At 45.7% G+C, this 121,896-nt stretch overlaps 2 protein-coding genes across 2 annotated transcripts; one reads left to right on the plus strand and one right to left on the minus strand.

Moving 5' to 3' along the window:
* The first annotated feature begins 69,827 nt into the window (after positions 1 to 69,827).
* On the plus strand, positions 69,828 to 92,540 carry MRPS18A (mitochondrial ribosomal protein S18A). Its single transcript, XM_071428824.1, has 6 exons — positions 69,828 to 69,988; positions 70,161 to 70,192; positions 73,633 to 73,737; positions 81,648 to 81,771; positions 82,537 to 82,603; positions 91,727 to 92,540. Exons 1-6 carry the CDS (start codon positions 69,889 to 69,891, stop codon positions 91,869 to 91,871), a joined length of 573 nt encoding a protein of 190 aa, XP_071284925.1. The 5' UTR covers positions 69,828 to 69,888; the 3' UTR covers positions 91,872 to 92,540.
* A 1,244-nt stretch (positions 92,541 to 93,784) lies between these two features.
* Positions 93,785 to 112,417, minus strand: RSPH9 (radial spoke head component 9). The gene is made up of 5 exons (XM_071428810.1): positions 112,149 to 112,417; positions 111,836 to 111,998; positions 110,980 to 111,109; positions 110,253 to 110,405; positions 93,785 to 94,045 (listed from the first exon to the last, which is right to left on the minus strand). The coding sequence occupies exons 1-5, from the start codon at positions 112,373 to 112,375 to the stop codon at positions 93,885 to 93,887; spliced, it is 834 nt and encodes a 277-aa protein (XP_071284911.1). The 5' UTR covers positions 112,376 to 112,417; the 3' UTR covers positions 93,785 to 93,884.
* Between the last annotated feature and the right edge of the window lie 9,479 nt (positions 112,418 to 121,896).

Here is a 121,896-nt window from a genome sequence, read left to right on the forward strand (position 1 = left end):
TAACAAAAAATGCAATGAAGATACTAGGTCTGCCTCAGAAAGTCCCCCAAATTGCAAACTGTGGGACACAGGGGAACATTTAGGAGATGTATTGGTATACATTTGCCTTCAAGTACTGCTCTTTGCAAGTGTTATCAGCCACTGTTGGAGACAGGCTGCTGGGCTCCAAGAGCCCTTGGTGTGACACGGCCCAGCTGTTCCTCCCCTGTGAACACACTCTTTTTGCTTGGTGGGGGCAGAAAGAAGCTGCAGAGTCCCAGCAGTCAGTGCCAGAGGGAACACCTCAGCTTGGGTCAGGCTCTGTCCCATAGCTGGTTGAGCATGATCAGGGATAGATATTTTGTTCAAAATGAGATTGGGCAGAGACTTGAATCAGGGCATTTCTCCCTAGATACAAACAGTAGCATGCACCCCTCATATTTCAGCTCTGAAAAAATGTAAGTTTCAGTCTGAAAAGCACATTTCACACACAAAAAATGGAAATTTGATACAACAGTCTCTCTGCCAGAATAGCTGAAATATTGTGGCTTTGTCCCAACATAGACTGAGAGCTAATTAGAAAGCTTTGGAAGTTGTTCCCAAAGAGAACTGCTTTCCTCTGGTTATCTACCATGGCAGTCTCACTCCAGAAATACACAAATATGTCCAAAAATACAAGGATGTGCATCAGCAATTCGTAAATGTATCTGGAAAAGAATTGCACAGTCTATTTTACACAGAAGTGGTAGTGTGGCTATGGTTGGGAGCTGAGGCTCTGAGAAGTGCTCAAATGCTCCTTTTCCAGTGTTATGAGAGGAAATGCCAGAGGCCAAGGACATGGGCAGTGCTGGGAGGGAAGCTGGCAGAAGGGTCTGGGATGTCAGCCACAAAAGGAAGCTTCCATGATTAAAAAACACAGCAGAAAGATAGTAAAGTATCATTCTAACACAGTAATGGCAATTCCAGGCACCCATACTCACAAATCAGATTTTTTAAAAAATCATGAACTGTGTTTAAAAATAAAAAATTTAAATCCAACATGGTAAGCTATAGTTTTTATATCTGCAACAGAGCATTTAAGTGCTCAGACTTCATACTTCCAAGCTTTTATTGATGACTCTTTGGGCTGGAAATTTGTTCTTAAAAGTGCAGGAAATGTTGGGGGGGGGGGGGAATCAAACTGATTTCAGGATTTTTTTTTTTGTCACTGCCCCTTTGAAATCCTTGCTGTTACATGCAGAGCATCTCCTGCCTAAGTCAGACTTTGGCCTAAATATTTGCCCTGAAAAAGACTTTCAAAAATAGCAAAGTCAGGGAAGAATAGGGCCAAGGATCCATTCATGACTATCAACATTAAAATAAAATTTTAAAATAAGCAAAAAGAAGAGAAACTTGATGCAGGTTTTATTTAGTTTTTTTGGTTTTGTTTTTGCTTTTTTAAAAAATAAATATAATCAATAATGTGAAACAGGGCAGCCAAATTTTCTGGATTAATTGACGAGAAAATCCACACAACTCATGAGGCTTTATGAGCCTTATGAGGAGAATAGCCTGCAGAGTGTTAGGAAAAAGAAGGAACAAAGATGTTAGCTGGTTTTGCTACACAGAAAAAACCCCAAACTTTAAAGTAGCTGCTTTTTTGTGCAGACAGTTCCTGACATTCAAGGTCATTACTGAATGATTAACTTACCGACTCATTAGAGGCTATTTACATTGTTTATGAGCATATGAACAATTACACAATGAAGATAGTGAAACATAATCACCTAATAACAGCATATAGTTGTGGCATAGATGAATTGGATGATCGAGGAGATCCTGTTTAAGTGCTGCCAGCAAGCCCCAGCCTGCCCTGATCATGGGGTGCTTGGAGGCTCCTTCCCCATCTCCTACAAGCAGCAAGCCCAGGAGAGGAAAAAAAATTTCCAGGGACACTTGCTAGGGGGGCCACAGTCCAGAGGGAAAGCAAGGAAGGAAGCTTGCACATCCTTGCAGGGAAGCACAGGTGAGAGGCCCTGTGCAGAGCCTCAATACCAGTGTCACCGCCACAGAGAGTGTACTCAGGACGAGTGGTATTTGGGAGTGGTTCTCATTCTGTCCAGAGGCAAATTCCAAATCAATAATTTGATCCTGATGAAAGGTGTTTGACAGGCAGCTTTGAAGATCGAAGGCTTCAAGGTATAAAAAACGGCAACACTGATGCAAATTCAAGTTATGTTAACAAATTAACTTCTTACAGTATCACATCTCCTGCTTCATATAGGCTTCCCCTGACCACTTCATCATTTAAAAACAGAAAGGCTGACATGGCCCTGTCTTAACCAAACTGATGTCCCAGGGTACAGGGCTGTCTTAGGGATGGTAAGGAGAAACAGTGATGTTGAAGACCTAGCTCCAAACTAATACCAAGTTATGGAACAGAAACTCTTCAAGTGCAGCAATCTGCCTTTGCAGAAAAATCCCACACAGGAGGAACATCCAACACCTCACAGTGATGTGAGCTCTTCTAGCCCATTTGGGCTGAAATTTATGTGCTCAGTAGGGTGTTCTGTGCAGTGGCCATGATCTGAGGGAGCGGCTGATATACCAGAAGGCTCTGCTGCCACTCAGCAGGATCTCAATAGGCTGGAGAATGGGCCAGAGAGAAACCTGGTGAGGTTCCACAAGGGCAAGTGCAGGGTCCTGCATGTGGGGAGGAAAACCCCAAGTGCCAGCACAGACTGGGGACTGACCTACTGGAGAGAGCTCTGTGAAGAAGGCCCTGGGGTTCCTGTGGATGACAAGTTGTCCATGAGCCAGCAGTGCCCTTGTGGCCAGGAGGGCCAATGGTGTCCTGGGGAGCATCAGGAAGAGTGTGGCCAGCAGGTTGAGGGAGATGATTCAGCCCTGGTGAGGCCACCTCTGGAACACTGTGTCCAGTTCTGGGCTCCTCAACACAAGAAACAAAAGGAGATGTTGGAGAGGGTCCAGTGGATGCCACAAAAAGGATGAGGAATCTGGAGCATCTCGTATGAGGAGAGACTGCAGGAGCTGGGCCTCTTCTGCCTGGAGAAGACTCAGAGGGGATCTCATTAATGCATTTAAACCTCTCAAAGGAGGGTACCAAGAGGATGGTGCCAGGCCCTTTTCAGTGGTGCCCAGCGACAGGATGAGGAGCCATAAACTAAAACACAAGAAGTTCCACCTTAACATAAGGAAGAACATCTTTCCATTGAAGGTGGCAGGCTGGAACAGGCTGCTCAGGAAGGTTGTGGGGTCTCCCTCTTTGAAGACATTCAAAACCCACCTGGACTCATTCATATGCAACCTGCTCTTGGTGACCCTGCCTTGGCAGGGGGGGTGGACTGGATGATCTCCAGAGGTCCCTTCCAACATTAAAAATTCTGTGTAATTCTGTGTGATCTGGTCAGTGGTTCCACATGCACTGAACTTGCAGATGCACTGTAACGGGGACACTGGAGCGCAGCCAGGTCAGGGGAGTGCAAGACTGACTGTTTGCCCACCAGTAGCCAAGAAAGCCAGAGACCCTCAATGTTTGATAACCTCAAAGGCAGCAATGTCTTGGATAAGGTGCATCCAGAAGACAGTGCTTTATGGGAGGTGACAAAATCAGCCAGATGTATGGTACCACTTAAGAATATATGTGGTCTTCAAGATGCCATCCCATTTACTGCTATCACAACATCTGTGCTTATCAGAAAGCTGCCTACATCCCCCAAAGTGCTCCCAAGGTCAGTAGCAGAGGCATGGCACCTCACACACCCTGGCTTCCTGTGCCTCCAGCACTGGGGGTCAAAGCTGTGACGCCTGGCAGAATAATATGCCCATGGCCATGAAGCAGAGTGGTGGCAGGAACAATGTCAGACCACAGCCATGGCTATCTGTAAGGGGTTCAGTTCGTTGCCAACTAATATCTGTTGTCATTGGTGCTTTCTCCATTCATCTCCCTCCAACAAATATTTTTGCTGCTGTTTGAAGGCACTGTGATGGGGAGAGAAGGAGTGCATTGCACTTCAAATGGAGCTGGAAGTCTGACAGCACCTCTTAATTTTGGGTACAGCATGATCACAATGGTCTAGGACATTCTGGGTGGAAGTCACCCACTGCATTGCTGAACAGTCACACACAAAGCACCCTCAGCATAACACAGGGAGAGGCAGAAGAGCCCTTGCCTTGTCTGGGAATGTTTTTTCCATGACAGTGCCCAGAAGGGGGATGAACACCTGCCTGATGGGGAAGACCACCAAGAAGGACATAGATGAAGTCCAATACCAGTTTCTGTAGGCAAGCCAGTGGCAGCACTACCGTGATCTAGAGTTCCCTGTGCCTGCAAGCTCCTCATGCTGCTCTTATTCCAACAAGCCCAGTGCTAACCATATGCTACATTTTCCCATCTGCTGCCAACTCCATTCCAAGCTCATGCCTCCAAAGCTGCCAGGGATTTGTATCCCAAAGCCCAGGGAGTAGCTCCTGCTTTTTGCCATAAATGCAAACCGAAGCTCCAGCAAGAACTGTGCTAAGTTACCCTCTCATCTTCTCTCCCCTTCTGCCCTGAACAGGATGGTCAAAAAGGAACATGGTGATTTATTAGCATAGCTCTTGTTCTTAAAAGAGGCCCTGGGTGCAGAACTGCTGAGCTCAGCTAAAACTGGGCATCTCCCACAGGCAGTGGGACAGGGAAATTTGTGTCAGCTGAGGAGTGACCCTGCTTCACAGTGTCCAGCTGTTTCCCTTCCTGCCCAAGACAGCACAAGCCAGCCTACCCACTTCCCTCCCCCAAACCGACTGTCACATTTGTCGCAGACTACATTGGCCTAAATAGTTAGGTGTCACGTAGCCAGCAACCCATACGGGAAGATCTTACATAACTCTGATAAATGGGACAAGGTCAACGCCAAGCCCAAGCTCCTCTTGCAGAAGACCCCATACCGATAGGTTCTCGCAGCCCTCCTGCAGCACGGGAGGCTGCCGGGTGTGAGGGAAAGCAGGGGCTGCCCGGGAGCCCTGGCCACTGTCCACAGGCAGATAAAAGGGCACTGCTGATACGTGCAGGAAGGGATTCCTGGTAGGATTTGCAGGACTGGAATTTGCCATCATCAGTCACTAACCAGTAGTGCCAGATCACATGAGATGGTTTAGTGAAACCACAGGTGTGGCCCTTTGTCTATGCCCAGCGTCTGGCACAGTGGAGTTTTACCTGTGTTACCTCACATCCCCTGTGCCTGTTCATTCAGGTTCCTCTCTCTATTTTTAAACAAGGTGTTAGTGTCACCCGGTCAGGAAAATTACTCTGTGCCTTCAGGAATAGAAGCTGTACCTTATGTCTGCTTCGCTGCATCCCAAGGGAGTCCCTCAAGGGTGATACCATTTAGCAGCTGCTCCTTCATGTACAAGCATTTCTGCTGCATCTGCTCTGAGACTGCAAAACCTGCATTTATGGGGAACTCACTGAAAGAAGGACAAAGGGCACTGAGTTGTAGGAGAAGAAAACACAGGGAGAAGAGGCAGCAGGACTGGGTGTCTTTCATGTTTATGGAAAAGGAGGGAGGATAAAAAACGCAGTCTGGGGAGATGGGCCAGGGAGACTGGGTGCTGTGGGCAGCGCTAGGGGAGGTCAACAGCCGCTCAGTGCCGGGCCACGATTTGGGAGCACTGGCCTCAGGAGCAGGGACAGATACCAGCTGGGAAGGACAGATCTGAAAAGGGGCCTGCCCCATGCAACAGGGAGAGGAGAGTGGTCAAGGGGCAGAGGCACACAAATTAGGATAGGTTTTGCGATAGTGGGGGTTTTCCTTGCTTTCACTGAGGGAAGAAAATTTTCAGGACGTGCCTAGAAAAGAAAGGCAGTTTCTAGTCTTGGTGGTTTCAGAGAAAAGCTTAGAGTTGCATCCCAAGAGAAATTTTAAGGGTAAGTGGTTGGAAGTGGGGAAGGAGGGGAAGGGCTGTTAAATACAAATACTTTTCTTTTACCGATATTTTTACTTAATCAATTTGTTGTGCACTTCAAACTGGCAATTTTAAGAGCCAGTATGCAGGGTGGCTGCTCTCTGGTCACCTCTGCCTTGCTGGAAAATGCAGTGGGGCTGCAGCACTGCTCCAGTTGTGTGGCCCATGCTGTTTGGGAAGGGTCCAGCCCCACAGCAAGCCTAGTGCCTCCATCTCACTTCCCTCTCCTGCATCCCCAATGTCCCCCCTCTGCTTCAGGGAGCACTGGCTCCTTTATTCAAACCCCTTTCACACGACCACACATTGTCATGCTGTGTTCTGCAGAGTCCAGAAAACAAGCGTGCATGTGTGCTGATGACTTAGTGTCCTGGTGCCACTAACCTTGACCCATATGGGGACAGGAGGCCAGCTACAGGTGTCCATCACCTGGAGGAAGCAGTTGGTGAGGAGTGTTTTTATCACGTGTGGAGAAGGAAAACCACAGTATCAGCTGGAGGCCAAAAACAACAGCCAGTAGAGGAGGAATTCATTAAGAGAAAAGTCAAGAGAAGCAAAGTGTGTTTATGTAAAGGCAGAGCCAGCGGCAAGCCATCCTGCAACCCGCAGCCACAGAGGGTCAGAGCTGGAGCCATGCCCACCCAGCTGCTCCCACACCAGCCATCTCCTCAGCTGGGCTGTCCTGGCACTTGGCAGCCCTCCTGCCCTCTCTCAGTTGGTCTGCAGGGCTCCAGCAGAGGGGCTTCACCAATCTTGATGTTTTCACAGCCCCCCAGCATCATCAGTTGTTGCTGAGTTTGGGGCACTCAGGCAGCAATAGGCCCTGGAGCAAGTGGGTGGTTTTTCAGGGTCCAAGGCCCCACAGGGGATCCACAGCCCTGCTCCTCATGGCTTCCCAGCTTAGCATCCCCTCTGACACACAGGCCAGCAAGTTCCCAGCAAAACAGTTGGAACAAACTTCAAAAGGTTTTACAGTGAGCAACCTTTCTATCTCTTGATCCTCTCAGCTGCACACTGGATTAGGGGCTGGCTGAAGCCTGCAGCCCCCAGTCTGAAGCTCGCTCTCCTCATTCTCTGGGGATGCACCAAGGACCTGCTTGCCCCAAGTCCCTCCATCTCCCATGCTGGCCTGAGGCAAGCCCTGTCCTGTGTCAATGCCCTTTTCTGGACTCTGGCTAGTGGGGCACAGGGGACCTCACAAGGACATGGGATGGGTTTGCCCACTACAGCACAACCTGGTAAAGCTCAGTAAGGCAGCAGTGTCTTCTCCACCTTGGGACTGCCATTAGGGCTGCCCCAGGCAGAGACCCTTATTCAGGAAGAGGGATCTAGCCCAGACCTTATATTCCCTGACTGTTTTTGCCAAGACTTTTTCCAATAGGTGGGGATGTGATCTGAGGTGGAGTCACTTCATGAGGACAGGAAACTGCTCAAGCAAAGTTCATGCTGCAAAAGTGGAGATATTTAGCAATCACCAAAAAAACCCAAAAAAAAGTAGCCAGCATAGTGGACAGGGTTACTGCAGGGCAGAACACCAGGGCTTCCCTCCAAAGAGGAGGAGAAGGGCTGAGAGGCAGCGTTGGAGCAGCAGAGCAAGGGTCGAGGAAACAGGGTGTGGAAGCAGCACTGCTGCACTCAAAGCCCACTTTTATCACTGATTCCCTGCAGGGCTCTGTGTAAACCTCCTTTGTGCCCCAGCCTACTCCTACAAAACACAGAGGGAAAAAGGTGGGGCGATTTCCAAGGGGAGATGAAGTGCCATGTGCCTAGAGAGCTGGTGAAAAAGGGAGAGGACTCCAATCTGCCAGTGCAAGTGATGGATCCATTAGGCTCTACTGGGACAAGCTTGTTTGCTGAGGCTGCGGCTCCTACCACACTCTCCCTACAGCTGGGCTAGCCAGGGCTGTTGGGGGACTGCACTGGGAGGTGCTGGATAATCGCTGGACAGAGTCACCATTGCTGCCAGTGCCGCTTGAGCTTGTTTGTTTTCCTTAATCCCAAGAGGCAGCATCTCTGACATGGCAGCAGCGTGATTAACAAGATCCAGCATTGCTGTCACAAGCATGTAATTATAGGTTTCCTGTGTCACTCCTGCTGGGAGGTCAGTGACTTGCCCTCCCTCACTCCAGCAGAGTGAAGCCGCCAACTCCCATCTGCCTCTTAACCCCCTGCCCAGCTCCAGCCTCCAGCCTCCACAGCTCAGGCAAGGGAAGGGACAGCAGGCTCTGAGGGATCAGGGAAACCCAGAGCAAAGAAGAGTGGAACCAGGAAGAATGGAGAAAAATGGGGGCTTAAAAGGCAGATCACAGAGGATCCTCCCCCTTTGCTACTCAGTAGCCTTAAGTTTGCCCACATGACTCTGTAGCACAGTGGCACATGTGGAGGTGGCTCAGCAGCTGCCAAGAAGGGGCCTGCCTTTCAAGAGAGGATGTCTGGTGCATTTTGGGAGGCTGTCCTTCAGACCCCAGAGCAGTAGGAACTGCCTATTCAGGGGAGACCTTGGTCCCAGGGAGATGGGAAACAATCTCCTCAAGAGCACAGGGATTATTGGAAATCAGTATGAGGATTGCACTGACCACGGATGCAGAAAAGTGGAAACTGTGGCCTGTTGCCCCTTCAATGATCCTTTTAAGACATCACCATACATCTGAGACCATCCTGAGAGGCCTGGGCAATCTTTCCCAACCCCTACATCTGCATACCTCTGCCTACAAGTATATAATGTATGGGAGCTTTGCCACAGTTTGCCCACGCTCTCCCAAAGGCACTGCAAAAGCATTTAGGAGGCCCCAAAGGAATCATCCTGCTCTTCAACATGTATGTTTCCCTTACAGCTATCAGGCTGGTGAGGGAAGCAGAGAGGGGCTGCTCTCACCAGATCAGTTTCTGAAGCTGTTGTATGTGGGATTATCTGCAAATCGCAGTGGAGAAGGACCCGCTGCTGGCCTGTCAGAACAAGAAGAGTTTTTGTGCCGCATTTGCTCCTGGAGAAGGCCAGGTTTCCTCAAGCTCTGTTTGTTTAGTTACCCCTACAGAAGGAAATCCATCACATAGCCTCCTTTATTAATGCTGGCAATCATCTGCAACCAGCTGTTGCCCAGCTGTCAGAGCTGGTATTGTATGGGAATCCCTGCACAAAGAGCCACATCTCCTTATAGACCTGAGCTCCAAAAGAGACTTAAGGAAGAGCCTGGGAGGATATGGCAGCATCTTGTTTAGTGGGGTTACTGGTACAGGCAGATGCAGCCAATCTCAGCTCTTAGCCACTCAACAAACTGCAGCTCAGCTGTACCCCAGGCTGGCTGTATTCCCACAGCAGCCAGTATGAATGCTCACCCTAGGCAGGAGCAAATCACTTCTGTCTGAGGAGCTGCTGCATGGCCACCAGTTCTCAGCCTGAGCAAGGAGTAGCTCTCTCCAAAGCACTGCATGCTGTTGTATTTAGATGGGGGAAAAGCACAGACTTGTGTGTTCAGGCCAAAACAGATTGGCACCTCATCTGTAAAGCTAGCTGTGAAATTGAGCCTCAGTTCTTCCCTTTCTGACCCCAAGTATTTGCATCTAGCCAGGCTTACCTTCCGGAAGCTCATCCAGTTTCAATCCAAAGACATGAAGAAATAAAGAAGCCACTATTGTCCACAACAGACTCTTTGCTCCAGCAAAGAGTTGCCTCCACCACTGAAAAATTCTGCCTTCATCCTAGTTTGGATTTTGCTAGCATGAGGTAAGAAGCAGGCAAACCCTACATGAGCTGTGTTCTCACCTGGCACAGTTACCAAGAGCTTCAGTCTTGAAGTAACTGCTGTATAAACCTACATGGGAGCAGACGGTGGGGAACTTTGTTGCATCAAAATGTAAACAAGCCCCATCCATAAAATGTGCTGTGAGCAGAGGCAAGATCTAGAACCTCATAGACAGAGGAGGAGGGTTTCTAATTCATACCAGCAACCATCCCAGCCACAAGCCATTGCTCAAATAATCAAGGTTTCTCTGACACAGAAAACAAAGGAGCACGGAGGTCCTTCAAGTGAAGGCTCCCATAAGCAGCCTCACATCACAAAAAACTGCAACTAATGCACAAACTTAGGGGTCACTGGGTGACTTGGCTATAAAGATACTTCTTCAAGGGGCAGCACAAACCTACACTGGGAGTGCAGAGACAAACTGGAGGAGGCATGAGGCAGCTGTGTGGATCCTGCCAACCATCCTTCCCACTTCCTCCACAAGGAGCAGAGGGGAATGCTGCAGCATGCTGGCCTTTGGTGAGGATTACTGCTGAAATTCTCATTGCATGCCCTATGTAGCTGGTCCGTGCACTGATACAGCCCTCTGCACAGACAAGGCCTCCATAAGTAGCCATCTTGCTCCTGACCACTTGCACAGCCAGTCCCTGAAACTCCCCTGTTTTCCCTCTTGCACCCCTCAATTCACATGCCACAACACCTTTGTGTTTCTGAGTGTGCTTGGGGTGATTCATAGGCACATGGACAATGGCTTGTTTTAGCGAGAGGCCAGCTATGTGCCTGCCATGACAGAGACACTGCTGCTTTCTAAAACATTTCCCAGAAGGGAAACCCTTCACCTTGCTGAGGGCAATGTCACATTGGCTGTGCTGCTGCAGGGTTAGCAGTGACTGACACACACCAAGTCCCCTCCCAGAATGTGGGAGCTAATCACTTCCTCTATCACAGCCCCAGAGGTGGGAGCATGTCCCATAGCAGATGAGACACAAAGTGCAAAGCCCAGAGCTGTTGCTTCTGGAGGGGACTGGGATGATGCTGTATACTGAACTTCTATTATATTTGAATTTCTGTATAGTGGAAGGCTCAAAATGTTTGCATGCAATGCAGGTAACTTGGAAAGCAAAGCACAAGGCATCCTTTGAACACCAGGCAGGGAAGAGACAGGCAGTTATTTGTCATCTACAGTACTATTGGATTGGTTAGGGCCACCATGACCATCAGTCCCAGTCTGGGCAACTGCAAGCTGATCCAGAGAGATCAAGGACATTCACCTCCATCTTTTCCATCACTCACATATTTAAATGTGTAATTTTTTTCTTCTGCAGTTCACAGGAACATCACCTGCTGGCTAAAGGAAGCAGACTATGCCACACATTACAGAAGGTTAAAAAATTGTTCCGGCCAATCTGATCTGGATGGAAATACTTTCCTGATCCCCAATCTTGCATTTCCTTAAAGCTTGAACACATGCATTAGACATGTCAGGCAGGCCTTGGAGGTGTTTCTGTGTGCCACTAAAATCACCATGATGCCCCACAACATCTTACATCTAGCAGAAACCAGTAACTTGTGCATCAAAGGGGAAAAAAACCAAACAAAAACCTTTTGAATTTCTTTTCATCATTCTTTCTAAATTAATCAAAAGGGAAAAAAGGTTTGTTAGTGGGTTTATATGGGCAACTTGAAATCGGGATTAATTTAGCAGAATTGTGTATATTCCCCGGAATTAGTTAGTGCGCTGCACCAAACTGGAATGAGATCACTTTTCCCGTCCCTTTTGGCAATATCACCAACTGGAACATCCAAATTTCAATACTGCAAGCTTAATCCCTCCAGTCCAGAACCCCGTTATTCTGATATCTGATCCCCTCCATAAATTCAGCAATCCTGCCAATGAATTATGCAGCTGTCCTAAGTCTTAAGCATCAGCTGCCATCCCCGTGTAAGATCAAGATCATGAGGAATGGGAAGAAGGACAAAAAGTAAGACAGTTTGCTTTTTCCATAGACAGAGAATGCCCTATAGCACATCCCAGGAAAAGGGCCAGAGCTCCCGAAAGTGCCTGTGCTTTTCTAGTTAAGATGTAGAAGAGCCATGGGGAAGGGTGAGAGGCATTTGATCTGTGTATTGTGTTAAGACCATTTGTTGAACTTGTATTTTTTTAAGATCTTGGTCCTTGACATTTCTATGAAACTCCATTTTTCACTGCTTTTTTTTTTTTATTTATCTAACCCACAGATGTAACTGGTGCGGGAAGTACCGACAGGACATGACTCAGAAACACATACAAGTGTATCACTCTACATTCATGCAAGTAAATTCCCATGAATTTGCTGCCAAGGATGGCTGCATTGCACTGGATGTAACAGGTACTTGTACCAAAGTCCTCAGGGCCCTCTGAGCTTGTGTAAATGATCCCTTCTTGGAGACTCTGGGGCCTTCTCCCGTGAGGGAACAGCTATACGCTATACTTAGTCAGGCCTGTGACCCACCACCAGAAGTCACAGAATCATAGAATCACTCAGACTGAAAAGGACCTTAAAGGTCACCAAGTCCAACCATTAACCCAGCACTGTCCCACTACTTTCTGCTAACAAAAGCAAGGAAGCTGACGGAGAGAGGTGTGTTTTGGAGTGTGAGGTGAGATCACACACTAGCTGACCCTGCACCAGGAAGTCAAGTCCAGCCTCATCTGTGACGCCTCCATTGGTCTTTATCTGATAGAAATGTGATTAATCTATCCGCAGCTGGGGTTGATGGGGAACTTGCAAAAGGTGAAAGCTCAGTGAGGTGAGAGGTAGATGAAGGATTGTTTGGATGGATAAAAGCTTTCCTGCAGCTTAGGCGAAGGGGAGCAAGACTGTGAGCTCTGCAGGAGAACAAGGGAAAACTGAAAGTCAGCGAGAAAAAGCAAAGCTCTAGCATGTTCCTTTGGGATTCTTTTTGAATGTCATTACCATCATGCTATGGCCAGCTGCTGAAAGAGATCCCAAAGAGATCCCAAACTACAACAAAAGACAGAGGTTCTAGGAGTTCTGAAATAATGACATAAAGCAGAACAAACATTGCCACAAAGACATAGGAGCAGCACTGGAGGAGCTGACTCTGCTACCAGGCTCTGCAGAGGAGCACCAATTCACTAGGCCTTTTCTACATGTCCCGCTTGAAGGACCTGTAGAATCATTCCTTCTTGAATTCTGACTGCCAAGGTGCTCCAGAGGGAAGCAGAACTTAAAAAAATCCAATAACAAATATGGTAGAACAAGAATGAAGCAAATATTTAGCTGCAACACACAACACCTCCATTGGGAATTCCAGAGAGCTCTGATGTCCTTCATGACAGTTAAATGTTACATCCTTGCAAAAAAGGCATTTCCACTTTGCCAGTCAGGAAACTGAAGCACCTGGAGATTCCAGCCGATGTTCTTAAATGTTCTTTTAAGAAGCCTTAAATCAGATGTCTAAAAGCATTTACAGGCATGTTAAAAATGGTTCCAGTCTTTCCAAGATTTTTCACGTCCCAGCCGTTGCTACCTGAATAATTGCCAGCTGACCTGCTTCAGCATCCATAACCACAAACATTTCCATAAAGCTGACAATTACTATTTTTGATAAGAGGGCCCAATTCAACTACTCATTTTTTCTAATTAATTCCAAGGCTCCCAATGCCATTTCCACCTGATAAAACAGACAAGAAGGTCATCAAATAATTTGCTTAAAATTTCTCTGAGTTTTCAGTTACCTCTTGCACAGATTTTTTTTTTTCTCAATCTGAAGGCAGCAGACTCATGCATGACTATATGGGGCCATTTGATCCTATCACTTTTCAAACAAACGCCCCCCCTGGAAATCAGGTGCTAGCAAGTCCCAGCAAGAAAAATCTGTGATCCAAGACCATGGATGACTGTAGTTGAGATCTGTATTAACATGTTCTTTCCAGGCCAAAAGAGAATTCACATTTTTTTATTGTAAGTTCACTTTATCCAGACTTCTGTTTTGGATAACTGAATTGGATGTTTGAACAAATCTTCCCACTGCTCTTCTTATGGCAGGACAGCAAGGAGCTTATTCAACAGGGCTGATACTATTTTGTAAGATAAAAGCACACAACTTTTTGAACATCAAAAAAGTGACCCTTCATCACTTACAATGCAAGTAGGAATTCCTGTCCATGAAAATACTAATCTTAACACTTTCCCAGTCTGTGTTAAATTAGTAGCTTTCATATGCAGCACTTCGGGCCATTTATGAGGCGCATTTCCCGCGATCAAAAACATATGTCCCGTAAATGGCCCATTTCTAAGTTTGCTTTGCTAGAGCAGCTGGCCATTCCTGAGAATACAAAGGAGAATATATCTAAGCAAGTGTAGTGTTTGCTGATACCCGGAGCTGGCTGGGAAATAGAAATCCTTTCCAGCAAGAAAGAAAACAAGAATAACTTAGTTTCTTTTTAAGGAAAATACTAAACTGAAAAATCAAAAACCCTGTCTTAATTAGAGTTCCAAGAAAATTAAGCTTTACAAGAACCATGAAAACTTCTGGCCTCCTGACTGTCCACCTGGTAGGGATGTATTTGCTTTCTGGAGCAGGTGATCTGTCAAAAACTTAAGGGGGTGACTTCCCATCTCCCAGCCTTCTTGCATCTCTGACTGCTCAGCTGCATCTCAGATTTCTGGGCCTGAAGGGAAGGCTGACTGTCTGAGTGCTGCACAGAAAAAAAATTCTGTTAGTCTGCCTACAATGGTCTGAGCAATTTTATTTTCTTCTTGCAAAAAAAAAAAAAAAGAGCCAAGGATACTTCAGTTTGATTTTCCCTATGGAAATCTGCAATTTTGTTACAGAAACTGCTGAGTTAGTGAAAACAGCATTTTCCATTGGAGAATGATTCTGATGGAAAATTTCCCAACCAGCTTTATTAATACCCTTAACATTGTTTTGCCATTCCTCCTATTTGTGTATCAGTGTCTGGCCACTGAACCAAATTTCCAGCCAGGGCTTTTATAGCTATCATTCCCAGAGGGCCATCATGTAATTCTTGGAGTACAGTAGACCTGAAATTTATTACAGCAAATGCTCTGGTGCCACACGTTAGGCAACCTGGATGTGTATTTCAGTACTCTCTTTCCAGCCAAGAAGGCTCAAAGAGGCTGTGTGCTAAGCCCATCTCCTCATCCTTTCATCAGATGTCTCTATGGACTGGCTTGTTCTCTCTTTCACGTTGTATTGAGATACCTGCTGCTCTCCAGAGGCTTGTGGTGCCAGTCACTAGGTATTCCTGCCATGCCACACAAGCAGGAAATAGCACAGAAAACCTTCCTTCTTCCCAACTAGGCTGTTCCTGCTAACACTGAAGCTAGTGTTCGGCATTCACAACCAGAGTAAATTGTTTCCTCTTGAGATAAGCTGTGGTTAAACCGCTGACCTCCCAAGATGACCTGTGGGTCTTTTCTCTGGGTGTGAGCACAGCGCTGCAGACAGATGCCAGTAAGCCCCAAGTGTGGCTCTTTTGAGTATTTTACCCTGATGTCTGGCTTTCAGCATCAGTGTTTCAGGCACATGGCAATGTGCTGCAAGCTAATTCTACAGGCAGTTTCATTTTCTGTTAATGCAAAGTTATTTGCTTCATCTGGAGCCTTGACACATCATGTGGATCAACATTTATCTGTCCTTTGTGCACTGGTCTATTTAGGGAGTGTAATAGTGTTGTTGTGTTGGGCAAGACCCATTGGTAATAACTGCCTATCCCCAGAAAGGAAGATAATTGTGACATATCTTGTAGTTGAGGTGCCTTGAGGATAGTCTCATGCCTTACTGTGTTTTATGAATATCATCTACAAGACCCACAGCATATGGCTGAGACTCTGGAAAAATCACTTTTCCCTTATTTGCTCCACAGCTATTTTTTACAGCCTCACAAGTACCTCTATAGACACCCCTTGTTGTCATTTCCAATAATCTCTGCCTGCATTGCTCTTAAAGTTAAAAATGTTCTGCAGCAGCAGGGACAAGACCCTCCATCAGAACATGGGTGTGGAAACTATCCTAGTGTTGGCCTGTTATGCTGGAATAAAACCTTGTGTGTGTTATTCATAGAGGCTTTTTTGCCATCAGCCAGCATTCCCATAGGCTTGATAAGTTTTGCTTAGTCGAATCTAGGCCAAGAATATCCATATTTGTTCACAGCAACTAGGGAACCACCACAGAGGGAAAACCCCATTTGTCCTCCTCACTGACATCCTCCCTCAGTAGAGGGAGAGGAGAGGATCCCTGGTCCTGCCCATGTTGTCATTTTGCCTCTACACAGGTTGTCCTACAGATGGGTTCTCAGAAGCACAGTGGAATTAAAATCATGTTTTTCTTTCAACAAAGCTTTCTGTCATTAATTCTTTCAATACTGATACTACCCTGAAGGACTTTCACCTCCACGGGGAGACTGTCCCCCAAAAGGGGAACAAAAAAAATTTTGTTTCAGGCTGTTTGATGCTGTTGCAACTCCCTATCTTCTGGAGTAGCTGTATCCTTTGACACAGCAGTTCCTAAAGCACATTTTAAGGCCAAATCAGCCTCAGTTAATAACCGTTTTTGTATTGCTTCATTTTACATACCACACACTAACTGCTCCCTTGACACAGTATTTAAACTCTCTCCAAACTGGCAATACACTAGTAATTTCCTTAAACATCCCCCTTCCCCCACCTCCCCCACCTCACACATTTAGAAATTGTTCAATTTTCCTTTTTTTTTTTTTTCTTAATTGCATTTTTCAGAAGCCTAAACACAATACCATCGCAAGTGCCTTTATGGAGAGAGGATTTGGGATAACTTCCATCATCTAGGCAATAATTTCACTTGCTGGTTTAAGAGAAGCCACTATTCTGTGGTTTCCTCTTTAGCTTTTTAGCTGCCACTGTATACCTGGATTATAATCCCACTCTGGTCACAATTTCTTGTTTTTCTTTCCTTCTTAGACATAATATAAAGAGCCTCATGGTCACGGATCAGCGCTTAGTGAGTATACACAGCAGTCTCTCCCACTACAACTTGGCCACGACTATGGAATAAATGTTGCTTTCTCCTTCAGCATCTTGGCCTGCCTTCTTAACCATTTATTTGCTTCCTGGAGGCTGTTTAGTTTAGGGATGTAAAGAACAGGTTTGATTACATATTCTCCCAGAATATCTGTGAACTGATCTTGGGCACCTGGTGATCTCCATGTCAGGTGCTGCTCTCATACCAGTGAATCCTCTCGGGTGGAGTTCAAACACCCAGGCTGTTGTATGTACATGGTCAGTGGTGTTGAGGCCTCACCACAGCACACAAATAGCTCACACCATTGCCAGCACATGTCTCTGCTCACAGCTTCAGGCCTTTGACCTCTTTGCTTCTCTCTTCTCCATAAGGGACAATGTGGTGCCTTTGTTTCCCACTTTGCTGATAGGGAACCTGAAGTAAAGAAACCAGCACCATGCAGCAGTTGTGGAGACTCAGCCTTCCTGTAAGGCACTGCAAATGCAGCAGTTAGCTGCCAGGATGGCTATGAGTGAGTGCTCTGAAATTCCTCCCTGTGCCATGGGGGATCTCTTGTGGCACTACAGGTGCCAGGCAGAGGCAGAGGTGCCTCATGATCCTTCTTTACTCTGCAGGCACTGTCTCTGCTCATGGCCAGGCAAGAAAATGTCTGATGTGCATCAACTGTGGAGGGCACAATTAGGAGCAGAGAAAGGGGGCCCATGCATCTTAGGGGAAAGAGAGAACTGGAGGGATAGTGCATCAATACACCAGGCACCCGGGAGGGGAAAGGCATTTTTCACACCTTCCTTCTGGCAGCACAGCATATTCTGGCAGGGCTGTGGCAATTCACCTGGGGTGTTACATCATTGGGGCCTGGCAAAAAAATGCTGAAAAGAAAGAAGTTTCACCAGGCACCCAAGCACTGGCTACAGGCACAACAGCATTGTTGGAAAGGTACTGAGATGTCAATGAGTCACAGGTGCAGAGTCACATCAGAAAGGGGATACCAGCTTGTCCCCTCCCAGTCCGGTTTCAGAAGGAGTTGCTGGTCCTGCTAGTGGTATTTTCCATGTAAACTTGGCAGAGCTGGTAATGCCCAGGATCAGCTTCCCTTAAGGGAGGGAAGGGAAAGCCAGGTGATGCTTGGAGTTGTGCTGGCCTGATCCTCACAAGAAAAGAATACTGGGCTCTTCCCAGGCTCTGCTTCTTTCTCTTGCCTGGATGGGACCCACATCACTCAGTGGGCACTGGCTGGGAGGGCAGAGGGAGAGACACAGAAGCCCAAGGAAGCTAATGCAGTTATGCTACCTAGGCTGGACTGATGCAACAGCCATTAGGGGCATTGCAGGATTCCCCTGTTTCAGAGAGGAAAGTAAATGCCATGACTGCTTATTTGGTGGGGCTTTTCCTTCCTCTCTGACATGTTCCCACTCCCCCTGCCTTGCTCACGCACCATGCACACGACAGACCTCAGAACAGCTGCAAACTCTCATTGCTGTACAGAAAACAACAGGCCAGCAACTCCTCTCTGTTTTCTTTTAACTTAAATATTATAAATGTCAAAGGAAAGATGAGAAATTACTTTGGCCTGAAGCTCAGTATGGACAATAGTGAAAGTCAGGTTTAGGCAATTTTCTTTAAGGCAATTGTCTTATGTTATCTTACATGTCTTGTAGAGCATTGGTGTCCTGCCTCAGGCGAGGAATATTGCCACCTTTCCAAAAGCATCAGCTCTGCAAACTCCAAGGCAGCCTGTCTAACACAGCACAGAGCTCAAAGCCATGATTTCACATGAAAAGAGGAAGCTGTTCAGGAGCATCTGGGGGGGAGGGCCTGCAAAGGAGGACTGTGCTGTCACAGGCATTGGGAGGCTGAAGCACACAGGCAGAACTGGGATCCAGGACTGGACCAGCAAAGGCTGAAGGGCAGGAGTGTGCAAAGATGCTTTGGGCTGGAATGAGTCACAGATAGGAATGGAGGGCACAAGCTGAGCTGCATGGATGACATTTCCACAGGCTGTCTGCAATAAATGTGGATCTTGCCTCTGCCCTAGGTCTAATCATCCTCATGGATCCCATGGAGCCATGGTTGGTTGGTTGGTTGAAGCAATTTCAAGCCCAAGAGTAAAGCTGGAGCTGCCTGGAGCAGTGCTACTGTCCACACACTGGGTGACCTCATGCATGTATACACCAGAGAGGTACATCCACCAGTAATGACCCAGGACCTGCAGCTTTAAACTCCAGCTCTAAGTGTTGCATCAGGTTATGTAAAGTTCAGTTGCATCATGCACAGTTGCACAATGCAGCCTGATGGCAGCATGCCATCTTCATTCATCGATCAGGTCTCATAGGCCACAGCAAGCTGGTCAGGAGAGAGGTGTCTGCTCCTCAGGGTACCCCAGTGTGGGAAAGCCTCTCCCAGATCACCACACCCTCCCAAAATGTGCAGGGGGAGTTGCCACCCAGTTCTCTGTGGTATTTGGCACAGCAGCAGCACCAGTAGGTGAGCAAGGCATGAGCTGCCCAGGTGGCCTCCTCTTGACCAAAGCTGAGACCATGTCTTTTTGGTGAAACCCTCTACACATGCTGCTCCATGGGAAGCTCTGCCAGGCAAAATGTGCCATTTCAGAGCCCAGGACCCACCTCACCGTGGTGTGTCAGTGTGGCACATCTTGCAGGTGGTCTTGGTCAGCCCACCCCAGCTCTGAAACCAGCCAATGTAGCTGCTGCTCCAGGCATTGCTGCCAGGATCTGCAGAATGCATCTGCAGATCAGCCAAGGATAGGGCACAGCACCAGCACTGCCCTGCTCTAGCAATTCAAGCCATGGACTAATGGGAAGGATGGTGAGTGGCCCTTCAAGGGCCAAAGGTGACCAGAAAGCAGTTGGAAATCACAGACCACCGGAGCATACTTGAAGTTCAAAGGAAGTTTGCATTTATCTCCGGAGAGCCCCTGCTCAACACTCCTCCTTCGATGTGCTGGGCCACCCATGGTGGCAGGCTCAGCAATGCTCAGTGGATTCGCTGCTATTGTGTGAAATGCTGCCTTCTTGCCAAACGGCGCCCCTCCTCTGCTAAAAGCGCAATCCCGCGATGACCCACTCCAGGGTGCGGCATTGCAAGCAGCAGCCCATCCACCAGGATGAGCTGGATGAGAGCCCTGCAGCATAGGAGGAGCTCTTCTGGGAGGGGTGTAGGGACACCTACCTCTGCAGAGAGGTGCTCTGTCCCCCTCCAGTGGCAGAGGCCAACAGGAATCAGGCTTTGCTGCCCAGCTCACCAGCCACCGCCATCTCCTGCCTTCCATAGCAGAACATGGGCATTTTGGCCATCGGGCAATGCCACATGTCATAGCCATGTGGGTTCTGAAGCCACAACCAAGACATTGTACCACGGAAGTCTTCCGCAGGAAAGGTGCCCTCGTGTGTGGTCTATAGCCTGTGGGAGACCTCAGGCAACCAGACCCTGATCCTATGCAGATCTTGACATCAGCAAAGACGTACAGACCTTTATGGCTCCTATATTTACTTGAAAAAAAATAGTTTTTGACTTCTGCTTCTTCTCTGCCCAAGATGCTGTTGCTAGAAATGGAGGAAGGAAATCCCCAGTGTCTCTGCACACAAAACTATACATTTGGTCTTGCATTTGCCATGCCTGCATTTTCCTTGTGGAGCTGTAATTGAGTAGGGACATGGACTGGTTGTCTGCAGCCCTACCTGCCCCTGCAGTACATGTACCTTCATGGGGATCATCCCAGTTCCTGTGGAAGACCACAGGAAAGCCCAATGCAACAGGGATCCACCCAGATTGTGGCATGGAGATGCTTAGGAGGCTCTCCCGGAGCAGTTGCTGGTAAGGTGGTAACACAGCACAAGAAAACATGGACCCAACTTCCCTGCAGACCAGATCAGCTTCATGAAGCAGGAACATCCTCCAGCCTGAGCATGAATTTGGCACAGGGAGGATGAAGGTGAGAGGTCTGGGAAGATAAAGGAGCCTGACAGGCTGGCACGTCTTGTGATTTTCCTCTGTGCAATGACAGGAGGAGAGCACGTCCACACCCTCATGAGTTATTTTAACACCAAGATATTGTACACTAGCTGCAACAAGAGCACACACTGGGGAAGAGAGTTACAACCAAGCCACAGCCCATCTCCAGCAGCTATTTGCTCCCTCCAGGAAGGTACTCTGCAGCTAAAACCTTGCTTTGTCAGGTTTGCTCAGCCTGTTGAGTAGGACAAGGGTTTAATACCAGTCAGTCAGTGGTGAACTGTGAGGGCACGCTGAGCTGGACAAGGGCATGGAGAATTTGTTGGACCTACTGTGACCTCTGCTGGCTTGGTCTGAAATTGGTGTCCTGGTTGGCCTTGGCTCGCCAGAGTGTGGTGGGAGCTGGTCCACCTGTGGCAAGGCTCTCCAGAGCTTCCACACTGCAGTCCCTGCGGATCACCTCCTCCAGAGATGTCTTTGCTCTCACTCCTGATATAAACAGAATGCAACACCTTTAACACCTCTGGAAAGAAAACTGGCCCCAGTCTTCATGACAACATCCTTCTGTTGTCCCTGGGCATACCAAGTTTAAGTTGTGATCTCCCCAGAAAATGATATGGGGTCAGGGAGTGCCACTTTGAGACAGCAGGCTCCCTGAGGCCACAGTGTCCTGCTCCAAGTGGACTGGTGCTTTGTGGGGTCCCACCACAGGCCTCCCCCATCCTGCTACTGGTGTGGCCATCAGAAGGCCTGTGCTACGGAAGGGACCCTCTTGTGGAGGATGCAAATGATGCCCTGAGTGACTGTGACCATGAGAGGCCATGACAAATGCCTGCTTCAGTCTGCTATAGATGAGCCTTGGAAAGGACACCCCAATGAGCAGAACAGCTCACCCCCTTCAGAGCTGCTGTCTCTGGGTCTGAGTCTTGATCCCTTTTTCTCTAAAACCAAAGCTGATGTAAAAGTTTCTGGCCTTTCCTAAGCCTGGCTGCTTGTTCCTGAATCCATGCTGCAATGTTCTGCCTTCTCAGGGGCATCTTGATGACAAATTCTCCTCAGCAGCAAAGCTGCTCAGGGAGCTCCTGCCCTAGCCTCATGTTCCAGACCCTGCACAGCAACCTGTCCTTCCTCTTGTCCCTCACCCCATGTGGTGCCACTACATCGATGTACATGACCACAGAGACAGCTCATGCATTTAAACAGTTTGGGCTTAAAAAAAAAAAAAAAAAAAAAAAAAAAAAAAAAAAAAACAAAAAAAACCACCAAAAAGCTTCTAAATTAAAGCATTAAAGCAAGTTTTGTGCCCCTTTGTAACCCTCTCTGTGATCCAGTTGCAGATGACAGCAATAGCACAAACGAAGGCACAGCCAACCTCAGCACAGGGGAGAGAAACCTCTAGCCATTTTTGCTGCCAGGAAAACTGCAACTCTAAACTGCACCCTTGGGGTTTTGGAACCCCAGAAGGAGGTGTTGCTTTGCTTCTCTTTAGATCAGGGGTTTGATCTTGCCTATGCAGGCAGAGAGCAGGAAGCTTTCTGTTTTAAAGGAAATCTGAGCTTTCAGTTTAATCCTGTGTTTTTAGGAATGCCTGGATCTTAATCCAAGCCTGGAGTTTGGACTGTTTTAAATGGATGTTGTGTGACATTTCAGAGCTAGTTGCATTTAATTGGTGACTTAGAGTCTGTTTCCACTGCCCTGTATGAAGTTTTAGACTACAGTTTGATGAGAAACACTGAAGCACATTCACTCAGAAGCCCCTCTCCAACCTTTACATATAAAAAGAAACATGGAGGGAAAGAGAGAGGCAAAATAGTTAACAAACCAGTAGGGTGCTGAACTTCACTCTGAAAATAAAAACAAACGAGAGACTTATTGGTAGTGACACATTAAAGTGTCACAAGTTATTCCCATAAACGATACTGCAGAACTAGTTTTGGTTTTTGCTTTTTCCTATGCAAGTTACCTCATCTACAACAACACAAATGTTTATTGTAGCAGAACATTTTCAGTAATTAAACATTTCAAGATCAATTCCTTCTGGAGCACCAAACAAGACTGAATGGTCATACAGATTCAGAGTTTTGCAGCCATCTGACCTCTCTTGTAATCCAAATACTCTTCATCATAGCGAGCACACCTTCCTCTGGGCTGTTTGTTCCTGATAAACACAGGACAGATTCTTACCAGTGCTGCAATATGTACTGAACAAACATTGTATGTGATCTAAAAATAAAACCTGGTGAAATGAAAAACTGAGACATTTAAAACCCCCTATAAGACATTCCTGGGCTACGGGGATGTCTTTTGAAAGGCCGGGACACGCAGACAAATGACACAACACATCCTTATCAGACAACCTTTGTCCCAACCCATCAGACTGCTTCTCTCCCATATGATGTATAGTATGGACTTGTGGACTTGACCTAATTGTGATGCTTTAGTAAGAGCCTAGCCTTTCTTTAGCAAAGGGGATTGTCCACACAGACAAGGGGAAGTGATTGGTACACCTCCAGATAACTAACAGTGTCACTGAAGAAAATATTGACAGCACTGAATAAATGATGGTGAAAACCACTAGGCAGAAGGTTTTGTTATTACCCTTACTATTGCATTTGGGTTGCAAAACAATCTAGAAGATTCCAAATCCCATCTTTAAGCCCAGTGTGCAAGGCTGACATACATTTGCCAAAAGCTGAGATCTGCTCCAAGCAATGCATGAACTGAGACAGGCAAATGAATGAAAAGCACAGAGAGGGGCAAGGTGATGACAGAGGGAGTTCCCAAATATGTGCTGTGCCCCACCACAGGAGGGGCTGAATTTTCCAGGTCTGAAACAAAACTTGTACCATCGAGAGAGTTATGATGATTGTGACTGAGAGAAAAACTATCCTGCATTATTGGCCTTGACCTCATTGAAGCAAAACCCTCTTAGTCCCTGAGGCAGGGTGGAGTGAAGCAAGATAACTTAAGGAAAAAGAGACTCAAACACTCCCAAAACAAGAGGCTCAATAACAAGCAAAGAGTGACTGAGCAGGAAGGCAGTTGTGGGCTCTTGCAGTGGGCTGCAGGCTGAATCCCCAAAGCTGGAAAGTTCCTTTTGGTGTCCATATAAATATTTCTGTAAGTTATTTTTAAGTGCGTGTTTTGAAACAGAAGTATATTTAGACAAGTTAAATGAAAATGTGGTTTAAAGGAAGCTGCTTCTTTAGAAATTTCCCACACTGGGGAAGTCTGCTCAGCCGTGCTCGGTCCATGCCAGGGCTGCCCAGTCCTGTGGGCAGCTTTGCAGGCCGATGCCATGTGGCAGCAGTGGCACTGTGGGGCAAAAGCAAGGCCACCTCTCTCACTGGGGACAAGACAGCCCTGCACCAGCCCCCTTGTTGGCACAGAAACACTGGCAGCTCACCGAATGTTTCCATGTTGCTTTTTGATGTTGGCATGCCAGGAGTGGGGTAAGATGTGGTGCAACACCTGAGAGAGGGGAAGGGGGAAGGAGGAAATCCTGGATCCAGGGAAAGCCAGCTTTCTCCTTCCTGTGAGCCATGGCTGAGTGACTTTCCCAGGGCGCAGCAGGGGTCATAACAGTAGTCTCTTCCCAATGCAGTGCATATCTGGGGTACTCATCACGTGTGGTCTGATCCCAGAGCACTTGCCACAGAATCAGGACATTGTTTTGGCCTGGCTCCAACCTGGCTTGAGCAGCCAGCACACTTTTCACAGAAGCCAGAAATCAAAAAAGTTCATGAGATGGACAGCATAGTCCGTCTGCCTGGTCAGTGGACCATGGACCACAGCACGCCATGTTCCACCTCTCTGTTTCCCTGAGGGAGTTTTAGTGGGCTGCAAACTTATTTTTCCTTGCACATCCCAAGCCATTCTGCAGTACACATGGACAGCTTTCTGTTCCACCCCAGAGAGAAGTGCTCTGCAATGGATGATGAAGTCCTCCTACCTGTGCTTAAGGCTGAAGGAGGAACACAATTATTTATGGACTAGTTCACATTAAATAATGCTGGGAGTGACATCATGTAGAAAAATGCTTTTCCTTCCATTTTTTGCTTGCATTATCTGTCATCTCATGAGCAGAATTCTCACAAGCTTTCCTGTGGATTTCAGCTGGCTGGGCTGATTTAGGAAAAACCTTTTGAAGCTTTTGCACTCCTGCCTGCACAGTTGGATGACTTTTGGGGGGAGTTCTGGGAAGTGCACATCCAAGAAAACCTTTCCAGGACTCTGATTTTCTTTTCCAGCTTTTATAGATAGTCCAGCTGGAACAGCAGCATCGTGTATGCTATAGTTTAGAAATCTGACCTAGTTCCTTTAATCCTCACTAGCCATGGGAGCTCTCAGAGGGCTCAGAAACTGTGCTCAGCCTCACCAGGTCACTTGCAACACAGGCTTTAAAGAAAAACTTTCATTCAAAAGTAAAAACATCCTTTCATGGATATGAATTTAACCTAAGATAGGGGGCAGGGGGGACTTTATGCTCAAGCAGTGGCAAAAGTATTATAAGTCTTGTTTCTTCTGCAGATAAACAAAAGTTAAACTCTGTGAGATGCAGCCTCCATCACCCATGAGAGCTTTCTCCAGGGGAATTCCATAAAAAAAAGAGAAAAAAGTATATCTGCTAAATACAAATACGGGATTAACAGCAACTGACCCTATGGCAAGACCCCAGTCAAGCTGCTGAAATGAAATAAAAAGCTTGCAGTAAGTCCCAGATTCCCTGTTTGCTGTGCTGTGTATCCCCAGTGCTGGAGAGGCAGCATTCCCCAGCTGGTAGGCTGCTGTCTGCAGAAAGGCTGCTGGGGGGGTGAGACTGCCAAACTGTTATTTAATCACAAATAAAAGCGATGTTGCTTCTTTCTCCCTCTCTCCCGGCACTATCCTTAGAGGGCCAGAAGTCACCTCTCTGAATACCATTTCTCTTCCCAGTCATCAGTCAAGCATTTTGATGCTCCTTTTATTTTTCCCTCACACACAAGGGCTTTTTTTTTTTCTCTTCTCTCAAAGTGAGGGCTTACTCCTTGAAATAGGAAAAGGCTGAGAAACCCATTTCTAGGTGCCCTTTTCTCAGTATAAGCAGAGGTTTATATAAACAATATTCATGGTCTGTTTGGAGTCTGTTTTCTTCTTACAATGATAGCTGCCACTTAAAAGGAGGAACAGACCTGCTCTCCCTCTAGTCAAAGCCAATGACAACATTTCTTATCCTAAATCACCCTCATCTTTTCCTTCTCTCATAGAAGTGCTTTTCCCAGGCTCCCAGCCTTTCTCAGTAGCAATGCCCCAACCCCCTCTGTTTCTTTTTTACCAGAGCTGGAGACTGTATTCCCTTCCCATGAGAAAATGCCACTATAATATTTGCTGGTTTTTCTTTTTTTTTTTCCCTCTTCCACCCCACTCCCATTCTTGTTTCCTTTTGACCCTAGTGACACACTAGGAAGAGCTTTCCATCCAGCCATGCCCACTGATACTGAGCGTCCGGGCCAAGCAACTACAGCTGATTTAAGACAAAGTCCTCTGAACGAATGGTTTGGCCAGTCCCTTGCCATGCACCTTCCCCCAGATTGGCTTGCTTCTCTGTGCCTCAGGGTCCAGATGTTCCCACCACCCTCCTCATGCCTCCTTCGGAACAGAGATAACACTGTCCCAGAGAGGAAACCTCTGAGCCTCATCAGCAGTCTTCATCACAAAGTACCCAAACAACAGGGACATACTCATCTCATTGCTTTGATCAGGCCACTCAAGAATATCAAGTATACAAACAGGACATTTACTAAAATCAGCTATGAAAACTTAAGAGGTGGTCACTGCCTGTCCTGCAACAAAATTCCTGTTCTTAATCTGCACAGGGAAACATTTACAGGATCACTGGAGTTTTGTTTTGCTTGTTTTTAGGCAATGGGAAATTTGGGTTTTTTTTCCCCCAGGTTTCATATGCAGCCAAAGGGCTTTTCTGAAACATAACAATTACAACCTACAAAAAGATGGGCCCACAGGACATTCTGACTGCACAAAAGCAGAAATATTATACTAACAGTAATAATTTGAATCATGAGAGCATTCAGGGTGAGATGGTTGAACAGAAAGTAACAAAGATTTTGGAAAGATGCATAGCCCCTGCTGCTGCTGCAGAGCTGCTGCTTCTTTTGGATCCCTGGTGTCAGGAGAAAACCACCCTGGATACAGGTCACATCATCACTCTAATTGTTCATACACATGTACCTGTGCAACGTCACCATTTGGCTGCAGTGAAGAGGAACCCCAATATTCCCATGCATGGCTGCACTCTGCAGAGGCGGCAAGCCTGTGGGGCCAGCCAGGCATGCATTTTTCCCCACCTCCTTCTTTTTCAAAGGGTCCTTTCTTATCATCCCCCCCCTCCCCACTCAACCTCCCCATTTCCACATGTTGCTGGCATTCAAGGCAAATATTTCTCCCAGACTCTTTGGTCTGGTGTGTCCCCCCTGACTTTTAGGAGGCCCCTTTATCAGGCAAGATCACGGCGAGCCGGGCAAACATTACCTCAGGGGCACCGTGAATCGGGGCCGGGGGTGTGAATAGGCCCCACACATTCTCTCCAGCCTCTTCCCTTTCCTATAGCAACCAAGTTGGGAGCAGGCAGGTCACACAGCCCCTCCGTTGTGTGGAGAGCCCTGCCGGGGCCGGGGGGGGCAGCCATTTGGTGGGAGCAGGTCACAGGGGCCTGGATTGGGAACAGGGGGCAGGGGGCAGTCCTCAGGCCTGTGCAAATATGGCAGGGGGTGCCTGGCTTCCTGCTCAGGGCCTGCCCGTGGCTGTGCCCACCCCGGCGCCTGGCTCTCCCTTCCCCATTAGCCAGCCGTCTTTTCTGGTGTGAAAGCAGAGCTGCTCGGCTCCATCCTGGCCTTTTCTGCCCTTTGGAGAGGAAAAAGGAAAACAGTATAACAAAAAATCCTCTGTGTCAGCCACAGATCCCCATAGAGAGCACCAGGCAAAAGGGAGGGAAGGAGCAGGAGAAGCCTGGCAGGTCTTTCCACAAGCAGAGGTTCCTCCAGATGGGGATCCTCTGCCAGCAGACCCAGCACACTGTGTACAGGGCATGAGCCACTGCTCGGGAGGGTCTTTCCAAGGCAGCATCCCAGACCAAGGGATTGTGCTAGCTTCTCAACACCAAGCCCCACATCTCCCAGACAGACTTCTCTGGAAAGCTCCTCAGCCTTGGTACATACAGCAGCACCAAGGTGGGAGACATCTTCCTGTGCCACCTGGATTTTGCATGATGGTGCCCAGGAGCTGGCATCAGCTGTGCCTCTCACCAAATCTCAAAGCAATGTGGACCTCACTTCAGCAGTTCCCTCATCCCTCACAAGGTGTGAACACCAGCTCCCTCACAGCACCCAGAAGGTTTCCCACAGCCCTGTGCATGCACTGTCCTGCTTCTTTCCCCACCACAGGGCTCTGTGCAGTTTCTTCCCAAGGGAATTTGCAATGCACAGATCATACAGTGCTCAGCTAAAGATACCAAAAGGCCATCTGTCCTCTCACTTCTGACCTCCCAGAGGTCACCCCTCTTTTGGCACACTTCCCACTGGGAGTGTGGAGATAGGGTCTAAACACAGTTACCCAAAAGGATGAGATCTCATCCAGCCCCATGAAACTCCATGTCTGGGTGCCCTCAGGGACAGCAGTCAAGGCACACACCCTGGCATCAGTGACCAGAGACAGCACTGATCAACAGCCTGGGAATGTGAGGCAATACACTTTTTCACAGGGAAAAGGGAGGAGGATAACATTTTGGCTCTGTACAGCTTTCCCTTGCAAAATATTTATGATCTGATGTGATAGGGAGAGTCATGGGCAAAACTCTATGTGCAACAGCAGCCTCCCTGTGGCTCCACACATAAGGAATAAGCACAGCTGTGCTGAGTCAAAGTGAGCATCAATCTAGCCAAGTGCTCTATTTCCAATGCTGGCTGATAGATGCCTGAGGGAGAAGAAGAGAAGAGCAGGCCAACAGTGATATTACCTCTGCATGCTCTTCCAGGCTGATTGTAGCTCAGGACTTCCTGAGACAGAAACTGCTTTCATAACTAAGAATCCTTGAGGGACTGTTACTCCTTGTGTCTGATTAATCCTCACAGGAGTCACAGATTTGTAGCACTCACTGCATCCTGATGCTTACCCAGAAGTTCTATGAATGACCAACCCTCTTTGCTTTTGTACTGTACGTGATTTTTGTTTAAGATGCCTTCCCCTGGCATCTTAAATAAACAAAACCAACCAAAACCCAAACCATTAAGTAGGAAATTTTTCTTTTGGAAGCATAGTGGTGTCTGGGATGCCAGACCAGATTCTTTCACCACAGACTCCTGGTAAGATGTTGGATACACCCACCCAAGTAATGGATGGGATGCACAGGTACAGGAGCTCTGTCCAGTGTCTTTTCCATCATGCCCAGGTGTAATGGGGCTTGTTGCCTGTCCATGCCAGAGACACAGCACCTGGGGTTGATATTGTCCTTGGGACAGCTCCTGCCTCTGCCAGGGTGCTCTTCTAGGAACTCCTGCAGCATACAATGGCACCACAAATTCAGCAACATTTTTCTCCCTTTTACCTTGCTCTCCTATTTTATGTTCAGCAGCCCTCCCCCAAGAGCCCTTTCAGTCACTGGCATGGCATACCTCTCACAGAGGATGGCCACAGATAGATGCAATCCCTTCCTTAGACTCAGCTTAACCCATCAGAGAGCTTCCAAGCCATCACAGAGCTCCCAAGTATAAACCAGAGATATTGAACAGGACTTTGTCTTCCAAGAGAGAAAGTAGGATAGATTATAGAGGTGTAGGCATGAAAGTGACCCTGCTCAGGTATCACCAGCACTATCTGAGAGATACTAGCGTAAGCCCCTCTGAAAATATCACAGGAAGCATCTCCCATTGTACCCTTAGATTGTTTGCCTCTTCATTAACCACCCTGACAGTAGGAAAGTTTTTCCCTGTATCATACCTCAAATATTCCTGGATGCTTATGCGTGCTAAGCCTCATACCAGCTGGAGCTTTTCCAGGATCTGTGGTTTTACTACTAAGTATAGAGGGAAACTGTCAATTTGAATTCTCATGTTTCCAAAATGAGTGTGTTGTGATTATTTTACTAACGTTTTTTTATGTCACGGTAGCAGCCATGAGCCACTATGAATTGTACAGATGGTGAGGAAAGAATGGTCTTCCCAAAATCCTACATGATTCATGGAGAATTAGGATGCTGACAAAAGGTGGGTAGCAGGAGTAGTAGGCCAGGAAAGTGATAGTGATGGTGACTAACATCCTGAAATCCAGGAGCCATTTAGGCTCTCCTACCCACGCCTGAGACCCTCCGACACTCTTGTGGTTTCAAAGTCATATATTCCACTTTCTAAAAAAGCTTTCGCTCTCCCCCAAAGTTTGTGCAAGGCCCACCCAAACAACGGAAGAAACTCACTGACCAGAAGAAGACTGATTGCACCCAAAGTGCTGACACACGCACCGCATGACCCGGCCAGGAGCTGAGCATGAGCATTCTCCTCCCCTCCTGGGAACGCCACAGCTCAGCAAGGAGATGGAAATAACTGTGCAAGAGAGGAGCATTTTTAAGTGGATAGTGCCCCTTCAACAAGTTGCTACGTCCTCTTCTGAGAGATAACTGGGTCTCTCTCAGGGCATTTTGGGTTGTAGGTAAAACAACTGACGCCTTTTACTGGATCAAGGGTAGGGAAATTTGTCCTTGCAGGGCTGCTCCCTTGCTCTGTGGGAAGAAGTCCACCTCCATCCTGACATCCATAGCCATTCCCACCACGTGGCAAGGATTGCCCTTTCCAGGCAATGGAGAAAACCAAGCTTTTGATCGTGCACTGAAGACATGCTAGTCATATCAGAAGGAAAAGGCTGGGGGATAGCAAAGAGCAGGAACGGTTTGCAGAGTCTGCGACCTGCTCCTCACAGGCCTCTGAGGGCTTCAGAATAGAGGGGATACACGAAGGAGCAGGTCCTGTGCCAGAGAATGTGGTCTGGCAGACTTTGGGCTGTGGCCTGCAATCCCAGCTCCACAGGGTGACATGACAGGGTAAGGCAGCACCATGTGTACGATAAGCTACCAGATGCTATACCAAGCATGAGACACAACAGGGCATAGTAATACCCTCCAACATCACCCTCACCCACACCAGAGCTGGACTGCACTGTCTCAGTGTAGGATTATTGCCCTGTGCATCCAAGCTCGGGCCACATGGGACCATGGCGAAGGGTTCCTGCTGGTTCCCAACCCCCAGGGAAGCTGGAAATCATCACCAAGAAGGGCTAACCACTACCATGGCATAGATAGCCTCAGCACGCAGAGCCACCCACATTCTTTCTCCCTGACTCCAGGGCAGAAAACCAGGCACTGCCTGGCAATCACCTGTGTTATCTGGGTTTAGGATATTGGCCAAGTTGGTAGATTTGGTACATTGGCCATGCTGCAGGCTGTTCACAGTGCAGCAGGGAGAACGTGCTGCTAAAAGGGTACCAGCCTCAGCCACAGAAGGCTCTTGCCAAACTCTTTCCACCGAAAAACCCTTGAAGAAAGATCCTGGTGGAGATGGAAACCACAGCACTGGCAAAGAGGATCTGCTGGCAGGCTCTTTGTCTTCACAAAGCTCAAAGGCTCAGCAAGGGAAATTATCAGGAGACCTGAATTGTCAGATGATGCTCCATCCTAACACAGAGGTGGTACCAGTCACAACTTTTGCCCTGAGCCACACAGAATCTTTGTACATCCCTGCTGTTCTCAGCTTTTGCCTCTTCACCAGGTATTCTCACAGAAGAGAAAACATGAATTTGGGATTAAAGCACTGGGTCAGGTCTCCATCCCCTGCATGCAGCAGGCAAACCCCTCCTTGCCTCAGTCTCCCCTCCAGGACCCAAGGCTGACAGGTCCCTGCTCCCTTTTCCTGGGGTGATGGGAAAAAAAATCTCATCTGCTGAGGGCTGTGTAGGCATCAGCCCCCATGTTTCCTGATGGGGAGCAGGTTAACACGTAGCTTGTGCGTCATGTTTGCAGTTTATTTAAAATCAAAGACAGGCAGGAGAATAGCAGGGATGCGTTGGCTAAGGGCCACTTATCTTCCACCCCCATGTGTGTAAAGTCTCCATTTGAGGCATCTGCCTCCCCAAGGACACATCCTCTGCTCCTGGACTGTGGGCAGAGCATCTCTTTCCAGCTGCCTCCTGCCCCCCAGCCCTGCAATTGCCTGTGAATGAAACTGAGCTATTATTGCTACTTCTTTTAAAACCCATTTCCCAGAAAAGAGGGGGGGAAAAAAAAAAAGAAAATAATCCATGTTAACAGGAGCCTTCGGCAAGGCACCCACCTTTGTCTTCCTGCCTCATTGCCACCCACCCAAATCAGCCAGAGCAGTGGGTGGCATTTACAGAATATCTCCCTGCTGAGAAGCAAAAGCACTAGGAAGGTGGCCCAGCTACCAGAGAGGGAAATTCAGTGGTCTGAGAGCACTTGGCCCTAAATTGAAGTGGTTTATTTCTGGTAACTCAGCCACAGCAGCTTCCAGTAATGCTCATAAAGCTCCTTTCCGCTCGGGAGACAGTGACTTCCAAGGGCCATCTCAGCTAGCGCTCAGTCTGGCTTCCCTTAAGGCGTGCTGGTGGTAGGCTGAACTCCATGAGGGAGCTGAAGCTGACCAAGATCCCACGTGGGGGACACGAGAGATCTCTTAGCAGAACCCACAAGGCCATGAGTATTGACGAGCCAACCTCATATGGTCTGGCCAGCATCCATGTGTTTAGAGAAAAAGGGAGCAGGATAGCTTATGAACATTGCCAGTTCCTGTCATTCCCAAGATCTGCCTTATCCAGCTAGGAACTCCCAACCTGCTCTGGGCAGGTTGCTCACATCACCTCACTCTCACCAAACCTAGGACAGGGCAGTGTTAGCTGGGTATAGGTATGGCTTCTCCTTACATCTGCTCTAGACCTAATGATGTCTGGCATTTGCACTGTCCCGTGGGGAAGCTGGGATGTTGCCTGAAAGACATCTCTTGGGGAAGCTGCAAGAATAAAACCACACCACCAGCCTTGCCCAGAGCTGTTGCGCATCAGATCCAGTGACTTCATGCCATAAGAACTGCACCAAGTGAAGTGAAGCTGAAGAAGGCACGGTCCAGCCAGCTACCACAAACCACTCTTTTGCCATGCCAGACGCCATCACTGATTGTTATCCTGCTTGTTGCCAAATAGAAACAGGAGATCTCATCTATCAGAGTCCTGCCTCCTGGCCAAAGTGGAAAACAGTAGCAGAGCACAGCTCTGTCACAGAGCATCAGCTTCAGCAACATAACCTCAGCAACATAACCTCTGCTCCCCACAGCACCCCTTGCTCTCTCTGAGGTTTCTCCTGACTGCATGTGTCCAGCTACCTACCATTGCCACAGCTGGGCACTCAGCCCTGAGAACTTGACCCTGGCCAAAGCCTCTCCAGATCCTGGCTCCAGTGGCTAAACAGCACCACCTGGGGCACTTTATAAAGCAATTGGCTAATGCTCTTCTTGGTCATTAAAAATATTTCATGTGTTCTGTGCATAATTATTCGCTGGTTTCAAGGGTTGCACAATCACCCCTTTTACCTGCCTGGAGTTTGTCCCCTTTGCATTTCAGCCTATGCCCCATTCACCTGAAACTGAGAGCTGTGACACACCAGAGCCTCTCTACATCTCCTTGCAACATTTATTCCACTATTGCACTGCCCTTATTTCCTTTTCAAGCTAATAGGTAGGCCACAGTGCTCCCTTGTTTGAGGCCATGCACGTGCTACAGCAAATTGCTCCCTGTTTTGCCTCCTGTCCTGTCATTTTGGGGGTCAGAGCTGGCCATGCAGCAGAGATGGAGAATGATGGAGCAGCAAGGAAAGGCAAAACCTCTGCCCATGGAAAGCACACCCAATGAGTACACACAGCTTGGCCTCAGCACATCCCACTGTGTGAACAAACACAGCAGCAATGCACACACAGATCCAAGCACCGCCGTCCAACACCATCCCTGGTTCCAGGGATCTGCCCCTGAACTCCCAGAGACAACTTCCCAGTTATCCCCTCTCCCAGGGACAACCCAAAGCACTTGTTCATCTTCCAACCCAAAGTCAGGGCAAGGAGCATCAAGGATGTTGTCCCAGCAGATTCCACTTCCCACTCAGGTAGGCAAGCATTGCCAGTTTCCTGGGGTCAGCCAGGGGCTGTTGCTAGCACAGGGAGGAGGGATCCCATTCCCAGCTGATGTGGAAATGATGGGGTCAGCTGAGAGCCTATTTCCACTCCCTCTGCTGCTTCAGGCTGTGATCTGGCCTTTCCTTAGTCACTTTAATGACTGAGCATATCTGAATTTCCTGCCAAGGTTCAATCACAGGGATGGAGAGAATGATAAATACATGCAGTAAATGGGAAAGGCAAGCGAGGCAAAGGGAGGGAGAGATATATTATCTTCAGCACGTCAGCTTGGGAGAGAATGTCCTGAGGAAATGAAGGCAAACAAAGCAATATATGCTAGCAGTGGATGGCCTTTCCCTCAGGCCAGCCAAGGACCAAAGCTGGGCAGGGAGATGAAGTAGTGCAGTAAGGGAGAAACACAGCCAGAGAGCAAAGGACCCCAGTAGGGAAGGAGGAGGAAGAGAGGGAAAAGGTGAATGAGGATGTAAGCATCTCCATCCTCCACACAGACTCCCAGTAATCAGGAGTATGTAGGAGCCTTCAGGCTCTAGACAAGTGAATTAGTGAGAATTAACAGCCAGTAGAGAACAGGTGGCCAGAGCAGCTTGAATGCAGTGCAGGCTTGCAAAGATCTTGCTGATCACTAAAGTTCATAAACACAAGAGCCCTGTGGTGTCTCCAAGGACCAGTGGCCATCCCTCTGGGAAGCCCAGTCACTACAGCACTCAACCCTAATACATGATATTTTCCAGTAAAGGAATGTTTCCTTCCTATCTGTGCCTCTGCCTCACCACTCTGCAAAGGAAAATGCCAGCAGGGATGTAGCCATGCTCTGTGGGCCCCAACAGGGCAACGAGGCCAGGAGCATGCCTGTCCTTTCAGTCCCTTGTCTGTTGCTCACCCTAAACCAGGATGCCCCTCTTCCTGCCAGTGGCTATGAGTGAGGTTGCCTCAGGCTTCTCAGTAAGGAACTCAAAACTTCTCCTCATGCCTCTCTACTTCTCTGATCCATTCATGGCACTGCTTCCACCACACTCAGTTTGCACTCTGGGGAAATAAGCCTTGAACTTGTCCTGTCCTCCTGCAGTGAGCAAATTGTCCCAGGAATGCTGGAAGTGCTCTCCCAGGTCAGCTTTGTTTGCCACTGTGGTGTTTGCCAAGCCAGGATTCAAGTGCAACCCAGCCTGAGCTTCTACAATCCACCTGCCTTCGCTGTGGGGCCCCACACCTCTGGCCTTCTGCAGCCCCAGCACCTAAAGGAAAGCAGGAAAAGCTTTTTCTTATCTTTGGAGAGGGGCAAAAGACAGAGAAGGTGGTAAAAAGAGAAGTGCTGATGGTACCTGCAGTGTCTTCTCACTACGCAGACTTGGTTCCTTCTGTCCTCAGTTCTGCAAAAAGCAACAGACACTGTGCAATGGTATTACTGCTGATGTTTTAATTACTGGTACTAATAACACAATTGCTATTAATAAACAGTGCTTTCCGAGGAGTGGAGGAAAGCCCTACAGCAGATGGAAAGGTGAATGAAGTCAAGCAGATGACCCTGGGTGGATATCCCACACCAGCACTCCCCACACCACACTCCACCCCTACTCTGCTGCTCTCTCTCATCCCCTGGCCCATCTGTTATCTCCCACAGAGTGCTGTGGCATCAGGACAGAGTCAGTGTCCTGGGCTCCCTCTCAGCCTGCTGGGAGCCACCACACTTAGTCTCACTTCACAGCAGTGCTGAGCTGGCTTGGAAACCACTGTGAGTAGCCAAGGAGAGGAAATTAAATCTGAGGCCACTTTACCACGAAGCCTCAGAAGCTAATCAGAGAACTTTATTAAAAAATAATAATGGCGATAAAAAGAGGAAAAAGTAAGCCGCCTTGGAAGCCGTTCAACTGTGAGCAGCTGAGAGCATGGGAGGCCTTTCCAAATGCAAACACAAGCGAGCCTCCTCGGGGCCAAGCTGCGCTCAGGACAGCAGGTTGCAGTTATCAGTCATGCTGAGGTCCAGCGCCAGATCATTTCTGATCAAAACCAGCCCCTGCTGGGAATGAAACACATCCCCTCGCCACTTTTTGCCAGGATCAGTTCCCGCCTGGACAGCAATGAATGAAAGCATTTCACAGAAGCTGGTGGTGCTTATTCCCAGAAGTTTTCCCCTCTGAAGCCAGGGAATCCCCAGTGGCATGCCTGAGGCTTACCCAAGTCCTGCTCTGTGGGCAGCCAGAGCTCTTCCAGCACCTGGTTATGTGGCAAGACCAAGATCATGTCTTTCATTTTTTAATGTTTTGGTTTTTTTTTTTTTAACAAGTGTTTACAAACAAAGTATTGCTCAGAGGCTCAGGGTGCATACATGGGGTACACTCCCCTTGATATCACAGAAATCAGATAGGGCAGGTTTGGCTGTCCTCAGAGATACTTGCACCTTCTAACTAAATTCCTACACTCCTTTCCTGGTACTCCCTTCACCACCACTGCTAGGAAGAGTGAGAAGATGGGAAAGTACCACCAATTTCCCTCTAGTCCATTCTCCAGCTGGGAGCCAAAGCATGACTGAAACCCATTCAAACAGGGAGCAGCCAGGCCCCTCCTGGGTATAAGGTTCCATGGACTCAGAATATCCTGTCCAAACTATCTATGGACGAGGTTGATAGGAAACCAAACATCCTGTACAGACAGAGCATATGGTACGGCAGGGACATGAGCTCATTGCCCATTTCCTCTTGAGCATGTCTGCACCTGCCCTCAGCCCTGCTCCCAGCATTTAACGAGGTGCAAACCAGCTGCCAGCTCATGCCAACCTCTTCCTTCCCCAGGCAGCCTCTGGGGAGCAGCTCCTCTCCCCTCTCTGTCCTTGGGGCATAGTGGAAGCAGAAGAAAGTGCTGCTCCTCTGCTCCAGGGAGAAAGGAAACCTGCAGCCCACACTGCTGCAAGTCCAGGTACTTTTCCACTTTTCCAGGAGTTTTCTCCCCTCTAGGCAGCATTCACCAGGCTCAGCCCCCAGCACCTTGCCAGTGTGACAAGGAATTGCTCCAGCAACTGGTCTCACCCCTCTCCCCTGGCCCAGAGTCCTGGAGAAACTCACGGAGTCACAGGAGAAAGAGAGAGCACAGGCACGTAGGGCAAGGAGTTAACAGTCACTGAAATCCTGAGACAATCCCCTCAGATAAGGCAAGGGGCACTAGGGTCCCTTCAGTATGTCCTGACCACTATCTATGAGGCCCTCCCCTGCAGTCTCTGCTTTCCTTTGGGCCAGCCCCAGCATGAGTCCCTTTCTACTTCTGTTATTTTCACCGTGTGGTCCATTACACAGCTGGATGTCTTGGACATAAAAAGCAGCTCTCATGGCTAAATTGACTGTACTGCTTCATCCTTCATCACGGCTGGGAATTTTCATCTTGAGGGAGAAGTGACAGAGGTCACTTCACTGCCTCTGTTAGGTTAAATGCGAATCTCTCTCGGGCTCTCCTTGAAAATCAGTCAGCTGGGAGCTGTGAAGTGCCCCTAAGGAGGCATAAGCAAGGCAGGGGAGAGCTGAGAAGGGAGCAGAAAGCTTACCCATAGACCTGGAGTGCATCTCAAGCACTGATATTGAATAAACCTCAGGAGCAAATTCTCCCTTTCCCCAAGGACACATTCACAAGGGAAAACACACGCCTAAGTAAGTCCTGGAGGAGACTCTCCACCACAAGCCACAAGATACTCCTTTGCCTGCAGCCAGAGGAGATATTTACACCTTCACTGAAAGCCCACCAGGATTTTCCTTTCCTCTGCAGCCCACTCTGCCTGGCAGAAGGGGCCAAGGTAGGGGGGCCGAAGTGGCTGCCACAGCCCCTCAGGCTCTTTGTGCCCCTCCACCCTGGTCCCAGACTTCAGGAGATCATTATCAGTCGCAGGTGACTCCCGGATTATCTCTCATCACCCTTCAGGCTCCTGACATCGCGCATTCATTACAAACCTCCTCCCTTCTCAGGGGCAACCTGGCTTTCCGGACCCCCCTGCAAGTTTGTCAGGGATATTGGGACACAGAATGGGTGGTGGAAGACATAACCAATAGTCCATGAAGTGCTAATCCTGGGATTAGCCAGAGTTCAGAGGTTAATTGCAAAGGTGTGGAGAGGAAGAGGGGAGCACAGGGACCAGGGGTACACCCAAAATGACTCCGCTCCCTAAGCAGCAAGCCTGGCCCCAGGTGGGCTGCAGTTTCTGAGAGACAGTGTGAAGGAGGCAGTATTCTAGGAAGATGTGATCTCCCACCTGTGGTCAGAAGGGCTCATCCCCCAGAATTCCTGACCCATCTCCAAGCCACTGAGCATCTCCTAAGCCCCAGGTCATCAAACTGCTTCCCCACAGGGGGGTGAAGAAACTAAACCCACTGGAGACTGTGCACGGCTCTAATAGAATCCAGTGCATGAACATAAAATGGGAACGTGCAGGGCAGCTATTTCAGAGGAAGGAGGCAGGATTTACAAATCTTCCCACCCAGACTGATTTCTCAGACATCTCTGTGGCAGACAGAGGCATCCCGCAGGGAGATCTGAATGGGCTCGCAAGCAGGAAGAAGCATAAACGCTTCAACCTCAATTCATTATCAGAAAACATCACTAATTTGCTCCAGCTCAACCCTACCAAGTGTGGGTTTTTTCGCTTCCAGGCCATAAAGTGCCTATCTCTGCTGGATACAGCTCTTGGATTATGTAGCTTTACCCACTTGTGGAGAGCTGCCTGTGTGCCCAAGCGTGGCAGAGGCAGCCCTGTGCTACCCATTGAGCCCTGCTGATCTTAAGGGGAAGGGGGGAAGAGAAGAGGGCCCCTCCCCAGGGTCTCCAGGCAGCAGCTCCTGGGGAGTCAGTGCTGCCAGCCCACCAACAGGTTCCTGGCATGCCCCTCACCCGCCCCATTGCTGCTGCATCCCCAGGGCTTTCCTCTGGGATGTCATTAGTCAGAAACTGCAGCATATGACCACACATCTGGAAGGAATTAGATGACAAGAGCCTCTGCCAGCTGTCTTCATTTAGGTTTGTTCATACTTGGAAGAGCTCTGCAGCGTGATCTGTAAAATAAAAAGCTGTGCTGATTGACACGAGCCAAGGGTTTCCTCTGAGGCGCTCCCTGCCCCCATCGCTTCGCCCAGGACGACATTAGCAGTTATTACATCCCGAGGCTGGCTGCGCACTGGGAGGAGGTTGTGTAAGAGTAATGATGGCACAGCTGTTAACCATTGCCTTTCTCCGTGGCAGAGCATGGCCAATTCCAGCATGGACAGGGAGCCCATGGGAATGAAACCCTGGCTGGCAATTGGACAGACCCAATGATACCACCAAACATCACCACCTAAGGGGGATCCAATGGATATTTGGGACAGCCCTTCTGGGAAGCCAGGGCCTGTCCCTCAGGACTTCATCCAGTGCTGCAGTATGGGCATCCCATGGGCTGTGGGGCAGCTGGTTCCTTCCCTATCCCTATTTCTGTGCATTGGGCTTCTCCAGCATCCTTCCCAGACCCCAGTGGCCCCTGAGCTCATGTATTTTGTTCTGCTCTGAGAGGCAGGAGAGCTCCCTACTGCAGTTCCCCCCAGTCTGGGGGCCTGGCCTCCCTCCAGCAGTTCCCACAGACCTCCATATGCCAAACTGGGACAGCTGGGCAGGTTGTGCTGCCTCTGCTGTAAAGGAGATGGGGAGAAGGACACCAGTGTTGTGGGACACATGAGGCACTGAGTAACATAGCAGACACCATCCTAGCAGTGGTCTGTCAGTAGTGTTGGACACATGCCCACAACAACAGTGCAGGTATTCCTCACTTGTGAGTTCAGTCTAAATATCCCACATACCTGCAGCACCAGTGAGCTCAGGAAGGGCTGCAGAGCTCACTGGAAAGGCAGATGAAAAGCTTGGGAATCTCCCTTTTTCATTCCACACACCAGTTTCCCATCTTAAGCTGTTTTTGCAGGCTTGCCTCTGGGAGATTAACAAGGTCTGGGGTCAACCAAAGGAGGCTATCAGGAGAGTAGTGTCTAAGCTTCACTGACTCTTCATGGATTTGTCAACAGACTTTGGATCAGCTGTTCCCAATCTAATAATCCAAGTCCCACACACGAAGTGAGGGGCTGCTGGGAAAACAGCTGATCTTTTTTTAGGATCTCCCAGGGTTGGATCCTTCCCTCAAAAGATGAAGCAGACCAGGAGCAGCTAACCCCTGACTTTGAGTCCTTCCCAAGAAACAGGATGCTGCTGTGGGGAGGGCAATGAAGAGGCGTGATGCTGCCAGAGTATGTGCTCCTGCAAGAGCATCATGTGTTCACACAGCCAGGTAAGCTTCCCTCAGCTTCTGCAGGGTGCCCAAAAGCAGCACAAGGGGCTCAGAGCAGAGCCAGGGTGATTGTCTTGGCTGTGTGACACATGATCTCCCAACGAGGCTGCCATTGCTGGGCCCCTGCCCAAAGGATTGCGTTCCTAAGGACATGGCTTCAATTAATGTATTTTCTTCCCCATTTTGTTTTAAATTGGGGTTGAGTTGCTTCTAAACAGATGTGTTGGGGTAGCCAAATATTTGTGCTTTTGCTGGCTGCTTGTTTGGCATCCATGCCTGGTTAATGCTAAAATATTCCTTCCTCCCACAGGCAGTGAATGAGAAGCACCTCAGGGGATGTGGTGGGCACCCTCCACTCAAAAGCCCAGAAAATCACATTCAGACAGGTCCCTGCTGCCACAGTGTCTTATCTGCAACCCTGGCATCTCCCATGTCAGCTACATGCTATGGAAGCACAGGAAATAAGAAAGCCGTTTCTCCCCTTGGAAACCCAGGAAAAGAGTGCCCAGCACTGGTCGGAGTGGACAGGAGGCCAGGGAAGGATCATCCTTAGGCAGGAACAACAAGTAAACCTGTCCTGCACTTACTCTGCTATCCTGCAGCCCACACTGGGAGCAACCAGACAAGCAAACCCCCACCAGAGGGGTTCTACTGGCCCCTCTCAGGGTGCCACGGCCCCACACAGCTCCAGTAACCAAGGGTTTTTTCATGCCCCCACTCAGCCAGGTAATTGCGTCAGGACTTGCCCATTCTGTGGAGGCGAATGGCTTTGGAGATACCCCGAGCTGCAGGAAACGTAATGGTCCACTGGAGAAAAAGACACCATACCAGGGGGTGGCAGCAAGGCCAGCGCCTTCTGTCCCTGTGCTCAGTGCAGGGACAGAACCCACAAAACACAGCAAAGTCCTCAGGGACTTCCACCCACTCAGCGACATTCTCAGCTCTGGCTCGTCCAGGAATGTGTCTTTGGAGACGATTTCCAGCTGCGTGCGAGGAGGCTTCTCCGCACGCAAGCCCTTGAGCTGGGCGCTGGGAAATCCCCGTGCTGTCGGCCAGGGCGCTGTGATTCAGAGTCTGCCGGTGGCCGGAGGGACAGCTGACGTGCGAGCAGGATGGAGGCGTGCGGGCCGAGCCCGCGGCTGCGTGCCTCGGGAGCGGCGCGCACACAGCCCGCGACCCAGCGCAGCTCCGCCAGCCCGGCGGCAGCGTCACAGACGCGGGGGAAACCTCTGCCTGCCTCATCCTTCCTTACGCTTAGGAGGCGTAAGGAATAGCATCGTGCAGTTCCCGCCTCCTTCCTTCCTTCCCGTGCAGACACAGACCTATTCGTGCTGGCAGAAAACCGCAGTCAGTTTCGGAGTTGGAAATGGGGCTGTCTCCACAGACTGCAGCCTCTTAGCACGCTTGGCCGCTTGCAGGGTTAAACACAGCACCCTGCCCCCACAAGTGGTCTCACCAAAGCTCCCAGAGCCTGACACGGCACCTTGACTCTGCAACAACCTCCTACCGGGGGAGAGAGCATTAAGGCAACTGCTCTGGAGCAGCAACCGGATCCACCCCTACCCAGTCACGCACCTGGACACTCACCCATGATGCAGACAACCAAGCTAGAAACAGTCCTAGCACATCCTCTGGCTCTGAGCCTGAGGCAGCACGGTGGGAGGAAGACATTTCATCATTGCAAGCTTCTGTTCCCTTTCGCTAAGGGATAACCCGGGATGCTATCAGTTCACCCCAATGCCAGGCTAGCTAAGCCCTCCCTGCCTCCTGCGACCTTTTTCCCCCTCTCCTCCATTTCCCAGGTTCCTCTTTTCTCACTTACCAAGTCCAGATGCTCAGGACAGACCTGGATATCAAAGGACAAAGCACACCACTCAGATCAGTCCCTGGATACCCATCAGCAGCTATTTGGGACTCACTCAGAGGGCTTATTCTTGCTTTTGGCTTATACAACCACCAAACCCTCAAATCTGTGACTGCAGCCCCACAAGATGAGGTGTCATGATCTTGAGGAAGAGAGACATTTTACACTAGTCACTTGACAAATTGTTTGAGACTATAGTAAAATTCACCCTTGAGCCATCAGCCCAGTGCTCACCACCTCAGCAGCATGCCAAGCCATAGAAAGCCCTTATCCAAAACTGCAGTCAGGAGCTGACCCGGGAACATATCTCTTGCTATGCTTTCATGTAGGGTTTTTGAGTTTGATGCCAACTCTTTGGACAGGTGCTTCTAAGCTTCTGATTTCTGTGTCAGCTTCAGTGTCTTTCCTATATTATTCTGTCTTCCATCATTTCTCTGAAACAGGACCCAGTTTTGTCTCCACCAGCAGACCTGAGCAGATGAGATAGCACAGAGCTTCACCTCAGAGGCAAGCGAGTTATTTTCAAAAGCAGTTTAGATGCCAAACTGGTCGTGTGGGTCTGGCTTGCAGTGCTTTCCCGCTGGAGGTCTGCCCTAGGCCTGATACTGAGGTGCTTGCTCCCACTGGAGTTTAATGCAGCTCACACAGATTCAACTTCCCATCCCTGGAAGTGTCCAGGGCCAGGCTGGATGGAGCTCTGAGCAAGGTGTCCCTGCCCATGGCAAGAGGTTGGAACTAGATAATCTTTAAGGTTCCTTCCAACCCAAACCATTCTGTCAATGGCTTGCCATTATTCCGTGACCTGCTTTTGGCAGTGGATGGATCCAAACAATAAGAAACGGGAATCAGTGGCAAGGAAGAAGTAGTGGCTGGTAGGATATGCTGGTTGAAGGCAAACAGTTGGCACTTGTGATGAAGCTGGTCAGAGGTGCAGAGCCAGACGGTTAGAATGGTCCATCTCAATGGGACACAGAGCAGCACCAAATTCATCCTTGTTGCTCCAACTGCATGGCAACTCAGTGCCACCAAGGGTTTGTCAGAATGTCCACCTAGCTCCCTTCCCTTTCTCTTCACTGAAGTCTTACCTTGTCTCCTCTGCCTAGGAAGGCCAAGGGGAGAGAACAGTGGTACAGCAACTTCAGTCACAGCACTATACCCCACCAACACCCTGCAGCCTCCTAACTACTCCCTATACATAGCACAGGCTATAGAATGGGTTCCCACCAGCTGATCATGGCTGGGATTCAGGTAGAGACTCTGCCTCTCTAGTCCTCCAAGTTCAACACATCAGGAGACCAGACCATCTTCGCCTTGCTGTCCAACTCTTAAGCCCTTAAATATGCAAGTGCAAAGGGGTGACATGTAAAGGCTTAAAGAACATTCCTGCTGATCCCATGTCTGGGTCAGCATTGGCTCCTTCCACAGATGGACCTTTGAAGAGAAGGCCACAGAGCCCAGGAATATTCAGTTTCTTGCCTGCCCTTCATATAATTGTGGGCTCTTTCATGATCCCACCAGCAAAGACATGGGCATGTTGTGGGTTGCCCCACAACTACACATCTGTAACCCAGCTGTGCATAGCTGGCAGCACTGGCAGCATCCGGGCCTCCTGAGGGCAGAGGAATTGCCAGCCTTTGTGTGCTGTATGGGCTGTTCCTCTAACTCTGAGCAAGGAGCTGGTGACCTCTCTTAGCCTTTGAGACAGGAGCTGCCTGGTCCTCTGTGAAGAATCCCACTCAGCAGGACTTCATGTCTGGATGCCACTCCACAGGAGTATCCAGTTAGGAGGGAGGATGGTGGAGAGACATTGCTTTTTCCCTGATCACTACCTCACTCACGAGCTCATCACAGTGCCCCAGACAGGTCAAACTCCAGAAAGCGCTTCTCCCCAAACACCCACCAGGATGAATTCCTTCCCTCTTAGCAGAAATATCTCATGATAAAACAGGACTTCCCTTGTTTCCTCAATACCTGTGATTTAGGGCTTTGATTGCCCAATGCTTGTGTGATGGGCTTGAAGGGAAGGGGAGGGAGGTCAAGCTGGTGTCCTCAGAACTTGATGACCATCATCCCCAAAAAGCCTCAAGCACGTCTTGGAGATCTGCCCTGAGTCATTCCCAGCTGAACTCAACATAGCCGTACAGTAAACATCCTACTCCTCAAGGCAGCAGTGTCAGATGCTGACTGTCCTGACTGGCTGCTCACATCCACTACTCACGTATTACTAGAGAGCACTCACAGATCTGTCGCAGCATCAGAGTGGGATTGTATTTTTCCAGTCTGTCCTGACTCACCGGTGAGCAACTGGGGACGTGCAGATTGTGTCTGGTGATGTTGTGACATGCGTACACACATCTGGGGAAACAATTAGATCTGTGGCCAAACTCTAACCTCAGCCTTCCTCTGTGGTCCCACACTCAACCTGGAAGCCAGAGATTGAGGGCATAGTCTGGCCTTGCTGACCCCAGGTTGGGGAAACCTCCAGTTTGAGGACACTCCTGGGACAAAAGATGATCGTTTTAGCCCTTACCAACCAGTGCCTTACGGGCGCCGTGAATGTTGGTGAGATGATGGATGGTGAGAGGGGTAAGGAAGCTGGTGAGGCTCAGCTCCCAAGACCCAGCACCAGACCCTGTGGTGCGTGTCCCCAGGGTGCACCATTCCCAGCCCCAGCTGCCCTCATCATTCTCCCCAGATCCTCAGCTCAGTGGCACGTCAGGCAGGGCATTTTCCAGCAGGTGTAGCCAGTTCATGCTCAGCTACAGGATATGAGACCTCGTTCCTCAGGAGTCCCATGCTAGACAGGCAGAGATGAAATCCTCCAAGATTTTCTCATAGAAGACATTTTCTCTCTCTTTTGCCTTTCCATCTCTCCTCCATCTCTCTCTCCCCACCTCTGACAGCCCTCCTGTACTCCCAAGGAGGAGGCAATGATAACAGCAGAGCTGGATAATATCACCTCTCTGATGCCCAGAAAGCCTTTGGTATGTTTGCTAAGTGCTGTCTTGGGGAAGCTGCAGTCCATTCTCAGGCAGGCTGACACACAGGGGAGGGTTTCTGCTGCCTGGAGCTCTGGTGGGGAGGATTTGGATTCTCCAGACTGGGAAAGGTGTGAGCAGACTGGGCCCCTGCAGATAAATTCCAGGGGTGAGATGGGGTGCAGCTGCTAAGGAGTAGGGAGGGGGCAACCGCTCAGCCTGGCAGGAGAATCCTTCTAGATGAAGAATGGCTGTAGTGTAAAAAATGCAGTTTTCCCATATTTCCCTTCCAGTGCATTGTCTACTCCACCTCAGTTAAGGTCAGACCTTGGGGAGCACACAAGGCACAGGACAGGCAGCAGCAGGGCAAACCCACACACCCTCTGGCAGTATCACCGTCACCCACCAGCTCACACCAGTGAATGATCCCCCCTGGCTGCCAAAACACCACTGATTTTTTGTGGGGAGGGCTGCTGCAGGGCCAGGGGATAGATGCTGCCTCCTCCCACTTTTGCTAACAGTAAGGTCAGAGAAACCTAAATCTGTAAACAGACCACATCCATTTTGAAAAATCTTTTCATCCTTCCTAAAAGGATATATTGAGATATCTGCTCCTGTGCTGTGCATCAAAGCTAAAACCAGGTAAAATCAGGCTGGCCTGGCAAAACTTGCCCTGGCCATTATGGCTTGGCACAGCTAGGGACCTTTGGTTTGGGGGTTTAACATGATTGTCTTTCAGCAGCTCTTGAACACACAAAACATGAATAGAGAGCTGCTCAACCTCTGCTCTCCACAGAGGAAGCAGAAGTGAGTGTTTGCAGGCTGCTTTTAGAGAAGAGAAGCCCACCCAAGCCCAGCCCTCAGCCCTCCCCTTCACTCCTCGCCAGTGAAAGGGCTTGCTGGGCCCCAGCTGTCTCTCCACCCCAGCTACCTCTCCAGATGTTGGTCATTAACAGGGACCAGTGTGAAGCGGGGCTGGCCTCTGGGAGCAGCTTCCCTGTGCTGTTAGTGGTAGTGTGTGTGAGCGAGAGTGTGTTTGTGCAAGCCAGCCTGTGTGTGTGCAAGCATCCATCCAAGGGCTGCAGCCACTGCTCCTTTGGCCTGCTGCCAGAGGTGAAACGTCTTTCATGCACACTCATGCTCTTGGCTTTTTGCTCACCCTTGCCCCCTCACTGTTTTGTAAAGCCTCTGACTCGACGGCTGAACACTCCGGAGGCCAGGAGCTGGAAGTGGCCATCCTCCTGCTGTGTTCACATCCAGCACACGGTGCTTTCTCAGTGCACAAAGGTGACACCTTCTGATGCCATTTCTGCTGTACCCATTTGGCTGTTGTTCTTGTCAGCCCACTCAGACACACACAAAAAGCCTAGCCTTCTGATTCATCTGCCATGGGTCCTGAGGAAAATCAATCTTCAGCTTTTGTTTTCAGAGGATGGAGTGGGAACTGTTTACTCAGTGAGATGATTGAGTCATTTTTTTCTCCTTTGCACCAGTAATGGAAAACCATTTCAAAGGAAAAGGAGTGGGACCGGATCTGGCATCCGACAAAAGCTGAATGAACCCAGACAAGAATCAAAGGCAAACAAAGCTTTTGGGTGGCTTGTCCATAATACTGATCAGTCCCAACCCAAGTTCTCTGCCACCACAATCAGGAAAAGACTCTTCAATGAGCATAAAGCTACAGCCTAGGAATCCTGGCTCCTCATCCCCTCTCCTGGCCAACCTCAACTGTCCTGCTGCTAGGATATGGTTTCAGCAGTCCCGCCTTCCAGGGGCCTGCTTCACCTCTTAGGTCAATTCATCTCCTAATGCTGGAAGGGAAGCTCTGGAGTCCTGCTCTTAGTATTTGGAAGAGCTTTTGTTCCACCCACTGAACCCTGCAGGGGCTGTGGAGACACCTAGAGATAAAGCAAAAAAAGGCACTAACTTTGTCCATACACATGACCCCTTCAAAACATGGACACAGGGTCCTCAGCTCACGCCCAGCTTGATGCCAGCAGGATTTGAGGTAGAGCACCTCCATCCTAGAAGGATAGAGGAACAGTCTTTGACCCAAACTGAAAGTAAAGTAACATTGTCTCTAATATGAAGGTTTTTTCTCCTCAAATATTTGTCTGATCTTAAAGTCTCCTCCATCTGGCATTTATGCATTGCAGCAGATGCAGCCAGAGTGCAGCAGACACTGAGTGGCTGCTTAGGAAGAAGAACAGAGACTTGTTGCCCTTCTTGCTGCAGGACTCATGGCAATCACTGCTGCTCAGTCATGAAGAGCAGCACCTGGGAGATGGCTGCTAGTGCTCAGAGGCTGATAGATTTAGCATTTCCAAAACTTTCTTGGCCACAGTGGGTCAGTGGTCCTAGGAGTGGCCTCAGCACCCACATGGGCCTCTTCTTGCAGCAAAAAAAAAAAAAAAAAGCAGAGATTGCAAAGCCATGGACAATGTATTTTACAAAAAACCTGTGTTGCTAAGCAGAGATACAGCTGGGATTGACACCAGTTGAAGTCTCCCTCATTCCCCCTTGCCTCTGTTCCCAGGTATAACAAGTTGTATTCAAGGAGCTGAGGGGTCCTGCTGCCAGATCTGCGTCCAACAGAACATGCACAGGAGCAACCCATGGTCATCTAACCCCCCAATGACTGGAAATGTCATCATTCACTTCACTGGGTGCATTTCACTGCTCTCCAGAACCCCACAGAGCGACTCACTGACATCATTGCTATGGGCGGGCTTGGCACAGGCAATGGGGATGAGGCCCAGACCAGCCAGCAGCCTGGGGATGGTCAGCATGGTTTCCAAATTTTAGTTCTTCCTCAGAAGTCCATCTTTGCTGCTCAAAAACCTCAAGGGCCCTCTTTAGTTCACCAGTGCAATAACTGTGACTGCTGCTACGTATGTAATTTCAGTACACTTACAGCAAGCCACCCTGGCTAAAGGAGCAACCAACTGGAAATTCTTCAGCTGATTCTGCTATAGGCAAAGGGAAATGAAATGAAATTAAATGAGTCATCCATGCAGAGCCCATTCTTTTTGTTGAGTTGGCTATGAAATACAAGGTTTTCACCACTGCTGGAATACTACCAACAACTTACAGCAGGATTTTGGATGTACACACATCCATGCTTCCCCAAAGGTATACCTGGACAGTAGGCAAGTGGGATGGCCAGAGAAGAAAGGGAAAGGAGAAGGAGAAAGAGACAGGAGGAGAGACAGCTGGATAAGCACAATAGCAGAGCATTGCTCAAAAAATGAACACAGAGAAAGAATAAGGGTTGCCATTATAAATTAACATTATCACATCCCACATTGGTCCACAGAATCCATTAAGGAAACAAGAGGCCACAAGACTCTTTCTCCCAGCAATGTTGCTTTCCAAAAGGAAGTTAAACTGAGCACAGATTTGACTTTATTTGGAGCAAAATGCACACACCAAACAATGGTGTCGTCCACAAATAGCCGATGAGAGTGGCTCTGCATGTCAACACTTGAAAAACAGAGAAAAATGAAAGCTACACATAACAAAATAAAGAGGATAAACATAATTTGGCCTAATGAGCAAAATAACTAGCTCCCCCAACAGACCAACAAATTGATCTATGTGCACATTATAACAGAGCAAGATATGCTTGAAATGAGGAAAGATTTCATGACATTTTGGAAAGTGAGATGATGAAGACTTACACAGTCTTAGTCAGGATACTATGAACAGGGCTTTATTTTCTTATGAAAAATACCATTGGACTCGTTATTGATGAAGATCACAGGCCTGTTATCTCAGCCAAAAGATTGCACTTCCTACACCCTAGTTTCTCCTAGTACTAGGATGTGCCATTGGGTTCAGCAAGGGAAAGTGCCAAATCTTGAATCATCAGGACTTCCTGTTCACTCCACAGTGACTCAGAAGACATATTTCTAAATTCTATCCACTTCTTGTTTCCCTTTTCACCATGCTGTTCATATTAGATAAGGGTAGTCAGGCAGAAAATATTACACAGCCTGATTTCTGTTACCTGGTGTGTCAAACTAAAGATCCATTTTTTTGGGTTTTTTTATTTCACTTGCGTTACTAGTAGGCAAAAGGCTTACTAAGTAACTTTGCAGTGCATATTTTCTCTATGAGATTCATCTGGTGCAAGATGATTTCTGGTACAGATTTTTTTCTGTGTGGGAGACTGACGTGTCTGGACTGCATCTTACCTGATACTTCTCAGCAAGTTTTCTTGCCGTTTTTTAATTGAAAAAAAAAAAATCAGTTTACTGGAAATTAACAGCTTTGTGGAAATTTATGGGGCTGACAGATCACATGGGTCAAGGCTGGGTCTGCAAGAAGGATGCAGGACACCCAGATTCACAGTCTGCATCAAATGGACCAGAGAGACTGATTCATTACACTGCTGTGGTTCCTCTGCCAGGATGAGGCCTATCCCTCACTTAAGGAATAGTGAATGCCTTACATAAAATGAAACAGCTCCTTGGGAAGAGGGAGACCACTTCCACACAGAAACTTGCGGGATGGGAAAAATGTCTGGGACACTAAAGACTGAGATCTCAGTCTCTGCTTCAATCCAAGCAAGTATTTAAGCAGCTCTCACACAGCATCTTCAAAATACTTTGTGCCACATTGCCCACAGTACTCTGAGTAGCTACAGCAGTGACCCGTGCCTGGCAGGTCTGACCTGAAGCCCTGCTCATGTATCCTTTCACTCAGGGGATTAGGAAGGACAGCTGAGCTGCTCCCAAAGCACATAACCAGTTGTTAAAAGAGTTGAAGCAAAGTGTGGAGCCCCTACAGGGTAGTGAATGATGACCACAGATATTGAAAACTGTTTCACTTCATTGCTGAGAAAACAAGAGGGCCTAAATCTCCTGAAAGGCTTCCACTGGCACCCCAAAAAGCAGACAGGATTTCAGGTGCTTCAGGCTTCCCACCGGAGGCCCTTCTCCTCACAGGCCACAGACAGTCCCTATAAGTAGCACCCAGTGGCCCCAAGCAAGTATTTTACTTCATCATCCCCCAGACCCCATTCCCTAAGCAGGTTCCTAAGCTGGTAAACAGCTGTCATCTCTACAAAAACTGAAGAACAAGATAGACTGGAGCAAATAAAAGGACTCTGCACACCCACTCCTCTCCATGAGAAAGCACACAGTCCACAAGCCACATCCTGGTTGTTCAGCCCTTGGTGTCTCAACACAAGTGCAGCGAGTGCAGCCCCCAGCGCCAACCATGCTCTGACACCACCAACAGAAAACAGCCCTGCCTCCACAGCCACCACAGCCCTGCAGGCCAGGACACAAACACTAATGCCCCGGCATTTACCAAACCACCAGAAGGATGCCCTGACTATGAAGCTCAGACCTCATGTCCTTTCTCTCTACCAACCTATACCTGGTGGTGTAAGAGGCCTCCTGTGGAGCTGGACATCAGCTGTGGGTTTATTTTTCATGAGAGGACCTTACTGCAGGGCTACAGAGCCTCTGCCTGCCTGCAGGCGCCCTGTGGTCAGGCACTTGTCTGCCATTGTGTGGGAAGCTTGGCTATCAGGAGAGCTTTGAAAGCTGCTCCCAGGTGCACCTTGGCAAAGCTGCTTTCTGGCAGAAGGAATTCCTCATTGCTAGCTGGTTGCCATAGGCTAAGGAGGGCCGTACCCTCCTGGTGTTCCTCCTGCTTTTCCTCCCCACTCCTGGGTGCTAGTCCTTGCCCAGCCAGCCAGCCAGCATCCCTTGCTGCTTTGCTTCAGGGGCAGTAGCTCCTGGGCTGCAGGACAAGCCCTCCTAAGTGCAGTAAAGCTCTGTGCAAGGCAGGTACCCCCTGGCTCTGCCCTCCCCAGCCAGCCCCATACTGTTCCAAAAGCCCTGTTGGCAGAGTGCCTCTTGGCTCCTAAGAAAACATCCCCTCGGGAGCTGTTCCTAATTGGTGGTTTCCTCCTCTTTCTCTTACAGCACTGAGTTTTGCTTCCTAGCTCATATTTTATAAGGCTGTTTTTTAATAGGCTGTGCAGGCTGCCAGACCTGAGTCTACCTTCAAACTACTGAGAAAAAAACATCCTGTCTGCAAACCAGCGGATAGACATGGCTTTGTGTCTGGATGTGGGCTGGGCCAGTGGGCCTATCCAGAAGCCAGTAAGAGCTCTAAACTTTGAGGTTTCAGGCCTTCAACAATTTGAGTAGCACCCAGGTATCACTGCAGCCCAAAGAACACAACCCAGGGCGGTTTCCAATGTGCCATGGCATGGTGTATGTGATGGGTGTGACGGGCAGGGACGATCTTCATAGACTGTAAACATCCCATCATTACTATATCCTTCTTCTCCAGGGATCATCAGCTGGGACAGGGAACAGATGAACCTGAAAACAGCTCTGTCTGAAACGCAGACAGATTTTATTGCTGCACGCCCAGCTGCTGAGGGAGGAATGACTACACACAGGTAATTTGCCAGGACATGGCATACACACAAGAGGAGCCTTCTGCTGCCTTCAGTAGGCCAGGAATAGAAGACAGAGGCTGGCAAAAACAGCACAGTCCCCTCCAGCTGCCTTGGTCATTTTTGTCTCTGTCCCACCCCTACAAACCACCTCAGTCTTCCTTAAGAACCAGGGACACTGATGTCCCCAAGGCTACTTTGGCCCTTTCCTCCTATGTGGGGACTTGTGGGGTGGTCTGGGCAGCAGAGTTGATATACTGAAGCTGAACACCCATTGCACACCAAAGGCAATTGGGCCAGCATCTTTCTCTTTGCCCTGAGAGCAAGTGCTGGCTCTGGCAGGGCTGTCACAGCAGCAGGGCCCATGTCCCTCTCCAGCCAAGCTGGCACTTGTCTGAACAGCTGAATTCCATGCTCAGGGAGCAGGCAGGGATGGAGGCACATGGCTATGGTTGATCAAAGCCACAAGTTATTCTCCAAGAAGCGGCCCAGGCTGAACTGTGGTGGCAGTTGCAGTTCCAGATTCTGGAGGCAGACTGCAGTGAGAAGGAAGACAAAAAATCCTATACAAGCACTGACAAAATCTTCATTCCTCATTCCATCAGAGTGTCTCCTTTGCTAGCTGCTCAGCTCCTCACCTCCAAATCCTCACCAGCTCCTGGACCTGAGCAAATCTGCAAGTTATCAACCCTCACCTGCCTTTTTGCTCAGATCACCCCTCCCACCCATTGCCCTCACCACAGATACTTGAAAAGGTTTCTCCTCTCCAAGGAGCCCACACACGGTGTGACTGCTGAATTCCACACGTGGCTGGCAAATCATGAGGGGATGTTTGTGCTCCCAATCCAATTTGCTGAACTGACCAACATACCATGAATTACAAGTGTCAGATATCACAGGCACATCTCCAGCTGGATTTTCCATTCACAGGGGAGGTATTGGTCCCAGAATTGGCAGCAAGTGCCTCCCAAGTGTAAGAAAGAAGGGTGACTGTCAGAAAAGGGCCACGGATTGATCCCCTACCTCTATCCTTCCTCCTTGCTTGCTTGAATATTCAGTCTGTGTCACATCTCTGAGCCTTTGACCCTATTTGCATACAACTCTCCTCGGAGATAAGGGGTAAAGAAAGGAGACCAGAGGAAGGATAGTTTCTAGAGAGACTAGCATGCCCTCTGTTTTCCCAAGAAGACTCAGGAGCATCATGCATTCCTTCCAAGACACTGGCCTCCTTGTACTCCAGGGGTGAGCCCCACCACCAAGCCTGGACACCAGGTCACAAAGAAGGAGCTTGCAACTTAACCCTGTGAACTGCAGAGCAGGGTTTATTTAGGTGTGAGTTGTTACTAATTGCTGTGTGCACTGCAGCAGAACAGAAGGGCTCCAGTGGAAATAATGGTTTGCAGGCAGAGACACATACACAGAAATTCATCCCTGCCTCAGAGTTTGCAGACTAAGGAGGACCAAATGCTGATGCAAAAGGTCCCAGCAGGAAACATCAGAGGCTGTCTCAGTCCAACCTGAGTGCCCTGCTATAGGGTAACACAAGTAGGGAGAGAAAAACACTGAGGGTAAGCAGAGTCTGTAAAAGAAAGCAGGTAAAGTACATGGCAGACTTGAGCCAGGAGATTCGCTGGCACAAATCCCCAGCACCATTTATTCTTGCAACCAGAAGGCCTTCTGATGAAAGTATACAAAATACTCCCAAGAGAAAGGAAACCGGGTGTTGCTGCTGTCCTTGGACACACAAGGGCAAACAGATACTCAATTAGATGAGGAAGTGACCAGTCCAAACTTCATTAAAGTAACTGATTTCCTTCACTCGTCTGGACTAACCAGCCATGCTGAACACAAGAAGATGCAGAAGACAAGAATTTAGTAAACCTTACAAAAAGATTGGACAATGATGTGAATGAGAAGAAACTAAAAAGCACACTAATGATAGCTAACAACACTTTTGTAAAATATGCTAATTTATCCTCCTGGTCCCAACCCCATCTCAACAGAGAGCAACCATAAAGTGATGTTAAGAGTTGAACAGATTATGTTACATCTGCCTACTGCAACCTTCTTGCACTTTCCCCTGAAGCATCTGGCAAAGGCTTCAGAGAAAGCATCAGATAATCAGTGACAGGATCTGGAAATAAATGGATTTTGGGGCTCACCCAGTTTGACCATTTCAAGGTTCCAGTGTTTCCAGGGTCAAGATTGCAATCTCCATATTTGTGTATACAAAGTCCTTGAAGACAACAAGGAAGTGAAGCCATTTAAAGTAGCATTGCCAGTGTTTGTGATGGATTGTGTATCTCATTATACTGTTCCTGTTTTTCCTTAAAGCTCCAGGACCTGATGACAGATGATTAGGTGAGAAACACGTTATCTGCATAAAACAAGTTTCTAGTCTGTTTGTGAGTGAGGAAAATTGAAAATTGTGATACTAATGCAACATATTTTCTACACAAGAAAGTTTCTCGTAGTCTTCACTGTGCGTAAAAACTAAAAAATGCTATTTAAAGGCAACTCTAGGGCTCAGAAACCAAGGCAAAGAGACAACATGTTGCATTTATTCTTTTATCAAAGCTCATGATTTTACACTTATCACAAATTTTTGTCATCCAGCTTAAAACATCTGAGCCCTTGGGGCTCAGAATACTGAATTTAAGGCAATGCAACCTGCTGTAAACTCCCTCATATCTCAGGTCTTTCTAGCTTCTCTCAGTTGCAGGGCAGCTCAGCAGCTCTTTAGAATCCCTCCTCTGCAGTGTCTGCCTCCCCCCATGCTGCTGACTTCCTAGATTTCATCAGACATCTTGCTGAAGTCACTGTTTTTCTTAAAGCTCCAGCTCTCAGACTCACTCAATTATGTGAAAACTTACATCATATAAGGAAAAGTTCCTACTCCTTATAGCTGCCAGGAAAAACTAGCAACAGGGCCCTACTGTAACCCAAAAGCCCATTACTGAAGGCCTGAGAAAAACACCAGTATCTTCTTAGACTACTGAGACATTTATGATTTGAGAGATTCAGGTCTTGGATCATGTGTCTGAACTCCTTCTGCTGGCAACATTGCTCTCCCAGCCCTCGATTTTGAATGGGTCTCTCTTGCCTCCAGCCTGATGCTATGCCATTTGCCATTCTAAATTTACACTGCTGCTTCCTTAAAAGGCTAAACTGCTCCACAACAGTATGGATTCTGGATAAAAGAAGGACATTGATGTTCCCTTGAACACTCAGGCACTAGTAGTATGTCCTCAGTACGGCCCTGAGCTTTGTCCCAGCAAATGTCACTGCTGTGTCTGCTTCCAGCTGGGCTCTGTGTCTCTCTCCCTTGTCTCAGGGCACAGCATCCCCTGGCCAGGCAGCAAAAGCAGCTCTCCTCTTCCTCCTCCCCTCCATTCCTGGCTCCCCTGTCAGATTAGCAGAGGTAGCCATGAGCTGGTAAAGGTTATGACCAGTTTTCCACTGCTGTTGTAATTTGGGTCTTGTTTCTACAGCACAGCATGCTTTTGGGGATGGGCTTTTGGAACCTCAAAGGCTTTCTGACTGGAGTTGGACCTGGAGTTAGGGCATTCATAATTTGCATGGGAAACAATTTAATGCTCAAGCTCAGGCTCTGACCCAGGTTTAGTATACAGTGTGAACGTGCCCACATACTACAGTCTTGTCCTGGGGCCAACATCTTTACAGCAGCATCTTGAAGGTGAATGTACACACCTCCTAAATTTGTGTAACCTGCTTAGCAAGAGGTTTCCAGTGCCTCCCTCACCCCAGTACCAGGTGTGTGAGATTTGCATCTGTGGCTGCTGCATACAGGCACAGCTTTCCAGGAAAGGTGTGTTTTCCAGCTCTTTTCTGTGCCAGTATTGCCGCCACCTGGAGATGAGAGGAATGAAGGGCTCCCAGCCATTTCCTTACCTTCATCCCTCTCCCTTTTCTCAGCCACAAAGCATCCTCCTCTATTTCAGCTGGAGGGAGAGCTGGCAGTCTCCCAGCTTCTGTGGTTACGATATCCCATGAGCACAGCCTGTTGCAAGCCTTGCTCTGTGAAGGACGGGGCCCTTACGCTCTTGGTAAAAACACAGCTCCTGGGCACAGGGGAGGCTTTGGCAAAAGGAAGCAAACCCCACTCAGCTTACTTGCAGTCCTTCACCTTTTGGGAGGAGGCAACTTGCCCTGGGCTTTCCTGTCCTTGTTAGTTTAGAATTCAAGCTGCAGATCTGCATGAATGAATACAGACTTGTGTGTTCGGCAGAGCCGTGCACATAAAGGAGAAGGGGCTTTGCCCATGTTTTTTATGGCACTGCCCAGTGCAGGGAGGTGGGAGGGAGCTTCCACGGTGCATGTGCACGTGCACATTTTCATGTTGTCTGCACGTGTGTGCATGCGTATGTGCATTTCCATATTGTGTCTAATAGGCTCTTTGTTTCTCCAGAGAAGAAGGAAAAGGAAATCCGCATGTAATGAATCCATTTATTTTATGGAGCTCCCCTGGAGAGGGGCCGGGGAGCATGATTTATGCAAAAAAACAGGCAGCTGCTGTTGGGAGGGGGGCATCAATCTGGTTTTGATTTTATTTCATAAGTGGAGGTGGCCACACAAGCCAAGGCCTCATAAACTCCCCATAGAAGAGAGTGGCTTGTTGGTGTGAGGCTGTCAGAGCCTATTTGGCCATTAGTATCGAGCCGCTCTCCACTGCATCCGACTAATTCCTGCCCTGTTGTTCTGCTTTCTTAAGATGTGTTTCCCTGTTTTGAGGCCTCCCATTAAAAAAAAGAGGCAGAGCTGTACTGGGGCACAGACTGAAATCTCTTTGTATTGAAGGGCAAAAAAGCCCTTTACAGAACATTTGCAGTTTATGTCATAATTCAGTGTACAATGTATACTAATAGAAAAAACAACAGAAAGTAACATGACCTGTATGCTACAATCCAGTTCTTCCCTGCCATTTATAAAAACATAGGGAGTGAGGTGTGATGGAAAGACTTCTGGGTTGGGATAAATGGCCTGGAAACTACATACCACTTGTCAGTCTTTTTTCCATCCCTGCCATTCTGCATAACTCAATGCATTTTGTCAAGACTCTGAGTGTAAAAGGACAGTGAAGAGATGCTTTAACAGGGCAGAAGTCTTCATAGTTTCTGTTTTATTACGTGATTATTCATCAGAATAAGAATCCACGGAGTTTAACCATCAGTAATATAAGAGAGAACTGCCCATAGCATACTCACTCACACTGTGATTGTCCCATATGACAAAAAAGTTGCATTTGGCCTCCTGATCTCCCCCAGCTTTCTGTCCATGGCATAGCTGATATAAAAAGAATCTAACTCAGAATCTAACTCAGGTCTGTATTCTTCACCATAATCTCATGCATGTCCAGCAGAGGTAGGCAGGTAAGGGGACTGACAGTTCCACTATATCAGTTCAGGAAACCAAGAATGAAAACTGGTCTTTCCTGAAAACTGCTCAAATGCTCAAATGCTATCAGCAATTAATTATTGAACCAAATTAATAATTTTTGTATTTAATTTACTCTGTGTAACTTGGGTCCCTATAAAGAACACAGATTTTCCTGTTCTCAACACTGAATGATATTTTTAGATCACTCAGATACATGTTGTCCCTACAGAGAACAGACAACACTTGTCTGTTGACATTGAACTCTAAAAGACTTTTGCTTGGCATAATTAAGGCCTAGTGGTGGGTCAGTGTGAAGAATTTGGAAGAAGAGGTGTGGTTCACTTACCACTCCCTAAAATGCCCAAACCATCTTGCAGAAGAAGGATTTGAGAGCTACAAAAAAGAAGGTGGATAATTTGCATGTCACACCTTTGTTGATTTTACAGATAGTCTTTCCATGCCTTTCTAAGAACTTCATTTGGCAGCAGCTTATACATCAAGGGTGTTTATGCTGCCAGCAATACAGCCCCTGGCATCACCCTGCTCTTGCATCACCAAACGTTCTGAACCTCCTGTTCCCAAGGATGTGGAAGGAGAGAAAAAAAAAAAAAAAAAAAGCTTTGAAAATATAAAGGCCAAGTATGCACTGATGTGAAATGCTGACTTTAGGAAGCAGCCACAAGGAATGGTGGGTTTTTCTTGGAATCAGTGGGATCAGGGCCTTTCCCTGAAGCCAAAAGTGGTAGGTCAATTGGGCCATCAGTTTTTAGGCTAATGAGAAAGAGCTGCTTTTACAGACTGTGCTGGAAAAAGCTCCTATAACAGAGTCTGGTCTGTGGGGAAATGGATCGGGTACAGAGCTTCCTCCAGCAGTAGCTTTCAAGCCTAAAGCTTGATCCATTTCACAATTTTACTTTGGAAGAAACCTAATTCCTTACTAAGGCTCAGAACTACTAGCTCTGTAGCAGAGACTAATAAAGATTAGCTGAAAGGCCTCAAATTTGCAGTAAAGGGGCATTATCCACACTTGCCCCTTGATAATCCCCAATTCAATGATTTTACTGGTTGAGAGACAAGACTGAGCACCAACAACCAAAGCAATGTTAAAGCCAGGTAAGTAGCTAGAAGTAAACAGATCACCTTCATCACCTCTTCTGTTTTACATTTTCTTTCCTTGCATACAAACATAAGTGACTTAGTAGCATTGCAAGGTATATTTATTGTGAGGGAAATGTTTGAACTGATCTACCTTCCCACCTTCTGCCTGTTTTTACTTCCACTTATCAAGAGCACGTGTTTCAAGTCATCTTATGAATTGGACATTTTATGAAGTCTTGGTTAAATGATACCGCACCTATCCAAGTTTTTCAACAGTGCCTTCAGCTACAGTTTGTGCAACTCTTAATTTTAATGTGTTCATCTTCATACAGGCCTACAGGAGAGAGAGGCACACTTATGTCCCAGTTATGGTTAAGTCCCTGATGAACTCAAAAGACTAAGGCTTATCCCACACCGCAAAGGTCATTCAGCCAAAGAGGGCAGCTGATGTATGTGCCAGCAAAACCTCTCATGTAGATATCTTCAAATCTGATGCAACCCTATACTGTCCTCATTTTTGTCACTGGATAAACAAGGAAATGGCCCAAGGCTGGGAAAAGAAGGCAGTAAATAATGCCCAGTCCACCTTCTAGACATGCAGACCACATTCTCCCTAGGTGGCTCAGCCAATGTTGTTATGCAGATCACAGACTAGTTAACTTATTATTCCTCCACTAAAACCACACTGTTGTAGGTACTCTCTTCTTCAAGAATGCAAAATTTATTCTTGCTATTCTCTTGTAGTTTGACTTTGGCTTCTAAAAATGCGTCCCTTAATTGCTCACAAGAAAAACATGTTGGAAAAATCACCTCATGACTTTTCAAGGTCATACAGAAAGTCTGTAGCAAAGCAGAGAATTGAGGCTAGGTGGTCTGTGTCCCCATACGGTCACCTAAGAACATGGATCAGATGAGGCATGGGAAGCAGGACAGCCTAGAAGCACCCCGAGAAAATTTGTGCCATCATCAGAATGTAACAACCCAGAAAACAAAACACAAAATAATCCTGGGAGAAAGGATCAGCTACCTCAACCAACAGACTCCAGGGCATGCTTACACACGGTGCTGCAAGGCTAGAGACATGGCTTGCTGAATATTCCACAGGATAACACTACTTACATTGGTGTGTCATGCCAGGCTATGATACCTCCTCTCCAAATGGACAGCTCTGAGGACAGTGAGAGCAAAGAGTTTCCTGCAGTATCCCTGAAGATCAAGAGAAGCCTCCACACAGCCAGAGTGAGGACCACACACTGGGATTAAGACAGCAGCTGGGAGCAGAGAAGGTTCCAGCCTGGCCTCTGGGCACCCACAAAGGGTACAGTAACTTCTGATGCTCCTTACACAACAGTTGTAGGGCCATTGCTGCCTGTTTGGAAAGGGTCTTGGTATACAATTGACGAAAGTTGAAAAAAAAATCCTGAAGAGACTAGTCTAGCTCAGCTGGTCGAGAACAAAGACCCTCCTAGCAGCAATAAATGGGCACGGCCCTGACTCCATCTAGGAGGTGATTTTCATCCAAGAGCTCCTCAGGAATTGCACCTTTTCAGCCAGCTCTCTGCAGTTCCTACTGATTTGGTCTAATGAAAGTGACTCCTAACCAATACTGGTTTAGTAAAATTCCCACCAGATCAAAACTGACCTCAGTTGGCTCCTGTCATTTCCAAAAAGCTCCTGCTGATTTGGCTGACTGACTGAGCTCCAGGAAAATTGTGTGTAAGCCTTGTATTTGCAGAGGGTAAATTCTCCCTTTCTGGAACACAGAGGAGACAGGAACAAAGCCAACAGGAACAAATTGAGTCAATTTGTCTGGATGAAAATGTTTGCAGCAACCCCTGCTCTAAAGCTACTGCATCTGAGCTGGACACCATGACATCCTGGGCAGAGCAGCATCCCATGCCACAGAGACACAAACCTTCCCAGCTCCTGGCCACTTTCCTTCTAGCTTTACTTGGTTGCCCCAGGTCTGGACACTAGCACAACTGCACGCTGCAGCCACCTGCAGTGAGAACTATCAGTTCTCACAAAGAGTTCCTTCATCTAGCAAGGAGCCAAAAGATTAGGCCCGAAACAGACACTAAAAAGCAGGCTGTACTTTGGAGATGAGGCCAACAGGACTTTCAGGCACTTTCCTCACCCCTCTCAAACTCTTGCCAGAACTGTGATTCAAAATTATTGCTTTAATTAGAGGCTTACAGCTACTTAAGCATCTGACTTCCATGCATGGCCCACCTGGCAAAGCAGGCACACCTCCCCCAAGCCCACGTTGGGCCCATAACATTTGCAGGCTGTGTGGGCTGCTCTGTTTCAGGGCTGTGGAGCCTGTCGCATTCCCCTCCAGCTGCAGCGTCGGCAGCCTCACGCTGACAGCTTCAAGCCATGCAGAGATGGTTGTTTTTGTAACCCACTCTCTTTTAACAAAACTTTCCCAAGCTTATTCCTCTACATTATAGTTAAGCTCACCTGCTGCTCAAGGAGATTCCAATTATTAAAGGAAAATTGCAAACAACTCCAAAAACCTGGGAAAACTGACACATAATGGCATCCAAAGAAGAAGAAAGTACCTCAGCACTAACCAGTGAGCTCTGCTAGCATCTATAATTTTTGACTGGCAACTCCCTCCTCTCTCTGTTGCTCCCTGATGTCACCACAAAATCTCTGTGGACCTGCAGCTCTCCCTACTGTTCCAGCCCTGGGACCACAATATATTCCCCAGTAGTTGTCTTTGAGCCTTGATCAACAGCCAGTGTGACAGTGACATGCTGGTCTACTCAAAAATTAATCACAGCTCAGCTCTGGCATCTCACAACCCATCTCTGCTGCACACCTGGGCCTTTGCTCATGATATCCCAACTGTTTTTCCCTCATGTCCCTCTTCCCTCTTCCCTTTCTTCCCTCAAATGTCCCTCATTCACAGCACAGCTACTTCCGTGCACTTCAGTCCCAATTCACCACCTTCTTTAGCCCACACAGACAGAAATCAGCAGATGTGGAACATGGGAGTCCCTCTGCTGTATCAGTCCCAAGGTGCCCAGAGTTCAGTATTTTTCCTCCTGAAAAAGCTACCAGACTAGAGAGGGGAGGATTTAAAATCCACTTAGTAGCCTGTCTGCCATCTGAATTTGAACTGACATTAGCTTAGAAGCCTGAATCATCATCATGTTTATTCTGGCTTTCAATTATGTTGTTAATAACTACAGTGATTCTCCACATACTTGCCATTCACACACTGCCCAACCAAGTAAACAGTAATACTATAAGTGCTCTGAGTAGCACTACTCAGGTCTTTTCCTAAACTAATAGAATTAAATTAGAACAATTCAAGATGTCTGAACAAATGAGTTTTCTCTCAAACCATGCACTGTCTCCTGGCATTCTACAGCGAAATTCTTTGCCATGGAGCCTCCTCTTCCGTACGTTTAGCTGGGTCTCTCTGAACTCCTCTCTAGTTTTGATCAACCTAAATTTGGCTAGTGCTTACATAGTAATATTTAAAGCTCATGCAGTGCAAATGAAAAAAACATGCTATAAAAGGATTCAAAACAATACTATTTGTTTTTTGGTTTAAAATTTTGGTATTGAATTTCATGCTATTGAATCCACAACCCTGGAGACCAAAGTCCCGTTCTTAACTCAAAAGGAGCTGCACAGATTCTTCAGTGTGGTGGAGAATCGACTTCTACGCTCCCTAGTGAGTTTAGACTCCGAGTAACATTTAGTCCACAACTTTTTTGATTAAACAGTCAATGACAAGGCCTTTTAGAGAAAGGGATATTCTCTCTCACTAGGAACTGTACTACAAAAAACACAACTTATTTCACACATGTACTGCCAAAAAGCTGTCAAATGGAAATAGCTTATTGTGAAATGTTTTTGTCATGAGAATGAATATTCAGTCAAGAACAAAACAAAACCTACCAACCTCTCCGACTTTAAAAACAAAAAGCCTTCTGGCCAAGAGTTTCAAAACTGTTCATCACCCTCCACTGGCCTGAGATCCAGGATCCAACAAAGTTCAAGAGCTGCTGCCCAGTAGAACAGAGAATGAGATCCTAAACAGGTGTGGACCAGGTGTGAAAAAGGAGAAGGTTAACACACCCCATCAATCACTGGACAGCACATCTGTAAAAAGGGAAATAAATACTAAACTCAAGTCACCATCTTGTCGGGAGATGAGCAGAATTCCCCCCAGTGGCAACTACAGAATATCATGTGGTAAGGACTGCAGCTGAACTGATTTACTGCTAAACTGTGCTTGTATGTTTGCAGGAGGCTCTCATTCCCTTGCTGCTGAATTGCTTCTTCTTAATACAAGAGACAAAGAGTCCTAGTGCTCTTCTGAATATCTCTCTAGTTCATTTTTCCAGTTGCAAAGCAAATGGTTTGAAGTTTGATTGCCTTGCCAGACTCATAAAAATAAACTATCAAGTGCTAGCCAAATTGTGAAGAACAGCATGTTTTATGAAAACCCAATTAAACTATGGCCACCAGTGTCTCACTTTCATCTTTGCCGAGCACTGCCTCAGCTTTCTTGCTGCACGCCAAACTTGTATTCTTCTCTGATGCACTCAGTGAGATTACAGTTAATAGTTTTGTTTTGTTGTTTGGAGAAAAACACACACACACACACACACACACACACCACACACAAACAAAATTCCTAGTTTATATACTAGATCTGCAGGGTACCAGAAACAAGTATCTCTGAGGCCAGGAGGGGATTTTCTTTCCATGTATTGGATGTCAAAATGGGAATTGTTAGTCATTATCACTCACACAAACAAGCACAGAATATCTTTCCCAAAAACAAACTGACAGACATTAAATGAAAAGCACCACACGGCAATACACTTTGGTAATCGTCAGCATGGAATAGCTTTTTGAGCTGCACAACATGACCCATGTAGATCCTACAGTCCAATGTACCAGGAGATTTGGAAAGTGTCATGAAAATACTGTTTTGGAAACTCTCTTTTCCCTTATCTGTCTCTAAACAGGTCAGGCATCCAGCCTGTCCCTAGAAGACAAAGGGAACTGCAAGATCATATTGTGTTTTCACCTGATGGCAAAGAGGACATCACTACAGTTTTCCAGCAGCCACCAGGTCTCTTTCAAGTTGATGACTAATAAAAGTACAGAATTCACTAAAAATGCAATGCACCAGCTTGCCAAGCAGAAAGTACATACAGTTAGAAATGAAGTAAAAGTGATTTCAATGGACCATTAATAATCACTTCCGCTCATTTAACTTTTTTTCCAACATGCCAGTCCAGGAAGCAAGTTTGATGATGACTGAAACAAAACAAAACAGAGATGTCCTACTGTCTTGCACTGTTATCACTCTTCTATTGTCGTCTCTTTAGACAACTGTCTAAAAAGACTGTCCCCTATTGTTTACTAGTCAGTGCAATTCTGATGTGAAGTGATAAAAATGCATTGAGAAGAGCATTCCCTGCTTTTATTTGTTGTGATATTTGAGGCTTTTCATGCTGAACAATACTGGAAGATTTAAAAAAAAAAAAAAAAAACCAACAAAAAACCCAAACAAACCCAAAAACCTAGAAAGCAAATGCATTCTTTCCAGATTTACAGAATGCAAAGTTAAATCAAGATTCAGATAACAGTTCCCTGTGGATTAGACAAATCTGCTGAGACTCAGAGTGGTAGCACATATAGGTGTGTACAAGAACTGCCATGTTTTAAAATTTCTATCCAGCTGGAAAACAGCAGCGTCACAAAGAAATACCACTCTGAGAACTACACCAACAGCACAGTTGGCTAAGTGAGCACTCTTCTCAGAAATACTTGGAGGAGTTAGATGACTGAAAATCTCCAAAAGTAAAGGATTTTGAGGCGAATCCAGCTGATATATTTGTAGTATGGTGCCAGCATAATTTCCCCGAATGGCTAAAGAAAAAGGGAAGCATGAAAAGGGTCAGTTGGGAATATATGTGCATGTGGGGGAGGGGGACAAGGAAAAGGCAAAACTAGCTGAGAACAGGCTCCATTTAAATTGCATACAGACCTCACACAAAGCACAGAGAATTGGTCAGTAGATTGAAGCCATCTGGCTGGAGGAGCCATAAGAGTAAAACCCTGCTGGAGATCTCCCCATCACGTCCCATCATGGTCCAACATCAGAGCACAGCATGGGCTTCCCCCACTCCAATCTCATGGAGTGAAATATGGGAAGATGAGCAAAAAGAGGATTGAAAAGTTCATCCTCATATGATAGCCCCTACTCTTTTCACAAAGTATGTTGTCCCAAGGCTTCTCCAATAAATCTCAAGCTTTGGTGGCAACAAGAGAGAAACTGAGTCAAGGCTCTACATGCTGCAGCCAACAGCACAGAACACTGACACCAACAGCTGTCTTCAGGCTTCCATGACTCCCCAGTGAAAGACCACCCCAGGGCTCTCCTAATGTGAACGAACCAGAGGATTCCGGTCTCCTCCTGCTCACCCTGGCCATTTACAAGCATGTTTGTTGTAGAAGGCAGATGCAGCATTTGTTACAGTGCAGCCTGGAAACATCTGAAGAAGCAATATTTTTATTAGAAAAACATACAAATGTATTTTAAAACTTATAAAACATATCTTGATTTATGTCTCAGATAAAGCCTCTGATTTCATTTAATGCAAATTAAGACTGCTTGTGTTTCAGAACATTGGTATCTGAACACTCAGCAATGGAATGGTCTTTATGCCAGCCAACCATTACAAATTTAATGGTTTTTTATTGCCTGTTTTTCTGAAGTCCCTCCTTTACCTGGCTTGGAAAATCAAGGCACTTAACATCTGGAAAAATTAAAGCTTTTGGAAGTTTGCCGGTCTGATTGCCATGGTGTTGTTACAGAGTTTTTGTTCCTTATGATTCTTTCATGCAGCCCAAATATTAATTGCCAGAGATCAAATTCAGTGCAAGTGGTTCAGTTGTTTTCTATAATTTTAACTTGCCCATATGGAACATTCCCAAAGCATCAAAAGTCATCAATATTTTTTAAGCACTGAGTAGCTCAGAACTTATCATTTCTATATCAGAAGTAATTTTGAGTGATTCTAAAGTCTTCTCCCTCTAATAAATGCCATCACTGAGGTATTTTAGCTGGTATCAGCAATGCCACAGATACTGGGTATAACAGTAGCAGCGAAAAAATATAAGGAGTGTGGTGGGGGGAGAAACAGAACTGAAATGCTCTCGCAAAAGGAAGTTAGATTAATTTTCCCACTGGATTTTTCTTGTTTACACTTAGCTTGAAATCTTGGAAGGAAATGTAATGAAATTATTCCTTGGTTATTTTACTTTGAAAAATAGCCATATCCACTGGGAAAACAAGAAAACCTTAAAAATATAAACAAGTTATATTCAAGTGAGTCACTCGTTCTTCTATCCTAGTGCCATCTCTCTCTCCTCTCTTTGCAGCATTTCCTTCTTACCATCTCCAGCCACCTTTTCACTACCTTCACACTTCCAACTATTAATTTTTCTCCCAATGACATTCTCCTCCACCCTCTAAAGTCAGTTTGAGAAGCTAGCTGTCACTTCTTCATGGACACAGGCATTTGGGGTACACTATGGTGGTGTGGAATGGGCCAGCCTTTCCTGCTGATGAGATCTGGCCACCCTTGACCAAAGAGCTGATTCACACGTGATGAACTCTGCAGGAGCCTCCATGCCCTAAAGGACTAGTGACACTGGACAATTCTCAAGGACATTACTGTATCTCAGTGGTTGAGTAGAACAATACAACCGTATTGTGGTGCAGGATGATTGTTATTCTCTTCCCTTATTTAGACTCATGACAGTTTTTGTCACATTTGTCTTTTATGATCAGAATTTTGAATTATCCAGGCTATTGTTTGTGTAACTATAAAATATTATAGTAATATGTGCTTTCTAAGTATGGACAACTCACCAGGATAAACCTGTGAATCTGTGTCCCTCTCATTACAGCTGAGCATTCCCAGAACAGTTCTTAGGATCTGTATCATCTAATATATGTACGTATCTAACAAGTGATTTTGAAGAGTTTACTAATTTTCCTCATTTAAAATCTTGGATGATCAGTTGTTGGATTTGAGCACATTTCTTTGGCTTTTGATCGCCCAACATCAAACTACAGACTTTAACATAAATTCTAGACAAGGTTTTGCAACCTACTTGTAACCAGATTCAGGTTTCCTAATTTTTCAAGAAGGGGGAAGGGCTGTTGGATGCAAAGTGAGCGCTGACCTGCACTGACCCCTTCTGGAAAGCACCAAGAATGTACCATTGGAAACCTGCACTGGTCCTGGGGGTGCGTGTGGGAACTACTTGACCTAATAGCTTTTTCCATCTTGATTCCTATGACTTTTAATCATGTTTGGTTGGAACAGCCTCAGCCTTCAGAAGCTATTTGCATGGGTAAGGCTCTGGAGCAAATATACATGTGATCCATTAACATCCAGCAGACCAGAAAAGGCTCACAGGACCAGAAAAGTTTTTTTGTAGATGGAAGCAGATACACTAATACTTTACAAGAAACAAGAAAAATAACAAAACATAGTCCATTTTCAGACAAGAACATAACACAGATTAGTATGAAAAGAAAAATGGAGCCTTACAGAACATCGACAATGTGTAATCCCAAAGCAGCTCAAACAAGAGAATACAATTTCTTTGAGAACAGTCCCATAAAATCTCTGGAGGCTGTAAGCAGTTAGGGCATAAGTTTCTCAAGTAAAATACGGTACTTCCTTACTCCTGATCAGATCCACATTTTGGAGCACAGGTTCAATTTTTATTCAAAAGGAAAATGACTAATTCTTCAACTGCCAGTGACATTGCATTCTGCTCCTTGGAAACATCCAGTTCTATCTAAACTGGATGACCCACCACAGTGCTGACAAATCACAGACTACAGCTGAACCAGCTTACGGCAAGAAAATCACTTTATTTTCTCTCATGTACGGGGACATCGTATTCAGGGCTATATTTCTTCTTCCCTAAACACAAGGGCTTGATGAAATAAACACATTCAAAAATTATCTGCAAGAAATCAGAAATATGTCAAATTTCCAAATTTGGAAAGAGATTATGGGCTTCAACTCAAATTGGCACATGTTTTGTTTTTCTCCTTGGGACTCGATGGTCTGCACTGCTAACAGTTGTAGAAATATGCACAAGACAAAAAAAAAATTCTCAGGAGAAGAGACAAATTGCTCAACCCAAGCATGCAGGTTTTTAAGAATGCAATGATCTTCCTTCTTTGCATTAAATTATTTGTTGCTTAAACTCCTTTAGAGACAGCATTTGTTTGAAGGTGAGGCAAGCAAGTGGAGTACTTACTGCATTTGAACTACCACCATGTCGCTGGTCTCCTTCTGTCTGACCAAAAGCCACACCACTGCTTAAGTATCTGTTTCAAAAGTCCCATGACATGGAGAAATTTTTGAACAGCCACTAATCCTCTGTCTACATAACTTTATCATGGTGAGCCAGCACCGCGCTTATCAACTGTTGATTTCCATCCCATAAATTGAGTTTTCCCACTCACAAGAGGCAACAAAGCCAGTAGAAGAAACTGCATTTATTTTAAGCCATTGAATAAACTCTTCTGTTAGGTTGTTTCTTCCCCTAGGATAAAACTCACTTTATAAAGAAAAGAAAACAACAACCAACCCATAAAATTGTGACTTCACTACACCACTGTACCCAGCAATGTTCCTTCTCCTCATAAGGAAATAATTCCCAGACTGGATGGCAGTAAATATTTTGTTTGGCTCCTATGTTTAAGCTTTTGGACAAGTTGAAAATCACCCTGATTCTAGAAATCATTATATAGCATAAAGCGTTGAGAGAGGAAGAGCTCTCTTCCGGCAAGCATTCTTTCTCAATTTGTTCTCTCAATAAATGGGATGGCCCTGCTTTCACTGCTTGGCATAAAGAACAAGAATCTGGACAGAAGCCCTGCCTTCATTCCCACTTCTTTGGAAAGTCCCAGAGTTGAGAGCTTAGACCTGTAACTGAAAGAGATTTACAAAGTAGACTATAACAAGAAGCAAGTGCAACACACAAGAGGAAGGAGATGGAAGGACCTCCTGTGACAGGAAGATTAAATTATATTTTACAATAAATTTTACATGTGTGTTGCAGTTTACATTTTGCACCACATTTTAGATACAAACTAAGAAAAACATACATCTTGGATAAACACTGTTGACCACTTATGAAACAGAATGGCATGAATGTCCATCAGCGTGCATGAGTCACAAGTGATTTTGATTTACTCTGTTAGTTTTCACTTTCTGGATTTTTTTAAAGAGTTGAAATGACAGAAAACAAACAAGCACTTGGAGAAACTCCATGAATGACCTTTGCTCTTAAGTACAGTTCAACTCTAGTATGCTCTTCACGAAGATGCAGCATTACCATCTAAGACAAATTGTTTGTTGGTATCTGAAATCCCAGTGGACTACATGGGTTTGAGCAGCATCTCTAGGCTACCTTGCACCAAAGGCAGGTGTGAGAAGTCAAGCGATGAGGTACGCTAAGAAAGATGATGGGAAAAATGATCTCTCAGCAGCCTTCAAACTGTCAAAGACAAGTGATATTCAAACAAAAATGGAAAGTATTTAAACTAGACTGACTGTTTACAAGACTTATAGCCAGGCAACGCACTGCTTCAAATTGTCACCTGTTGAAAGACACAAAACACTGCAGGAACAGGCAGGAACCTCAGGATCCCTGAAACATACAGATGTGATAATAGTGATTTGAAACAAACCCCCTCCCTGAATCCCACAGCTGGCCTGAAACCCTCCTTGATGCAGGAGGCATTCCAGAGCCCATCCAAACAGAGGAGCCATATAGTTGAAGGAAAACCACCTCTCAGCCTTCCCTCACTGGAGAACTAGGAGATTCAGGAGCTGTGGCAGGAGCGTAGCTCAGGCTTCCACAACACAAAGGCATCACTACCACTAGATTTACCTCCATCCTCCTAAACATAAGCCAGCTGTGCCCAGGGGATCAAGGAGGCTGGTGGCATTCTGGCCTGTGTCAGCAATGGTGTGGCCAGCAGGACCAGGGCAGGGATTGTCCCCCTGTGCTGGTGAGGCTGCACCTCGAGTGCTGTGTCCAGTTCTGGGCCCCTCACTGCAAGAAGGACATTGAGGTGCTGGAGAGGGTCCAGAGAAGGGCAGTGGAGCTGGTGAAGGGTCTGGAGCCCAAGTCCTGTAAGGAATGGCTGAGGGAGCTGAGGGTGTTTAGGCTGGAGGAGGCTCAGGGATGACTTTATCGCTCTCTACAACTCCTAGAAGGGCGTAGCCAAGTGTGGATCGGCCTCTTCCCCCCAGCCATCAGTGCTGGGGGGGAACAAGAGGACACAAGCTCAGGCTGTGCAGGGGAGGTTCAGGTTGGACAGCCGGAGGAATTCCTCTACAAAAAGGGTGATTCGACATTGGAACGTGCTACCCGGGGAGGTGGTGGAGTCACCATCCCTGGAGGTGCTCAAGGAAAGACTGGATGTGGCACTCAGTACCATTGTCTGGTTCCCATGGTGGTGTTCAGTCATGGGTTGGACTCGATGACCTCAGAAGTCTTTTCCAACCTAGCTGAATCTGTGATGCTGTGATCCGGAGCTGATACGACCGCCAGAAAATCCAAACCCCCAACCAACCAACCAACCAACCAACCAACGGAAAAAAAAAACAAAACAGGAAAACCCAAGCCCAGCACCAACCACAATAAACTTAAAAGAAACAAAAGAAAACAGTGAGAAGAACCACCCCGCGAAGAAGACGCTGGACAGGAGAACAGATTCCTCCCCTCCTGCCCCCGCCCCCCGGCTCTGCCCCTCGGGCCCCGGGGCGGGCGGGACGTGCCCCGAAATGGCGGCAACGGCAGCGGCAGCGGCAGCGCCGCCCCCCCCGCTGGCGGAAGTGGCGTGACGGCAGCGCCGGCCGCGGCAAGATGGCGGCGCCCAGCCTGCTGCACGGGGGGCTGCGGCGGATCTTCTCCGGGCTCCTGGGGAGCGGCTGGGCCGCGCCGCCGGCCCGGGCCCTTCGCCAGGGTGAGTCCGCAGGGGGCTCTGCACGGCCCCGCGCCCCGTTGCCTCGCCGCTGTCCTTGAGAGATGGTCGCGGTCACTGTAATTTGCCCGCTCCTCCCGTCCCCTCCCAAATGCTACTTCTTTCAGGCTGCATGGGTCTCATTGTGGCTTCCCGTCTCTTTTTTCTTTTGCAGTCGTGGAGGTGACTGAAGGCAACACGACCACAGTAAGTCCCTGCACCCCTTTTCCTTGGTAGCTGCCTCTGCCGTGGTTTCTCGCTCCTTCAGCCATGTGTGTGTCCGTGCCCTACCCATAAAGGAGAAACGGGGACGCTTTTCTGCTTGAAAGACCTCTCAGGGTATCAAGGCAGAGCCAAGGCAGGGATTTGCTGCGAGTGCGGGTTAGCAGTGGAGGGTTTGGCTGCTAAAGGACAGGATTGTCACCTGTTGCTGGTGACAGGTACCTCCAGTCAGAGCCCTCATGAGCACCAAACCCCTCACTGCGGCCCGGGTAAAGTCGGGATCCCTGACCAGAGGCATTCAGGATATAAAACGCTGGAGGCCATTCTTCAGACGGTTCTGTTTCCTAAACTGATGCCATTTGGCATCGTCTTGAGTGTGGACAGACACTAGGGAGGATTGCCAGTGGCTTTGTCACTTCATCCTGTGCTGGCAGTGTGATGTGGCATTGCAGGATGTGTCTGTACCGCCTACATGCCACACACATTTCATGCCTTTGATCTGTGTTGTGTTTGTTAACTGCAGTGTGTGCCATACTGGCTTCAGGTGATACAGAGCTTCCATATTATAACACACACGGTAAAGAAAAAAAAAAAAGTGAAAGGTGTTTTCAAAGGAAGACCTTAAATACTAAAGGAAAACTGCTCCTGAAAATGAAAGCAGAAGTTCTGAAGTAACTGATAAAGAAAAGCATCTTCTTAGCTACAGTTTAAGGCAGGAAGGAAAAGATTAAAGCAGTAGAATTAGAACTTTGCGTAGTTAGCACCATCTAATGTGTTATACTTTTATCAAGAGAACTGTCATTTTTTAGAAGCACAGAAATTACTGAAAGGGAAAGGAGATGCATTATTCTGCTCACATTGCATATGGCAGTAGCACTATATGTCTTGGTTGGAGAGAGATAACACAGAAGTTTTTTTAAAATATGTTTATTTACATACATGCATATTTATATATATAAATAAGATGAGAGTGAAGGAGGAATTTGGAAATAGCTAGAAGAGAGTGCACTTAAATGTTAATCTGTATATATATAAATAATAGGAAAGAGATGGACCATCCTAAATCTGCTTGTTGATGCCTTTGAAACTGCTAAGTATTTTTGTCAGAAATATATTTTGTTGAAAGTTTTGTTGTATTTGTGCTAGCAGACATTGTCATGTGTGAAACCTGCATGGACCAGATAACTTACTCTATTTGATACTACATATCTAAAATATATGGCAGTTAGCAAGACTGTCGACAAAAAATAAGTTTAAGGTGTGGTAGTAGGTACGATGAAAAGCATCTATTTCTTGCCTTCAAGTGCAAAATTACTAATCTTTGCCCAGAAACCTGAAGAGAAGAGCTTGCAAGTGTGACCTGAGGTTGTTTTAAGCAAAACAACAGGGGAGTATGCACACCAACAAAACACACTCAGTGGATTGCTGTATTTTGCACTCAATCAGTTTCAAAGGGGATGTAAATTATATTCTCAAAAGTCCAAAACGTTAACTGAGGCTTGAAGTAGAAAAAGTAAGCATTACATTAGCAGAGCCCTTTTGAAAATAACTCTTCGTGGAGATCTGGATATATTTGCTGTGTAGTATCCTAGCATCAGTCTGGAATCCATCAATGCCCCTAGATGAGGAAGATGTTGTTAAAAATTGTGTAAATTGACAAACCAGAGGGCTGATATGTTTCTCAGTGTATCCATTGGTCACTCCATTTATCCTGCCAATTCTACATGAGCCTTCTCTGAATCCATATTTCCCTGATCATCTTTCTGTGTCCTTGTTTTTAATCAGTATTGAAGGAAGTGTTTGATGTGAACCAGTTGATAAATCCCAAAGAAATACAGATTTAATCAGCATACTGAGAATGTAGAGCCCCTACACTCCCTTTTAGATGTTTAATAGAAAATTAGCAACTGAGTGGATTAACAGTACAGAAGTCCTCAGCAGTTGGGAAGTAATTGCCAAAACTTTTACAATGAAATTTATCTCAAGAAAAATTGATGTTGACGTAGCATTCTGAATCTCTATTTATTTCCAAGATGGAATTACAGTCATAGTACAGTCTGAAGCCAGACTGGCAAGAATCAAGACTAGATACACTGGCTTCCCTGAAAATAACTTCACTGATTAATAGAAAATTTGATACTGGCCTACATCTTATATTCATAGCTAAGTATTTGTTTTTGTAAAATTGGTTGTTGTACTTGTGGGGGGAGGAATCTTACTTAAAAATTGACAATTTTGTCTGAGGATCTGAGATGTAAACTACAAGTAACTTACCTGTTTCTGTTTTATCATCAGAAAGGCAGAATTCTGGCATATGCAATAGATCTGTGAGTTCAACTAGATGCCAGTTTCCAGTGCACACTTACAGGAAAGGTCATGCTTTTCTCTTCCCAGGTTTTCAGGCACAGAACTTGATGTTTTCTTAAAAGTAATCTTGCATTCCACCCAGGTTTTCTTTTCAAACTCTGGTGCTTGCACACTGTGAGGCTGGCAGTTAGTGTTTGGAATTGGCTTTTAATCTTAATTTGACCAGAGGAAACTCAAATATCTTGGAGAAAAAATAGCTTAGTTTTATTCTCTCTTCATTTGGGTGCAATTTGAGATAGCTCTTGTTTCCATTTGTAAGTCCTCAAAAAAGAAAAAAAAGACAAGTGCACATGCAGATAGACTTTGCATTTCTAACACATCTATGAATAGGAAACAAATTTGTCAAGTTCTTCCTTTACACACCTTGTACATCTCTTTGCATGTTACTTGTGAGAAAACTTGAGTATTAGATGCCACCACTTTATAGTCACGTACAAAATATAATTTTATAATCTCATAAAAGAATTGTTCAGAGAATTAAATGGGATAAAATATCAATATTATAAAATAAATCTACAAGCCCCAGAGACATTTCCTAACTATCCTTTCTTAAATTTAAATTCTCCTCAGAGTTTTCCCTGCTGGTGATTTCTAATCCAGCAAGCCCCTATATGTTTTCAACTATAATATGCATCTGCTATGCTGTGGCATTCTCATATTCCCTGAAGAAAAGTTATTTTAAAGCTTTTGGCTAAAGGGCCTCTACACTTTCAAGGCATGGTGGTTCAAAAGAGTACTGCAATAAGTGGAATTCAGGTGAATATGAGAACTGCACACTGACTGTCGACTAGTTTACATTTAGAAAAACATACACAAGAAAAACAAGAATTTGCCAAAGGGTTTTCTTTGCCCTTTGAATTTGTCCTTCTCCCCATAGTCTGTGGCATAAGCGTTCCAAAGGACTTGTTGTATCTCTATAAAAGTGAATTAAATGATGCAGGTACTGTTCCCCTTACATCCTCACACTGTGGACTCGATGAAAAGTATTCCTTGAGTCACGGGTGCAGGTAGAGCTGTAAGCTGTGCCTGATCATTGCATGCTTTGAATTGTTTCCTAGATTGAAGGGAGAATTATAGAGGATGCTGAAGCACCACCTCCTCCAAACCCCTCTGGCCAGTGTCCCATCTGTCGCTGGAACCTGAAGCATAAGTATGATTATGTGGTAAGTTTAATGAGGGAATTCCCCCAACCCTCATTGTTGGACAAGTATTGCTCTCAGATCTACACCCCACACAGCCTGTCCCTCTTGAGTTTTCCTGGGTGTAGTAAAGATACTTAACTCCAGCTCTGCTTCTCTTGAGTGCAGCAAGAGCCTCCTACACAGTAATTGTATGCCTTGGCTGATGGTGTTCCCGGGAAAAAGCATGAGCTTGTATCAAATAGGAGATTTGGAATTACTCACACGGCCATCTGATCTGCAAAGGCCATATAGCTCTTCTGTGCTCTTCTCTGCCTTTCACTATTGCACTTCCCAGAGAATCAAACTGGAATGTAGCATTTAGTCAGTGGATACAGGCCTAGCTCCAGAGAGGCCAGAAGACTTGAATAGGTCATTTATATGACTTCAAGCACTAAGATTTCTTATTTGTCATGTTTCACTAAGTTAGTAACTGTTTCTTACAGCTTTTGAAACTTTATAAGTATGAAGGAGCACACATTTTTACTTACCAAAAAAAAACAAGTTTTATTCAAGCATTTTGCAGGAAATGCTAATGAGAAGGTTATTAGCTAAGGAGGGGATAACTAACACTAAACCTAGAATATGGGGAGGAAATCCTGTAGTACTATAAAACAAAAGCACAACAGTCACGAACGCTTCAGAATAAGAAGCATGATATAGCAGATGCAGAATGTAACTTTACAGGAGGTCACTCAGACACAGAGTTTACAAAAGGACTAAATTACCCCCTTGCATGCTCAAAACCCAGCACTGGAATTAGAAAAGAAGAAAAACAGACAGGAACATGCTGTTACTAAGATAAGGCAACAGAAAACTCAGACTAAGCTGATGTCAATAGGATTAGAGAGGGGGATACAAATACATTGGAGAAAAAGAAATGTTTGTGGGAAAGTCCATTATTGAGAGGAGAAGGGGACTGAAAGCCACTTTGGTTGCAAAATGACTGTGCTGCTTGTGTGTAATCCTAGTGCACACACGCAAAGGAAAAATTATGTTTTACTATCTGTATATTGATGGCAATTTGCAAATGTAAAACAGCAGGGAAAAACAAATACAGAAACAACTTAAGCATTGAATTAGGTACAGACCAGCAGGCCTGTATTGCATGTTGCCTCAAGGTCTTGAAGGAATTAGCTAACAAATACATTACTTCACTCACAGGATTTTTTTAAAGCATAAAAAATAATCCTAGGGAATCACCAAATGGTTTGAAAACTGTAAGTGACATACTAAGTAGATAAGAGAGGAAGGAGAATGATGCTGATGATTACTGATTGGTAAATAAAACATTGCACATTCCAAATAAAGGGTGTCAGCTAGGACTAAAAGCAAATAATCTGTTGGATAGGACTAATTAAGATTCATGAATTATGAAGAATATGAATACAGCAATAGTACAAGACAAAATACTTGCAATTACTCCAGACAGGTGAAACAACAGATGTGAGGTGTAAATGATATACATTAAGTGTCTTTCTAAGCCTGTGTTGCAGAAATAGAGGCATTTAGAATCTGATGTTGTCAGTGATTCTTACTCAGGCTGGGTACAATATTAAACAGTGAAATAAGTTGGGGGCAGGGGAGTATTTAGTGTTTCCTGGCTTGGTTTCTCAACAACATGGGAAACCTGGATATACAGTGAATTTGCAGATCATAATAAATTAGGTGAAATGACAAATACCATTTTGTAAAGTACTACAAAACCGGATCATGTCTGTTTTGTGGGGCCCGTGTTTGAATGCGGAGATTTCTTGCAATTCTTTATCATGGTTACTGAATTGTGTAGTGATCAAAACCAACTTGTTACTTACTCTGGAAAATACTTTTTTGAGGTTCATATCATTTTATGTGACCTATAAATGCAAGACATAAACAGCATCATTAAACTCAGTAATTCTAGAGATTTACAAAAAGCATTCCATGAGTCACACATTTACAACCCTTGAGAAACTATAAACTGATGTTCAGGATGAAATAAGTTATGGCAGTGGATTACATCTTAGAAATATATATGTAGACTTACATAGATTCAGTTCCTGCTGCCATGTGTGGTAGAAGACTCCACTGAGTATCCGGAGAGATAATGCCATCAAGAACCAAAGATGTTTTAGACTACGTGATTCTGTAGAGTCTGAGTTCCAGGATTAGAAATTGGTCACAACAGACAGTGTGAAACATGAGTTTTACATGTGTTTGTAGGGTGAACTAAGTTATGAGTTTTCTTCCACACTTCATTTTGATTCTTAGATCCTGATTTCTACTGTGCATTAAGGAGGCAAGAGAAAATGAAATGTGAAGAGAGATTCTGCAGCCAATCTTGAGAATCATTACTAAGATAATTTCTTATCTAAGATAAGAAATTGTGGTGCTGGGAGGCAATCTATGAACGTAGATTCATCTCAGCTGTCACATAGATTTTGAATGCATGTGCATCTAGTGTGTATATATCCAGTGCTCTTTCTGGACAAAGAGCTAAAGAGAGCACTGTGAAGTGGTATTTTGAAATTGCAGACATTTCTTACATCATATTTAGAAGCATCCCTCTGTGGAGCTGATTAGAACTAGGAGAAATTTGAGTTCTGGGGTAGACCACTTCTCACTTGTCCCTTATGTTTTTGAATGCTTTGTACTAGTTGCATATTTTCAGGATTTTCAAATGTTAAAATCTCCCTTTTCTGCACTAAAGTACTCTCTGCTATTTTATTCTCTGCTGCAGCTGTGGTGAGCAGCAGAATCTTGAGATGCTTTAGTGAAGTGCAGGCATTTAACTCTGTGGGCAATTAAACAGTGGGACATTTTTCTCAATGCTGGTTAATTGTCCTAAATGTCTGTAAATTGAGAGCAGCTATTTTTGTTAAGATATAGCCTAGTTCATACAGCATAACCTATAAGATGAGCTTGGTGAGAGCTCGCCTTGTAGGTTATGCTGTATGAACTAGGCTATATCTTAACAAAAGATATAGCCTAGTTGGCGGTTCCTTTGAGATTGATAAGCTGAGATCAGTCTGTTGCACAGAAAGGAAAGTGTGAGCTTTTTTGCTTGGGATGCTTGTAATTGGACTGAATGAGGCACTATGAAAAGGGAAGTGTTGAATTAGCCCCTGAGGGAGTTGAGTAATATGACCTCACAGGACTTTCCTTTTGTCCTGTGCAGCTAGCACAGTCTAAAGTAGTGGCATAATGAGTTACTCTGGCTGTCAGAGAACTGGGGGACCAGTGTCTCCAGAGCCATTAATCAATTGAACAGGCATTGTGAGCACTAGCAGGTCATGATTCTAACCTGCCTCAGCTATGGTGTAGAGGGCTGCAGTTGTCTTTCCCAGTTCAATCCTGATCCTCTGGTGTGGCTCAGGGTAACAGAGCTTAATATATAAATTCCCACAGTTTGTGGTCTGCATGTGTCTGTCTGTCCAGTAAAACTGAGATCTCAGTTGATTTTTTTTCATATCCATCGGAGATAAAAATATTCTTTTGGTCATTGTATGGATGCAACTGGATTGAAACCTGCAATTGTTTTACAAAATGTGTGGACAATGGTGTGCAGCTCCCAGGAGTAAGGCAGAGAGGAAAAACTAGATTCTTGTATAACTGGAAATAATGACTGACAGACTTGTCTGATACAGCCCAGTAGTAATTTGGCTGCACAGATAGAACTGTTCTTGTGGTAAATAAAAGTTTTAATGAATCACGTGTCAGTCAAGGATCCTGCTTTTGCAAGTGTCTGCAGACATTGAAATGCAGGTGCCTCTGCATTTTGGTTACCATCTATTCACAAGAATATGGGGTACATAGTGCTCCATTTAGCAAGTTTGTCGAGCCCTTTTAGAAGTGGAGGCTGAACTTGTTTTTCATATCCCCCCTTATCCACTTCAAACATCATTAGTTTGAGGAGGCAGTAAATATGTCATCTTGCTTTGGCAACAGTTAGGGGAAATCAAACTGCAGGCTTTGCCTATTAGCCCTAGATTAATTCAGTCCAAGTTGTTTTCATCAAATGCTGCAGATTACAGGGGTGGGAATCTGGGTCCAGCCTCATGGGAGCTGTCCAGTGATTAAAGCAAATCAGTGGTTACAGGCTTGGCTGTCCACTAGCACAAAATGTGAATTGCATGGAACATGACGGCACCATGAGAACTTGCCAGACATATTTTTTAATTTGACCGCTCCGTGTACTTGTTCACTTCCCTCCACAGCTGCCCCATGAAGTTGGCTGTACCTGTCTGCTTTGTCCCAGTGGTAAGATACATCTGTGTGAATATTCTGGGAGAGGCACCTGGCCTGTTAACTGTGGGGAATCTTCAGAAATGGACAAACCTTTGGTCAAGAGTGCAGCATTTTGAGCCAAGCAGTGTGACTGTGATTTGGAGCTGTAGCAGCTGGGACATGACTGATGATTTCAGTCAAGAAATGACTGCCACACCAGGGTGTTGGTCAGTTGGTGACACTGTTCTCTTGATTTTTTTTTTTTTCCCCATAGGGAGAAAAAAATATTATCTCCATTTGCTTCCCACCACCCCCTTTGCATGGAAACACTTGATAGCAAGCCTGTGACTCCATGAGGTGTGGTGGTAATATGAGAAATCACTTGGACCACACACACGCCCTTCAGAAGAGTGTGTGGCCTACTTAGGCTTTCATGGCTGCAAAGACTGAAACTGCCTCAAATTTGCCATCAGCTTTCTTCTTCCTCTTCTCCACAGAGTAATGCGGCAGGCTAGTAGCATGGTCTTGCAAGTTTTTCTCTTTCTAGGTACTTAGAGCTGAACAGTCCTTTTTCACTTAGGGAAGTGTTATGTGCTAAATGGCAGATTGAGCTGTTGGTGATTTGAAGATTCAAACAGCTAAAAAAGAGGAAAAAGGGGGATAGAGTCCTGCTCTGATTTCCTGAATCCAATCCAGTGTATTTCAGGAGTGGTCAAAAGTCAGTGTTCTTCGACATTTTGGTTGGCCTCCATCCAGTTTCTACTAGTGCAGCTGGCACCATCTGGTGCCCTGGTTACTGTTCTCCTTGGCAGGGCCATGTTTAGCTGGGCTGAGGGATACTCTGCTTCCGTTTAACCATGGACGGCCTCCCAGGAGCCTACTGCTACTTGCTCAGCTGGCTTTTCTCCTTTGGATACAGCATAGTTCTGTAGGGTGCCTGGTCAGTAATTTTGTATCAGTGAGGTATTAAAGTCAATGTCTAAATGTCAGTGGGCCTACATGACATGCCATATTTTCAAAGGAGCTGGATCTGAGAATCAGTCTGAATGTGTTCACTGTAGACAAGTGGATGCAGAAAGCAAGAACTATGGGAAGAGGGAAGCTGCGTGTCACGATGATATTAGATGATATTGGGGGTGGGAAGGACAAAAACAAACCACAGAACCCCCAAACAAATAAAAACCCTCAACATTTTGTCTATAACACTTGTAACCAGCATTTTATCCCAGGTGACTGGAATGCATTTTTTAGAACAGTAGGAAGGAGGAGCCTGAGAACTACTGATCTTATCAGCCTCACCTCTGTGCCTAGGAAGATCATGGAACATCCCCCTAGAAGCTGTGCTAAGGCACATGGATGACAGGGAGAAGATTTGATATGGCCAACAAGGCTTCACCAAGGGCAGGTCCTGCCTGACCAACCCAGTGGCCTTCAGCAATGGAGTGACTCCATCAGTGGGCAAGGGAAAGGCTTTAGATATCATTTATCTGGACTTCTGTAAAGCCTTTGATGTGGTCCCCACAACATTTTTCTTTCTAAATTGGGGGGAGATAGACTCAGTGGCTGGACTGTTAGATACATAAGGCGTTGGTTGGATAGTCACATCCAGAGAGTAGTGGTCAGCTGCTCAGGTCTGATAGACATCAGTGACAAGTGGTGTACATCAGGGGGTCTTACTGGGACCAGTTCTATTTAGTACCTTCATTAATGACATAGACAAAGGGATTGAGTGCACCTTTGTGAGGTTTGCAGATGTCACAACTGAGGGATGGGATGCCATCCAGAGGAACCTGGACAAGTTCAAGTGGGCCTGTGGGAATTTCATGTGGTTTAACAAGAGCATGTGCAAAATGCTGCACCTGGGTCAGTGCAGCCCTCACTATCAAGACAGGCAGGGAATGAACAGATGGAGAGCAGCCCTGGGAAGGACTTGAGGATGCTGGTGGAGGAGAGGCTGAACATGACCCAGCAATGTGCACTCACAGGCTAGAAACACAATTCTGTCCTGAGCCGCATCAAAGAGCGGCCAGCAGGGCAAGGGAGGGGATGAACTCAATGATCATTAAGGTCCCTTGCAACCCAAACCATTCTTTGATTCTGTGACAGCATCTGTCAGAATCCATCATTACCAGAAGGGTGTCCTAAATTCCAGCAGCCCCCTTGACAGCTGGTTTTGTGCAATATGCTGGGTGAATAATTCCTAGTTAGCTAGATTTCTGAATACTCACTTTATATTCACTCGTGATTATTTGCTTTTGCAAGGCCAGTAAATGAAGGTAAGAATGCTCCAGGGAGCTCTTTGTAGAACAGCAAGGGTGGGGGGTTAGCAGCAAGTCTGTGAATCTGTGAGCTGGCAGTCAGGATCACCCAACATGGAAAGCAACAAGTACTCTTTGTTCTTGCCTGGTGCCCTGGCTGAGGGGTGCAAAGTTCTGCCATGCCTTGTTTGAACTCGCTCTGTCCGGACGCTCGCTGGCTGCTCCCCTCAGCCTGCAGGCAGCCTCTGCATGGTCCTGCTGCCTCCACAGGAACATACTTAAAACAGCCGTGGAGAAGTAAACTCTCAACCAGCAACAAGTCTGTTGAAGGGGAAATAACAAGTGGGAAGTCTCTGGAGTCCATTTGGTCCAACTTATGCTGATGTCAGGATGTCAAGAATGCCTGCTTGTATTGGCCTGAGGGGTATCCTTGAATACCCCCTTGAGGGGTATCTAGCCCTGGTGTTGTGCGTGGAAATGGAGAGCATGGATCTGAATCCTGGGCTGTTGTACTGTGTACAGTTAATGGGACACTTGTGTAACAGCTGTTGCTGCTGTGTTTAAAAATTTGTCATTCCAGCCCTGTGATACTATCTGATCCTAGAGATCCCTTTAAATAGTTTTTATTCAAAAGGCTGCTTTACATTTCTAGGATTTTTAATTTTAAAGATCAACAGCAGCATAGTCTAAATTGTTCTTGAATCACAGACAAGCCCTCAGCATGCTTCGAGTGCTCCTTTCGTGCACCATGACTGTCACAGCCCCACCTAATGCACGTACAGCTGAAGGACTGACTGCAGCAATTTATCCTATTAGTCCTTTCTCATCAGCACATATTCTTTTCTTACATAAAGCTTCCTCATGCAACATCTTAGACCATTTCCCTGCTCTCCACCCCTCTGGAGAGACCTGAGGGAAGCTCTACCATGGGAAACTAGATAAAGTTTGAGGAGTAGATAGCAGAGAACAGTCCTGCTCTGAGGGAACAAGGAGGGAGTCAGAGGTGATCTAACATATCTGTGAACTTTAGGACAGCAGCTGTGATGGCATTTCAAGTTGTGTAAACAATATCCATCTGTAGGTCTTGTGTAACTCTTAGTACCTAGGACACATTATCTTAGCAAGAATCTTGGAGCAAGTAGTGAAACAGTGAAGGAGCAGGGATTGCAGCTGACATCATGTGTTTACACTAGTGAAGTCAGGGGAAGACTCAAACCATCTGAGTGACCTTACTAAGCTAAACTGGCAGGCAGTGATAGCAAGCAAAAGCCACTTGTTGCCAAGCTGCAGACAAAATGCGTAGGGAGGAATCATTGTTTGTTTTCCATTGTTTTGAGTTTTGTACACAACACAAGGCTCAGCACAACACCTGCAGTCACAGCAGTGAAGGTAGCTGGAGAACTGATGGTTTTGCCCTTCTCTCTCCCTCAGGATGTCTTGCTGCTGAGTCAGTTTATCCGGTCAGATGGAGGAATGCTGCCACGAAGGGTCACAGGCCTCTGCTTGGAGGAGCACAAGAAGGTTGCTGTGTGTGTGCAGATGGCTCACCGTGCAGGTACATAACCCCTGACTGTAGGGTACCTACTGAACCCTTTGAGAGGGGTCTCCTGCCCAGTTGGTATAGCTCAGTGAGATGTCATTGTCCAGTCACCCAGCAAACTTGTTATGGTCCCAAGTGCTGGGACAGGGTGATGGAACAGAGAATACTTGTTCTGCTTTCTCTGTGTCCTGACTCTTGCCTTGACAGCAGACATTTATCCTTGTAGATGAGACAAGTGTTGCAGAAAGATCTAGGAAATGGCTCAGTCTCCAGTAACTAATGATTAAACATCTGCTTCTGAAATTACTTGATTTACCTAAGCTTGACCTACCCCATTAGTAACGTGCAACTCTGCCATCTGCCATGTGATGACTTTTTTACTTTTCCCAGGTTGACACAGTCAAGAGTGTTGTGCTGATCTTTGTGCCTGGTACCTGAGTTGTATCCAAGTTAAATGGACTGAGAATTTTAATAGTCAGATTTTCCATCCTGAAGATGGAATCTGATGGGACACCAGTGCTCCATGTCCTCTGTAAAAGCCTCTGTGATAAGCCCAAGTGACAGTGTCTTTGGTGTATATTTCCTCCCTATACCCAGCACAACTTCTCAGCTTCTCTGGCTGGGGTGCAGGTTCAGCTGTGACTGAAGATAAAATACCCTTTCTAATGTACTTGAGCTTTTGTTGTGCTGTTGCCTGGCTTATGAGGTGTAATGTGACTTCTGAATGCAATAGAAGCAAAGAGACACTGCAAAATATTCTCACATCTTTTTCTGTTTCAGGTTTGTTGCCAAACCATAGGCCTCCACTTCCTGAAGGGCATGTTCCCAAGAAACCCAAACTGAACAGGTGAATAGTCTTGTCTTTCCACATTTCTCTTATTCAAGAATAAATTGGAAAGGGAAAAGCAGTTTCTTACAGCTGGGTGAGAAATGCCTCAGGCAGCAGGGTTCATAAAGTGTACTCAGGATTTTGGAGATCTGACACAATATTCTCTTGGCAGTCTTTTAAGGACAAGTTGTATCTCATATAAACCATTTATTCACACAAGATTAAAACTGCCACACATGTTAGAGTCTGCCTGCCCTTCCTCAGCTGTGCTCACCTCCTCATCACTAAAAATCAGTAAGGCAGTCACAGGAGGATGCCACAGATTGAGTCACAGCAGTGCAGAGTAGCTGAGGTTGGAAGAGGGAGGCCTCTGAAGATTATCTAGTCCAAGCTCCCTGCTTAAGCCAAGTTGCCTAGAGCAGCTTACTCAGAACTATGTCCAGCCAGGTTTTCACTATATCCAAGGATAGACTTCCCCCAGATTCTTCTGAGGGCAGCTTGTTCCAGAGAACCAGCCTCATACAAGGTAGCGTTTCTTACATTCAGACAGAATTTCTTTTTTAATTTGTGCCCATTGCCTCTTGTCCTGTCACTGAGCACCAGTGACAGGGAAGAGCCCTCCCTTCTCTTCTTTACACCGTCCCTTCAGGTACTTGCAAACATTGGTAAGACCTCACTGAACCTTCTTCTCTCCAGGCTGAGCAGTCCCTTCTCTCTTAGCCTATTTAGCCCCCAACAGCAGGAGGGTGCCCAGGCAGCGATAGCAGCAGGGGCTCATGGCAGGTCTGTTACCTTCTGCCCCATTCCGGTTTCCTCCAGTCAGCGATTCGCCCTCTGCCCGCTTTTCCCCCTCCCCAACCTGAATGGCCCCTGGCCTTTGGTGGGCAAAGGGAAAGCCTGCAGCCGCCTCCTGCTCCGTGCTGGGCGCTTGGAGGTGCTAATCCCCTGTTTATAACCTCACACTTTGTTTCCATGGGGATGTCAGAGCAGTGTACGAACCTCGCATTAGCAAACCGTGGGGTTACCAGAGGCCATGGGGCTGTCGCTGGGAGAGCTTAGACTGCAAGGCTGGAGACTCCTGCATTTCAGGTCTGATTCTACAGTGGAGATTTGAGAGAGGCTCCTGGAAATGCTGGCAGGCTGCATAATGGGTATCAGTGAGGGTCAAATTAGAGGACTCTACATTTGATGCAGCCCTGTAGCCATCAGATACTTCAACTGCAATAACTTCTTCCTTGTGTCTTACAAGTCTTGAGTATTCTTTAGTATCTCTGTCTTATCTGGCAGCTGTGGGGTGGAGCATATTATCTTGTTAGCATTCACATTGCAACCCTGAGTAGCAGGTTGAGACTGGAAATGGTAAATGCAGTATCTTGCTGAAATCACACCAGGACTCCAGATCTGATGCCCTGACTCTTACAAATTGTTCTATAGACCTTTAGTAAGAACAAAGACTGAATACCTCCGGATACATTCTGCATGCAAGTAGGTGTGCTACACCTCTAAATTAATTAAATTAGAGATTACTGCATTGCTAGCCCCTCCCTACACTACCCTTGTTTTTCTCTTCCCAAAGAGGGAATGTAGCAGGCCCAGTGGAAGCAGTTTAGAAAAAGAGAGCAGAGCTGTTTGCTGACAATATGGAGTAGTATTGAAGAAGGCAGACCTTGGGGTCTGAGTGGAGATAAGAGAATAAGATCAAGAAATGGGATTGAAAGTTTTGATGGTGGGGCTGACACTATAAAAATGTATCCCAAGAACTAGGATAAAGTGCAGGAGTACTTCAGGAGTTCTGTTCTCCTGCTCCCTCATAATATTGTCTTATCAGCCTGTTGGAAGGGGAAAGCTCTGTGTGTTGGAGCCTTGCAAAATCTTGGCCATTCTGTAAGAATTTTGACCATGTGAACCCCCACCTGTACTTCCCTCGTTGCTCTCTGGAGCAGTAGCTGGCATGGCATAAGGCAGGAGTTACAAATTGCTTCCTTCCTCTAGCCTGAAGTGCACCCACATGCTGAATGACTGAAGTCATTTAGCTGGTACTTATTTTGGGAATGAAGCCAGAGCTCTTATCAGAAGTTTCCCACATAAATGACTTGTCCAAGCTTACCTTGTCTTTGCCTCTGTACTTGTTTCCAAAGCTTCCTGTGAGTCTGCAGTAACTTGGGAAGCACTCAATCTGTGGTGCTGCTAAATGCAAGTGAACTGACAGGGGAGAAAGGTGGCAGAAGTGAGCTTGAACTTTGGAGTCAAACAAGCTGCCTTGTTGAATAATAAAGCCTCTGATCGGCCTTATCATAAAGCAGAGCAGTAGGGCTCAGGAGCTCAGTCCCTGGGTAGGGACCGGGTGCCCAAAGCTGGCTCGCTCATGCCAACGCCGCAGGGCTGCCATCTAGCAAGCATGGTGATTATCAGCTCTATAGTGATTGCAAGCTCTCAGGATTTCAGCTCTGCTTGCTAGGTAGTGGTGCCCTGGGCTGGAGGCTGCAGCAGACGGAGAGAGAGGAGAAGGAGAAGGCGCAGGCTGTTCCACGGAGATGGCTTTATTTGGGGAGGTCCGTGAAGGGTCTCTGCTCTTCTTCTTTCTCCCCTAATGGGGCACAGTATGCTTCTTTTATAGGGTTGGAAAGGATCCAAGCTTGACCAATGGTAAGGGGTTAACATGACATTACCTTATAGGGTTACAGAGGTAGGTTAAGGGCGGAGGACAGGGAAACAGGAATTTTCTTTTGCTGTTTCAGCATTCCTATTGTTCATATCCTCCATGGTGCTTTTCCTAAATCTATGGGGTTTACTACAGTTCAATGCCATCAGAACATGTCTGCATCATCCTCTAAACATGTAATATCAGGGCTATTCACCTGACTTAGCTTGTTCCTTCATTGTGTTTATGTCTACTGGATTTTTAAGTGCCAAGAAGACATCAACAGGATCTAAAGAGAGCCCATTATAGCAGGCAGTGCATTACACAGTTAAGTGATGTGTTTTCCAAATCTTTGAGCTTCATCTCTTTTTGAGATCACTGTATTGGCTGTTCTAGCCATCTTTACCACTCTGCTTAGATGAGAGGTAGCAGTGCCTTTCTGCATTGCTGCTATGGCCCTGGGAATGTCAACAGGGAGAAACTGAGATGCCTCATAATATGTTTGGGCCCCTTGTTAAAGCTTTTCCAAGACAAGCACAGGTAATGTAAGCAATCTGTTGTCTGTCTCTTTACTCTGAGTGGAGAAAGTTTTCACTTTTGTAAAGGAAGGGCATCTGAGAAGTCACTGTCTACTCCAGATGTTACCTCACTCACTTCTGTGTGAATTTGTAATGTCTGGGAGCTGCCTGCCATCTTACACTGAGGTGAAGAATGTTTTGCTCATGGTAGAGCTCTTAACATACTACACCATCAATGGCTAGAATGACAGGACTAAAGCCTAAGATAGCCTTAGGGACTGATTCCACTCACACCACCTGAGACTGAAGGAGATTCATCACTTCAGTGTCAATTGGGACTCAGAGCCCAGTGCCTCTGCCATGATACAGAGCATTGAACTACTGCATGTAGACTAGGAGCAGCAACTCTGGCCTGGCTGAAGTATGGCAGATTATTCATTTGGATGGGCCATCCCTTGCATTTTTTTTCTTGTTTGGCAAAGTTCTGGTTGGTGCTTCCTGTGGCCAGGCTTCTTCCAAGGCTGTGTCAGTATTTTTGAGAGCAGCTTCATTTGTTGCCAAAAGAGGGACAAATGAGCCTGATGAAAAACTGATGTGTCCCTTAGACAATGTGTACATTGTCTAAGGCCAGCTACACAGGAGGAACTCTATGGCTCCTGGGCAAATGTACTAAGGAAGTATATAAAGGACTGAGGAGCTGCATTAATGTATACTTTTGAAAGCACTAAAAAAAAAAGCTGTTCCTCAGTTATATTTTTACTGCAGTTGTGGCTGTCTTGGCCAGAATGTGTGGCCCATGTCACTGTCACCCTGATTAAAGTGAGCCTACTTCAAATCCAAAGAGTCTGGCATGCACTGGCTAGCACCTAGCTGGGATTAAAAGGTATCATGCCTCCATATGGAGCTATCAGCAAACTGCCTTGTTTTAACAAGGGTCAGGGGTGCTGACATGCTATCGATTTAGTGTTGTGAAGTGTGGATTTATCATGCAGAACCCCTCTGCCTCTCAAGAAGGTGCTCTTCTGGTGCCTATTCAGTGATGTTTTCCAAAAAGCAGAATTCCTGCTCTGTTTTCTGAACTGGTTGTACTATCTCAATTGTACGAACTTTGGACATTCCCTTCTACATGCCCCAGATTTCTCTGCAAAGCGATAAGGATTTCCCTGCTTTGTACTGGGTCATTTGGCAGCTGGCCTTCCTCTACCCACTTCATCTCCTTATCCTGTGTCCACTACTGGAATTCAAGAGGAGCAGAATGCTTTGAGAATATCTGACCTGCAAGTCCTGCCTTGTACTTGGTTATATGGCCGTCTAGCATAGTATGGAACATTCATCCATGATGTAATGTAACACAGAGGAGGAGATTGGGAACTGCAGAAGAAGGCAGAAGATGAAAGTGAAATGCTAAGCTTTGTGGTCAGCTAAGCTGAGGGTGGTAGGAGATATATAAGAACACCTTGTGGTCAGAGTTCAACTGGGGAATATTCCAAATCTCCCTCTTCTATCCTCTGCAGTTGGAACACTGTCCAGGTGAGACTTGCCATGATATTTCTCATTTCTTGGACTTCAGTTCTTTGCCTTTTTGCTTTCTGCCTGATTCATTGTTGATAGTGATAGCTCATGAATGTTACCAGTTAACTGCTTTACTAGCTATGCTGCTTTTGAAGAATTGGCCGTGGGAGTAACCCACATCATCCATGAACTCTTGAGTCTCATGTCCTCACCTTCTCTTATGTATCATTTGTCTGCAGAAGTTGGACATTTAAAACAAATGAAGTTTACCCTGTCAATGCAGAATTACTCCCTACAGTTAATTTTCCTCATGTTTGGCCCAGTCTGGGGCTTTCACTCTTTCCAGGGGATCATTTCACAAGCAAATTTGTCATGCAGCCAAGGATTGTTCCCTCATCCTCAGCCTGTATTCTCCCTTTCAAAACTTCCTGCTGTTATTTCTGCATTTGTTCATGCTCCAGCCTGGCATGTTCCAGTTAAGTGCTGCAGCAACAAAATATTTTCACTAGCCTGTGAGGCTGAGGAAGTTCTAAGCATTTCACCAGCATTGTGTAGGGTGACAGACTGTTCCCATACTCCAGAGTAATGTATGTGCAGGCCACCACACACCAGAGCCATTTGGGAAACAGTCAAGCTCAGCTGTAGGTCAAACGTCTTCCTTTCAGTAATGGAAACCTGAATAGCTCAGCAGTTTTCTTTTCAGCATGGAAGTTTTTGCATGGAAAATGTGGACTAAGAGTCTATCCAGAACAGTCCCTGAATTCAAGCCAGCATCTAGATGCTCTTTTAATATGAATATAGCACTCATGTTCTTCTGGCAAGTCCAGAGTATTGGTTAAAGCACAACACTGTTGTGAAGTTGTTCCCTATCCAAAAGGATGAGGGGATATCACAGGTTCCCTGACTCTGGGCTCTGTCAGCAAGAGGTGCTGTAAGATTATGGAGTACTTGATTTTGACTGCTCAGCTGCCACTCCATTTCCAGCTTCCTACTGGAAGAGCATAACTTGGCCCAGATAGTATCCAAGTCAATCCCGCCTCCATCACCTGAACTGGAGGAGTTGTTCTGTGTTAAGCAAGAGGCAGGCTCCCTACAAATTCCTCATGAATTACAAAGTTCTCAGGCTCTGTGGACACCTCTCGTCCCTGGGAGCAGAATCTGGTTTCCCTGCTATCAGCATTTCACTCCAGCAGCGTGTGGTTCCTCTCATCTGCATGGGAACTGTGTTGTGCATAGCATGTGTATTCAAAAGCAAAGAGCCAGAGGGGCTGCAGGTGAGCAAAGCCAAGAGGTGTCATGGGAAGGGATGTGGCAGGGAGGAGGCAGTCTCGCCAGCACTTTGATCGAGTGCTTCCTGCAGTCTGTAGCCCTCTGCCTTCTGCTCTTAATCCAAACAAAAGCCATATTGAAAAAATTCAGTGAGGGTTCAGAAGTTCAGACTTGAATTGTACCAACATGGCCTTTGCTTGAGCTGCGTATGTGGTTTTCCCATTTCCCTTACCCTGCACATGAAAGCCTTGTGCCTGCTCCTAGGTCTGAAGTGGCAGCCTCCAAGTGGGAAGGCCTGCCCACTGAATAGAATCCATGAAAACAGACTTCCACATGCTACAGAGATTTTAGGCTATTACAAAGACCGCAGGTGAATTAACCACAGTTGTTTCCATCCTGATTATATCTTGCCATTTCCCATCAGGGAAATCCCACCAGAGTTCCTATCACGGTTTTTTTGCATAAATTTGTGCACTTGGAGTCCAGGAATTCTTGTTCTTGCTCAGGACCCTGCCTTAGTCAAGGGGCCAAGCAGAGCCCTGAGGTGAGTCACAATTCCCAAGACTGGCAGTTATGTCCCCCTTTGCCTAAAGTGGGAGCTTTGCAGACTGAAGTGACAGGTGAGGACACTGTGGACCAGCCTCATTTGGCATCCACCTGAAGTCTGTCTTGACAACCTTCAGCTACTCGAGAAAATTCAAACACTCTGCCAGTGTGTGTTTGTAGGTGATCCTAAAAACTCCCCAAGACAAACCTTATTAAGATACAATGAAAAGTAGGGGCACTTGGTGAGAAAAGGGTGTACCCTACCTTACATGGATGGCACAGTTTGCAGGGAAGTCCTGTGTGCTGAGTTTGGAGCTCTCCTCTGTGAATTTTGTGGATTGTTTTTACTCACAGAAAAAAAACCCAAATCTGTGAAATCAGTAGGAAACGGAGTTAGTCAAAGAGGAGAAGGAACTTTGTAGACTGACTGCTCCCAGGCATTAGGCTTTTGCACTGCTGAATCAAGGTAAAAGAAAAAAAAAAAAAAAAAGAGGCAGCAAACAAAATAGGACAAGTTTGAGTTTGGGACAAAGCAAGTATTAAAAGACCTAAAAGCAAATGTGCTCCAGGAAGGGAAAGCGTCCAAATGTCTGTTTCAGCTAACAATGAAAAGCCCCAGCCTGCAGTCCCCAAAGGAAGCAAAAAGCCTGGACCAGAGGGCTGGATTAGACCTGCTCAAAAGAGAAATAACAAAAGCTTTAAAATCAGGCCATTACTAAATCCTCCTTCCTATGCAGAATTGGGGTGTGCACTTCCAGCCCCCACACAGAAACAGAGGGATTTCTTAAAAAGCCACTGTCTGTCTAAACCTGCATACAGCATTGATGTGTATCTCACATTCACACATTCACTACTCTCCCAGTGAGATCATTTATTATCACAGGAACACTTTCCCGTAATCGTGTGGACACGTGACCAGAATTGCACTTGGCACATTGATCCATTAAAACAATTTGGGATTTTTTCCCTCCTTTTCTGTAAGTGTAGTCTTGCAATAGCAAAATTTGTGCTACAGCACCCCCCTTGCAGCAAGGGGAATATGAAAAGGAGGACCTAGCCCATGTGCTCATCTAATAGCTCTACAGCTTCTCCCAAAGAAGCTGTCTTGCCATAGTCCTTTGCCACATTCCAAACTGGGGACTGTGTTTGGTCTCTCTGAACTCCCCTTGCATGTGAAATTAGAGACAGGAAAGTCTCTCCCACTTCCTGTCCCAATGCTGTTATGTAAGGGATTCCACTAATGCACTAGCGTAGCATTACAGGTCAGAAGGGATGAGTTTAATGCACGTATAGGAAAACAAGTGGCTGGATCTTGCTATGTGTCGTCACCCAGACCCCTCCTGCTGGTACTTCTAGGTGTTTTAACTGTCCTAAACTCCTCAAAGCAAAGCATTTTGAAAGTGCCTTGATTTCAGAGGCAGAAAGCTCCACATGTGATTAATTTTTCAGTTTGTGCTATTAGGGAGAACTGAGGAAGAAAAGTGCTAAATGGGCTGCTGTTCTGCAGTCTGTAGCTGTCTGGCATAGCAGGCTTTCTTTGTAGCTCTCAGGAATGTGCCAAATGCCTTCAAATAAATGTCTCTGTCCAAAGTTCTTAATATTTCAAATTTGCACGATGCAAATAAAAGGTAACAAAGCTTTTTGTGGAGGGGATGAGTGATTGAGGTTACATTAAGACCATGGGATTACTCAACAGAGGCGTGCAAACATTGCTGGACAAAGTTTATCAGTCTGTTCCAAATTCTAATTTGTTGGAGCATTGTTTGTACAGATTATGCTAAGGTTTTACTTTGGATCTTCATTGTCTGAAAAGACTCCTCTTTCTCTAAAGACCTCTATTCCCCTCTCTACTGGTAGCAAAAGATTTAAAGCCTAACAAAACTCCAGGCCACCCAGCCACAGGGTAAGATTTCCAGTAACTGATTCTGGATCTGAAATCCCCTGCCTGTTTGCAAAGCCAAGTCTAAAACTTCAAATGGTAAAAAGCAGAGGATATTTGCCAGATACTGCTCTTCACAGAGATTTGTAGTTGTGATGATAATTCCATTTTAATACCTCTTACACTGTAGGTGCTGACTTCCTGCACTAGCAAGCTCTTACAGCATTGTACAGAGAACACTAGAGCAAATATGGACAAATAAAAATACAAGACTAGGCCAGAAACCCATTGCATGCAGAAGTAATAGCTAATTATCCCCCCAAAGTAAACGTATTCGTTTTTAGAAGCTTTCTCACAGAATTTAGCCTTTGTAATTAGTTTACCTTATTGAGACCAGCTGTTGAAATAACACTTCCCCTAGAGGCTGGATGCATTCAGTCTTGGACTTAGTTGCAATGAAGGGATTTGGCACTCCTGTTTCGCTGCAGGTGGACAACTTGCCAGCAGCCTGGAGACTACACCTGATTTGTTTTGTGAAAATGGAAGCAAGCAGGTGCCAGTGGGTTCAGTAGAGAGATGAGCTTGGAAGTTCCAAAACAAACAAAAATTCCTTTCCCGTGGTCCCTTCTGAATTGAGAGAGCTCTGCTCATAGTTATTCCTTTTATAAAGATGTGTGTTAGGGAGGCAAAGGCTATAGTGCCTTGCTTCTGCTTCAGCTGGAACATTTTCTCAGTGATCAGTCTCAAACTGAAATGTGTTTGTGTTGTTTTGACAGGTACCTGACCCGCTGGTCCATCAGATCTGCAAAGCCCATTTGGAAGAGGGGCCCTAAGTGGTGCAAAAAGCCCTACCCAGTTGGACACCCTTTGCTGAAGGATAATATCAAATATACACAAAAGCCTCTCTGTTTAAACCACTAGTGGCCAGAACTAGCATAGTCAAGTAAGCACATGTTGTCCACTGTTCTGCTGGGGTTTTTTTCAAGTTTGTCAATATCTCCAATTTTCTTATTCCAAAATTGTCTTTAGTACTCTATATTGTGTCCAGCTGTAATCTTTTCCTCTGGGAGAATACAAGAGCCATCAAAGCAAAGTTCAGTGTGTGGGATGATTTGATAAAAGCAAGGGTCAAAGGCTTCTACCTCAAAGCCAGAAAGGATCTGTAGGCTTTTGTTTCTTTATGTTCCACAAATAGGTTTGGAAAAGGATGTTTCCTTCTCTTCCCAGCAGTGACTGGTGTTTCCCCATTGAGGTGTGTTTCAAGTCAGATTTGCCTCATTTGGGCTTTTGTACCTGTGACACAGATGGAAGAAAAATTTCTCTGCAGCACTGTATTTTCTCAGCAGTAAAAGAAATTGTTATTGACTACTGAAATTAATTTTTTATTATTATTATTATTATCATCTGTTCTATCCATAATTTTCAGCAGAACACCTGTGGCAGTGGCAAACAGGTGCGTATCTTACGTGTCCCCTGAAGAATTCCTGGCTTATTTTTCACTCCTGAATCTGGCAAATACACAGTGTTGACATCCTTGATGACCGCCTGGTTTTTTTTTCCCCCTGGCAAATAAATTTTTCATAAATCTTCCCTGTCAGTGATATGGTTGCTTCCTGGGATAGTTTGGAACTGATTATCCATCCTGTAACTAAAAGGTGGCACCATTTATCTCCCTTTGTAATACACATACAGATCTTCCACCTAGTCACCATTGCTAATTATGGGCCTGGTATGAAAGGCTCATTAAATTTATCATGGTCATTATTGTTTTGGCTCCATTTCTTTGGTATTTATCTGGGGGCTACAAATCAATACAAAATTTTTATGTACTACTATGCCAATTAATCTTGTATTGCTTTTATTGGAATCATCTGCTAATACCATCAGCATGGACAGGAACAAAAGGTAAGGATAAACCTGTATTATCCAGGAAATCAAATTAGATTTAAATGGTTCTTTTTAGCCTTATTTTGTGCAATAAAAGCCCTAGATTCAGCCCCTTGAGCTGGCCAAGACCTTTTGCTTTGGGAGACAGAGCCAAGACTTCATTAACCATACTGAGATAAAATCTCTGGCTGACTGTATCTGTTTTATAAAGCTTTGAAAGCTACAGCCCTTCAGAAAGGAAAATATTTTTCTTTATTCTTATACACACGGAAGTTACTCTGTCTTCTAGCCCAGGTAGCTCTACTCAGTGAGCTTTGCTAAAAGAAAAGTCACTGGATTAAACCATTGTCTTGAGATGAACCTGAAAAAGCACATTTTTCAAGACCATGTGATGCCTACTACAGTTTAGTAACATGAGCTGGAAAGACCCCTCTAATTTTGGTGAAATCTTAACATCTGAAAAGCAAAATACTGTCTTCAGTATGCCTTTCTAGAGTTCAGGGTTTCATACAGATCTCTTACAGTATACATCAGCTTTCTGCCCTGCTTTTGTCATTCATAGATGACAGCAGGTATTCATTCATGTTTCCAAATTAGTTCTTGTGTAAGCAAGGTGCTTTTGTAATCAGACAGATGGCCTGGGTTTGATTTCTGACCCAGACCTTGCCTGTCAGGGAAGAAAATGCCACTTGTCATTATCTATAAGATCTGTAGTGACACATTACAGGGAGAGCTTGGGGCTAATAACACCAAGGTTGTGTTCAATCCCCATGTGGGCCATTCACTTAAGAGCTGGACTCGACAAGCCTTGTGGGTCCCTCCCAACTCAGAATTTTCTGTGATTCTTTGAATTCCATCTGGAGTTCAGGGAGGATTGCATACAGTGAAGTCCTAGGAAAAGAACCAGGGCCAGCATCCAGGCACAGAAGAATCCTGCTCAAAGTGCAGAGGTTTCACATTTTTATTAGAACAAGCAGTAAACAAAATTTCCTTAGTATAAAATGTAGATATTTTCTAGTTCTTGAGTCCTTCTCCCAGACAGAAGAGTCACAGCATGAAGGGCAGATCGAGATTCTTCTCACCAGTGCCAAAGTAGACGTAGCCGAATTGCTTGGTCATTGGGACATGGTAGAATGTGAGTCCCAGCCACAGCAGGCTCCGCAGCACCACCACACTGCCTCCCTTCTCCAGCTGGATACTCCAGGAGCCTGTGTGAGAAGATGTGCAAGTGAATCCCTAGAAAAGAGAAAGAGGCAGCACTCCTGCAAGCAAGTTAACCTAAGCTGAGAGAAGGGCTGCCATAGGTTCTGCCTGACCTGTTAACAGTGCACAAGGCTGCACTGGGGTTTGTGACACCTGAAAGGAGGGAAGTTGGGGAGAACTTAAACCTCGATGCCCTGGTTTCCTTTTGTCAGTTCAGCACTGCAGGCTGCCCTTGTTTCCAGATGTCTGTCTGGGTTCACATAGTAGCATATTCCCATGGCTATGGTGGTGATGTCGTATGCGTCACAGGAAGGGACCCTCAAGCTCCAGACTGGTATAGCTGATTCTCAGGAGAGGCTGCAGCTATTCTTGGCTCTATCTGAGTGGGCAGCAGTTACTCCAACAAGCTCTGCCACCTACTTGATGTAGCTAATAGCTGTAGAGAGGCAAGATGAGCTATAGCAATCCTGCATAGGAATTAAATTTGACCTTAAAATAAACTTCTAGCATTAGTAGTGGGAAGAGAAAGAAGGTGCTTTCCTCCTTCAGGGAAGACTGGTTTCTCTGATGCAGCAACTGGAAAAAAATGAGACAATGAAAAGTAGGGTATTTCCTATCTGAGAAATATATGGAAAAGGTTAATTCTCTTCAGTCTTTCTTGGCTCCACCGTTGAAGAGGATGTGCGTGGTAGGGGCAAAGGGATTAGTTTCCACATTAATTTTGTTTTGGCTCCACAGAAGAGGTTCAGAGCCAGTGTGAAAATGCAGTTTCTTCTGGATACAAGGAGCTCAGAGCCTCTGAGTATTTATTTTGCATCTGACATGACAGCTTGGGAATTGTGCCAGAGGAGGGGGCTGAAGAATCAGCTTGGATTCAGTGCTGGAGGGCAAGGAGCTGCCAGGAGAAGAAAATACCAACTTCAGCACCAAATCAGTAATACCTAGAGGCTACAATGTAGGGAAGAAAGGTGCTCCTGAATCTCCATCTAAAAAAAAACAGGAGCAGGCCCAAATTAAAAAAATGTAGTTGGAACTGTCAGGCTACCATTGGCCTAGAGTCAAGCAATCAGCCTCTCTGTACCCAAAGCCAAAATCTGCCAATTCCAGAATAAGCAGAAAGCACATAATGTGTTGGGCTATTTAGGCAGTATTCATCTTTGTAGATAATTTTAGGCTCATTAATTTTAGGCTCATCAATTTATGCTATGATTCATGCTTACTCATGTCACGGTTAGCCTGGGGAAGGGCTTCTGTGATTGCTGTCAGCTGCGTGTCCTCCCGCTCCCACTCACTCGTGACTCTGGGCCAATTTTAGTCACATCCAACAAAGGGCTGAAGGGCTTTAACACCCCAGGTTCCTACAGCAGGTCTCCCTGGGATGTGGCCCAAGGGCTGACTGCAGCTCCTGGAGCTTTGGTCTTCCAGCAGCTGCAAGGAAGCACAGGCTGTCAGGCCTGCCTGCAGCCATGAGACAGCAGCTAGCTGGGCAGTCCGCGTTCATGCAGCCTTGGGCTCTTGTGTGCTCCCTGGCAGTAGATGTTGTCTCACGTGCAGTTCATGGCAAACTACAGTAGCTGAGGGAAGGAGGGGAGTTGAGGGGAAATGTTAATGTGGTGGCTACAGAATCAGAAAGGAACAATACAATTCAGACCCCTGTAAAACCAGGTGTTGAATTGTGCTGCTCACCTGTTACCTAACTCTTCACTTCCTATCTCTGTACTTCTCAAAAGTTTCTTGGACACCATTGTTTCCTCTGCCTCCTCCTTCAGTAATTTCCACATGTTTGTTATACTATAATATGCAAGTCCTGTGTCATTTCTGATGTGCTGCCTTTCAAAGTACCCTCTTCAGTCATGTGCAAATGTGGAACTCAGTGAACAGCAAGAATGCCTACCTCCTTCCTGACAGACTGGACAGAAGTACAAAACAGACATTCACAGTCAAGAGATTTCTGCTTTGGAGAACTTACTTCTAACTCACTCTCTTCCACATTTCCACTAAAGACAAACAACTGGGGTTGCAGTAAACAGAGGACTACTTAATATCAGACAGTCAATACAGATGTGTGCCATCTCTCCACCTTCCACTTGTGATATTCTTTACACAAGTCCTAGATAAAACATGAGCTAATATCTTCACAAGCAGTGGTTTCACATACAAGGCAACCCCAATCTCTGATCCAGTCTCTCCAGTGCCACTCTTATGGACACAAACTGGCCTGGATTTTTTTCATACCTGGAGTAAAAATGCCTGTTATGGTTCAGCCACTGGGATTACAAATCCTGACTGAGGGGATCAGTGTGTTCTTAAGAAATCCCATCACTTGGGTAGCATGGAAACCCACATGAGGAACACTTATGCTACATGGCAGATCATCCAGTGACTGAAGCACTGCAGCCATTTGCTGTCAAAGGATGAGCTTTCAGTTTCTTCATCTTTGTCTCTAAAAATTTCCAGCATTTGCTAGTGACAGTAGCATGACCATGTGTAGGAGTGTTGATCAACAAGTAGCAGGCAACTAGGTCTGAATGTAATAGTGACAAGTAACTCTCAATTTCTTCTCTGAATGATTGCTCCCAGCATGTGGTTCTTCAGCTTGAATTTGTATAAATGACCTACAAATCTTTCTTCCAAATACTGTTGGTACTTGCTGCAGCTTTACACACTGGTTTTTGGGGAAGGGGATGATGACACGCTGTAAACTTCTCATGAAGTTTCTCTGACAAAAAGATAATTCAATAAGGAACTCTTATTGTCTTTGATTTAGGACCAGTCCTCTGAGAAGCAAGTCTGTCAAGAATAGGACTATGCCTTGCCTTGCTGGGTAGTGAAAACCTTTAGGGATTATCTAATTTGTTAATGCCTCTCAACATACTGGAAGCATCTAATAACCTGGTTACGTGTGATAGCTTGTTTATATATGTTCACCTATACAGATGAACCCTCTGCCCCAAACCATTTTTACAGAACAAAAGGAAATGCCTGGAGCATGACAACTGGGAAAGATAAGAGGGAGAACAGGGTTTTCAATGCTCTTAGGAACTGTATCTGGATTTAGACATCTTTTTGTTGGATAAATTCACAGAGGAGGTAGAGTAAATCAAGTTCAATATAATTAAATGCCCATATCTGTGCTCTGGGGCAATAGAGTACATGGATCCATGATCTCCTCAGAACATTTACCCAGTGACACACAGGCTTATCAATCTCAGCAGAGTATTCATCAGCAGTTAACTGCTGATGGAAGGAACTTCCCATGCACCTTCACACCTGGCAGAAATGGACAGATACAATTGAAGATGGCTCCATTCACTTTCACTTACATCTCTGAAGGCTGTGATGTACAGTTTCTACATTTCCCTATCATCCATCCAAGCTGCCAATTCTCAAAGAGCTTGAATTTGTCATTTCATAAATGTGAGACCATTGGAGAATATTAATTATTATTGTTATACTTTCCAGCTCTTCTCTGGCCCTTCGTTCTGCACGTAGTTCTACACAAAATATGAACAGTAAAGTTTTGCTGATGCTGCATAAGCCTTCCTGTGAAGTGAGGGCCTGAACAAAAACAGGCAGGTTACGTAAGGGCAATCCCATCTGGACCAGCACAACATAGGTTGAGAACAGGAAAAATTTACAAGAAGCTGTCTGGAACTGTAATGTCATTTTCACTGGCATCCTGTTTTCAGCCAGAATGATGATTAATCCTAGAGCTGCTCTTTATTCTGCAGAGCCAAAGGGTAGCAGCAGTGCCAACTTCCACCTTCTACTAACTGGATCACTAGAGACATTTTTCTATTCTGATCATCAAAGGTGTTTTTTCAATATACTTTTCCAGACTGGACTTTTGCAATACAAAAAACCCATTCAAAAACGGCATTTGATACACAATGCTGGTGTATCTTCTAAGAAGAGATTACACTAAAGTTCTGTAACCTCTTTGGGTTCTTTAGACTTTTTCATAAAGGGAGAAAAATTAGAACCTGTTATCTCATTACTTTTTTTTCCCCCATACCTCACCACATCAGCTGTATTTGAGGAAGAGTTGTTCTCTCAGAAAGATACAGAACAGTTCTGTTGTCTTCTGTCACAGCTCAAACCTCACAATACTACAATACTCAAACAATATGCTTTTTTTTGGGAGGGTCCACCTTTTTTTGGGAGGGCCCACCCTTTCTTGTCGGAGTTTGAAATATTGATGTCATAAATTACTATTTACGACAGAAAATAGTAACTATTGAACAGTATGCAAAAATAGAAAAGTAACTATTGAACAGTATGCAATAATAGCTTAAAAGAAATATACTACCTTTTCTTCCTTAAGAGAAAGTCTTAGAAATGCATTTAATAATGCAATATAAAAAGTAATGAGAATATGAAAATTAAATGCTACTTTCATCCTCTTTTTTTCTTTTTCTCTCTTTTGTTTTTTAAACTTCTGTGCTATTACAGATGGTTGTTGGGGTAAAACCATCACATAGATAGCTTCAGATCTGTATTACTATAAAAATGTAGAATTAGGCTGCTGAGTTCAAATCCTTTCCATCAGTGGCTGAGCATATTCCATGGCAGTCCCTGTGTCAGACAATATGTCTCTTACTGAGAGACTGGGAAGCTCAAACCATCAGTCTGTAAGGTACACCAAAATTCCTAGATAAAAGTTGTCAAGAAAAAAGATTTTAAAATAATATTATTTTCATTGGCGAAAATACCACTAAAACTAGGAGACAGCAAGCTAAGGTTGGATTTCCTAGACTTAAATACCGATTTTAACTTGCATCTCCATGTGTCTGTCTCTAAATCAGGCAGCAGAGTTAACTGCACACATCATGTAAAACTCACTGATGTGCAGGGACCTGCTCGTTGCTCTCACACAAGAGATTCCTACCAGTAACACTGCTCTGGTGAGGTTCCCAAAGTTCAAAATACGTTTCTTAAAAGAGCAAGTTAATATTTAGGCTGCACCCAGCAAACTTAAGAAAGCCAAGCAGGCTTTCTGTGCTGAAAGTATTGCCTGTTGCTGCTCCAGAAGGGAAGGGAGGGAGCTGCTGTGTGGGAGGAAAGAGCATGGGAAAAGTATCCGCTGGATGAAGATCTGGAGCTTCCTATCCCACTTTGGATCAGGCTGCAGCCTCCACCCCTCCAAACACAGGCAGGAATTCTGAGTTCCTTACATCTTTCCCAAACAAGAAAGTGCTTTGAAGATCCTGATGCTCACCCTGTGTTAAACCACTGCCTTTTTTATGGCCCTTCAACAGCTGCCAGAACACCAGGGCTGAATTTCAAAAGTCAACCTCCTTCTCAGCTTCTTCTTCCTTTCCAGTCGCCAATAGAAATCCCTGTCTCATCCCCCATGTCTGCCTCAGCTATGGGCTGAATCTTGTAATCCACAGAAGCAAGAGGGTGCGTGAGACATGAGCTTTTAAACAAAACCCTTCCAAGAGGGCTGTTTGCAGAAGAACTTTCCTGCTGTAACTGGTCCACTTGCAGTATGACCTCTCATAACACTGCTGCTTTGGAGGTGATTCAGCAGTGCCTCATTTCAGTGCAAGCTTGAGAAGAAACAGCTTTAAGAGCTAGACAGCCTGATAGAGAGGCTCCACATTGCAAAAGCTCACAGAGGGTCATAAAAGTGACATTATCAATTCTTCTTCAAAGAGGAAATGTCTCAAGGGAAAAGCAGCCACAGCGTGGTTGCACTTACCATTAACACATCGTGCTGCCACAAGAGCAGGTTAGAACGTCTATTGCTGCAGTTAGTCCTGAGTGAGAGTGAAGTATGGAGTCACAGGACAAATATTAACACCCGGAGAGGGACAACATAACCATTTCCCTCTGCAAAAGCAGCCGCTGCTTGGCTGCATGACCCCAAGCACTTAGAGCTGACAAAGCCTCACTACACCCATGGGATTTAGCTGCCATTTCACTCCAACAGAAAATCCTACACGGGGAAGAGCTTCCTACTTCTAATTTGTTGTCTGTAGGGAACAAAGACAAATTGCAAACCAGAGCAGCTGTAAGGAAAGGTCACCGTGCTTTGGCTCTCAATAAATTGTGCCACACCGACATTTCACGCACAGCCTACCAGCCATAAGGACACATCCAAACAGTCCTGTGTGGGGCCCAAACTCCTTCGTGCCACTTACTGGCTGCAAACTAAATCTCTTCCATTTGCTTGACACACCACCTGCACCCCATATGTTAACACTGCTGTCAATATTTCCAATTCCCCATATAACTATTTAATAATAATTAAATAAAAACACAGACTGGTTGCAGGTTCAGTACTATTTTTAAAAGCCTCCAGAGCCAAGAAAGCACAGCTTACAGTCAGATGCTGCCAAGTGGCTCATGCATGGTCCTAATGCCTGCCATGTCCTTGACACACAAATACCACCATGCCCAAAACCCAAAGTAAAATGGTCATACTTTAGAGGCTTTTCCTCTCCATTATCCTCTTCCACTAGGGATTCCTCTGCAGTAGAAATGATTTCAACAGGCCCAGGCCTTTTATTTACACATGAAGAACCTGTTTCCTGCTGACAAGGAAGACCCAGGGATTGCAGTGCTGTCCCAGATACACGGTATTCAGGTACCTCCAAGTAAAAATGAAATTCAGGCCTAAATGATATTTAGACATCTGACAACAGTGCTGCTTAATCCAGCTGAAGCAACCTCTGCCCTTATTCCCACCCTCATCATTCTTCCATCATAGAGACCACAAAAGTGTTTATTTACTGCTTGGTGAGTCAGGTAGGGAAAATAATCTGGCTGAAAAATATACTAGAGAGAAATAACATTATTTTTCCAGCTGGAATCTGCACAGCCAGTAATGCCAACACAAAAAAAGGGACAATACACAGAAATAAATGAACACCAGAGGATGGGAAGGACTGAAAAAGCTAGCACTGAAGTAATACACATCAAATTAGAGCCTCCCTTATAGCCCTGTTAGTTTGCCCTTTAGTCCTAAATCCACCTGATAAAACAAATCAAAACAAAACAAAAAGATTCTAATTAAGAGAAAGACATAGACTGCACAGAAAGCATTAGAATAAAGACTTGGAATAGGGCTGTGCACTAGAGGAAACAGCAAGACCATATGAAATCAAAACTTATAAGGAGTAGGAAAAACTGATTAAAATCCATGCTATTTGTATTCTGACAATTACAGTACAAATCACTGAATCTTGGGTTTTCTGTAGTAAATTTAGAAATCTTTCAGAGTGGCAAATCAGCTCCTTCCAAAGCACAAGTTTATGCTGGGTCTCATCACACTCCATATTTCTTGTTCAGCTGGTCGCTGTGGAAACGTTTTTGGAGCGTGCCAGGAGTCACGTAGCATCTACCTGGGGAGCCCCTGCATTAATCCGTCACCTTCGTGGGTTTCTCTGAGCCCATTGGCTGGTGGGAAGAAAAAGGAGTCTCTCGCCCCTCCCTGCTCTGAATGAAAAACGCTTCCTCTAAATCTTGCTACAGGATTTCAGGCTCAATTCAGCTTCTTTGGGGCTTTTGTCACCAAACAAATGTGATGTCTTTGAAAGAAAGATTAACAGTTTGATGAAAGGATGCAATGGGCAGCTTTGTTCTAGCCTGCTTCCCCTAGAGCTTTTGGTCACTGTCACTTTCTTACCCACGGGAGAATATCTGTCTGACTCTCAGAGGAGATTATGGCCACCTTGTAAGATTTTTCCTCTCCTGGTAACAAAGCACTGGCCACTTTGAGGAGGTGATAATGATGAACAGGGGCTGGATTAGGGGCAAAGAACCTCACATTGATCTCTGAATTCTGAGAAAACACAAAGGAGTCGATGCTGGGATTCAAAACCCACCAAATGCTTAGAGCACATCCAGTTCGCTTTCCTGCAGGAGGGGCAAGTCCACAAGCCCTCTCAGTCCCCCAGTTGTAATTCTTACCTCATCATCAAATTAGCAAGGCTAGTTAAAAGAGCTTGGGATGAGGAACAGATGGCACGGATTATAAACTGTTGATGTTTTTGTACTAAACTAGATACGAATTCTGGACCAAATTACCCAAAGAGTTTACCAGTTTCTGAGAATAATGTCACACTGAGCATTATTCTGACACTGACATTATTATAATGTCACACATAGCACGGTGCAGTGCTAATTTTGAACACTAAAGGCTAAGCATTTTTTAATGCCTGTGATAGCCTAGCTATTTCTGCTCAGCATAACTGCTGTACAAATATACCCAAAGATGAACTGTCACTTGTCCTTTTCCCTTTACACACTGCCACACACCCCTTCAGCGTGCAGATTTTCAATCGATATGATATTTGTGTACAGTAAAACAAGATGATGCTATGTGGCTTCTTCCTTTCAAAAGCCCTGTGGCCAAATGGGCAGCAAACAGCAAAGCAAAGCTGTACACAGGGCTGGCACCCATGCCAATGACTGCACAGGCAGGACCTGCCACTCCTTGGATCCCCTTCAGAAACAGATCCCTCCTAGCAAAAGCTGACCTCGTTCTGACTTCAGTGACACACAAACTGTCCTAGGATTTCCCCCACAAGTAATTTTTCATCATTCCCTAGAGAAAAGGTTAGGCCAAGGCAGACTGATGTGGTGATAAACCTGCAGCTTCTGGTTCTATAAGGCTTTAGCAGCATTTCCCATCATTTTAGCAAGAAGTTCATCTCCTTTTCATGTCCAAGGAACCAGAAGCTTAAATGGAGACAGGGTGGGTCATGATTTCTTTCACTGAGGAGAAAAAAAACCCTTTAAATAAAACCCTTTTCAACCCTGGAAAGTTACTATGAAAACTCTGCTTCTGTCCTCATTCTTTCCCTACAGCAGTCTGGAGGGTGAAGGACTCCACCACAGCTTTCAGTTGATGGGCAGCCCTGTTCCAGTATAAACTCATCCAAGGTCTGACTAAACAAGAGCCTGAGGTGATACAGACCCAGGACCCCAAAGCAGTGAATATGCTGCTTTATTACCCATAGACACAAAGCCCAAGGAAAACAGCTCCTTTCCAGTAATCAAAGCAGACCATGATCAGCCAGTCAGAAGCTCTAATACTAGCTGGCCCAGGAGTCCTCCTACCATGCTGCCACATGAGAGGTTCCAGTCTGATCTTGAACTCCTGAGCTGGCAGCAACCCAGCTTGTAGGAGGGATGGCATCTTGTCTTGCTCCCAGGCAACTTTCTTGGGTCACTGCAGGAATGGCCTTAACAGCCTCTACATATCACTGGTAAAAATTAAGAGTGACCCTACTTTTGAAGAATGTAGGAGACATATATTGTGTATGTCCATTCACATGCATGTGATCTCTTAGGATGCTGAGAAAGCCATAGAAAAGCTTAGTGACCATTCCAGAAACTGGCTAAGCTTGAAAGGGAGAGAATATCTTCTCTATACCTACAGTTTAGGAGGCCAGTATGCCACACACAGTCTGGAAACTCAGGACATACCTCTTCCTTGATTTGATGCTCTTGGTGATTTTCTTTCTCATTTTACTTTCTCGTGGTTTCCTTTTCTGTGCTCAGCACTGACAATGCTGGCACCATAGTGCACCCTGCTGGAAGGCAGCAGCTAGAGTCATCCTGGAATTATTTCAAGGGATGGTTGACTTCAGTTTGAACAGAGAAATTCAGGTACCAATGCTTTTACTAACAATCCACTAAGCCAGCTACTGGGTTCGATTTTCAGATCAGAAATCCTACTGTTCTGATGCACACTCATCTGGTTTTCTCATTCTCTAACACTGTCTTTTAAAGCTTGTTTGTCAAAACTACTTGTATTAATGTCAGGTAACTCCATGGGATTCTGTAGCTCAGTTTCACACATTCACCAAGCCTAAGGATCACATCTCCTAACGAGGAATGAGGATAGCTGTGAGCCATGCTAGGTATTTCAGTCTACATTTTCGCTACCTCTTTCTGTCCTTGCAAACATCAAGTACTGCCCTCTCATTTATTATGAGTCTTTTAGTTTGGATTTCAGTGAGACAGCTTGAAAAGCCTTGTCCCCGTGTGGCTCTTGGCAGGCTAAGGAGTAAAGTGCTCTTGCTCTCAGCTTTCACAGAGCTGGGGAGGTGCTGCTTATTGTTAAGCAATGAAAGGGGAGGGCTCAGGTCACATCTGTGAAATGTTAGTGGAGAAGGGAGGCTGGGTGAAAGTAGGTGGCCAGCACAGCATAGCACTTCACTGGATTTTGCAAGGCCACTAGGGAGATAGGCAGCCATTTGTCTTAGAGCCCTGATAAAGGGCCCTTGCCTCTGGTGGCTGGCTGGGGGCTGTAAATACCTCTGCAGACACAGACTCTTCAAATGGCTGGAGACCGAGGCTGATAGGGGATTAATCGCCTAGAAGGGAGGAGGGAGGGGGGAAGGGGATCGAAAGCAAGTTAATTAGCTGTGTTAATGTATGGAGATAAAGCAGGGTCGTGCCTCCTGGCCTTCTTCCTTCCTGCACCCTGACTTTTGGGACAGCCATGATGGGGCTACCAAAATGGCCCTTGAGAGCAGCCACAGAAACTATCTCCCACTTAGAAAGGGAGCCCCTCCATCTTCAAGGATCCATTAGGCACCAGCTTTTCCTAAACCGATAAAGACTGTGCTAATGAACCTCAGATGACAGGAGGTTACTGTTCTAACTGAGGCCACTGTTCAGCAAGCTTACAGAGAAGCTCCTGCTCAAAGTTTTCAGCCAAAGAAATGGCCACAAATCTCTTTGTCGTAATGCTGTACAAGGAGTGCTCCAAAACCACTGCACTTTCAGGTGAAGAAAATGCTACAATCCAAGTGGCTGTCACTTTCTCCACAGTCAAATGGTAAAGGAGCTGGAATGATCTTCTGTCTAGGCACTTCTTCTACCCTACCTTCATCTTGAAATGGCAAGTAGACAAGACTCACTGATTCATCCTGCCATTGTATACCCATTTAGACTGATGCTATAAAATCTCTCGAGCAATAAGTCAGGCAGTAAGTCAGGAATCTCCTCAGCCCTCTTTTGAGCCCTCACATATAGTTCAGAAAGCAACGCCAGCCGAAATGAGCTGACTTGCACTTGGAACCCATTGTCACCTTTGTGTTACTGTCACTGACAATGAAGAAGTCCAAGCTGAACATCACCCTCCATGGCTGCCATCAAGTTTATGGCCAGGCATACCAGAAATCTGGACTCCTACAAACCACTGCCCATTAAACTGAAGTCACTTACGCATATCTGGGACTATCAACGTGTATTTGCATTTGTCTGAAACACAATTCCCAGGAAGACATCCAGTGTGATGTTAAGATATCAAGACACATAGGCTCATCCATTACCCTTGCTAACTGGTAATCTTTTCACTCTTAGAAATTGTATCTCATTGTTCATTTTAGTTCTGGATATAATTTTTAGCTGCTGATTCCTGTTATGCTGTTCTCTGCTATAATAAATAGATCTTCAGTACTTAATACTTAAACTCCACAGAGTATTTACACAGTATAACACAGCCATTCTCACAGGCTTTTCCTCAAGATAAACAGATTGAACTGTTTATGTCTCTCACCAGCCCTTGAATCATTTTGTGACTCTTTCTAGTTTTTCAATGTGCAGTAATCCAGTTATGATTCCACTAACAGTATATGCAAAAGTAAAGTCACCCCCCTGTTCCTAGTTGCCACACCCTTGTTTATGTATCTGCAGATCAAGTCACCCTTTTAAGTTTCAGGATCAGCCTGGGTACTGATGTTCAGTGGGTTGTGCCTGGATTTCCTTTCAGAGCCACAGTTTCTAGAATACAATTCCCAAATTCTGACTTTCAGTCCTTACTTGCCTCATGTGACTTTGCAGGTATGTACACCAAAATGTACTGTATTTAAATAAGCCCAGTTTTCCAGATGTCTGTATCCATCCTGCCTTGTCATTATTTGTCTCTCCAACAACCCATTACTTTTAGACCATTTATAAATAAGTTGAAGGATATCAATATTGGCACTGGTCCCTTTCTGACCTCTCCCAGAAACACCCATTCACTGAATTCTGAATCACAGCTGCTAAGGAAGATTCAATTTAGGGGAATAATTCTGCAATGCCAGGATTTATTAAATGTTATTATGCTGCAAGTCTCCTGAGATAATGATTTCAGAAGTAACTGATCTGACTCTGCCATTTTAATGTTTTTGATCCACAGTAAATGTTGTTTAACTCTACCCTCCCTTAGCAAACAGTGTGAAAACTGTCTGAAACAGTATTTCATTGTCTTTGCTTGATACAAGTCCATATACTTTCCAAAAAGAAAACAGAAAAAAATCGAGCTCTTCTGCCCTTCCACATGCTTATCAGTCTTTTTACCATCACCATTTAGTGACAGTTTCCAGTACCTTTACTATGCTTTCTTTTCTTCTCAATATAGTTTAAAAAAATATCTGCCTTACTATTGTCACAGACTACTCTAGTTGTTCTGGCTCCCTTTGTCATTCTCTATTCATTATAAATTCCAATTTATATCAATCATTAATCATTCCAAACCTTCTGCATTTCCTTTCATATGTCTTTTTTATTCTAATTTCTACTCTTAATCTACAAGTGAACTGTGATAGGTTTTCAGCCAGAAGCAGCTATTCACTAACTGGGGGTCATGACTTTTGAAGAAAGTCTTCTCATATAAAGCCTATTTCCACTCATATCTTTTCCTATCTGGACATACCTCCCCGCCTACATCAGTTTTTATCAGTGTTCTGTTGGTGTCCCTTATCTCCATATCAAAGTGATCTGATTCAGTAATCTGTAACAAACCCTCAGAGTCAAGCTTTTCTGAATTGCAGTTTGAAAGTGCCAAAGACCTGAATTCTCCATCCCTTGTCTCACTTCCTTCCAAGCTTTCCATTCTACACTCCTGCCTCAGGCTTTCACTCATCCACTTTCTTTATCCTTGCAGAATGGGGCACAGTCTGATCTGATACCAGGGTCACACCGAGATCAACCTTCCCCCTCCATTTTCACTTCCCCCATTATTATCAATGCCTGAAATGTGTCTATCATTTCATATCTTCACAACATTAAGTCATCAAGTGAAAATGCTGTAGGCATGCTAGGAATTATTGCTATTTGCTTTGCCATTCCATTATTTACAAGCAGATGTAAAACTGCCACAGCCCTAGTTCCTGAAATACTGCGTCCAGGGTTCCAAGCTCCATGCAGCAGAAAGGACAACTCTGGCAATGTGCCAACAGCTGAAAGGCCACGTCTAATTGTGCATAAAGTTGAGCAGATTGTCTGCTTAGACTAGAGCAAACAAGCTTATCTTTAATGCAGACATATGGCCAGCAAAACCTACAGATCCCAGCATGCAACGTTCTGGCCAGCTGGCCATTTGGATGAGGATTAAGCATTACATGATCTGATACTGTGGTGACAGAAGATCTGTATCACAACCCCTTCATGTTCATGCTATTGATAAAAGATTCTCATTTCCCACTTTGCTCTAGAAAAATTTTTAAATATGCATTAAAAAAAAAAAAAAAGCTAAGCCAGTCACTTGTCTGCTTGTCTGTGGGAGCTGAGACACCAAGGAAAAAAAAGAAAAAAAGACAGAATGATTAAAGGAGGAGCAGCAACATATTCCGAACTTTTAAAGTGCACAGATAACCTGATAGACACACAGACAGAATCTGGAACCTGCAAACACCACAGATATCACTGGTAAAGATAAGAATGGCAGACAGTTTTGTTACAAAACTCCAGGTTTTCCAATTTTGCACTAAACTCTGCTTTTACCATTGTTGCCTTTATTCAACCCAGTTTTAACTTCCTTTCTTCCCACCTCTCAGCTGTCATATAAAATGTTCTCTCTGCCTCCAACTTTCCATTCTGTAAGACACCTCTGCTCTCCTATAATGACACACCATATATCTTATGACAGATACCCCCTTGACACATCACAGATGCTAAGTCTCCAATTAATAGAGAAAATTATTCCAACAGAGTTGTTACTTTTAGACAGGTTAAAATCAGCCCTTAATCTCTCAGCTCTGTTCTTTAGGTCTTTTAAGATGCTAGGGGAATTTAGCCAATGCAGGCTGGGAGCGTCACTCCAATGTCGCTCACTCCCAAATCACTTCTTATGTATTTATTGAGAAAAGAGACAATTCTAGCTTCAGTCACAATTCTAGATACAATAAATTTGAGAATTCCTGCTTCTGCTCTGACAATAACTGTTCAAGACAGGATCTAACCAGGAAAGGCAAGAAAAACTTCAGGTCAAAATGAGGGGATTTGCTAGAGCTATGAACATGTCAGTAAATAGAAAAAGCACTGTCTACGTTTTCTTCTCTGTCAGGACCAACATGCACTGTCAGAGCTCAAGGAAAGTAATCTGAGAACCAGAGTTTGAGTATCTCACAACCAGGAGTGAATCTGGCAAAGCCATGCTGATAAAATCAGCAGAAAGCCTGAGTCTGTCCTGGTTCCCCCCACCCCCCCCATTTTCACAAGCAACCAGTACTTTTAGGCAAACTGAATGCTTGTTAAAGGAGGCTGGGTTGATCTTTCTTTAATGTCAGAGCTCCTATCTGCATGTGATAGAATGCAATTAGAGAGGCTACATGCCTTGATGATCCTGTAACCAGTTCCTGTCTTAGCTCTCTCACCTCCTTCACCTTATCCCCCAATTTAGGACAAAGCAGGCAGAGCTGCACAGGCACCATGAAGAATCTTCTCTTGCATTAAGAAGCACTCAGCTGCACTTTAACTCAGGTAGTCTTTCAAAGGCAACTTTTTCAAGGATACTGAAATCTACACTAACAGCAACATTCACTCAGGAAGGGGCTAAAGGTTCATGCTTACACAGACATCAATCTGCCACAGGAACACCATCACAACAGTGGCACAGTTGAGCCCCACTTTCTATCTATCATCAGGTAAAATACAGCTACAAGACTAATTCGATTTGAAGACTTTAACAAAGCCACCATCTTCATGTCTAACACATGGTGTGTCTCCCTACCATGAAGGAGGGAGGGAAAAAGAGGAGGGAGCAGTGGGAAGGCAAACAGTAGCAAAACCTGAACTACCATACAAAACTGCAGCTAAAATTTTCTTAGGAGCTGTCTAGGATCTAATCCCTCTTGCAATTCTGCTTTGAGTCAAAAGGGCCACCTCAATGAGCCAGTGTATGTAAAAATGTGCAGTCTGTCCAGACTACACCTCTGGAAAACGGCTGCATAAGGACACTCCCAGTAAGTTGAAGAGCGGTTTAGATTTTAGCAGTTTATGGTCTGTCAAAAATGTTCAGAATTCAGGCAGGAGCTCACATTCCCAGTTCTTTTTTGGCCAAAGGGACGATAGGGAGGAGGGGGTAAGAAGAGAGAGGAAGGGAGGGAGAGAGAATCTCAAAAGCTATTTACAACACTGGCAATTCACTGTCCATCCACTCAATTCCATCTGACACAGTCACCTAGTATCCTATCCTACTACTCCTTGACAGGAATAAAATAAAAAATCTAAGTTTGAATTGTTTCCCTAGAATCTCTCTAAACAGAGGACATGAAAACACTTGGTCCAATCCAAAAAATTGCAGCAAATCAGCAAAGCCAGACAGAAACAAATAACAAGCTGCTCCCATCTCTTAAGAGAAACATCTTGCCAGAGGGATCCCTGGAAGAGACTTTAAATATATTTGCAGTTGTCCAGCAGAACAGCAGAGATGTAAACTGAAGATACAATCCAGTATGCCTGTATCTTTTTCTGCTTTCACGGTGTATAATCCTGCCACAGTGCAGACTATTCCAACAAAGTTTATCCAAGGAACATTTGAATTCACCCTCTTCGAGATATCAGCTTGGTGTTAATGAGAGCCCATTTAGATAAAGAAGAGAAATACTGGGTGGAACAAGAGGTGTGAAATACTTCAAACCACATAAATTCTCTCTATCACTGGTGGAGTTATCTCTCCCAATAGGGTCACCAGTTGTCACAGGCTTTACAGAAGTCAGGAGGGAATATGGCACTGAGGCAGTGTGGTCAGACCTGTTGAGAGGATGTGACAGCCCTGGTACACTTACATCTTTCCATTTTAAGCATTTAGAATTGCTTAAAACAGGAAGTAACGACAATATTTAGTAAAGGATAAAGTTCCTTTACAGAGTCACAGAAGCTTCTCATATCACCTCTACAGTAACCCCATCAGTCCCCCGTGTTTCCAAGGCTACTCAAACTTCCCTACTGCCTCCCTCTCATTGCATCTGTTGATTTTACTACCTTTGCCTTGTGGGATATCATGCTCCAGAGAATTTAGAAAGTCGGTGGATGGGTCCAGGTCAGCCTTTTCTAGCAGGGTTTTATTCTTCAGGTTAGTCGGCTCAGTGAAATGGAAATAGGAACTTAACTTTTTTGCCTCCACCAAAGACAGACCTGTGAACAGCCATTGGTGAACATTACTACATACATGAAAGAACTAGGATAACACTCATTACACTATCAAGTATAGTATATATATAGTATAACATTGTTTCTCTAATGCCCACAGCCCAGAACAGAATCACAATCTTTCTCTAATAGTCTCCACAGAAGGCTTGTCAGAAACAGGGGTCAGCACTCCCTGATGCTTTGTATTGGAGACCATACAGACTGCAGCCCCAGGTAACCAATGGGTACCGACTTGAGGACAACTTTCTGTGCCCATTTGGTCATATCCTATATCTAAATGGACAATTCACTACTTCTGCAATTGCTAAACACTATGCCATGAACTACAGCTTATACAGACAAATTACTCAGTTTAATGACTCAGAACTATTACTGACTCTTTTCCCACCTTCATACACCTGAACATTAGTGGCATTGGATTTTCTCCTCCCTGTTTGTCTTATCCAAGGGGGAAAAAAAAACCAACTGAAATCAAAACATCAGTTAGAGAAAGTCATCTTAGTTTACAGCCTTTATGATCAAAGTACAGTTGATCCTGATAAAGACAATCAGAATTTACCTTCAAAGTGTCTGTTTTCATGCACAGACCCAAGAGGAGTCTTCACAAATGCCCCCCGGGGGACGATGCCAACTGCTCTGTCTATCTGTTCTATTGTAGCTATGAGGCGAGCCTCCTCCTTCATCACAGGCTTTAAAGAAAAATAGGGAAATTTTAAAGGCAGGGCTTTCCTTGTTTCCATTTCTGAAAATAAACTTGAGGTGACACAATAGGCTTATCATCTTGGAGTCCAATGGCACTAAGAGGACCTCAAAAGACATTTCATCACATAGGACAGAAAACACAGTTAGGAGCAGACAGTTTAGACTCACCAGAGATCTAACTATCCATCCCTTCATCTGTTCTTTCCTCCCTCTCAATTCACCTACTTATGACTTATGTATTCATTTATAAAGAATGCTGCCTGCAGTTACTATTAAAACTTCAGAAACCGCAGTGACGATCTATACCAGTTGTGCATAATAAAGCATATTTACTATTTCTGAGGCCTGTTGAACTCCAGCAAAAACCGAAGTAAGAGTTCAATCAGGAAGCTGTTGCTACACAATGACAGCGAGGAATTACAGACAGAGTTACAGAATGTTCTGAGTTGGAAGGGACCCATAAGAATCATCAAATTCAACTCTTAGGTGAACAACCCATACAATGATTGAAACTGCAACCTTGGTTGCACTTGGCACTTGGTTATAAGTAACCTTGGTTATAAGCACTGTGCTCTAACCAAGAGGAAATTGGGTATCCTTTGCCTGACCACATGCTCATGCTGCTCATTACAAGAGAGGAGAAGCCACCACCTGGGCAGTGTGAGGGGCACAAATGTAGTGAACAGAGTTCGAAAACGTTTTGCTGTATTTACCTCCTTACCACTCTGAACCAGTCTTGCAGCAGCTTCTGGGTTTATCTCAGCCAAGCTGTACTCAAAAGAAGGATCCCCCTGAAAGCGGCCCTTCACCTCCTCAGCCAGTGCCAGCATCTCCTCGGTGGCTGGCGTCAGGAGGCTCCAGTCCAAGCAGTTCAAGCTGCCAACGACAAACACGACTCAGGGTCGAGCCCGGTAAAGAACAGGGCTCGAGGCAACTTCGCCAGGCCCGTGAGGGCATTCCCTGGGACTCCCTCCCCGGATCCGGTCAGCACCCCCCGACTCGCAGGGCCCCAGAGCGGCCCCGCACCTGTACAGGCGGCTGCGGGGCGCGGCGCGGTCGGGGCTCAGCCCCTGGGCGATGTAGTAGGCGCCGCGCACGCCCTGGATGCAGCCCCAGAACCAGACCCGCTCGAAGCGGTAGTCGCGCTGCAGCAGCGGCAGCGAGGCGCCCAGCGCCGCCCGCAGCTCCGGGCTGAGCCCCGCGCCGCCGCCCGCCACCAGCGACAGCGCCGCGGGCAGCGACAGCGCCTCCATCGGCTCCGCGTCCCCGTTGCCGGGAGACCGCGGCCCGCCCGGCCGGGGTCACCCCGCGCTTCCGCCGCCGCAGCCACGGACGAGGCGGGCGGCGCCGGAGGTGCCGGGCTCAGCCCGCCCCGCCCGGGACACAGAGACGCTGACGAGCGGCATCCCAATAGGGATGGGGCCATGGGTGTCTGCCTGCGCTGTGTTCCTCAGTTTCAGGAGGCCTAAATCCAAATCCAAAATCAGGCGGGCATACAATTGTATTGCGCTTTCACCGGGATACATCAAAGGGCTGCATTTGCTTAATTTCTTACATGGACAACAGGGAAAAATAACCCCTTCTGAAGTTCACTGTTTACAATGTCACTCTTAGAGATCCTGAGGAATGCCACAAAATTGATAAGAGGACTGAAGCACCTTCCCGAAGAAGACAGGCTGAGAAAGTTTGGACTCTTCAGCTTGGAGAAGGTTTTACAGCAACCTTCCACTACCAACAGGGAAGTCAGAGAGGGACTCTTCATCTGGAACTGTAGTGATAGGATAAGGAGTGTCAGGTACAAACTGAAAGAAAGGAAATTTAGGTTAGGTATTAGGAAGAAATTCTTTACTGTGAGCATGGTGAGACACTGGAACAGGTTGCCCAAGGAGGCTGTGGAAGCCCCAACTAGCAGTGTTGAATAAGGTTGGGTAAGGTCTTGAGCAACCTGGTCTAGTGGGAAGTGCCCCTGCCCATAGCAGAGAGTGTTGGGACTAGATGAGTTTTAAAGTCCATTCCAATCCCTTAGCATTCCATGATTCTGTGATCTTATCTAGCTCATGTACCTCTATAAATAAATGGCTTATTTATAAATTACAGCATTTGGATTGCTCTTTGGCAGCTCATTTTGCTGAATCACAGACATCCAGGAAACAGCTCCTGCCCTAAAAATCTTGCCGTCTGGCTTAACACAAAATACAATAAATAAGTAATGAGACTGTGCAGCTGCTTAGACAAATAGAATTTCTGTTTGACGTCTTCAGGAAATTTAAGCTTTTATATATGTGTGTTATATAAATAAATATGTGCATGCACTTACATTTAAATCCATTGTAAAGTCATAAATTCTTTCTTTTTCATCCGTTTCCTGTTCACTTCTAAGGAGAACACTGATCTTGGGACCGCTGCCCATAACAGTTGTCACCTGATTTTTTGTCAAGTGAGATGTTTAATGGGCTGTACAGCACACAAGCTGACCCATTAGCTTTACTTACCCTGTACAAAAGGCAACTCAGATTCCTGAAGATTAACCACCTTCTCTTTGACGGGAATCAGGCAGAACACACAGGAGTGACCGCAGACTTTTTGTCCACGCTGCCAACTACCTGTGCCTGATTTGCTCAATGGAATAGGAATTTTCAGGCTTTGTAGACTCATTTAATCACTGATTTCTCTAGGAGTGTGGGTTAGTATTTTATGTTAGGGCTACGATTGTCCAGTGAACAGCAGAACTGCAAGCCAGACTCATTTCACATGAGTCAGAGAGGCAACCCAAGATCATAATGAATTTCTGCCACTGTCAACCACAGCTGGATTCAAACCAGATGCTAACAGCTGAGAGGCTCTTTAGCCTGTTATGGATCTTCCAAGCCACCTAGTCTCTAGTCTTTGCCTGCCCTGACGATTATCAAAAATAATATCTATAGCTTAAGGAAATTCTTCCTGGTTCAGTAAAGTCTGGTGGGTAACTCTGCTCCCCTTTGTCTTGACCCCAATTACTAAACACTGATAAGGATCGGGAAGTAAGTGGTTGCATTATTTAACAAATGAAAGGTCAAAAGCGCTGCTATTCAGTAAGGTCAAAGGTTACCATCACTGTTATTAAACAGTTCGAAAGCAGTTTCTCCCATTCCTTGCCATCCCAGGCTGAAACAAGGAGCTGCTCAGCACTGGGCAAATGGGAGGGAAGAAAGGCACCAAGCATCATTCACCTGGCAGCTGGCTAGGTGGCATTTCTGAGACACCTGCTTCAGCAAGGGAGATGTCCACCATCCAGCAGCTCCCATCAGAGAACTGAGTTCTCCTGCCTTTGCACAGAACATGCACATACCTGTGTGCCAAACAGCTTCTGCTTCTCCTAGCTCCACCTTTTAGAGCTGGCATCCTTTTGGGGGGAGAAAACAGTCTCAAGCTCCCTTCCACTCATCCCAGGCTAGGTAGCAAAGCTTACAGAACTGAGCATCTTTAAATATGTGTGAATTGCTGGTGTGTGCACAGTGGCTCCTGGATGCTTGCACACCTTTCACAAAATATTTGAAAACACTTTTAGTGATGTGTGAAGTGAACTCATATTCCTACACGTCCTTTAGTATACCTCATCCCCAAAGAAAGACAAATAGCTATGTCACTTTCATTTCTGCTGGTACAGATATTAATAAGGCTGTCCTCAAAATCCCCTTGCAGAACAACTATTGCACTGTCCTGGGCATCCACTGGGCTGACACTGATCACAAGGTATAGTGCTATCCATCACCTGCTTTTTTGTGCGGTGGGGACAAATCTGCAGTTGGTTCTAATGCAGCAAAAAAAAAATGGATAAGCATTATTCCTCCCAGGTGTGTTGAATATAAAATCTAATTTTCCTTCAAAAAATCTCAAAATTTCAGACTGTCTCTGACTTCATAAACATTTCAGCTTTGAATAATTGTCCTGCTTGTAAGTCATTGCTGCTAAGGATAGTAAAAGATAGTAAGCCAGAGAGGAAAGTATGGGATTTTTCTCAATAAGGAAGGAAAGATAGATGGCTGCTTGTCAGAAGGGGAGGAGACTGTGGATGACAAACAGCTGAACAAACTTCAAGAACTGCAAAGAGCCTTGAGCTATGCTGAGCATAAAAAGTAAGGAACTAGAGCCAAGTGATTGTTTAACAGCAACAGAAGGGATCAGGAGTGTTCCTACCTGATATAGTGCAGACACTTTCCTCTCTCTTGGAGATTGTACTAAACAGGGAAAAATGCTGGAAATACCTTGACTGCACACTGTTCAAAGGAAAAGAGTGTGGGTCTTTTGGCTTGTCCAGGACCAATGCCATTTTCTCCATTAGTGGGCCTGAGCTAGCTGTGTGCAGTCATGGGGAGACACAGAGAGGAGGGGGTGAAAATGCAGTGTGTGCTGTGAGCTGGACTCCTCCACTTCTGGAATGCCTGCAATATCACTCTCAGTAACAACTCAGCAAGAAATTTGGCTAGTAGGTCAGGATGGGAGCAGATGTGCTGAGATATAGAGAAAATCTGCAGGATGACTGTCACAAGCCTTCCCTGGAGATTCTCTTTGGCATAATCCTGGGCAGGCAATATGCCCAAAAAAGGTGGTTATCCTGCTTTACTCAGGATAAGACAAGCATGAGAGCCGAAGAGCTTTGTCATTTTGTGACATGAAATTTTCTATGTCTTTAAGGTTTGTTTCATGCTTTTCATCACTCCCCTAACAGCATCTATCATACTGACTGCTCTTGGCACAGGGGACAAGTAGAGTTTTCTGGGGTAAGAAAAACCAATGTGCTGATTACATCATCGTGCCTGGGCATCACTCGAGTTGCTGTGATACTTCTAGCTGACAGCTGAGCACACATGTGTCTCTCTTGGTTGTTTTTCAGGTGCCCAGAGGGGTGAGATGTAGCACTGTGACTTTGCACATACCATGCTGCCAGTTGGACTGCTGACAGCCTGAGCAGGAAGGTGCTGTTGAGGAATCCTGGGAAAGACAGAACAGCACGGGGAGAAATTGCAATGTCAGTGTAGTTCTGACTGTGGTTAGGCTTCAGGAGGATTTAATGCATTGGTATAGGTGTAATCCACTTTGGTGTGGGTATTATCTAGCCCATCATTTTGGTGTCTTGGCACTAGGATTTAATATGTTTACAAATAACTAATACAGGATTTTTCAGACATCCTACAAGGATGAGCAGTGCATGGAATATTGCTAAATTGTTTTGGCAATTCCCTGGAAGCAACCTGGTCTTTATAAGTTCAATTTTTAGGACTGACACTCAACTCTACAAGCAGAAGTTGCTACAGCAAAATGGTAGAAGACCATGCCTTATAATGCAGGGACCTGACTGATTTAGGCTTTTCAGAGCCATGACCAAGACTGCACATCACAGAGTGTAATGAATCAGCAGCCAGCATTAACCACAGTCTTGGTGTAACAAGGTTTAATCAACTTGTCCTTGGAAGAGAGCTCAACAAGTCTGAAGCTTTCAGGTGACTCCAGGCAGAATCTCTCTAAAGTGTTTAAGCAAAAAAGCAACAAAGACCGGAGTGATGCCTGATGCATGTGGCAAGCTGATGATGGGATGTGTGTTTCTGGCCTAGCACCAGAGAGCCCAGAGCAGAAGTAAGGAAGTGCATGCAGGGGAGCTCTGGGATAGAACAATTGATGGGGCAGATCTCATTAATTAAAGATACGGTTTCCAGAAAATATTCTCCTTGTAGTAGTCTTGGTTTTTATCCAGGCAGAGCTTATTCCTGTTGGAGACATCTGCATGTCTCTCTTTGCCAGATAGCCAGAGACCACTGGCCTTTTCTCAGTGTCACTTTCTATAGATTGCTGTTGTCAACAGGGTTTTTTTCCCTCAGAAAATACCTCTAAATATGAAATTTCTACTCAGTCTAAGGCACCTGCTTATGTCTTTTAACCTTTAAAAATGTACAGGAGCCGGAGCCTGAGACCAGCTCAGGTGGGGTGTGCAGCTTCAGATAAGTGTCTGTGTCCTCCAAGCATCAAACATGCAGAGAGGTGTTTGCATGCCCATCTTTGGGGCACTGACTCTTGCCAGCAAAGCTTAGCCATCTCCTCAGCAAGCCTTTTGCCTTTGTGTGGATTCACTCTTCCACCTGCTGCTGAATTACTTTGTTTCAAAAACCCAGCTGCATTGTGCTGACATTTATATGTGGTTTCTATTCCCAGTAATAGAGATGAGCTAGGTAAATTATATCAAAAAACGGGTGGAAAAGAGGGTTCTTTGCACAGCATCTGCTGCAGAGGCTGTTCCTCCACATGCAGTGTGTGGCCCTCACCCAGGCAGCCTTGCAGCTGCACTAACAAAGGAGGGGTTTTCTCATTTTTACTGCAAGACTGAAAAATATGTTCTGTCTAATTCAGGAGAAAATGTTACTCCTCTGAAATTTCCAGCTTTTCTTTCCTGCCTCAAATCAGCTCTGGGCAGAGATTGAGGAAATCTGAGATGATCCAGCAGAGACCTCTACCTAAACTGTTTGAATAGATAATACCCTTTCCCAATGCTGGCACCTGGGAATCCTTTAATGACTTGGATGGTGCTTTGGGTAGACTGAATATCTCCTTTCAGAAACAGAGGCTTATTATTATTTATTTATCTGCCTTAAATCCTGCGAGCAGTTAGAAAGTAACCCTTTCTTGTGTTACATTCCTACCACTGTGCTGAATATCATGAGGCTGAAGTTTGCTCTCGTTTACTCTGATTTAACTACAAGCGTAAATCTATATTAGGGCAGATATTTTACATCAAATTTTCAAAGGGCAGGATTTGTCTCTATTCATTTAGTAATCTTAAACACACATTTCCCATTCATAAGGAAATTATATGTGAAAAATTCCAAATGTTTAATGGATATGTGCGGCCAACATAGCTATTATTGAAAAGCTTAGTAATAATTTGTAACTGAGAGGATAGGATTGTCACTGAAAGAAGTAATAGACCACCCTGTAAAAAGCATTTTGTCCTCTGCATTGGGAAATTGTTTTAACAACTGAACCTTTATTGACATTTCTTTATTTGCAGAGCTCTGGTAGGAGTACTTTTTCCTTCTTGTCTGCATAGAGGCTTCTATTTGATCTAAAGAGAGAATGCAATCTTTGGTGTCATGCATATGCCTGAAGACTCCTTTTAATAACCTGATCCAGAGTCCTAATCCCCTAAAATTAATTTCCTACCTCTCTCATTCTTGTCTAGAGTTGTTTGTCATTGTTCGCATCACTCCCAAAATCTGATCTACTCTATAAAATCATAATTTGTAGGCCTGAGCCACATTCTTTTCCGACTCCTGCCTTTCTTGGTTTCATCTATTTTCCAGTTCTTTGATCTTTAAACAATTCACAGTAAAAACAAAAAAGGAACAAGTAAATGCTGCAGCTTTGGAGGTTTTCCTTTACCTTTAGCAGCTTACAACTACAAGCACGGAGGTCACTCTGGGTTTGCTGGCCACCTTGCAGAATGAATCCTCCTTCCAGTCTGGCCTTTAGTCTATATGGGATTACAAGTGGTGTCACAGTAATAAGTACCAGCTTGCTTTCCTGCAGTAACTATTACATTTGCCTTTGCTTCTACCAGCCTCTACCTCAGAATTTCCTGCAGCAGGGTGACCTTGTCCAGCAAGGTCTGGAGGTCATTGCAGATCTGAGCCAAGGAAGTTTCCTTATGACAATAAGAGAAACCACATGCCCAATTCCCCCCTGTGAGTTTGTCAATGCAGCAGCACAGCAGCATGCCCATGAAAGATGGTGTGGGTCTCTCACAGCCAGTTATTGGGCTTCATAGCCAGCCACAGGGCAATTTCCTGCTTAAAACAGCTTGTGAGGCATAGAGGTGCATCTGAACTGTGAGGCCTGGGGCTGTTTTCCAGCTTGGAGGCCCAGATGTGCACTGCAGTCACACGCTGCTTGTTTGTCAGGATGCGGCCTGCGTGTGTAATTGTCTGCCCTCTCTTCCCTCTCCTCCCTACCCTGCTTCCAGCTTTCCATTGGAAAGAAAACAGATTGAGGGCAGGAGGGTGGGTGGTGGGGTGGACTCCACTGCCTCAGAATTTCACACAGTTCACCTCAGACTAATAACAACACATTGCAGAGCTTGACCTGGTGCAGTAGAATCGCTGTGGGATGGGATGGGCTGTTGCCAGCTTCTGAGCACCTAAGACCTGCAGACTGGGACTGTGGTAGTGCTTTTGAACCAAATTTCCTTTCCCAGACAACCACCACGAGGTGTCCTCAAGCATTCTTTGTTTTACAGCTACCATTACCAGCAGGGATGAGCTAAGGTATAATTGTTTTGGGAGAGGGCTGTTAGGGTCAATTCTGACCAATCTGCCTAGCTCTAGGACTTCAGTGGATCTCTGTGTGCAAATGCCTAATCAATTTTAAAATACAATACCACCCGAAGTTTCCTTATCATTTGACCGCGGCTTTATTTTTGCCCCTGTTAACCCAGAGTCACATCCTTTCACCTTGAGATCATTTGTCTTAGAAATTATGGGCCACAGCTATATGGAGTTGGCTGAGGGAAGGTGAATGCTGCAGCCATTTTCTAAACATCATCTACTTGATGTGAAGAGAAACAGGATCTCAGGTATGCTGTTAGACATATGCGTTGCTGAGTGGTCGGAAGAATAGTGCTGTGAAAAAAACCTGAAATCAGGAATAGATTACAATACAGGTTTAACGACAGCCAGAGGCTCTTGGTTGAAGCCTAGGTCCAGCAGAAGTCAGTGTCAAAGCTTTCATTGATTTTGCTGGATCAGGATCTCATCTGGAGAGGGCAAATGTGGAGTCAATGGAACTGCAGTTGCAGAAAGAGCAGTAAAGCAGCTGTGGTCAATGTTTCATATGGAGAAAAAAAATGACAAACCTACAGTATGACCTTGATGAGAAAGTTAAAAGTGATTGTGAGGTGTCTACTTGTTTTGAAGAGAAGCTAAAGAAGATAACATCTGTCGCAGACATCTTTTGTGAAAATCCTTTTCTTTAGGATTTTTCCCTTCTGAGAAGCTGAGGCCTCAGAAACAAAATATAAACAATGTTTATCTGCTGCTGTGGAATGCAACAGGTGGATCCGTGATTGGTCTCCTGTGGATGTTTGGATTTACTGACCAGTCACGGCAGAGCTGCCTCTCACGCTCTGTCCGAGCCAGCTACTTTTGTTATTCATTCTTTTCTATTCTATTCTTAGCTAGCCTTCTGAGAGACGAAACCTTTCCTTCTATTTCTTTTTAGTATAGTTATAATGTAATATATATATCATAAAATAATAAATCAAGCCTTCTGAACATGGAGTCAACATTCTCCTCTCTTGCCTCACCCAAGAACCCCTGTGAACACTGTCACAAACATCATGAGAGATGATTAGAGCACGGCCTGGGCTCTGGCCACTGGGAGATCCTCTCTCCCAAACAAAACTCAGAGCTGTCTCACATTACTGACTAAAGCAGACTCCTAAGGGGAGAGATTCCTCACAAATTACTTGTGAGAGCACAACAGCATGGTTCAAACTCCCAGAGGACTTCTAGTTACAATTGTATAACAATAGTAAAGTCCATTGAACTGATTGCTTAAGCCAGAAGTAACCTTGGCTGATGATGAGCTCCCTTGTATGTTGCAGAAATCCTACCTAGTAAATATTCACAGGTTTTGCACCCACCAGAGCAGCCCCCTGCTCCCTCAGTAGCAGGAACATCAAGCAGTCATTCCTACCCTATAGGAAGTGGTTTGGGAGAAGGCAGAATGAAAGAAATCTCTTTTTGTTTAGTTTAAACAACACCTCCTTGGGTACTCTGAACAATCATGAATAGTAAGTAACATTACTATTTCTCTTCCCCTTCACTGTTTTTAAGCAGAAAATTTAATGCTAATACAATCTGAAGGTAGCAAGAGAAGCTTTTGTTTGTTTGTTTAGTAAGCGCTTTTTAAAGTTCCTTTTAAAATAATATTTTATAAGGATTTTTTTTGCAAGGTTATGGCTAGAAAAGATCTGGAGTAGATGCAAAATTATCTCTTTCTCAGGTACTGAGTTCAGAAACAGATGTGAATTGTGTTCTATGGGTAACTCGTTGACGTCTTTTATTGTTAGAGTTGTTGGATCAAAAAAATAGTGGAGGTAGTGGAGACAGCAGGCCTTTTGAGCAGCCTAGGAGGAGGCAAACAGCAAATGGGAATTTCACTGAACTGATTTTGTACAGCAAAAGCTTGGTACACAGTGCCCTCTTTGTTCCACAGAGAAGAGTGCATCACTCTGAGCCTTGCTGCAAGAAATAAGCAAAACTCTAGCTAAGAACTATGTTGAAGGGATGCCAGCTGTTCAACTTGGCCTCCTCCTTAATCTTTGTGTGTTTGGAAATGCTGTGCAAGTCAGGGCTCCTCCAGGCCAAAGCAGAGACTGCAACAAATATCTGAGCTTAGACATTTGTGTCCCTGCAGGGACATCTGTCAGACATGGACACACAAGCCTTTGCCAGCAGAAGAAAGGCTTTGACCCTCTGTAGGAGCACCAGAACTGTGTTTGCTTCAAATGCTCTTTCTGTTGAAAGGCTCTTGGAGTTTGGAGCATTTGAGGGACCCAAATGCAAGGATCCAGTGAAATCCTCACTTGTTACGTTCTCTGACTCTGCTAGAGTTCAGCCAGGCTTGTCACAAACTGGAAGTGCCTCTCCTCTCCTAGTTTTGCTAGCAACAAGAGGATGGGTCTTTTCGGAGAGCCCTCCTCACTGAAAGAAACACAAAATGCAGACATACCAGCAGCTAAGAGTTT

The sequence above is a fragment of the Agelaius tricolor genome, unplaced genomic scaffold, assembly GCF_023055355.1.
Source record: "Agelaius tricolor isolate 1412-34295 unplaced genomic scaffold, bAgeTri1.0.p SCAF_1, whole genome shotgun sequence".
Classification (NCBI taxonomy): Eukaryota; Metazoa; Chordata; class Aves; order Passeriformes; family Icteridae; genus Agelaius; species Agelaius tricolor.

Coding starts and splice junctions, on each gene's coding strand:
- RSPH9 (XM_071428810.1), bottom strand. CDS start 112,375: ATGGAGGCGCTGTCGCTGCCCGCGGCGCTGTCGCTGGTGGCGGGCGGC. Junction 111,110..111,835: donor TGGTTCAGAGTGGTAAGGAG/GTAAATACAGCA, acceptor TTTTCTTTAAAG/CCTGTGATGAAGGAGGAGGC. Junction 94,046..110,252: donor TGATATCCCACAAGGCAAAG/GTAGTAAAATCA, acceptor CTTCTCACACAG/GCTCCTGGAGTATCCAGCTG.
- MRPS18A (XM_071428824.1), top strand. CDS start 69,889: ATGGCGGCGCCCAGCCTGCTGCACGGGGGGCTGCGGCGGATCTTCTCC. Junction 69,989..70,160: donor GGCCCGGGCCCTTCGCCAGG/GTGAGTCCGCAG, acceptor TTTCTTTTGCAG/TCGTGGAGGTGACTGAAGGC. Junction 70,193..73,632: donor CTGAAGGCAACACGACCACA/GTAAGTCCCTGC, acceptor ATTGTTTCCTAG/ATTGAAGGGAGAATTATAGA.